The sequence below is a fragment of the Canis lupus genome, chromosome 27 (genome assembly GCF_048164855.1).
Source record: "Canis lupus baileyi chromosome 27, mCanLup2.hap1, whole genome shotgun sequence".
In the NCBI taxonomy this organism is placed as follows: domain Eukaryota; kingdom Metazoa; phylum Chordata; class Mammalia; order Carnivora; family Canidae; genus Canis; species Canis lupus.
Window position 1 is genome coordinate 40,500,403 of NC_132864.1, and position 122,647 is coordinate 40,623,049.

At 49.3% G+C, this 122,647-nt stretch overlaps 1 protein-coding gene and 1 long non-coding RNA gene across 6 annotated transcripts; one reads left to right on the forward strand and one right to left on the reverse strand.

The window, feature by feature from the left end:
* Positions 1 to 2,708: 2,708 nt before the first annotated feature.
* LOC140619794 (uncharacterized) lies at positions 2,709 to 24,636 on the reverse strand. Of its 2 annotated transcripts, none has more exons than XR_012019579.1 (3): positions 24,471 to 24,635; positions 21,634 to 21,829; positions 2,709 to 3,607 (listed from the first exon to the last, which is right to left on the reverse strand). It is a non-coding gene; the product is annotated as an uncharacterized lncRNA (long non-coding RNA). The 2 variants fall into 2 exon arrangements; XR_012019580.1 differs by lacking the exon at positions 2,709 to 3,607 and adding an exon at positions 13,400 to 13,755 and having other exon boundaries at positions 24,471 to 24,636.
* SGMS1 (sphingomyelin synthase 1) lies at positions 23,629 to 115,461 on the forward strand. 4 transcript variants are annotated; one of them, XM_072803720.1, is made up of 7 exons: positions 23,998 to 24,175; positions 25,733 to 25,847; positions 80,611 to 81,380; positions 96,140 to 96,257; positions 109,756 to 109,909; positions 112,877 to 113,043; positions 113,729 to 115,461. In XM_072803720.1, the coding sequence occupies exons 3-7, from the start codon at positions 80,758 to 80,760 to the stop codon at positions 113,906 to 113,908; spliced, it is 1,242 nt and encodes a 413-aa protein (XP_072659821.1). In that variant the 5' UTR covers positions 23,998 to 24,175; positions 25,733 to 25,847; positions 80,611 to 80,757; the 3' UTR covers positions 113,909 to 115,461. The 4 variants fall into 4 exon arrangements, with proteins under 4 accessions (XP_072659824.1, XP_072659821.1, XP_072659823.1 ...); XM_072803723.1 differs by lacking the exons at positions 23,998 to 24,175; positions 25,733 to 25,847 and adding an exon at positions 23,629 to 23,693; XM_072803722.1 differs by lacking the exon at positions 25,733 to 25,847.
* Positions 115,462 to 122,647: the final 7,186 nt, after the last annotated feature.

Consider the following 122,647-nt stretch of genomic DNA (forward strand, 5'->3'; position numbering starts at 1 on the left):
TTTCTTATGGAGGTCTGGTGACCATCCAGGCCAGGGGTAGCCGACGACAGCAGGAGGGCCAAGGCTGGCGCCAGGCCTGTTTTTACAATACAGTTCTGTGGGCTCATAGCCATGCCCTGTTGTTTGTGTATCACCCACGGTGCTTTTGCACTGTGACTACACAGCTGAGTGGTTGCAGGAGATGCCATGTGCCCTGCAAAACCCGAATACCGACTCTTTGGGCCTTTCCAGAAAACATCTACTGACTGTCTAGGCATGATCCACAACCAAATGCCCCACATAATTTCTTTTTTTGGTTGGTATGTATTTCTTCCCCTATTCTCCACAGCCCATCTGTTGGGTCCTTTTCATGCGATTTTTTTCTTTCTTCTCTCTCTTCTGACCAGTTACTCCCTGGTGAGCTGGTGAACAAATGGGGCTGACGTCACATGGCCTCATAGTGCACTACATCACCACCACTGTCAGCCTTTGTTTTTGGCTCTTCTCCACTTAAATTTTTAAATATTTGTTTGAGAGCAAGAGAGAGTGAGTGGAGATAGGAGCAGATGGAGAGGGAAGGGCACACTCTGCTGAGCTTGGAGCCCAACAGGGGGCTTGATCCCATGACCCTGAGACCGTGACCTGAGCCAGAATGAAGAATTGGATGCTCAACCAACTGAGCCACCCAGGGGTCCTCTCCACTTCAGTTTTGCTCACTGCTCATTCTCAGAAGCTTTTCTCATCCTTTCCATTGCTTCATAGAGGCCTACAGGGGAAAAAGCACAAATTTTGGCTCTAAGAAAATGGTTTATTTATTTGTTTACTTTAAGTAGGCTCTACCCCCAGTGTGGGGCTTGAACTCACAACCCCGAGATCAAGAGTCAGATGCTCTACCAACAGAACCAGCCAGGCGCCTCTTCTCCAAGAAAACTCCTTAAAGTTGAGCCCTGCCACTACAAAGTAATTGCCGTAGGCGTGTCCTGTACTCCTCTGAACCTCAGGCTCTTCTTCTGAAGATGGGGGTCATACCCTAGCTGCCTTACCTACCACATCAGGGGTGTGGCATGATGGGGGCATGTGAGTGCTGTCAAATCTGAGATGTGTTCTTTTTTTGTGAAGGTGGCAATGCTAGATGACTGACTTCCTTCACTCCCATAACTGTATTTGTGAAGTTAATTGTGTTTTTAAATGTATTGTGGAACGAAGGTGGTGTGTTTTTATTTGAAATTTTTGCTTAGAGGATGCCTGGGTGGCTCAGTGGAGGAGCATCTGCCTTCGACCCAGCGCGTGACCCCGGGGTCCCTGGATCAAGTCCCACATTGGGCTTCCTGCATGGAGCCTGCTTCTCCCTCTCCCTCTTTTCTCTTTGTGTCTCTCATAAATAAATTTTAAAAATCTTTTTTAAAAAATGTTGCTCAGATAACACCAAGGAAACTATCCTCATTAAATACAGTTTGAATAGGATGAAGCTCAAATGATCTGCATAAAAATATCCCCATAGCAAAACCAAAAATCAATATTACTGAATGAAAACCTTTTCAGTGCATTTTTAAAACCAGAAACACTGCGTTTTGAGAGTCCATGGAAGTTCAAGTGAGAAGTCAGGAAGTTAGAGGCCTTTTTATTTTTGGATGCCCAAGTTGGGGCTGTGATTTTTGTCCCTGTACCCTCTGTGGTAGGAATGTCACGCAGTGGGTCACCGTACAGGCCCTGCCAGCCAGGCTGACACACCTCTGACGCGCCTTGTGCAAAAGTGACGCAGCTGATGCCAAGGGAGATCCCACTCCCTACATTAGGTTGCTGCAGTGGCAGAGGCTTCCTGTGCCCATTTTACATATTTGGAGAGGAGATGGTGTTCTTAGAGCCAACACAGAGAAGAAAGTAGAGGGTTGGCCTTGTCTTTTAGATGCCGCTGGACAGTGAGTGAGAAGAGCGTTCTCTCCTGGACTCACCCTGCAGACTCTGGTAGACTGTCATTTCTGTTCTTGTGTCCCTTTGGGTTTGGGTTTCATTTCTTTCGTCTTTTCCTTTCTTTTCCCCTCCCTCCCTCCCTCCCTCCCTCCCTCCCTCCCTCCCTTCCTTCCTTCCTTCCTTCCTTCCTTCCTTCCTTCCTTCCTTCCTTTCAAAATATTTACCTTTTCCACAAAGGTCTTGCCACCTGTTTGGGCTCTAAAACTTGTGTCAGGTCTTGAGAGGATGCATAGTGGACTGACGCCTTTGTTTCTCACGGACCTTGGGCCAGTGGATGGACCAGTGGCAGTTAGCCCTGCAGAGGTTGATGAGGGGAGTGGGGCCCCACAGCTTTTCTGGACTTCCGTGTGTGAGTGAGACAGGTCTCCCCCCATCGTGGGGCAGGGAGCAGCCTGCACTGCCCCCCGTCCTGTGAGGAGTCCCCATGGCCCTGAGAAGAGGGGGAGTCAGGAGAGTCTGGGCCGTGTTGCCCAGGCCCTGCTCCCAAACCCACCGTTCTCCTAACTCCCCTCACCCAAGGAAGATTCCAGACGGCCACCTGAGGCCACGGGGACTGGGGGCCTCCTGCCAGTGCTCTGTAGGACAGGTGGGCGTGCGAATGCTGTGCGTTCTCAGTAACTCCACCTCACGTTGCTCTTGTGTCACACTAGGGAACAGGATCCCCAGCCCTCATTGTGCTGTTGTCCGCTTCGGTGAGTTTGTGCATGTCAAATTTAGGAGAGCCCTGCGTGTGGGGGTACTGTGCCTCATGTACCTTCTGCAGGTTAGTAGGACTGTGTCGGAGCGCTCACACCCATGCAGAACACGAACTGGTTAAGTGAGGTCCTGTCCTGGTCGTTCCTGTCGAGGCGCAAGTTCACGTGGAGGAGAGAAGCCTGCTGCTACGAGGGAGAACATAAGCCTTTACTTCTTCTTACCTTGTCTTTTTTTATTAATTAATTTATTTATTCATGAATGACACAGAGATACATGGAAAAGGGAGAAGCAGGCTCCCTGCGGGGAGCCCAATGCAGGACTCCATCCCAGGGCCCGGGGGTCACGACCTTGGCCGAAGGCAGACGCTCCACCACTGAGCCCCCCGGGCGTCCCCTTCTTGCTTCGTCTTAAATATATGTTTATTCTTGATACTGAGGAAAAGATTAGGAAGGAGAATATTGAGTCGATGACTGCTTCTTTTTTTTAATTGGTCTCAGGCTGTGGAAAGTGTCCCATGATGAGTTCTGAAGGAGCATAACCTGGGGATGGAGGGCTAACCCCTTTGTTTTGGCAACTCCCGCTGCTGTTGTAGGGGTGGGATCATCACTCACAAAAGCAAGGTGCTATTTATCTTAAACACAGAAGTTTCCAGGAGAAAGAGAACTGCCATCTGCGTTAACAGCCTGCGCACACACATCCTGCATTCGGGATCTGCTGTCTGTGGTTCTTTGCTTCTTCACATGGGGTTACTTCTGCCAGAGGTACTGGGAAGCATGACTGTGTGTGTCCAGCCAGGCCGCACGTGTACAGGTCCTACTGCAGTGCCTTGGCAGAGGAGGTAGCCCCACAGTGTCTGGAATGGCTCAGTGGGCTTAGGAACACAGCTGTGTGAAGCAGTGGCGTGGACATGCTTGCACAAGTGTTTGTTCTGAGCCTCTTGATTTGCTTCCCTGGTTAACGCCTATTTAAAAAAAAAAAAAAGTGGATCATTCTTAAGAAAAGGCAGCCTATTTTAGGGGCATCTCCATTTACTCAGAAAATAATATACATCGTTTTTGAAAATGAATTGAACTTTTAATTTCGCTTGTCACAGAGCCTGTTCTTTATAAGTAAGAGCTTTATAGTGTCGTGGAAAGTTCATTCCAATTTTGTTCCTTACAGAAGATCTGATACCACTTATTTCTGGCTTGAAGCTAAAGTTTGGTCGACGTGGGTAGGAAAGAAGCCTGAGAAACAGAAGGTCTAGGTTGTGCTTCTGAGTGATCCTGAACGGGTAGGTCACTTAACATCTGTGGGTCGTGTCAGCATCCGTCGCTGAGAGCCTGGGACTAGAAGATTAATGAGGATTTCCCAATTTTCAAATGATGCGATTATAGATCTCCCCACCCATGTCTGCTGGAGGGAAGATGGCCTATTGAGACTAGAGGTCTCTGGCTCACCGCGATAGTCTTAGCTGCGTGCTCTGCTTGAGAACTGTTACTTGAGTTTATTTGTAAAAGCTATTGGTTCTTGTTCAGAAGACATAAGTATATTTATATTGGGGGGGCGGGTGCCTGGGTAGCAATAGGTTAAGCATCTATCTGCCTTTGGCTCAGGTCATGATCTTGGGGTCCAGGGATTGAGCCTCCATTGGGCTCCCTGCTCAGTGAGGGGTCTGCTTCTCCCTCTGCCTGTCCCGCTGCTGTCTCATCCTGTCTCAGATAAATAAATCTTTTAAAAAAACAAAAGCAAATTAAAAAACTCCACCCAACAACACAAAGAATATTTGTATTTGGATTTTAAAGAGCTCGTATTAGCATAGTTTAGATGGAACTTCGGATGTTTTCATTTCTGTTCTGTTCTCAAAACCACTAATACAAAAAGTCTCTAGCTTGTTTCTCTAAACATGAGTTTTATGAAGTGTTTTAAGTCTGTTACATCACCTTAAAAATACTGTTTTGTTGGAACACCTGGGTGGGTCAGCGGTTTAGCCCCTGCCTTCAGTCTAGGGCGTGATCCCTGGGTCCTGGAATCGAGTCCCACGTCAGGTTCCCTGCATAGAGCCAGCTTCTCCCTCTGCCTGTGTCTCTGCCTCTCTCTCTCTCTCTGTCTCTCTCTCTCTCTCTCTCTCTCTCTGTGTCTCTCATGAATAAATAAATAAAATCTTTAAAAAAATACTGTTAAAATTGTTTTATGAGGGGTAGGATCCTGACATAGTTCCTATGATGATCGAGATCCTCTTGCTGTTTTAATATGTCACTGTTTGGCATGCTGAATCCCCTTTGTAGGGTAGCCGATGACCATTTGTTTATTATTTCCTGGGTAAACGTGTTCCAGTATGTCCTGTAAATGGCAAGAATGGGGTGTGCGGACATGTGTGGTAAGAGAGGAGATGCAGGGTCTGAGCCAGAGACAGCTGAATGGCAGGATGCATGCCAGTGGACAGGCAGCTCCCTGTCCCGAGTCCTGGCCCCCAGCCTGGTTGTGTCAGGGACTCCGTCTGCACTTCCCTTCTGCACGAGTTAGCTGTAGTCACAGAACACTGGTGCCCCAAACAGAGTGGCTTCAGCAGTGTAAACACCGTCTCCAGGTTTCTGTGGGCCAGGGGTCTGGTTGTGATTCAGCTGGGCACAAGTTTAAGGCTGTGGTCAAGACATCAGCCTGGGCTTCTGTGTTACCTGAAGCTTGACCGGGGAAGGGTTTCCTCCTAAGCTCATGTGATCGTTGGCAGTTTCTTGTGGGGTCTCAGACTGAGTGCCTCGGTTTTGGCTTCGTGTTCACTGGGAGCTGGAGGCTGCCCTCACTGCTGCTTCTTCAGAGCCAGCAGGAGGGAATCTTGTAGCAGAATGGATGTTATAGTCTTGTGTGGTAACCAAATGTAGCCCATCATTTTTGCTTATTCTGTGTATAAGAGAATCTCAGGCCCCAGCCTGCTGAGGGTCGGGGGAAGTGACACAGGGACAGGGACCTTGGGGCCAATGTAGAGTCGGCCATAATGAGGCTGACCGGGAGTGTGGATTCTGTGTGTCCCTACTCCTCCGTCTGCATTTTCCCTCTTCACCCGGAGCATGCTTCTGGTCCCTCCTGCCTTCTTTTCTTCCTCTGACCTGCAGAGAGCTCAACACCTGAGAGTGGCTTTTCCTCCTCTCTCCTGCTATAGAAATTCAAGGGAAAGGTGGCAGGAAGCTGAGTGGCGCCCAGGCTGTCAGGGCCCTGCCTGAATGGCTGGTATTTTGGGTGTGTGACACATCACTAGCCGGCATTTCTAGGTCATAACGTGCTCTATAGAAACGACCCAAGTGGAGTCTTTTCAGCTTTTGTGTTTTGTGGTCACTGCTGTCTTAAAGCAAGTGCTGATTTCCAAAATGAGTTCAGATTCCTAGTGTCGACCACTTAGGGGCTCTCGCTGTGACTGTGCCTTAGATTTTAATTTAGAATCATTAGTGGTTTGGGTCCTTTCACTTTCTGGCCTTATTACCTGATCCTTGGTATCATTATCTCTTTAGTCCTCTTTGGGGTGGTCTGTCTTGGTCTGTCTTCCTCGCCAAGGAGCCAGTGTGGTGTGGTTAAGAACTGAGGGCAAAGTCAGGCTGCCTGGGTTCGAGTCCTGGCTCTGCTCTCTCTTAGCTGAGCATTCTCAAGCGTGTGGTTCCATTTTGTTTCTTTGTGGCAGGTTTTACCACTTCTGATTTTTCCACTGGCCAGCTGACCTCTGACTGCGGCGGCCACTCTCACTTTGCTCCCAAGTTATATACATGCTGCTAATAGGAGCGGTTTGTGCCTTATTACTAATCAAATGTCCCTTCAAGCCTTTTTCTGGCCTGGTCAAGTGGCCACAACATGCGTGAGCTTGCGAGAACACCTCTGTTTTGGTGACATTGCCCTGGTACCTGCTTTGCCTCCTTGGGATGAGGATAGCATCTTTTTTTTTTTTTTGCCGTGAGCTTGATGGGACTGTTTGCAGGCAGGGTGTCTTTTGGCCCGTGTCACCACACTGAGCTGTGGTAGTGCTGTTGCTGCCCTTCTCCGGATGAAGAATTAAACACCATGCTCCAGGTCTTCAGGGTCCATTGGGGAGCCTTGTTCTGTGTGACTGTAGAGCACCTGCTCTTAACGACTGTGGGACACCGTCTCCTGTAGAGGAAGCCCCGACCCGCCTTAGTGAACCAGCTCCTTGGGAGGGAAACGAGAGGCCAAGAGTCGGAAACAGCACATCTTATGAGCATGAGAACTTTTAGCTTCTTCTGCTGCCTTCACTCCACTTGCTGTCCGTGAACATCTTGACACCTACGTGTGCCTCCCTCCTCGGGGAGCCGGTGCGGCCTTGCTGTAGAGGACAGGGGGTACATTCAAAGCGGGAGTGTGGGGGCGCCTGGTGGCTCAGTCAATTAAGTGACTGACTCTTGGTTTGGGCTTAGGTCATGCAATTGAGCCCCAGGCCAGATTCTGTGCTCAGTGCAGGGTCCGCTTGGGACTCCCTCCCCTCCCCTCCACCCCTCCCCCTACTCTCCCTCTCTCTCTAAAATAAATGAATTTTCAAAACAAAACAAAACAGGAGTGTGTTCCTTTCAGCCAGATTTTTGACATGACTGATGGGGAATCTTAACAGTGCATAAGCAGCATGATTGAGAAGTCACTGGGTTGTTAACAGTCTCAGCCAGGAGTTACATATCCAGATTATTCTCTTTAGGTGCATCAGATAAGTTAATTGCTTATGTTCTGGTGATACTACCCTTGCACTGCATTCTTTTACATGCACTTTGCCTCCACCACCTTCTAACCCCTTCCCCACCCCCAGTACTTAGCACAGCGTCTGCTGCCAAAAGGATGGTTCATTAACATCACTTGTTGAAGTCGCTTATTCTTTTGAATAGTCATAGTGGTGGCAAATTACCAACTTGGAGGAGGAATTGGATTCCGTGAACCTATTAAAATATTTTCTGTGAAAGCAAAGAAAGTAGGACTTGTTTAAAAAATCAGGACTACATTGTAATGAGACAGATTTTCTTCTGGGCATTATAGGCTGGTTTTGAAGGTAAGAGAAGAGTGGCCAACCTGTTCTGAACAGTCAGCATCATTGGAGTGAGTTCCAAAGACAATGATGTAGAAGGGATCAAGGAGCACTTTTTTTCGGAGAGAAAGTTCTGTTTGGAGGCACCTACCTGGGTGGCTCAGTCGGGAAAGCATTTGCCTTCAGCTCAGGTCAGGGTCTCAAGGTCCCTGCATGGGCTTCCTGCTCAGCAGGGAGCCTGCTTTTCCCTCTGCCTCTCTCCCTTCCTCTGCTTGTGCTCTCTAGCTCTCTCTCAAATAAATAAAATCTTTTTTAAAAAGTTCTGTTTAAAAGCTGCTGTTGCCTTTCTTGTGGGTCTTCTCCCCCCCGCCCCCCCCCTTGAAAGCATAGCTGACAAACCCATGCTGTTGATGATGAGGCTGTAATGTGAAGCTGGCCATGGCGATAGGCCGCCTGCTATTCTCAGTGTGGCTGTTCATTCCCACAGGTGCCTGCTGAGTACTTGGCATTGCACACCAGAAGAATTAGCACTGATGGAAATGATTCATTCCCTCTTTCAAGAATTTATCGTCAAAAAGGAAACGCAGTGCTGCTCTGAAGAATGCTCACACATGCACAGCTAGAGCTTTCTGCGTGCATGTTAGTCAAGGCTGTCTGCTAAGATGGGCATTTTTATCGGACATTCTGTTCAGAACAGCTTAGGAAAGTTTGATATTCTTGTCAGAAGTCTGATTGACCTGTCTCCAAAATGTTCACATAGGGCAAGAGTCTGAATTTACTGGGCTATAAACTGTAATTGCAACTGTGGCCATGAATTTACTAGTCTTTGATGCTCGCATTAGCAAACACGGTCATTGCCAATATGTCTTGGGAACATGTTCCACGATGGGCACAGTCGGTGCATCCTCTCTAACACACATAACTTCTCTCCACAGTATGTGTCCTTGTCCTTCTCTTACAGGCCTGGAAACTGAGTTTTGGAAGGATTCAGAAACCCGACAAGCAACCACCACACTGCGGGTACACGGCAGAGGTGTCCGCCAAGCCTGTCTGCCCAGAGTCAAGCCCTTCTCCACTGTCTACGGTTTTGAAAGTCTTCGGCGCTGAGTGACCAGCACAGAAAGCTCTCGCCAGCCAGGGAGCACAGGGCTCTTTCCTCTCAGTGTTGGGTATGATCTCTTAAGTCCCTAACTTTTGAGTCCCTGCTACTGTTTTGGATGTCAGCAAGTTCTTTCCTCGTTACTAGGAGGCTCTCTGGACTTACGTGGCATTTGTTGTATTGCTTCCCTCACTCGCACACAATCCCTACCAGTTTGGAAAACTTAAAGCTTCTCCCTATTTTCTGAGATGACAGTGTCTTTTTTTATAATTAACATGAGTCTCTTCTCTCTGAATGACAACACTGACGCTTCAGATGAGGAAGAGCAACAGTTTCCTATCTTGTAAGAGTCTTGTCTACTTGGAGCCATATGTTCTTCATAGAAAATGAGTAGTAGTTGCATTTTACCAGTGCAGGCGGGGTGTTTTCACTTGGGACTCTTCTGTGAGGGGAAAGAAAGCAGCACGTCTTGTCCCTAGGCCATGGACCCTAAAATATTATGAAATTAAAGAACAAAAGTAAAGCGTATTCTGAATGCTTGGCTCTTGGAAGAAGGCAGGCACTTTGCTGGGCATCTAACATGACTCCCTGAATTATATGACTGACTCTCCAGTATTTGAGCTGGACACAGATAGGTTAGCGAGTCTGAGCATGGAGCATGGGTGCCCCTGGTTCCGGGATAATGCCCTTTTGGATCTAAGCATGCCTGACTTGCAGATTTTCTCGCTCATCTTATTTAATCCTCTGAACCACACAGTAGAGTGGGGAGCATTTGATCCTCTTTCAGAAAAGTAGAAGTTGAGGCTGGGAAGAGATAATGGACTTTGCGAAGGTCGCGTGGCTAGTAAGTGGTAGGACTTTGAACCACGGTTTTGTTTGTGTGGTGCCCTGATGTTGGTGGTTTGGGTTTCCTAATGATCTTTCCTAGCTTGTGAGTCGTAAACAGTGTGGGAAATAGAGCAAGGATCTTATGGGAATCAGCAGAGCTGGTCGTTTAATTACTGGTAAAGCAAGATTGGAGACTTCACAAGCATCTCTGAAACTACAATGTGCATTTGACCCGGGCTTGCGGGGAGCTAGAGGGAGCCCCTCACTGCCCCACTCAGCTCAGGGGCTGAGCACTAAGCCAGAGCTTCCTCGCAAACTCCCAGGCACATTTGTCACTCACCTTCCAGAAGAGTGCAAGGAGGGGCAGGGGCGAGGGAGAGGTAGCTGGCCTCCTCCCAGGAAACAGGCACACATCTCTTCCCAAAAACATAAGGTAGGGCATTGTAGGGGCTCTCCACCCCAAGCCCCAGCAGTAGAAATACTGCTCTTTATATCTTTGTTTTTTTTGGGGTGCTCTGTGTTGTTATTCTTTTGAACAGAGCATAGATAGCTGTGTCCTTTTTTGATTTTGAAAAGAAAGGAACAGATGACTATTTGTTTTGGTTATAAGGGGAGGAAAAGATGAATGTAGAAATCCAGAACTGGTCTTCCTGAGACGTGTTACCAATCAGACCCTTTCTCCTCATGACAGGTGATGGAAATGTGCTGGAACGATGGGAGAAGCTGGTAACTTATAGGAAGCCAAGATGACAAGAATTCTTTTACATAATCAGTAAGTAAAATTTTGTTGGCCCTTTGGAAGTCTTTCAATTACTGGGTGAACATTCCCTGAGAAACCACAGAAAAGCATAGCACAATCAAATAGCATAAAAGTATGAAAGAGAAAATGCTTAAAAAATAAACATTCAAACCCTTCAAAAAGTTGTTGCCACCTTTTGTATAATTATTCTATCCTGATCTGTGTGTTCTTTTATGTTGGGTGTAGCAGTTGGGCAGATAGAGACTAAATATTTAAAGGATTAAAGGAGGATTTCTTTCATATTAACTTTGGAGAAGCCCTGCTCAAATACAGCTTTAACTGGTTCAGTGAGCTCCATTTCTCAGCAACGGTTGGTATGGACATTTTGGAAATCAGTGTGAATAAACTTGGGGAATGTGAATAGAGTTGAGCTCTTTGCCTGCTCCCCTCCCCACGTCCTCCTTTGAGTATCTCATTTTCTACGCATCAGAGGCTATTACTGGTTGCCAGTGATCTGACAGTTAGATGCGGTTACTTCTGGTTTCGTTATGACGATGATGGTGTCAGTATGAGGGCTTGCCTAGTCAAAAGGTACATACGTCTGGGTCAGACGGTCACAGGCCTGACTCTTATCTTTGTGCTTTTGGGCAGTTACTCAGCCTCTCAGCCTCTGAATCCTGGGCTTGATAGTCCTCTCATGGGAGGAAAGACGGTGGGTAGTGCTTTGTGCTCTGACTGGTACGTTATAGGGCTGCTGTAAAAGTACAGCTGACCCTCGAGCAGCACGGGTCTGAACCATGCAGGTCCACTTGTGCACAGAGGTTTTATAGTACGGTTCTTTAAGTGTATTTTCCCTTCCTTGGGATTTTCTCTGTGATATTTTCTCCAGCTCACCTTGTTGTAAAAATATAATATGCAACACGTACAGCATACGAGGTGCGTGGTGTCGACCGTCGATGTCAGTAAGGCTTCAGTCAACAGTAGGCAGTCAGAAGTTCAGTTTCTGGACAGTCAAAAGTTACACACAGATTTTTGACTATGTGGGAAGTTGGTGCCCCCAACCCAGTGTTGTTCATGGGTCACCTGTGGCTACTCCCCTTCCTCATGTTTGTATCGTGATGGACAATGTACAAGCCCATATTTGACACAGCCTGGCCAGCTGGACTTCCTTAACTACTGTCAGGCCGTGGTGGGTCAGCATCGCAAGCATTGATGTACAGAGGAATGCTGAGACCTGACCAGCCAGGAGGGGGTAAGGAGGGAGGCGTGGAGAGAGGACAGAGGGGAGGGAAGAGGAGAAGGAGGATGGGAGGGAGGAGAAGGAGGATGAGAGGAAGGACAGGAGGGGGGACTGGAGGGAGGATGGGAGGAGGATGGGAGGATGAGAGGAAAGACAGGAGGGAGGAAGAGTAGGAAGATGGAAGGGAGGACTGGAGGGAGAATGAGAGGAGGATGGGAGGGAGGAGGGGAGGATGAGAAGAAGGACTGGAGGGAGGAAGAGAAGGAGGATGGGAGGGGAGGACTGGAGGGAGGATGAGAGGAAGATGGGAGGATGAGAAGAAGGACTGGAGGGAGGATGGGAGGAAGAGAAGGAGGATGGGAGGGAGGATGGAGGGAAGATGAGAAGGAGGACCAGAGGGAGAATGGAAGGATGGGAAGGAGGATGGAGGGAGGATGGGAGGAGGAGAAGGACAGAGGGAAGATGGAGGGAGGATGAGGAGGGGGGTAAGGGAGGACAGGGTTACAGTGTTTGCTGAGTTCTGTGATGTCAATACTCCAGCGTGGCTGGTTTCCCACCACGACACAGTCACTGTAAGCAGAGTTGGGGAGGGATGGGCAGGCGCTCACCTCTGCATAGTTTAATACCAGCCACACACCGCAGTGAAAGCTACACCAAGGGCATAAAGTGTAATAAAATTGGAAGTGGTGAGTTTTGAGTATTTCTTATCTTTGTGTTAGTCTAATTTATTTTAATTGTGTGTTTATATAGTTTAACTTTGAACGATGGCTGTGCTGAACCACTGCTCACAGTCTGCCCCAGTGGACTGGTAGGACGGCCAAGCCATAGGTTTCCCGATGGGAAGACAGCTGGAGGCCACAATTCTTCAATTACCTGTCCTAGCCCTGGTGGTAAGAGTTTGTCTTGACTGGTGAAAGCAAGGTTTGCTCTTGAATCTGTGCTCGAACCCTCAAGTTGCCAAGCTCACATGGCTTCTGGAGCTGAAGATAAGTCCTGAGACCAATTTAGAATGGAAACCTGTTGCCTGAGGCTTGTTGACCTCGTGATGTCACTGCCCTGGCACCCTCGCCTCTCCGGGCTGTGCAGTGACAGTGGTTGCACACAGGCAGGCTGTCCACTCCCTTTCCAGTTTGTTCTGTGCCTTTGCTGTGCTCCCTGGAACCTACACCTTGTCAGGTAGTGACACTGCAGGGACCAGCAGCCAGGCTTCCTCCTCACCAGCGATGGCTCGTTGCTTTGCTTTTGTTCAGAAATGAAGTTTTCATGAAAGTACATTGTCTCCAGAGAGAGAGAAACAAAACAGGATGGTATGTGGGCAGTGTCAGGTTCACACTGGCTTGATGCAGGTCTTCGGGAGGGGGATGGAGGGCACCAGGGACCCTGGAGCAGGTAGCCCGTGCTCCCCCAGCCCGCTAGCTTGCCCTTTCCAGGGGACAATGGGAGCCTGAAATCGCTCAGTAACAGCTAAGATTGTGGTGGTGGTTTTTATTCTAAATCTCACCCACCTTGCTCTCAGAACACATTCTTTACTGAACCTTAAAAAAAAATGTCCTGGGTATTTCAAAACATTCGTTTGTGTCAGTTCCCTGAAACGGACTTACATAATCTTAAAACATTTATTTCCCTTATTTCCTCCTGAAACAATAGATATTTATAGCTCCTTCTGAGTCAAGAACGGACTTGGATTATTGCAAAAGCAATTCTTGCCCCTTTCATGCTGAAACTGATGGATGGAAACCTGAGACGCTTGCCCCTGGATTAAGAAATATTGACTTGTGTTTCAATCAAGATGAATAAGAGTGTCTTGGGTCGCTGTGAAAGCAGACTTGGGAGAAATAACCAGCCGAGGAGCCTCACCACACATAAAATATTCTGATTTATGATTTCTCTCCCAGGAGGGACCTGATGCTATTTCTGGGCATCCCCAGTATGGATGCGAGTTTGACTGGAGAGCTGGCAGGTGTGTAGGCCTTGGGGGTGGGGAGGTTGCAGCCTGGCACGGTGGTCGATCAGCGCGCTCCGAAGTGTGCTCTGTACTTGGGAGTCGCAGGTCGTGATGTGGTCGATGTCATAGGAGATACAGTGAGTGTTTTGGAAATCAGTTGGAGAGAGAAGTGCCTTGTGTGGCGGGAGTGACGAGGTCAAGGAGACTTGCAGCAGCACATGACAGGTGCCGTGGGTATTTAGTGACTGTGCTTTTTTAATTCAAATACCTATTTTAAAAATCATAAAGGTTAACAATTGGAAAGAACTTTAAAAATGTGAAAGTTATTAAGAATTGAAAATTCATCAATATCATCTACCTACAGATACCATTATTGACTATTTTTTTTAGTTTTTCATTTTTTCTGGTTTCTTTCTGGTTTTCTACCATCCTCTTCCTAAGCCTGGGTTTGACATGCATTTCTTTTTTCTTCTAAAATGGATCTTTTGTGGTAAATATCATTTGACACCTAATTTGGTTGACCGTGTACTGAAACCATACCATGTTGATAAATACATCCTGTTTGGCAGCGGTTCCTGTGTTACGCGGCCCGTATTGTTTAACCGGATCCCCGGGAGCGGGCATTTTGGTGGTTCTCCGCTCCTCCTCCTCTTCGTAAAGCTCACTGTGGTGAACATCTCTGGGCATGCCATGTGGCGCACCTGCCCAGCTCCGTGGGCAGATCTCTGAACAGAGTCGGGGCAGTGCCTTCGGGAACATTCCAGCAGGAAGACAGACTGTGAGTGAGCAAAGAGGTAGAGGCAGGAAGGGAAGCTCTCACTCTGGGGAAAGGCGGGAGGTGCGGTTGAGCAGCAGGCCAAGAGGGAAGGCCCGCTAGCTGGGGCTGTCGGTGGGAGATGGGGCCTGCCGGGCCCAGCCCTTATTCATTCTCAGTTGGGAGCCATGTGGGAGTCCATAGCCTGCCTCATACAAAGATTGTGAGAATCTTCGGTTTTCCTTAACTTACCTTATCTGAGGAGAAGTGATTAATTAATTGTTATAGGTAGTAATTATTCATTATGGGTAATAGATAATTAATGGTTCTACCTTCTAAAACTTCCTGAGAGGCTTAAGAAACCAACAAATTAGGGAGTGAACAATTAATGGAAGTCGGGAAGAGTATGTATGTATAGAAAAAATTGTAAGATTAGAGGGGCCTGTGGTTTTGAAAAGTAAAGGAAACGACATTAATTCATGTATTTTATACACTTCTTAACAAACTGAATAAAATTTAAAGACAATTTGGGAAAAATATGGATTAGGAGACAAGTATCATAATTTAAAATAATACTACCTTATGCTTACTTGCTTTCATGTGCTTGTGTGTTTGAAATGCATCGCCTTCCCTAATTTCCCCTAAACTTTCTCAGGAGAGTGCAGGATTGTCTCCACTCTGTAGGTGAAACAGAGGCCTCCAAGGCTGGCTTTGAGGAAGTGACACCGGGCTTGCAGTTGGAGGGAGGGGCTGGTAGGGCCTTGGGTAGATCTGGGGACTTCCCTGGGAGGGTTGTGAGGCCACAGTTAGACTTGGAAGGTGACAGGGAGGGACTGCTTTCTAGCCCACAATGGTCTCTTTCATCATCACTGAAGAGAAGAAAACACTTCCTCAGCCATTTTCTGTTCCCTTTGTGGTAGGTGACATTGTTGTCAAATCACTTGTCCCTGCCCACCCTGTGGGAGGATTACACTTTCCTTTTTTTTTTTTTTTTTTTAGATTTTATTTATTTATCATGAGAGAGGCAGAGACCAAGGCAAAGGGAGAAGCAGGCTCCATGCAGGGAGCCCGATGTGGGACTCGATCCCGGGACTCCAGGATCATGCCCTGAGCTGAAGGCAGATGTGCTTAACCACTAAGCCAGCCACCCAGGTGTCCCATAGATTATACTTTCCCACCCCACTGAGGGTTGGCCCCCATGGCTTTCTTGGCCATAGGACCTATTTTGGCCAAAACAATGTGAATAGCAATGACACCTGCCATGTCCCGGTAGAAGCTTTAACGAGGCATGGCCTGGGTCCACCATGTCTCCCTTGTCCCTGCCATGGGACCAGTGTGTCCCACTTGGGGTGTTCCTTCTCCTTTGGTCCCTGTGAAGAGGACACAGCTCACCTCCACAGAACCAAACAGGAGCCAGGAATAGTAAGACCTTTCTCTCATGTTGGCCTCCAGAATGTTGGCACTCTTTGATACTGCAGTGTGACTTAGCCTAAACCCACAGAGGCCCGCTGTCCTGCTGTCCTTCTCCTGCATTGGAGAGGTGAACCTTCTTCACACGTTATCACTTCAAATAAGGCATTTAACTAGGTGTGTAGGGTTGACTGAGTTGCCCCTTCGTTTGTTTGTTTATTTATTTATTTATTTATTTGAAAGAACGAGACAGAGTGAGAGAGCACACAAACAGTGGGGAAGGGCAGGGGCAGAGGGAGATGCAGACACCCTGCTGAGCAGGGAGCCCAATACGGGACTCGATCCCAGGACCCTGACATCATGACCTGAGCTGAAGGCAGATGCTTCACTGGCTGAGCCACTCAGACACCCCCCTTTATTTTGTTTCCTCAAACACTTGCAAAACATGTTCCAGGTCAAGGTCTGGATGTCTAGAGGTTTTAAATAATCCAAGCCCCCGCCCAGCCTCAGGACCCTGGGAGCGTGGCGTGACTGGGTGCCATGTATTCAGTGGCTGTGAACAGGGCACGTGGTTGGGTCCAGAGCCCAGTGTCACACGGTCACTGGTGGGCTGTGCTCAGGGAGGTGAGCCCCCTGATGGGTGCCATCCTTATGATGCCCTTGCAGTGGCATTCCTCTCCCATCATTCAAGCTCATCTCCCCCCCCTTCCCTCCCCCGCAGCCGGAGCACAAACTAGTTTGTGCTCAACACTAGACTTCCTTATTCCCAACTTGCATTTTTAGTGAAACGTTTTGTAGCAACTCATCCACTACATTGGTGTATGTCTTTTCTCTTGATATGTATCATAAACCATTTAACTTCACAGATGACATATCTTAAATTTTTTCCTTGGAGTATAAGTTGCTTAACATGTTATTACAACAAAATTAAACATTCAGTAAATTATTGACCATTTTTGTTGATTCTCTCCCCACTGCGCCACCGAAGTTATTGGTTCTTTTCTCTGTGCTGTATGAAGTGGAGGTTGCTGTTGTTAGAGCACTCCTTTGCATTTTCTCTTTGTGGTGTCTGATGAGAGAAGGCTCTGCATGGGCTTAGTAATACCTTACCTCAATTTGGAATAACTTGGAGTTGTCCTGTCATATTTCAGATCCTGTGTCTAATAATCAGACAGGTGTTCAGGGGATCTAACTTGATTTCATGCTCCCAGTGACTCACCCTGGCTTTGGACCATGGCGCGACACCAAAAGCTCCAAGAAGTAGTCTGACTAGTAGTTTCTGGGCTAAGACAATGCACGATGTAGTTTCCCAGTCATTCAGCTATTTCCTTTCTCGCCGCTTCTGATCCCTTCTCCACTTGCATTTCAAAAGGCACATGACTAATTTATTATTCAAGTCCCATCTTGAACCAAGAGCCTTCAAACTTTTTTGTCCAATATGCACAGAAAAAAAGGGTTACAGCCCCAGACAGAGGAAGGAATACTCAGAGAACTGCCACTGTGTGTCCATAGTGGTCTGGTCTTAAGGTTGGGTGGTGGGTTCATGATTGTTGATTTTAATATTATTTTTCCTGACAGATACGTTAAATAAATTCTCTTTACGTATGAAATACTATATAACCAAAAAGGTTTTTTTTTTTTTTTTTTTTTTTTTTAAGTGTAAAACAGTACATGCTGTTAAATGCATCCATTGTGTTTATATTGGCAGCATTGAGTCCTGTCAGGGGCACCTGGGTGGCTCAGTGGTTGAGCATAGGCCCTTGGGCTCAGGTCAAGATCCCAGGGTCCTGGGATTGAGTCCTACATCGGGGTCCCTGCAGGGAGTCTGCTTCCCCCTCTGCCTCTCTCTGTGTCTCTCATGGATAAACAAATAAACAAGATCCTAAAAAAAAAAAAAAAACTGAGTCATGTCAGTTAGTTTTACGACTTTAATTTTCTTGTAAAACACCTTAGATGGGTGTTTTAATAAATAGTGCCCTCTTTCTTCAACGGAGCAAAATAATTTTATTTTGAAGACACTATTTATTGACCTTTGATTTTCAGAGGGTCTTCCTATCAACATAGGCATCGATATAGTTTAGGGCTCACCCAGAGAAATATTTTCTTTTGTTCTACCACAGAGAAGTATCCTCTGTTGGGGAGAATATAGAAAGTTAATGTCTGGTTATTGACAGTGACTGGCCACTTGTCCCTTCTCTTTTTTGCAGGAAAACCTCAGTGTTTACACAGAGTCTGAAACATTAGCCATCCGTACTCTGAGCTGTAAGCCCAGGCCTGTTTGGCAGCTGTGGGGATCAGACATTAAAACCCCAGGTTTGGGGTTAAACATCCATAGTTTTGAAGCTGGCTCTGACTCGCCTTGACAGTTGACCTTGGGCTCAGAACCTTCATGACTCCTAGTTAACAGTGGGCTCAGTACTGCTGCGAACACCTGCCTGGCTGTGTTGTATACATATTAAACGGGAAATAATGTGTGTACAGCAGAAGGCACTATCGTGACTAGATCCTCAGTAAATGAATTACATTGAGCAATTTTTTTTCTTGTTTTGGTGCAATTTCAAATATATTTTCCTATAGGGACAGTGTTAAGAATGAGGTTTGAGTACAATATTAGAAATATTATTAACATTATACTTGAGATCAATCATAAGTTAAATAGGCTTCTAAAGACTGGCCAGAGAAGCCACTGTCTACGTTTTGTCTGTAGTGAAATGCATTTCAAATGCCACATAAGTTCATTGACTTCATACTTAGGAGTGAACTTTTAGAATGTAATTTATTACCAGGTTGAGGGCTGACTATTTAGATAACCTTTTGCTTGGACATAAAATGGAATTGCTTGATAGGCGGTAGGTTTCCTGGGGGCACATGAGTCCTTTTTTCTACTTCTAGGAAGTCCGCTCACCTTCTGGAGAAATTACTGCTCTTCTTGCAAATCTAACCAGGTAGTTTTATTGTAGACCTGCCAAACAGAGGACCTTGACCCACCAGGTGGGCGCATGGCCCCAAGTGGGACCTGTGTGAGTTTTTTCCGAAAATCTTTAAAATTATAACTATAGTATAGTCCCTTTTACTGGCAGAGCCGGGATTTAAGCGGAAGAAGACAGATTTCAGAAAGGAAGAATGAAACCATCTAGTCCTGGTGGAGTTTATTTTGAGTTGATCCTAAAGCCCAGCTACCCTTATGACTCTCCTGTTGCTGGGTTACTTAAGTCAACACATTCCACCTTTTATTTTTTTAATTTTTAATTATTTATTTATAATTTATTTATTTTCTAATTTAAATTCAATTAACATATAGTGTATTATTAGCTTCAGAGGTAGAGGTCAGTGATTCATCAGCCTTATATAACACCCAGTGCTCATTACATCATGTGCCCTCCTTGCTTTTACTGGCGATGCTTCAAGTGCCATTTCTGTTACCGGCAAGTTAGAAAAAGGTGACTAATTCATTTGTTTAGACTTGGAATGTTTAAGAAGTTGTGTCTTTGTCATGACAATTATCATAAATATAATTACATAGTAGGACAGCTGATTTATAACATAGCTTTTTGAGAACAATGGTAGTGTTTATGCCTATCTCATAAAAGCAGAAATATATTAATTAGCACTAATCAAAGGATACCAGTGACTATGTGTGTGTGTGTGTGTGTGTGTAAGAGAGAGAGAGAGAGAAATAATGACTTAAAACACACTGATGGTCACTGGAGGGGGAGGGGGGACATGAAACAGGTGATGGGCACCTGTTGTGATGAGCACCGGGTGATTAAAATAAAACCTTTTTTAAAAAAGTAAGAGAGATAATGATTCTGATAGGACTTTGTGCTAATACAGGCATCTATAATGTTTGATTTTAAACCATATAAACAAACATATACATATGATGGTTCTAGTAGTTATAAGTTGCGTTGAAGACTGCCTTTTGCTACTGTTTATAATTAGGAGCATTAGTAGGTAAGCAGGTAGCTGCTCGTGACTATACCATGTATGTTGAGAGAGACGTTTATCTTTACGGACAGATTGGCACTTTGGCAAGATGACCCAATGTGTGTGTGTGTGTGTTCCTTACTAGAAAGGGAAGATAATATGACTGAATGCTTTTGTTTTCTTCAGTGGGTTCGTGTTGGAGAAACTGAGATTTTATGTGATGACACTCTTTCGTAAACCCTACTTCCTTTTAGGAAGTACCAATTTGTGCTCTCAGTTGTAGCATTCGGTATTGTTGGAACATGTCAGAGAGAGCAAAGAAATGCATCTGCCGCTTGAGTTCTGCCTGCCAACTGGCTTGGACAGCTATAATATCTGCTTATTCCTGATGTGTCAGCAGTTAGGAGGAACGTTTTCCCTTCTCCTTCATGGCTGTTGTAGAACTGGAGCATCAGTCACATCAACATGACTGTGTATTCAGAATCTGCCATGTGCTGGGGATACAAAGCCTTTGAGACACAACCTCATCCTCAGATAGACTTATATCATCTGGCCAGAGAGAAAGGTCAGGGAGAGATCTTGAATCAAAGAGCAACGCTGAGGTTCTGTAAATCAGTTTTGAGACGGAGGTATAAAAAATAAGGTCTGTAGGCATTTGAGGAAAGGAAAGTTCTCCAAGGCTTGAGCCAGTGGGGAGGGTTCTAGGAAAAGGAAGGGTCTGGAAGGTCATGGCTAGTATGAAGAGTGAGAAGAGGTCTACCTACTGCCAGGGGGTGTGGTGTGGGCCTCCACAGGAAGGTAGTGCTGTCCACTGCCTTAGGGGGACAGCAGGTAGATCAGTTGGGTTATTTGATGGAGGGTTCCTAAGATGGAAGATGGGGGTTGGAAAGGTGAAGGCCAGCTTTTGAATGACTGAGCAACATGGCATTGGGCCGGTGGGCTGATCGTCACTTTTTTGAACCATACAACGATAGCCTGTACTACTGATAGTTTTGTACTTTAGGCAAAAAAGACATCTGTAAGGACGTTTTGGCAACACTGGCAACTCGGTCCTTGCTTTGGGAGCATAAGGATTATTGTAAACATCTTTCAAGTGCTTTGAGTGTTAGGATTGCAGGTAGACATATTTATGAAGCTCTTCTTCCTGGACAGAGCACCCACTCTGTGAATTTTAAGCCTGCCTGGATCCTAGGCATTAGAAACAAACTAAATTCTCTCTCTCTTTTCTGGACAGCTGCCTTTCCCTTCCTCTTTCGTGTATCTCAGTGTATCTGTATATATCTACACACATACAATTGCATTTTTCAGATTGCAGGTGATAAGTTTACTCAGTTGCTCAAATACACAACAGTTTTATATATATACAACCTTCCCATATAAAAGAGCTGCTATTCTTGGTGTAACAGCCAACATATCATCAGTTTGGCCAGTGTTAACTGCTTATAGTATTTTTGTAAACAGAAAATCGCCGTTCTTAAAAATACATATTAATTTGCATGAATGTTTGAGGAAAGTTGCCCAAAAAGCGGATGTTTTCCTTTGGATCTCTACTATAAAACCGTAGCTGTTCAACTGATAGAGGGAAGGTTTCTGACATGGTGGCATGCTGGACTTTCGCATGTATCATGTGAGGGTGATGCTGCTTTGGGAGTAGAGAGGGAGACTTGGCAGCTGGAACAGCAGTTGGGGACACTCAGCCTCGGTGACCTGGCACAGGGGGATGAATACCTGAACCCGGAATGGCAAGAATGGTACAGATAATGGGAGATGACTAGGAGGCTGTCATCATACCTGTTGATAGTGAATGAAAGAGAGAACGTGTGTTCTCAGATGACTCCAGAATTTAACTCAAAGCATCTAGGACAATGAGATTACCTTTATGTGAGAGTCAAGAGAGATTTTCAACCTTATCATCTAGACTATGGGCCCACTGATGCCTGTTGCTAGGAAAATTTTGAGGTAATAGGCTTATCTTGTGCCTGCCTGTTTGGACTACAAGTTGGTCCTTCAGGTGGAAGAACTTTTGGAACTCTTGAGAGAGATGAACCGGTTTACCTCGCACCATGCTCCTGGTCTCTTATGGGCACAGCTGGGATGAGGGCTGGAGCTCCTGAGTCCTGGTGCTCTGTTCTTTCCATGCTGCTTTGAAGAAAACCCCATTTTAGGAAGGGCCTTTGCTCTCACTTTAGATTTTATCTTTGGCCAGTGAGTATTTTGGAGAAAATTTGGCTTATGGAATGAATGATCGGTTCTAAAAAAAATAAGAGGAAGTTAAACTCAGGAGATTTTCTCCAAAGTTAGAAGGTTTAATTTGTTACTTAAAAAAAAAAAAAAAATTCTTCCTCTGTTAAAACACTCTACTCCTATTAGCCATCAACTTGTTTCTTTTTTTTTTTTAAGATTTTTTATTTATTTATTCATGAGAGACACAGAGAGAGAGAGAGAGAGAGAGAGAGAGAGAGAGGCAGAGACAGAGGCAGAGGCAGAGGCAGAGGGAGAAGCAGGCTCCATGCAGGGAGCCCGACATGGGACTCGATCCCGGGACTCCAGGATCGTGCCCTGGGCTGAAGGTGGTGCTAAACTGCTGAGACTTCGAGGCTGCCCTGCCCCATCAATTCGTTTCTTAACTGGTCCATAGGACATAGTAGTTCTGGAGTCTTCTGTGATTTGCCAATTCCCAGCTACCTAAAACTCCCTTAAATATTTTTTCTACAATAAAAATATTTATTCTATCATATAAAGTTTCCCGGCTCCCTAGCCCTGCGCTCTCTGCTCCGGGCTCCGCGCTCCTGCACCCGCTCATATGGTTTCCTTTACATACTACAATTTAAATAGTTTTTATTCTATAGTAACCCAGATAGAGTGATTTGCAGAATCTTACTTTTTTAAAAGTTGGTTTAGGGATGCCAGGGTGGCTCAGTGGTTGAGCATCTGCCTTTGGCTCAGGTCGTGATCCGGAGGTCCTAGAATCAAGTCCTGTATCAGGGAGCCTAGTTTCCCTCTGCCTGTGTCTCTGCCTTTCTTTCATGAATAAATAAATAAATAAAAATCTTTTTAAAAATTAAAAAATAATAGTTGGTTTACTGTGGCATAAATGAAATTGCTTCAATTTTAAACCTTTTTTTTTCATAGTAAAGTTCCTGTTGTATAATAACATTAAATCCAAGAATCCTAAACCAAAAGTTCCTTTAACCGCTTAAAGTCTACAGAACACTAAAGTACTATTTCAGCTGTAAAATTATTTGCATATTTTAACGTTGAAAATAATTTTTAAAAAGTGATAGCTGGTTTGTCCATAGTTTTGGAGATGGGTTCAGAACTTACAGGGGCCAAACCCAGCATGGTGTGAGCGCCCCGCTGAATGTCAAGCACTGTGCCAAATGCCTTGCGTGTCTTACTCCGTAGAAGCTGTTCCACGAAGTGGAAGTGTCAGGTGGGCGTCTCATCCGACGCCCTCGCTGCGGAGTTGCCTTGCCCGGTGTCGGCCGCGGTGTCCGAGCTCTGACCCGCGTGTGTGGCGGTGCCAGGCCCCCGCTCCTGCACCCAGAATCGCAGCCTCGCTCACGGACTTTCTTACAGCAGTAGCACTCACCTGCACCCGCCGGTCAAGCATGTCCTGACACTGACTCTGGCTTTGAAAGAGTTTTTAAAGAGCCTCTGCTGCGTTCTTGGAAGTTGTTCAAGGCTGAAGTTCGGGGGGGAAAAAAACCTCTTTTAAAGGCTGTACCGGGCTCCTAAGCCTGATATAAATCAAGACAGGCAAGTTCCGCCTTAGCCGACAATGAACACGCTTATTGGTTAGGATCGCACGGGCTGACTCATTTCTTTTTTGCTGTGTTAGAGGGCCACACCCTGCATTCCAAAAACCTCGGCTGCCCGGCCACACCCGCGGAGCCTCCGGGTACGAGCCGGCGCGCCTGCCGCCTGCCGCCCGCGGCCCCGAGCGCGGGAGCGGGTGCGGGAGCGCGGAGCCCGGAGCCCGGAGCGGAGAGCGCGGGGCCGGGAGCGGGAGCGGGAGCGGGTGTACCCCCCGCCGCCCGCCGCCCTCCGCCCTCCTCCTCCCCGCCCGCCCGAGCCGCGGGAGCCGCGCCGACCTGCCCGCGGGGAGCGGAGACGTAAGTGTGCGCCCGCCGCCCGGGGTGCGCGCTCGGGGCCGGGGTGCGCGCTCGGGCCGGGGGTGCGCCCGCCGCCCGGGGCCCTCCTGGGACGGCGGGTCTTGTCGGGGCGGGGGCCGCGCCCGCACAGGCTCTCCACGCGGAGAGCGGCGGGAGGGAGGGAGGGAGGGAGGGGTGGCATCGCACGTACCGCGGGGTGTCCAGCGGGGGCGGCGCCCGCTCCCCGCAGGCCTGTCCAGCCGGGGCCCCCGCAGGCCCGCTCCTCGCAGGCCGCCCCCCGCCGGGAGCTGCCGCCGGGAGCCGGTGCTGGGCCACAAGGGCGCACGTGCTCCGCGTGCTCGCTCCACGGCCCTGCCTCCTGCGTGTGCCGGCCTCTGGCGGCTCTCCTGGGCTTCGTGGAAGTGACCGCCCGACGGGAATGCGCGGGCTCGGAAGTTACACCGGAGGGAGCGGAGTAAGAATCCGGGACACCTGAGCCCCAGGTGCGTCCATTCTTACCACCGTAACCTTTCCTTTCCTTTTCTTTCTTTCTTTTTTTTTTTTTTTTAAGTAGATCAGGTATGAGTCTTTTTTAAAAAATAATAAATTTATTTTTTAATGGTGTTCAATTTGCCAACATACAGAATTACACCCAGTGCTCATCCCGTCAAGTGTCCCCCTCAGTGCCCGCCACCCCGTCACCCCCACCCCCCGCCCTCCTCCCCTTCCACCACCCCTAGTTCGTTTCCCAGAGTTAGGAGTCTTCCATGTTCTGTCTCCCTTTCTGATATTTCCTACCCATTTCCGTAGATGTGAAGTCGTGCCTCTTCCTCGAGAACCTTTCCATGTAGGAAACTAGTCTGTAGAGGCGTAGAGATTTGTATGGTGGGGTCTGTTTTGGAAGGTTCTGCAGGAGGAGGGGGGAGATGTAGGGGCAGGAGAAGCGGAATCTTGGGATTGTTCTGTTTGGGTAAAAGGACCCGCACAGGGCAACGGGCGTCACCACTGCCAGCCACGCTGTGCCGCCAGCAGCATCGGGTTGGAAGAGGAATATTGCAGCCGCCTTATGGAGTCACGAAGGGAACCACGCTGTGAACGGTCTTACCCCTCCTTTACGGAGAGAGAGCCTAATGCAGTAGGCAAGATTCAAACAGAGACCGTGAACTTCTTTGCAGCTGACTTTTCAGGTCTATGAAGAAAACGTGCCTAGAAAGAAATCCCTTCTAAAGGCACTAAGTAAATAACCGGATAGAATTTTTAATGAGTTACTCTTTGAACTCCTAGGAGCGCTGTTTCCAGGCTGGAAGGCTTGTTCAGCTCTGCTGCTTTGAGTTTAACTCATCAAGTGCCTCGGCGTGCATGGGAGGGACTGGGGACACCCGTTCTTTTGAGAAACAGCCTGTGGTGTTGAAATCCACTGGGGTAGTGGGAAAATCCCATCGGGCTGTGAGAATGGGAAAATACTCTGTTAAATCTCTAGGATGTCTAAGATCTAAACTGATGATTAGATTTTGATTCAAGTTTTACCTAATCCTGTGACAGAGCCGAACATTTAAGGATGCACTTTTATCAGGCAGTCAGATGCTTTGCACCCACTACCTCATTTAATTCCTACAATAATACTGAGAGAGGGGGGTATTATTATCTTCATTTTATAGTAGAAGCAGCAGCTTTGGCAAGGTTTTATAATTAAACTGGAAGACAGCGTTTGAGATTTTATTTTTCCCATGTGGCTTCAATTACTCCTAACATAGCGTTAATTTTTCTGCATGAAGTGATCCAGAGAAGTTTCTTCATTTAAAGCAGATTCTTTATTATTATTATTATTATTATTATTTATTATTATTATTATTTTATTATTATTATTTTGGTAATTTTAAAAGCTCCTTGTTGCCCTCATGCCAGGATATCAAAGTTCAAGGAATAGTGCATTTACTCTGGGAGCTCATGGTTTTTAAATATTAACTAAGCGAGCCCTGTTCTTGATGAGCCTATTAACACACTTGGCGGCCTAACGGTTGTCAACTTGGGGGTGACCTCCTTCTTTTTTTTCCCTGAAGCCCTTTTAGTTCTGGACTTGCATCTCATTCCTGCTCCTCACTCACAAAGTACAACCCAGGCATTCCCTGATCATTGAACCAAGCAGCTGGGGCCACGGATGTCCAGCGTTGCGCTGTGAGTGCACACCGGCGGGATCTTCTGTGCTACGTATATCGAAATGCTTTTAAATTGTTTATTGGCACTTAAGTTAGTGTTGAACCTCTTTGTTAAGAACTGTGAGGTCATAGACGGCACACTCTGTGAGTGCTGGAACTTTTCTTGCTGGATGAAGGTGAGAAAGTCTCCATGTGTCTCGCCAGGGGCAGCCGATACCGCAAGGGTCCATCTGCTGGGCCAGCTTTTGGGAGGTTATAATGAAAGAGAACAGTGTCACCGTCGTAGGGACTGCCATGAGCTCCAACATCTCTGCCAAAAACCGGGTGTTGCCCACACCCCACCTCATGACTGGCACCATCTATTTGACACAGAACACCCACCTACTTCCTAAAGCAAAATAAGAATGCTGTGGCCTCCTCCCTAAACCTCTCTACGTCCTAGCTGCGTTACGTGACTTGAGTTCTTGAGGATGTTGAAAGCACATGCCAGTGTGATGATCAAACCACTTGGGGGTAATCTTATGAAAACCATGGAGAGGAGGAAGTGTGGCAGGCAGCTTGATTTTCAAAACTGGGGACATGGTAAATCCTGGAAACTCGATATTCAGGACTTATGTTAGTAACTAGCAGAATTGTAAATGACATTTTTGGAAAGGCGGATGGGGATCGATTTAGAAAGAGGGGTGATGACTGGTGTGCAGCATCACTCGTCTCCATCTGACCTTATTTCTTTTTTGGTAGTTACTGGACAGGTACATCAGCGTTGCCACACATGATGACAGGTCTGCTTCAGCCAGACGTTTAACAGAGTGCTGCATGTTCTTTACTCAAGGTGGACGAGTGTAGGTTGGACAGCAGTATAGATAAGTAGGTTTGGGTTTGCCGTTCCACAGAGGGATGGTCAGGCTTGCTAGGTACCAGCACCGTGGGGCAGTTGACGTGACTGGAGGTGGAAACTCCTCCAGGAGTAGACGTAGAGAATTTAGAACCAGGTGGGGGACAGCCCAGGGTTCTCTGAGGCACTGTAGGCAGTGGTTAAGAACAGGGACTGGGGGGCTTCTGCGTGGCTCAGGTCATGGTCTGGACGCTCAGCCCCTCACCCGGTCCCTCCCTCTCCTCCTGTTCCTCTCCAATCAATAAATAAAATCTTAAAAACAAAACAAAACTAAAAAAAAACAAGGACTCTGGCTTGACCTCCGGTAGGTTATTTGAGTGCTCCCTTCCTCAGCCCGTTCATAAAGTGGCAGATAATACTGCCTCCTTATGGTTGTCGGAGATGTTGAAGGATGACATAGGTAATCCAGGTCAAGGGCTTTACAAACCTGAAGTGTTGGTGCTAGTCTTCTGTGGTGGTTCCTCCTTTTGCTGCTTTGGGCAGCGTCGTGTCCGTTTCTTGGTCTGTGTGCAAATGTGGGCCCAGAACGGGGCAATCACGTTTGGGCGAGGGTCTAGGAAGCTTGAACAGAGGTTGAAGACACGGGGGCTGCGCGTACTCCCGTGTAGAAGCTGAGGGATGGCGCTTGCATCCTGCCAGTGAGGCACAGCTGGTCCTGTTCTCAGTCCTGCATCTTGCAGCCTGTCTCACAGGTGCTTTCTCTTAAGGAGCCGTAGCTTGGTACCCTTCAGTCTCCATCGAACTAGGCTCTGGAAGAGCTCTTTCTTGGTACCAGTACGATGACGAACCCGTGATGTGGGCTCAGGCGCTCAGCTAAGCTCCAAGGTGTTCTGGGGTGACGGGGAGGCGTGCTGCTGGCATCGGGCATCGGGTGGGCGGAGGCCACAGTGCACAGGACAGGCTCCCCAGCGAGGAACTGTCCCGTCCCAACGTCAGTAGTGCCGTGCTGATGGGAAGAAACCTTCGCTTCACTCCAGTGTATGTGTCTCTGTGAAATTTGACTGCGAGTCTTTGCTTTAGCAGCATCACAGAGTAGCTTTAAGGGGATGTTTATGAAGGGCCTTTGTGAGCTAATGCGTGCTGGAATCTGCAGATGCGGGCAGCATATATCGTTATCAACTGCAGCGTTTGCTCTGTTCCCTAGAGGAAGACATTACCGTGATGGGAGAGTCAGATAAGCCCGTGCTTGCATCCCAGCTGTACTGATTTAACCTGCTCTGTGATCGAGACAGGTTTCTTCATCTGTGAAAAGCCAGTCTCTGTTTCATAAGAGTGACGGGACTCCTGTGTAAATCTTGCAGTGCCACTCAGGCACCATCGTTAGCCATTGTTTTTCAAATTAACTTTTCCTTTTTGGTCATGAGATTAACTGATGGTTGTGAAAATGTAAGCCTTGGAGAGCGGATGCATAAAGAAAGTGCACTTGTGATAGTTTCAAGATAAAGCTGAAAAGGAGGGATGCCTGGGGGGCTCAGCGGTTGAGTGTCTGCCTTCGGCCCAGGGCGTGATCCTGGAGACCCGGGCTTGAGTCCCACGTCGGGCTCCCTGCTTCTCCCGCTGCCTGTGTCTCTGCACCTCTCTCTCTCTCTCTCTCTCTCTCTCTCTCTCTCTCTCTCTCTCATAACTAAAATCTTTAAGAAAACCTGAAAAGTTCTGGTCGTCAGAACTCAGGAGAGGTTCTGTCTTTGGACATGTTAAACAGTGGCCCTGCAGGGAAGGATGGGACATGCCCTGAGGACAGAAGCACAACACAGTCCCGCTCCTCACGGGGCTGGAAGCAGCCAAGAGTAGCATCTTTGTGTTTGTGCATTGCTTCACTGGAAAAACTTGCCACCTTTGTTGTTCTCAAGCAGGCTGATTAACTCTGTTTCTTCATGCTCCTCCTCAATGTTAGGGTTTCTTCATGTATTTTCTAGTGCCTTGAGACATAAGACACACACCCAGCCGTCTGTTCACAAGTGTCAACTTTGCAGACTTAGCGGCTTCCTGGACCCACTCAGCCTCCCCACAAAAGACGAAGCAAAGCTTTCCTGTGATGACTCTTCCTGTCACCCCCACTGGTGCCCCAGCCAGGGAGGTAGAGTCTGGAGCCATCCACGAGCCCCTCTGCTCTCCAGCTGTCCTGGCTGCCTGTGGCAGCGTGTAGCACATCCCTGAGGTCAGCTGAAAGTTGACGCATTTGACTTCAGGGTGATTTTGTTTTGTTTTGTTTTTTCTTTGAGATGAGCCTGGGGTGGAAAGCTGTCCACGCTGTCCACTGGTCCACTGTGTGTACGCCCACCTGCTGTCTCCTCTGTAGAGGGAGGAAATGTTGCAGCTCTGTTGGTGTCCAGGAGGCGAGCAGTGAGACCCGCAGCAGTGAAAAAAAAGTTCCCTGGCTTAGAGAGAGAGGCTCTTATGCAGGTCGGAGGATTGAAGTTAGTGAAGTTTGAAGAAATGTTATTTTCTTACTCAGAGTCCCTGCTGCAGTGGATGGAGTCGTTGCCATCTTACGAACGCGGGAGGTGAGCCTCATGTGGGGCACATGTCTGCGTGCCTCCACCAGCAGCCTGCCTCTGGCTGGGTGTCCGGAAGGCTTTGCCCTTGGAGCCAAGGACCGACGACACGCCACTCCAGCAGTGGCAGCCCCAGGGGGCAGTGCGGCGGTCACAGCCTGAGTGGCTCGTGGAATAGGAATGGGGGGATCAGAAGCCACTTCTGAGAAATGTGTAACCCAGACTAAGCCTGCAGCCCTTGGAGGCCTTTGCTGAGCTAAGCTCCAGGCCGCACAGACGCAAGGCGAGGCTCTAGACTCATGATCTCCGGCTGTCCCAGTGCTGCTGGGTTTAAAGCAACTTGACGAAATACCTCAGTGGTTGTGCCCGAGTCCTGAACCAGGGACACGGAGTTGTACGCCTCGGTGGGGTCAGAAGGCAAGAGTTTGACCGTCAAGCCAGGCCAAACGTCCTGTTACTAGTTGACGAAAGAGAGGACAGACCAATGACAATTTTAGGTGGTCCCAGTGAGCATGGTTCTTGAAAGCAGATGAGATGATTTCTCTGCTGCGGGTTCATCCCTGTGGCTTTGCCTTCACGGATGTGGGTGAGACTAGCAAGTCCACGAGCTGCTGTCCGAGTGTCGAACATCCTTGAAGGCGTCATCCACCCGGTGGAGCTCTGCACTGTTTGCTGCCAAGATCCCCGGTTGTAGACTGGTGCTGGGTCAGCACACGTTAAGATAGATTTCTTTGCGTTTTGAAACTAGAGTCCCTCCAAAAGGCCCAGGTGCGTTTTAGACATAGAAGGAAGAGGAGATTGAAGATGTCACAGTAGAGTGCGAGGGTGTTGCCCTTTGCCCAGCCTGTGTGCTTACCTCCTCTAAACTTGGCGCTTCAAGAATTCTTTGATCTGCTAAGTCTATTCAGTGGGTGTAGTTTGCCCTTTGAAGAGAGGTTGCTCCCCTCCCAGACAAGTGCGTGTGGAAAGCCCTCACTTCCTGGGAATCGCTGGTTTTCACTGTGAGTGTGGCTGGGCTGTGGGTACCCCATGAGAGCGTAGACCCCTTGCCCTTTCTGACTTGGAAAAGACGACTGGACAAGTAAAACACCTGCAGGGCCTGGAGCTCAGCGAAGGTAGAGTGAAGTGCAGAGCCGCTCGGCTCCTCCAGCAGAGTTAGCACTTGGTTCCAGGTGGTCTTCTGAAATGGCCTTTGGAGGGGAGTGTGTAGACATGGAGCCTGTGGCCGGGTGGGGGCGGGGGGGAGCTGCCCTGCCTCTCTTGCAGCCCGAGGTCTGCAGGGGGAGCCTGGCCCTGGGCTGGGGCTGTCCCTGCACTTTTCAACTTATCAAATCAGCACGGCAGAGCCCGCCCCGACCTTGCAGTGGGGTGTTGGGCCGCACGGGGACAGCGTGATTCTGTCCCCTGCCCCCTATGCGTTCCCTGATTGCTCTCTGGGCTCCATGTGAATTGTGCTTCTCTGAACATCCCCGTGAGCACATACCATCTCCTGATCACCCTGTCGATGGATCACAAGGTTAAGGGGCCAGAGCGCCGGAAACACCAGCCCGAGTGCCCTTTTCTCTGATGGCTAACGCAAGAGTGATGACCGTCAGACAGCTGGTACTTTCCTTGGCCTTCTAGACAATGTTGAGAAGAAAAATGAGTGTAACTGAGTGCTTATTCATGCTGGAAATGTGTTCTGCTGTGTGAGTGACTCATGTGAGCATGAGTAAAGCAAACCCGAGTCCATTGTTATAGTTACGGTGTAAACTCACCAACTCCTACCCTGCTGGTTAGCATATCCTGTGATTCTCATTTAAATTGCAAGGATTACCAACCCTCTGTAGAAGTCCCCAGTCAGAGCAGCTCCTGGCCAGAATTTCACTGAAGTTTTTCATGGTTTTGTGTCACTAAGATTCTTACAGATTTTAAATAGACAAAAGTAGAGTTTTAAATAAAAGAAGGCTACTTTTATTTGGCTGTTGAGATAATATGCCCCAGTCTTTTGGGCATTGGGGTTCCGGAAGCCATGGTACTTTAAAAATGTACTCACATAAGACTGTCCTTTTAACATTCCTCTATTCACTCTGGTGTACTGAGACTTCTGCAGTTGTGACCCTGATGTTTGTAGTGCTGAGCAGTTGCTGGGGAAATACCAGTCTAGTGGCCCGGGTGCGTCCGTTTAAATCCTTAGCCTTTGCTTCCAGGAGCAGAATTCTCCGGAGAGTCAGGAGCCCGATATCATTTACTGATCATGTCCTGGTCAAGGGTAGAGATACAGAAGTTCAAAGTGTCCAGCCCAGACAGAGGGACTGCCTCTCACAGTGTCTGCAGTGCCAGGGTGGCCAGAAGTATGTCTTAGGGAAACCAGGGAGTCCCAGGAAGACTACAAGGAAATCCTCCCGGGAGGGGGGGGGGCGGCGGGCAGGGAAAGGTGGGCACTATGCCCACCGGGTGGAAGACTATGGAATCCTGTCCTCGAGCTCCACCCTCCACCGAGAGCTCCTCCCCTTCCCGGCCCTGGATTCCACACTCAGGCCTCTCCTCAGCTGCCACCATGCCCTCCAACTTCCTTCATCAGCCGCCACTGTGTTCCAGGGAGCTTTAGTATTTGAAAATATGGTAGCTAAATTATCTGAACAAATTGTGTGTCTGTGTGGGTGGAGGGTCGGGAGGGGGCTGGGAGTCGCTGTATTCTTACACTGTGAATAGAGTCAGAGAGGCTGATGCTTCTACTCTGCGACTGTCTACACCTGCCCGTTGCCCACCAAGCACATAAAATGCCAGCAGCACCCCTTCCCTGCAGTGGGGATGACCGTGGGCCATGCTTTGCTGTCTAGAACCCTAAGCCGCTGGCCACGTCCAGACATTTACATTAAATACATGAAAATGAAGAGTTCTGTCTCTTAGTTGCACTCACTGCATTCAGGTGTTCGGTACCCTACCCTCATGGAGTGACGTGGCTTCCACGGGTGAGGTGAGCAGGGGCATGGAGAAAGCCCGAAACCACAGGTCCTTGTGGCCTTGGGCTGGACGAACCGACGGGGGAGCCTGTGATGGGCAGGCAGGGGATGAAGCCACAGAGGACATTCTGAGAGGTCAGCAGAGGGAAGTGAGATGTGCTTCTGGCAGCTTCTGCTTTCTTTGTAGGTCTTCCTCTGTGCCTCCCACTGGCCCTTCCCGGGGGGTAAAGCCAGCAGTCGGGGACAGGAAGGGCTGAGTCTTGGGGCCAACAGGCTCAGGACGGACACCACCCCGTCTGTGAGCTGAGCTCCTCTTACGTGTAGGGTCAGCTCCTGTGCCGCCCTCCTTCAGGCATGCACAGTGAGTGAAGCACTTCTTCATATGTCCGTGAGCAAATGGCATTAACTGTGTTTCTCCAGAGATGAATTATGAACTCCTTGGGGGCAGGGACTGTGTCGCATGCGACTTGGTATTCCAAGCCCCGGGCACATAGTGAGTGCATTTTTAGGAATCTAACAAATTGGTTGAAAACTCACTGAAGTGTGTTGTTTGGAAGGTTTCTTAACAGATATTCATTTTTTTAAGTTCTTATTTAAATTTCACTTAGTTAACATATGGTGTGATGTTAGTTTCAGGTATACAATATAGTGAGGCAGCACTTCCATACATCACCCCGTGCTCATCACAACAGGTGCCCTCCTTCATCCCCATCACCTGTTTACACCCCCGCCCCGACCATCAGTGTGTTGTCTACAGTAAGAGTCTGTTTCCTGGTTTGCCTCTATTCTTTTTTTAACCTTTGCCCATTTATTTTGTTAAAAACCATGTGTGAGTGAAATCATATGGTATTTGTCTTTCTCTGACTGATTTGGCATTATACTCTTTAGATCCATCTATGTCATTGCAAATGGCAAGGTTTCATTCTTTTTTATGGCTGAGTAATATTTCACCATGTGTATACAACACATCTTCTTTATCCATTCATCAGTCTGTGGACACCTGGCTATTTTCATAATTTGGCTATTGTAGCTAGTGCTGCTGTAAACATAACATCGGGGCACATGTATCCCTTTGAATTAGTTTTTTCTTTCTTTTTTTCTTTTTAATTCTTTGGGTAGATACCTACTAGTGCAATTGATGGATCACAGGCTAGTTCTATTTTGAACTTTTTGAGGACCCTTCATACTGTTTTCCACAGTGGTTGCACCTGTTTGCATTCCCACCAACAGTGTAAGAGGTTTCCCCTTGCGCCTCATTCTCACCGACACCTGTTGTTTATTGCATTTTTGATTTCAGCCATTCTGACAAGTGTGAGGTGATATCTCATTGTGGTTTTGATTTGTATTTCCCTGATGGTCAGTGATGTTGAGCATCTTTGCACATGTCTGTTGGCCATCTGGGTGTCATCTTTGGAGAATGTCTGTTCATGTCTTGTGCCCATTTTTAAATTGGATTATTCATTTTTTGAGTGTTGAGTTTTATAAGTTCTTTATGTATTTTGGATACTGATCCTTTACTGGATGTCATTTGTAAACATCTTCTCCCACTCGGTATGTAGCCTTTTTAGTTGTATTGATTGCTTACTTCACAGTGTAGAAACTTTATTTTGATGAAGTCCCAATAGTTTATTCTTGCCTTTGTATCCCTTGCCTTAAGAGACATATTTAGAAAACAGTTGCTGTGGCCGATGTCAGAGAAATTACTGCCTGTGCTCTCTTCCAAGGACTTTTATAGTTTCCTGTCTCACATTTAGGTCTTTAATCCATTTTGAGTTTATGGTGAAACCATTTTTGTGTGTGGTGAAAGAGAATGGTCCACTTTCATTCTTCTGCACGTGTCCGTCCAGTTTTTCCAACACCATTTGTTGCAGAGACTGTCCTTTTCCCATCGGATATTATTTGCTGCTTTGTCAAAGATGAGTTGACCATATAATTGTGGGTTCATTTCTGGGTTTTCTGTTCCATTCAACTATGTGTCTGTCTTTGTGCCAGTACCATACTGTTTTTGATGACGACAGCTCTGTAATACACCTTGAAGTCTGGAATTGTGATGTCTCCCGCTTGACTTTTTTTTTTTTTTTTCCAAGATTGTTTTGACTACTCAGTTTTTTGTGGTTCCATACAGATTTTAGGATTGTTTGTTCTCGTTCTGTGAAAGGTGCGGTAGGTATTTTGATAGAGATTGCATTAAATGTGCAGATTGCTTTGGGTAGTAGAGACATTTTATTTTATTATTTTTTTATTTATTATTTTTTTATTTTTTTTTAAGTAGAGACATTTTAACAGTGTATTCCCAATTCATGAACATGGAATGTTTTTTCATTTTGTTGTGTCATCTTCAATTTCTTCCATCAGTGTCTTATAGTTTCAGAGTACAGGTCTTTCACCTCTTTGGTTAGGTTGATTCCTAGGTATGTTATAATTTCTGGTGTAATTGTAGATGAGATTGTTTTCTTAATTTCTCTTTCTGCTACCTCATTATTGGTGTGTAGGAATGCAACCGATTTCTGAATGTTGATTGTGTATCCTGTGACTCAACTGAATTCGTTTATTGGTGGAGTTCTTTTGGGTTTTCTAAATATAGTATCATTTCCTCTGCAAGTAGTGAAAGTTATACTTTTTCTTTGATGATTTGGACGCCTTTTATCTCTTTTTGTTGTCTGCTTGCTGTGGCTAGGACTTCCAGTGCAATGTTGAATAAAAGTGGTGAGTGGACATGCCTGTCTTCTTGACTATAAAGGAAAGGCTTTCAGATTTTATCCCATTTTGGTTGATATCAGCTGTGGGTTTTTCATATATGGCCTTTATTATGTTGAGGTATGTTCCTTCTAAACCTACTTTGTTGAGAGTTTTTATCATGAATGGATGTTGTACTTCATCAGATGCTTTTTCTGTGTCTATTGAAAAGATCACAGTGGTTCTTACCCTTTCTCTTTTTAATATGGTACATTAATTACATTGATTTGTGAATATTGAACCACCCTTGCATCCCAGGAATAAATCCCATGTGATTGTGGTAAATGATTTTTTAATGCATTGTTGGCTTTTGTTTGCTAGTATTTTGAGGATTTTTGCATCTGTGTTCAGCAAGGATGTTGGCCTGTAGTTCTGGTTTTTGGTGATGTCTTTATCTGGTTTTGAAATCAGGGTAATGCTGGCCTTGTAGAATGAATTTGGAAGTTTTCCTTCTTTTCTATTTTTGGAGTAGTTTGAGAAGAATAAATATTAACTCTTTAAATTTGCGTGTGAAGCCACCTGGGCCTGGACTTTCATTGTTGGGAGTCTTTTGATTAGTGATTGAATTTCATTGCTGGTAATTAGTCTTTTGACATTTTCTATTTTCTCCTTTTCTAGTTTTGGGGATTTATATGTTTCCAGGAATTTATCCATGTCTTCCAGGTTGTTCAATTTGCTGGCATATAGTGTTTCATAATAATCTCTTATAAATGTTTGATTTCTGTGGTGTTGGTCTTTCTCCTTTCTCATTTGTGATTTCATTTATCTGGGTCTTTTTCTTTTTGATAAGTCTTGCTGGAGGCTTATCAGCTTTATTAATTTTTTCAAAGAACTAGTTTTGGTTTCATCTGTTCTCTTGCTTTTTTAGTTTCTATATCATTTATTTATGCTCTAATCATTATTATTTCCTTCCTTCTGCTAGCTTTAGGCTTTGTTATTTTTCTATCTCTTTTCATTATAAGGTCAGCTTGTTTATTTGAGATTTTTCTTTCTTCTTGGGATGGGCCTATGTTGCTGTATACTTCTCTCTTAGGACCGCTTTTGCTACATCCCAAAAGTTTTGGACCATGTATTTTAATTTGTTTCCATGTATTTTTAAAAATTTCTTCTTTAATTTTCTGCTTGACCCATTCATTGTTTAGTAGCATGATATTCATCCTCCATGTATTGGTGCTGCTTCCAAATTTTTTCTTATGGTTGACTTCAAGTTTCATAACACTGTGGTCAGAAAAGAATCAGGATATGACTTTGATAGTCTTGAATTTGTTGAGACCTGTTTTGTGGCCTAATATGTGATCTGTTCTGGAGAACGTTCCATGTACACTTAGAAAGAATGTGCATTGTGGTGTTTTAGGATGGAATGTTCTGAATATATCTGTGAAGTCCATCTGGTCCAGTGTCATTCAAAGCCATTGTTTCCGTATTGATTTTCTGTTTAGATGATCTTTCCATTGCTGTGAGTAGGGGGTTAAGTTCCCCTACTATTATTATACTATTGATTATTCCCTTTATGTTTGTTATTAATTAATTGTTTTATATATTTGGGTGCTCCCAAGTTTAGTGCATAAATATTTACAACTATTAGACCTTCTTGTTGGATTGTCCCCTTTATTATTATATAATGCCCTTCTTTGTTTTCTGTTATAGTCTTTGCATTAAAGTCTAGTCTGCTCAGTATAAGTGTTATTCTGGCTTTGTTACGACATCGATTTTTATGATAAATGTTTCTCCTTCCCCTCACTTTTAATCTGCAGGTGTCTTTAGGTAAAGTAAGTCTCTTGCCAATAGCATATAGATGAATCTTGGGTTTCTTATCTATTCTGACAACCCTATATCATTTGATTAGAGTGTTTAATCCATTCAGAGTGATTATTGATAGCTATGTATTTATTGCCATTTTATTACTTGTTTTGTGGTTGTTTCTGGAGATTTCCTCTGATCCTTTCTTATTTTTTTCTGTCTCATAGTTTGCTGGTTTTGTTTAGTGATATATTTTTACTTCTTTCTCTTTATTCTTTCCATATTTATTAGTTTTTGATTTGTGGTTATCATTAACTTTGTATATGGTAGCTTCTGCATGGACCAGTCTATGTAAAATTGTTGGTCATTTACTTTTGAACCTATTCTTTACTCCTCTCCTCCCCCGCGTTTTAGGTATTCTCATATTTTACATCCTCTTTTATTTTGTGAGTTCCTTGGCTGATTTCTTAATAGAAATATTAATTTTTACTGATTTTCTGTTTCCTACCTTCATAATCTAACTTACGTTCTTTCCTTTCCACCCAGAGTCTCCTGTAGTATTTCTTGAAGGGCTGGTTTGTGGTCATGAACTCCTTTAATTTTTGTGTGTTTGGGAAACTCCATCTCTCTCTCTCTCTCTCTCTCTCCTGAACAGTAGCCTTGCTGGATATTGTATTTTTGGCTGCAGATTTTTCCCATTCAGCACTTTGAATATATCCTGCCACTCTCTCCTGGCCTGCCAAGTTTCTGTAGAGAGATCTCCTGCTAACCTTATGTGTGTTCTCTTGTTAGTTAAGGAGGTTTGTCTTGATGCTTTTACGATTTTTTTATCACTCTGTTTTGCAAATGTAATTACAGTATGTCTTGGTGTTGGCTTGCTATTGTTGAATTTGATGAGCGTTTCTGTTCCTCCTGGATCTGGATGTCTGTTTCTCCAGATTAGGGAGGTTTTCAGTTATGATTTTCTCAAATAAATTTTCAACCCCCTTTCTCGCTTTTCTTCCAGGACTCCTATAATACAAATGTTAGTATGTTTGATGGAGTCACTGAGTTCCTCAAGTCTATTCTCATTGTTCTATAATTCTCTCTTTTATTCAGTTTTGGTTTTTTCCATTATTTTGTTTTCTAAGTCATTAGTTTGTTCCTTTCCTTTTTTCAGCCTGCTGTTCATTCCCTCAAGCCTATTTCCCATCTCGTTTATTGTATTTATCCTTCATCTCTAATTGATTCTTTTTCAACTCTTTTTATCTCTGTGGTAGTAGTCTCAGTGATGCCTTCTTTTCTCAAGCCCAGTGAGTATGCTTATGATCATTGCTTTAAATTCTCCATCAGGCATATTACTACATCTGTTTCACTTAGATATCTGGCTATGGTCTCATGTCCTTTCATTTGGGATAAATTCCTCTGTCATGGTTGTCAAAGTCCCGGCCTTCTGTATGTTAGAAAAGCCTGTTGTATCTCCTGCTCCTCAAAGTAATGGTCTTAAAAAGAAGAGGTCATGTAGTGCCCAGGGCCTGGTGCTTCAGGGAGTGTCCCAGGTGTGTACTGCATGAGCTCTGGTGTTGTGTTGTGGCTGCTCTATCCTTCAGGCCAGTCATCTGCAGAGGCTCTCCTTGCGTTTGTGAGCAGTGTTTGGTCACTGGCCTGTATGTGGCGAGCTTTAACTAGATGTGCTGTAGGTGCTTGTGAAATGAGCCCTGACACCACCTCCAGCAGATCTGAGGCCCTGCAGAACTCTCTGGTGGGGAGGCTTGGTGTGGGCATCAGTTTGTGCTGGTCTTCTTGGGGGACGGGCCCACTGCGCTGGGAGTGAGGCGGGCTTGACTGAGAAGTACAATCCCACAAAGGCACAGGGGGACTCGGTGTAAGCAGATGAGGCAGCCAGTGTAGGTGCTGCACTGCTTCCTGCAGGTTCTCTGTGTTTATGCTGTGGGATGGGGAGGACATGGCACAAGTGAACTGCCATGTTCCCGGAGAAGCATCTCCCTGAAGGCTGCCTCTGGGGCAGATGCTCTGGGCAGATGCTCTGAGAAGATCGAAGCATCTGCCCCTGTCTGCCCCAGGCGTTTCCATGTCATCTGCCCCCAGGTTGTTTGGCTGCTTTGTCTCCAAGAGCAGTGCAGTGCCCTCCAGGTTCTATCCCAGCCAAGCCTGCTGATCTTTACAACACCAGGTTTTAAGCCCTGCTTGTTGCTAAAAATCATGAAATACAGGCCCTCTCACTTTCCAAGCCAGTGGCTATGGGGAAACATTCCCCTGTGTGCTGTCTCACTGTCCTCCCCGACCATGGCTCCCTCCCCTCCACAGCACCTGGAATCCGTGTCTCTCTTAAACCTTCTTTGATACGGTCTCTTCTCCAGGTTTAGTCATGGAGTTTTCTTCTGCCCATCTTTAGGTCAATTTCTGGGGTTTGTAGGATGATTTGATAGTTAACCTAGTTGTGTTCATAGGACAAGTGGAGCCTAGGGACCTCCCACTCTGCCACCATCTTCCCGGACCTCAGTGTCAGACTTTTGGTGTTTTTTAAAAGAATGTTTGTGGCCACCAAATTACAAAGATAGAAGCCAGTCCTCTCCAAGTGGGCAGGGAGGGTGAAGAATCTTGGAAGTCCCTGTACCAGAGCAAGAAGGATGAGTGGGAGGCAGCTGGGGGATCAGCGAAGGGATCTTCTGGGGGAGTTTGCTAGGATTCAGTACATAACTGTCTGCACTAGTCCAGTTATCATGAGCTCTGTCTTCTCGGGATCCCTGCAGTTTGTCGTTTTGGCCAAAATGAGGGAGAAGGAGAAGGCTCTGAAAAGAACATCCAACTGAAAATACTGTCTTGACTGTACAGAAATTGAAAATAAATCGAGTTCTGGTATGCCATCAGCTTTGGATCATGGACGTTTTGCTCTTAGTATTTAAGTTTACTGAAATCTCCTAGAGATTTTAAAGTTCAGTTTCATTTTTATGTTTTCTACCCTAAGCCCACCACTGTCCTGACTTATATGATGGCTATGGTAATAGTAAACTTGTGCCTAGCAGGGAGTATGCATTCAGTGAACAAACATGTTCACCAAGTAAATGAGCAAACGGTGAGCAGTCACAATTTAAGGCGTTTAGCTGTGTTTCATAGCATGAAATCCTTGCAGAGATCTCTAATTTAAACCTTGTGTTTTGTTCTCTCTCTCCTGTCCTGTAATCCATTTGAGAGCTGTGCTCAGTGTGGGCAGGCCTCATCTCTGCTCTTTGGAGGGAGGTACTACTATTCTCAGTCATGAATAAATTTGCTGTTGATTCCATTTAGTGGCTAGACAGCTGACATTCTGGGTTCCCCAGAATGCCGACATGACTTTGGTATGAGAACAATTTGACTACAGCTGAAAAATCATGGCCCTTCTTACCTTTTTTTGGATAGGACTGTTCTTTAGAATTTTATTGTGAAAATTACTTTTCATGAAAAGTAAGGGAGAGGTTCATGGGGTTTTGTTTCTCTCTTTCTTTTTCGCTGTGTTTTCTGATCTCTTAATCTTTCTTGATCCCTGGAGCATGGAGGAGTCAGCAGGTCTGGGCGCTGGCGCTCCATGCATCAGGGCTCTAGGTAGGGGAAGCCGCGGCATGTTTAAAGTCAGATAAGATGTGCTGGGTACTGGGTTCATGCCGTGTCTGTGCTAGCCTCACTAAATCCTCACAACTTTACACTGTCGGTAGTACTGAGACCCATCATCATCATCATTTCTGAGATGCAAGCGGACTCAGGGTAAGAGAGGTGAGGTGATACAAGGCCATGGAGGTAGGCAGAGAACGGGAACAATTCTTGCTCTTTCTTTCACGTGTGTAGTTTGCCACAGGACCTCCAGCAGGAGTGCTGGTAGGTTGAGGGGGTGGGTCAGTGCCCCCAAAGTCAGGGCCATCTGGGAGCAAAAGCCAGATAGTCATTCGAACAGGAACGAGGTTTGAGCAGGGAATGCTTTAAGAATTAATAGCTATAATAATAAAATAGATGGATTAGATGAAGGGGATTAAGAGTACACTTACTGTGATGAGCACTGAGTAATGTATAGAATCTTTGACTCACTGTATTATACACCTACAACTAATAAAACATCGTAGGTTAATTATACTTCAGTAAAAAAGTAAAATTGAGAAAAGGAAACATAGGAGAAAATAAAAATATTGACACAATAAGAACTATGGGAGGTTAACCATAATAATTGCCATAGCAATTAAACTGAAAAATTAAAAACCTCGAAGTAACCACCAAATGGAAAAAGCAGGCCAATGACATAAACACTCACACACATTATTTTAAAAAATTAAAGAATATTTAGTTATGGCAAGGGGTTGGAATGATAATGGATTAGCTAATAGAAAGTAAATGGAACTCTATAGGGTATAGGAATAATGGACCCTAGGGAGCAAGGAAGAGGCCACACCTCACGCACCCTCGAGAGCTGGACCAGACCCAGACCCAGACCGTGTGGGAGGGGATGGCCTGTGACCGGCCATCTGGCACAGAAGTTGCTGGGTGCCTGGGAGAGTTGTCCTCGGAGCAACGTCCAACTGGAGACAGCCCACCGACCACAAAGCTATCAGAGGCAGGCGCTGCAGAAGGAGGCTGCTGAGGGGGCACCCTAGACCCAGGAATCTTTGCTCCTTCCTTCTGCATGGCAGTCTTTCCAGAAACTTCCTTCTACTGGCAAAACTAGCCAGCAGATAGAACACGTGCTTGAGAGACCCAGATCCAGTTTTTGCCGATCAGGCTATAAAGTGTGAGTTTGTGGCTGAGAAGGGCACAGGGTGGGGGATCCCACCTTTTTTCTCAGAGTCTTTATGTTTCTTTCATTCAGCCAGGCAGTGGGACACACGTACACACGTGTGGGTGGTTTCCCGTCTTCCCCTGCACCATGTGTGGTTTCATTACCTTGTTATCTCCGTGACTTCCCACAAGGGGCCTATTGAGGATTAAGCTGCTTTAATTTTCTTTTCTATTGTTTGCCTCTTAAACCTTGGGTAAGTACATGGGTAATCGGGAATCAGTGCCACATGTGTGAAGTGCCATCCAGCAGATGACATCCCGGGCTTGTCGAGGGAGCCCATGAAGGTGTTTGGTACAACCCAGGATGGTAATGGCATGTGAAGTAATACAATTTGAGATTTTTATCTCTTAGGCTTTATAAATATTTGCCGGAGGTTTTTCTGATACACCATAGGGCTAGAGTTTTATTTGTCCATGATGGGTTTTCATTTAGTTGCTACTGCATTTCATTCCTGCCTCCTTGCGAATCTAGAAGAATCATTCTTCCAGAAGAGCTCTTTAAACCTTTCCCATCACGACTGTTTCCTTCGTAATGGCTTTGAACTGCTGGATTGGTTTGTGACTCCTTGCCCCCTAACTCCATGCAATGTGTAATTTCTCATTTTGTTGAAAACATTAGAAAGGGAGAAATACTCAGCCTTGTCCTTGTTGCTGTTGAGCCATGATGCCTTGTCCGTTTTGTTTTGTATTTTGTTCTATTTTTCTCCCTCAGAACTCTCCTAAAAGGCCTTCACTCCCTAAATACTTTTTGGGAGGTTCAGGTGTTAAGGCCTATAAACTTAAATTTTGTTTTGTTTTGTTTTGTTTTCAGTTAGATTTTGTTGAAAAACAGTACTGAGAGGATAACTGCCCATGCTCTTACATTTAGGTGACACCTGATAATGTTGAAAATAAATAAAAGTAGTACATGTATGTGGTAATATACACATAGTATGGAAAGGGACAGGAAAAAAGCCTCCCTTCAAATATAACTATTATTAACATTTCTTGTGATTTCTTCCAGGAAACAAAAAATGATTTTGGCACATACCTACATTTGTGGCTCTCTGCTTTTTACATTCTTTAATAAAGGAATTAAATATACATATTTTTCTGGCTTTTTTTTTTTTGTACTTTTCCTGTTTTTAGAGACCTTGTCCCTACACACAGATCTTCCTTATTCTTTGAGAGCTTGTTTGGAGGTTCTAGCAGGGGAGCGCAGCTACTCGTATACCCTTGACCGAAGAACGGTCCTCCTCTATCGGGGATGGTCGTCCTCTTCGACCGAGCGCGCAGCTTCGGGAGGGACGCACATGGAGCGGTGAGGGAGGAAGGGGACACCCGCCTAGCCAGCCAGATCAGCCGAATCAACCCTGGCGATCAATGGGGTGACAGATGTCGCAGCCAGATCGCCCTCACATCCAGATCTTCCTTATTCTTTAATATGATGCATACACAGTTCCGTGATACGGATGTGCGGTAACGGATGGTAATTAATTTCACCTGTGCCTTATCTCGGGCTGTTTTAGTAATTGCCAGGTGTTTGCAGGGAGGAGTTGTGGTTACTGTTGGGAGTTGCTACAGTCGGCCTTTTCGCAAATAATCATCTCGCCAGTGTATCTGTAGGTTAAATCCCTAACGGTGAGATTGCTGGTTCAGCTGATAAATGCATTATAAACTTTAACAGACATTACCAAATTGCACTCCACAGAGGTCACACGCATTGATTTTCTTTTACCACGGTTGTCTCTTTCCCACGCCCCTGCCAGCACCGTCCCATCACCAGGCTTTGGCATTTTTGCCAATCTGGTAAGTTAGAAATGTTATCTCTTTGTTTTTACTTGTTTATCTTTGACTACAGGTTTAGGATCTTCTCATAGGTTCCTTAGCCTGTTGAGTTTCTTTCGATCAGTTGCATGCTCCTGCATGTGGCTTTGCGTTCTCTTCCCCCTTTGGCTTCGTTTACCTCTTTTTCTTTCCTGTAGGATTCTTGTCTTTCTCATATCTACTTATATGAGCTCATTTTAAATTAGAAAACTTAGTTGTATTTCACGTGTTGCAAATGTATTTTCCCACTCTCTTCTGAAAGCATTCATTAAAAATATTGTTTTTAGTGTTTTATTTTATTTTGTAAAAATTTTATTTATTTATCTGAGGGAGAAAACACGAGCAGGGTGGAGAGGCAGAGGAAGAAGCAGATTCCCCGTTAAGCGAGGAGCCTGATGCAGGACTGGATCCCAGGACCTCAGGATCATGACCTGATCCAAAGGCACTCAAACACTGAGTCACCCAGATGCCCAACGTTATTTTTGTTTTGGTGTAAAGATTTTTAAACATGTTCTTTTTAAAAAGAAATTTAAAAAAGCATGTGGGTTGAGAAAACTTTGCCAGGCTTTCTACTGTTTTTAAGGCTGAGTAGTTGTAGTTTGGGACAAATGATTATTCCCATAGATGGGAATGTATGTCCCATCAGTATGTCCCACAGCCCTGAGACCCTGTAGCATCTTACTTAACAACAAGACGACCCTGAAGGAGTGATGGAGCTGGTGTCCCTCCCACTCTGTACTTGCCTTGACCCTCAGCAACTTATGGGGGGCCTCTGAAGCATAGGCGAGCTTGTGAACAGCCATGTCTACAAACATCCAAATGTTGCCACTTGCGGACATCATTCCTGGTAGCCGGAAGTGGCAGGCCCTCTTCACGTCTGAGTCCACAGCACCTATAGCGATACCTAAGTGAGATACGATGTGGAGTGAACAGATGGAGACAAGGGCAGGATGCAGTGCAGGGAGGATGAGCAGGAATAGAGAACTCACAGAAAGGTTCACGTTAGAGTGCTTTCGTCAGCATGACGTGCACCTGCCTCATGCTACAGCCCTGGAGTCCGGAGACTTCCGTGTCCTGTCCTTAACCACCCTGTTCATCTCGTGATAACACTGTGTAGGATACTGAGGGAGAAGACCATGCACTGGGGCCTGTGGTGTTTGGGTGACTCTCTTTGTGTTACCACCGGGTCTGTTCCCTTGTGATGAGACTGTTGGGAAGACAGTATTGTAAAAAATCTAATTTCAGAATGATGTGTGAAAGACGGATTTCTCTCCAGATTTCTAGAGGTAACAAGCTTCTCCTTTGAACATTTAAAATGTAAGATTCCGGTTAAGAGAAATGGACTGTATGAAAGCTTGTCACATACTCTGTGAACTGTGACTCAGCCTAAGTCCAAGCTAGCTATTTTGCTAGTTCTTCATTTAATTAAATATCTCCAGGGAAGAGTTTAAGGATTTCCTGACAATTCAGGTAATCTGTATTTATATATTTACCTTATTCAGACACATGAAAAGCTTTCTCACGGAGTCCAGTGAGGGTCAGTATGATGGTACGATACTTTCTTGGTTGACACATGGTGTGGCTCCTTGAAAATACCAGTGGCATCTTCATTTCTAGTAGGCTCATGGCCTCTTACTCAAGCCATTTGACTTGAGCTGAGATGTCTTATGGCTGCGTTTATTCTCCATAGTTTTATGAATGCAGTTGATTCTATTCATTTGAATTTGCTGAAACAAAAGCCTGCACTGGTAAAACAGGTTAATTTTTGAGAAAGCTAATGCTAAACTCTGACGTCTGGGAGCCCTGTTCAGTGCCATTCAACACAAAAATAGTTGGCCGTCAGAACGTGAGCAAACCAACTATTGGTTTGAACGATCCCAGTGCTTATGAAGCACCCATTTCAGTACAGGATCATGAAGGTATTGATGAATGAGGTCATTAGCTTTGCTCAGACAGATCCCTGGTGGTTCATCTCCTGATGTCAGTTTTCTTCTCTAAACAATGTATGGAAATGAACATGAACGATTAAACAGATGTTTAAAAAGGTCTGTATGGGGTGCCCCGGGGGCTCAGTGGGTGATACGTTTGCCTTCTGCTGGGGCTTGATCCTGGGGTCCTGGGATCGAGTCCTGCATTGGGCTCCCTGCCCAGTGGGGGCAGCCTGCTTCTCTCCCTCTCCCTCTCCCTCTGCCCTTCCTCTCCCCTGCCGCTGTGCTTTCTCACTGTCAAAGAAATAAATAAAATTTAAGAAAAAATGAAAAGGTCTGTCTAGCTTTGTCAGTGGGAGCTCATGAACGATTTCTTGGGTGTGTTAGTTCTGTTGTGTCCCCATCCACCTTCCATCCTTGACTGTAGCTTTCAAATCAGGTTGACCAAATAAAGGTTGACAAATCATTTGTGCATCCACCTCTGACATTTCATACTGGAGGACAGATGACTGAGACAAATGGAATCTATGTGGAAAACTGAGTTTCTGAAAGCAGGTGTGTCTGCACTTTGTCCAGTGGGGACGCGGATGCGTCTGTAGGTGAGACCGTGGTGCCCAGTTGGGAACTGGTCAGCCTTGGAGAAACAAAGCCAGTGAAAAAGCTGCTGCTAAAATCAGCCGCGGCCGTTGCAGAAAGCATATACTTCAGGGAGGTCTCGGGAGCTTGTGTGGTGCGTTTGGTTGGGTGGTATAAAATTGGAGGGGTGTACAGGCTTTTTTGAGGGATGCTCTGCAGCTGGAGTCAGTGTGAAGCCCTTGCCACAGCAGCTGGGTGGGGAGGCCGCAGCTTTGCAGACAGACAGACGTCTCTGTCTTTGATTTTCCGTGCTGCCACTCCCAGGTGTCCCCGAGAAAGGAAGGTGGTCTCTCCAGGCCCCCTGTTCTTCCTTTGTAAAGGCGGAGATTGAAATACCTACCTCAGGGGTGAGAGAAAGGCAAGAATTGGGGTCCATTGTGCTCACTCAGCAAGTGGAGGGGACCTTCCCTTAACAGCAGTGCTGCCGGCCCGGTGCAGGTCGACAGGGTGCCTCGGAAAGGGCGTGAAGGTGCCGACCTCGAAAGCACCTCCTACGCAAGAGGTACGGGAAACGGGGCTCACGTAGGGCCCCGTGATTTGCAGGCAGGTGGAGGTTTGCTATGTTTCTAGAGCATGACCGTTCACGGTCTTCCCCGCTGCCGGCTTCAGAGGCGTGTAATTGACCCTGGTTTCTGTTGTCTGCCTCACAACGAGGCCCCGAGTCCCACTGAGGTCAATTATTCGGCCTAAGTGTTTATACGAAGCAGCTGCGATTCAGGCCTCCCTTGCTGCGGCCTGGTCACACAAGCTAATTACTGCCATCGCACACAGTTGCCGTGGTGGCGGCTGCTGTAGGTGGCGGTCACAACATCTTGAGCCAAGGCACTGGGGAGCCTCCCGGCCAGGTACCCTCAGGTCCCACGGGGAGCTTGGTTACGTCAGCATCGGTCGTGAGACGGGCTCTGACCGCTGTCCAGACTCCAGTGGGTGCCGATACCTCGCTTCCTGATACTGAACCTACTGGAGGTAATGGAACAGAACGTCCCTGACTCTGGTTTCATAACTTTCTTTTTTGCGCACAAAAATAAAGCTGCTTCCTGGGGATGAGGCATTGGTGTGCCTGCCGCTGAGCACCGGCAGGGAGCACTTGCTGGGTGCGGGACTCCATCCCCGCTGCCTGCTGTGACACTTCTCTCATCCTCACCAGCTGTGGTTTGTGTAGGTGCTGTTGGTCTCCTGTTCTCAGACGCTGAGAAATTTGCCCAAGTCCTCACGGCAGGTAAGCAGCAGAGCCTGGATTTGAATCTAGGCCCATTCTGACCTTCCTCTCCAATAAGAAAAAAACAGGAAAAACATGACCGTAAAAATTCCATCTAGCATGGCAACCGTTCTGAGCACTTTGGTGCCCATTCTTCCAAATCCCTAATTTAACGTTGTTGGGAAAACCCCCCTCTCCCCTGCCAGGTCCCCTTCCAGAGGGAAAACACGGTGAGCAGTCTGGTATTTATCTTTCCAAGTACGCACGCAGGCCCGTCCCACATACACGGGTAATTCACACGTGTTCTTACATGGCCCACTACGTGCGCTCTTCCACTTGGCACTTTACGCTCCGTGCGTCCTATGCAAATTTCTGCATGTGTCATACATAATCTGACATATTTTCAATGGACTGTTGAGCGTGAACTACAGGACCGTCAGGGGATGACAGTGCCATGATTCTGTCATTGTATGGCCTGCGGTGACAGACGTTTCTGTTGTGGCCCCGTTCTCCCTCCATCACTTAGCATCACCGTGTATGTTGTACTAGAGGAAAGTGCTGTGATTTAGTGACCTCTTTTGAAATTTGGGCCATTAGAAGATCCCGGGATGAACCTTCTCCAAACTCAGGATTGGAAGACCTCCTTTATTAGTTGCTTTCCAGTCCCAGTCAAAATGCTAAGTCCAAGTGGTCAGCCCGTTACTTAAATATTTTACTTGGATGTGCCCTACATACCACAAATTCACCTCTTCTAAGCGTGCCCTTCAGAGATTGTTAAAAAATTTATGGGGTTGTGCGGCCAGCACCATCACCCAGTTTTAGAACATTGGCGTCAGTCCAAGCTCTCCCGTGCCCTTCACAGCTACTTCCCATTCCTGTGTGCAGCCCTGGGCTGCCACGGATACTTTCTCTCTACAGGTTTGCCTTGTCTGGACATTTTGTCTGGCCCGTCACGTTGACGAATTTCATGTCCTCGGGTTATATATCTCTTTTTACTCTTTTGAACTGTTTGGCCCATGTAAAACTCCTGGCTGGAATTGTTCGTTAAGGCTCATTACTGTCTTGAATGATGATAACGTGTATTACCCCAGAAGTGGTTAGTCTCTGCGGCAGAGGAGGGAAAATGGGTGCGTGTACACACCTGCATGTATATATATGCACAGTACATATGTGCAGCCGTGTGTGCCCGTACACGTCTACATGTGTGCACGTGTTTAGTGTGGATATATGTGCACATGTTTACTTATACATACACAGGAACACACGTGCGTGCACATGCGCACACACACATGCATGTGTATTTGGTCATGAGGCCGAGCTCCTCAGTAATACTCAACATATCAAAAGAGATCTGTTGGATGATCTTCAGCTTGATTAATTTCTTCATGTGGTGACTTGATGGTAATGGAGATTCTTGGCTCAGTTCAGTCGAGAACTGAATACGTGCCGGTTGCACAGGAGACACTGCCAAAGTGTAGGAAGAGCTTACCAGAACCTCAGCTTTAAGAAGTGATACCAGACTCTTCTGAGTCAGGACACCCCAAACCTGTTCTGGGCGGTGAGCGGCAGCTTCATATCACGTAGGGAAGGCGTGCACCTGGGCTGAGCAACTCTGTAGTGTTGAAGTGATTTAAAAATTCTAAAACTTAAAATTACAATTTTTTTTAGCTTTTATAAACTCTTTTGACCTAAAAGCTGATAACTTAAAAATCTAGGATAATTCCATGTCTCTATCTAATTCAATATCTCATGCCTGCCAGTTCCTTCTAGTATTTGAGATGCGTGCTCCTGGCGCCTGTGGAGCTGTTAGGGACCCGATTGTACAGGATCTGTGTTTGGGGTTTCCATTTGAAGTACATGTGTGTTTATGTGTGATTGTCATTGCAGGTAAATAACTTACTGTTTCCAAAGACCTGTTAAGAAGCTGAGGGAGAGTAACTGTGGCTTTTATTAACGAGAAAGCCGCACGCCGTGTGCTGTTTCCTGGTCAGGTGCGTGCCAGCACATCAGAGCCCCAGTCCCGGGCGGGACGCTTTGGTGCGTAGGGCCTGGAAATGTGTGTCCCAGACAGCACTCCCTAGTCAGGGCTGGCAGCGAGCAGAGGGAGCCAGGTCACCGCCTGCCACCACTGCCCCTCTGTCCCTCCGCAGGCCCTACACCCCCTCTGTTGGGGACGGCGTCTCTGTGAATCAGGACTTAACACCCGAGGAGGAGAAAGCGTCTCCTTGTGAGAGAGAATGCCTCTGGAACCTGAAGGATGCTACAGGGACGGCTGCGTGGCGTCTCACGCGTGGCAAGCGGGGATGGCAGTGTCCTCAGGGCCGCGAGCCGGCATTGGTGTTTATCCAGAAAACGTAACTCCGGCGCCCGGGCAGAGAGGCCCACCCGCACGGCCAGCCTCACGGTGCCTCTCCCCGCTTGCGAACCAGGGTTTTCTGTCTCTTGGGAGGGGACGGAGCCAGGGTCCGCGGTGTGCAGCCAGACTGGCCAGCCTGACCCGCCTCCAGCTCCCTCCGGCACGTCCACCTTGCTTTCCTGGGCACATGCACGATCCAGGGTTCAAGAGCCTTCTCGCACAGCAGGCAGGGCCGTGGAAGCAGACGCCGCGCGGGGCTCCCGGGGGCTGAGGCTCGTGCGCCACCCGTGCAGCAGGGCGAGTGCCTGCTGTTTGCACGGGACCACTCAGCTCTCAGCCCTGCAGCCACCCCGAGATCTCAGGTGGCGACATGCACTGCAGGATGCGCTGGAGCATGGCCACACGCGGAATAAATCCACGGGCTGTTCGTTGCTCTTGATCTTCCTGCACAGTAATCTTGAGTAAATGTGATAACATGAATCAGGCAGCTGATGTTCATGTTTTGAGGCTCCGTGATTTGAGGAGTTCTCAAATCGAGAGGGAAAGTGTAAAAAAAGATGCCATTTTGGGTTCCCTGTCATCTTGGGTGTGGGGGCAGCCATGATTTATTGAGCACCTGCTATGTGCCTGCACCGTAGTAAGTGCTTTGCAACCCTTTATCTCGTTCAATCCTAAGAAGTGGTATCCTTAGGTTTTATATATAAAGAGACTGGCTTAGAAAAGTCAACTTTCCCAAAATCATAGAGTTTAAATCCAGCTCTTTCAGGACACCTGGGTGGCTCAGTGGTTGAATGTCTGCCTTTGGCTCAGGTCCTGATCCTGGGGTCCCAGGATCGAGTCCCACATTGGGCTTCCTGCATGGAGCCTGCTTCTCCCTCTGCCTGTGTCTCTGCCTCTCTCTGTGTGTTTCTTGTGAATAAATAAATAAAATCTTTCAAAAATGAATCCAGTTCTTTGTAACCGGCTTGCCATAAGACTAACCTTTCCCTTTAGTGTCTGGTTCCCATATTACCCCTTCCATGGTACTGAAGTTTTTTTACTCCCTGTCTACTCTTGAGCTGCCACTGCTTACAGGTGGGTGAGTGGAGATGGATCTTCTGACGCACAGTGTCCTGGGGAAGGGAAACACACCTTGTAGTGCGAATTGACCTCTGCCTCGCTTTGCTCCACTCCGAGCTTGGCATACTTGTATGAGTCAGTTTGGGTTGTAAATGCAGAGAAAAGAGAAGAGGCGGTGTTTAACCTTGGCCACCAGACGGGGGGCACTGGGTCCCTGCTCTGCACAGCTTCAGAAGGGAGACAGACTCCAGAGGTCGCCGGCCACTGAAAGGGGGCTGAGATTTCATCAGGGCAAACTGTCTGCCTCTCATTTTTGTTCCAGATCTTCATCAAGGAAAGAGGAAAATACAAGGGTCTGGACCCCGGTGTGGTTTCTTAGAGAGTCTTGTCGAGTACAGGTGGCACCTGGAGTTGCATGATTAATCAGTGGAGAGCACAAGTGGTAAAAAATGACAGATGCCCACCATAAACATTTTGTTAGACTTGGAAACATCAGTGTTCAGAAGTGGCCAGTCTTTCACGTGGCATCGGGACCATTTCTCTGGACGCAGGTCCTCTGACTGGTGCTCTGTGTTGGGTCCCCCCAGAGAAGCACACTCATAGTGCCAGCACAGCAGACTGTCCCAGGCTGCCCAGTACTGAACCCATCGGCATTTTAAGCCACCCATTTCCCTCAGAATATTAAGTGTGGTCTGGATCACACCTCATTGGGCAGCAGTCTGTTCTAGCTATGTTTATTTTTTATAGAAACAACAGCACACTTTGTTTCCAGACTCAAATTCCGTTATCAGTATTGAGTTGGATTAGGTGATAACAGAAACCAGCACGACCTTCATGAACAGGTTTGGAGGCAGGTATCACTGAGTCTTGGTAAGCATTACGGGTTGACCAGCGGGAGCAGCGTCATCTGGCCCTGTGGTAGCCGCTGCCGCTGGCAGGGAGTGGCGCTCAGCCACCACACACTGCCTGGAGCCCGGGGGTGGGGGGTGGGGAGGCGGCACACTACACCTGCTCCCCGGAAGGGAACCAGCAATGGCGAGTCTCCGGGGGCCAACCCCAGCAACTTGTTCAACATGGTTTTTACTGTGAATCCCATCCTGAAATTGCCAACACTCCGCGTACTGGACCTAGCTGTCCCTCACAAAGGTGTTATTTAGGATGTGATCACAAAAAGGTGGCTGGGGGGAGCAGGGTGCGGATGCAGCAGCCCCCGCGGGGCCTGATGCCTCCCGTGTCTCTCTACCAGAGGAAGAAGCTCCATGGCCAGGCATGAACCAGCCCTTGTGGCAGGCGCAGGTGCTTCGGCAGAGCACTCCCTGTTTGTAAAACCTGAAGGGAGCCCACACAGATGACAACACTGCTGTGCATATGATCATTAGTTCATAAAGGGTCATTAGCTAGTACAGGGATTTGTTCATTTGGCTCCTCACGTGACTTTAGGAGCTGGTTGTTAAGTTCAGTTAACTGTTCTTTTTAGTTAGGAAAGCTTCATACCGGTTATTACTTTAACCTCTTCGGTGTTGAAGGAGAAGCAAAAGCCTAGAACAAGACAGCGCTGGCTCTGAGAGCCTCAACGTTGGGGTCAAGCTTGATTGGCTTTCCTGCCCTTGAGATATGTTAGACTCGACGTAAGGCAAGATACACAGGCAGCGCTAGAGAATTGAGGTTTTTTCCTATTGTGTATTTATTTCATATAACCTCGGATTTACTTTGATGTCTGTTTCATAATTCCTGGCACCAGAATTTGCTCAGACCTTTTTAAAGACCACACCTTCTGAGAAAACCCACAATTTGAAAGTTAATGGATAACCCAACGGCAACAGGAGTTTGCTGGCAGATGTGATTCTTGATCAGGTCTGGACAATTTCTGCCCTGTCATGAGTCATAAACTGTGGTACAGTCCATCATCTGAAGTGTCGGGAGAACTGGCACTGTGCTGTCACCTGTTTGCTGCTCCTGACTCATCTTCCTGGAAGTAGGAATTCAGGTGGCCTGTGACGGACGTTTTATCGTAAGATTCACGAGACGAGCACTCAGACTCTTTAGGTACCAGCACTGGATGTCTAGGCTCAGTCCGGTTGCAGATGTGGCTTGCACGTTTAGCTCAGGCGCTACAGGTGGCCAAAGCCAAACGGGAAACATCGTAAGATTCGCATCATCCATAAGGTAGGGACTGGCCAGTTTTTAAGAAAAGTTTCTCTTCTATGCTATGTATATACAATGAAATATTACTCAGCCATCAAAAAGGATGGAATTTTTCTGTTTCCATCGACATGGATGGAAGTAGAGGGTATCATGTCAAGTGAAATAAGTCAGAAAGACAATTATCACTTATATGTAGAACATAAGAAACAGCACAGAGGCTTATCGGGGAAGGAGGGAAAACTGAATAGGAAGACATCAGAGTTGGAGAGAAACCATGAGACACTCTTCATCCTAGGAAACAAACAGGGTCGCTGGAGGGGAGGTGGGTGGGGGTCTGGGATAACGAGGTGATGGCCATGAAGGAGGGCACCTGTTGTGAGCACTGGGGGTTATATGAGGCTGATGAATTACTGCACTCCACATCTGAAACTAATGATATTCTATATGTTGGCTAATTGAATGTAATTTTTTTTAAAGGAAAAGCTCTTAAAAGCTCAGAGAGGAAAGATAATGAGAAGGGAATGTAGCTGATTTTCCTCTTCAGCCTGAGGATTGGCTGATGTGGCCGTTTTTCCCTGCTTTCGCAGTGTCCATATAGAGAGAGAGGATGTATGACTCAGGTGACAAAGGTCGAGTCTGAACTCTCAGATCCTCGGTTTCTTGCTCCTGGCGGATGAAGTAAACAGTGTTCTGAGGACGTTAGATCAAAAGAATCCCCCTAGTTTGGGGGTTGGACCTTTATCAACTCATCTGTGAGACCCTTTTTTTTTTTTTTAAAGAATTTATTTATTCATGAGAGACAGAGAAGTAGAGGCAGAGGGAGAAGCAGGCTCCATGCAGGGAGCCCGACGTGGGACTCGATCCCAGGTCTCCAGGATCACGCCCTGAGCCAAAGGCAGCACTAAACCGCTTAGCCACCGGGCTGCCCTCACCTGTAAGATCTTCTGAAGCTGTACTTCCCGGCCAACATTCCTGTTAGCTGTGTCTTGGCTGTGCATACTGACACAACATTTTGCCAAGAGCATGTTGTTTTATTGTTGAGGGACGGCTGTCGGGAAAGGTTGCCGGTATGTAGTTGGCCCACACAAGTAGTTGGCCTCAGAACTCAGTACCTCTGTCAAATGGAGTTTCAAGAACAGAGTCTCCTTGCTTAACCTGCCTCCCTTCGCACCGCTGTGGAGTTTCTCGGATGTTCCTCACTGTCCTCTTCCTGCGGTGCTGGAAAGGAAAGATGGGGCAAGGGAAGAAGTAGAGCACATGGAGTGAAGCTTTAGCGTGTGTGTGTGTGTCTTCCCGGTCAATGGCAAGCGGTAGTTTGGGCTTCCTCTGGTTCCTGTAATCACCCTGGTGTGAGGCAGTCTTGCCTGTTAGTGTCTGACCCTTTGCCTTGCTCTTCCATTGTGGACTAGACCTGACCTCTTTGGGCAAAGAAACCGAGTTTATGTCCTCATTTTCTGAGCAAAGAGCTAGTGGACAGAGGCCCCCACCCAGTGGTGGAGTGACAGGTGGGTGACACTTGGGTGCACAGCCAGGGGCAGGTTGCACTTTGTTCAGGGAATGTGCGTAGGGACAGGTTATTAAAGAGCTGCTGGTTTCGCTATGTCTCAGTGTGTTAAATCATCATATTCCCCACCCTAGAAGGGTAAGTGAAATCAAGGAATGGCGGCTCTAGTAACCGTGAGGAATGTGTGAGGCTTGCCAGACAGATCTATGAGCTGTGCGCGGTGGCGCTGTGCTGGTGGCGCGTGGCATCCGCTTACTTACCCTTTGGTTTCATCCCACCAGCCCACATAAATTTGTGGGTGCATTTGTTTTTCTTCTTTTTTCTGGCTGCTTTCTGTTTTTGTATATGTCTGTGTATTATTTTCAGAACAGATCGGGTTCCTACTAAGTCAGAGCTTAAAAACATTTTATTGAAGCAGTTTTTAAAAACCGTTTTTAGGAACATAGACTGACAAGTAAAATGAACTCCCTATCCTTATCATCCAGCCTTAATGACTGTCAACTCTCTGTGATTGTGGTTCCGGGGCGGGGTGGGCGGTATTTTAAAGGAATTCCAGGCAGCGTATCATGTTGCTCCAACACTTTGTTCTCCTGTTTGTTACTCAATTATTTACTTTTTGTCTGTTGACTTTTCTTTCTCTTGTTCCCAAAATAACTCTTGGACTGTGCCCTGCTGGTGTTTTAAAGGTGCACCTTCTGGCAGCCTTGCCCTTTGCGCAGTGCTTGATGGGCTGGTCGTCTGGGACCCTGAGGCGGATGGTCTTGGTGGTGTGAAGGTCACAGTCCCGTTACTAGGAGAAACTGGAGGTATGCCTGCGGCCTCCCTGGCTTGTGGGGTTAGGTGGAAGGCTAGGCCTTTCCTTATGATGTTGTGTTTATGAGAAGTAGATCCAAATCGAAGTCACAGTGATTTGCGTAATTTATCAAACTCCTAGAGAAGCCGTGGCCTAGAGTAACAAGCCGCTCCCGGGGCCTGTGGCTAGATCTTGTTTTATTTCTGTAGTTCCCCGGACGGAAAGCTGTTGACATGACGGAGTCGTTTCTAGATTTGCCATGCTTGAGCACTCTGACAATCTCTTTTGTGCAGCATTTCCTGGTTTTGAAACGTTCCCGTATGGTTTGTCTTATCAGGCCCCAGGGCAGCACAGAGTGAGGAGAAGTGTTGAACTCTGCCTGGGTCAGTTCAAAGAGAAACCGAAGGATGGGGAGGGGTCCTCAGTGACTTGACTTCAGTTCTTGCGTCTCCTAGCCTGGAAGCCTTCCTGTTTCGACGGGTTTTGAGTTGCTTTGGAATCTGTTGTGAAGCTGGAGCGTACCTTCTTTATACTTGAATGCTGCTGTGACAGATGTTTGGGAAATTCACAGCACTGTGGGCAAGACCCTGGAGATGTTTGGGGAAGACTGTGTCCTCACTGACGTCCTTCTGTTCCACAGCAGGGGCAGGGCAGCCCGCACACCCTTTCTGGAGCTGATTCCTGACATCAATATCTCGCCCCCATGACATTGGTTTCCCTTCTGACCTCTCCCTTTTTGTTTTTTTTTTGGGGGGGGGGGTGTTAAAGATTTTATGTATTTGAGAGAGTATGAGCAGTGGGGAGGGGCAGAGGGAACGGGAGCTGAGCAGGGAGCCTGACATAGGGCTCAATCCCAGCATCCCAGGACCCTGAGATCCTGACCTGAGCCAAAGGCGGAGGACACTTCACGGACTGAGTGACCTAGGCGCCACCTCCAGGAGCTGTCTCCACCGCTAGACCAAACCCTGACTGTGACCACTGCTACTCTTACCTTCACACACTTTGGTTCGTGACAGTGGAATTCTTTTGAGCCTAAAATGTCTGAAATGTTTCCTGGGAGCTGGAGATCTTCGATCTGGTAAGGAAATTGGGCATCCTACTACCCCCATAGGAACTTGGTGCAAACATCAGATTTCCCAGTTCCTTTTAAAATGTCTAGACATGAATGTTCTATTGGCCGAAATTCCCTAAGGGGGTAAAATGATTCCTCAGAGTCTGTGCTTTATTCAAGAAACTTTTATCGTAGTAATCTCATAATTTGTGTATTTTGTTTCTCGCAAAGACACTTTTTCTTTTATCTCATCAGTTAAAACTGGTTTCCGGATGGAGTGTCTTTCCTGCGACACGTGTTTCATAAAACATGGTGTATGCATTTGCTTTAGGGGCATTACACATACTAAGTACTAACTATTTCAGGAAGAATCGAACATAATTTCAGTGCAGGAATTTTAACAGTGGTTTATGAGTCAAGGAATTTGTTACAGAAAATAGGTTAACCTGATTTTTCAATATGAAGTTGCTTTGAAAAAATTGAGAGAGAGCCAGCTAAAATCCGGGGAAACGTGGACTATGGCACATGTTACTTGATAGGCCGCGCTAGTTCAAACGTTAAATTAGTCAAAATGGTTGGTTAGCCAAATGTCAGCAAACCGAGGTTCTGGTTTTAACACATAAATAAAACAGATCTGCAATTAGTACATTGGCCAGTATGCACTTGGCACGGCCTAATAATTGAGAAAGTGCTTAGAAGCAGTTTTGTTCGTGAAACAAAAAGGTTCATTCAAAGTCTGATGAGATACAGGGCTTGTTGGAGATTTTGTGTTTTGGGCTCCCCTGGACTGAGTTCAGCAGGCGTGCGCGGGGAAGGGCTGCACCCAAGCCGCTCTGTAAATGAGCCAGTGGGGGCTCCGGAGGGCTTTTATTTGGGGGGCCTGGTAGTGGCCGTGGGTGGGGGGTAGGTAAGGGGGCGGGAGGCACCCACAGGGCCCGTCAGTGAGGTCTCGGCGCCCACAGCCTGGCCTCCATTGCCGCGTGACCCGTTTGTAGACTTTTAGAGACTCAGATTCTCAAGTTAAGGTGCTTGAATCCCCCCAGACAGCAGTGGGCGGGTCAAGGGGCGTGAAGTGACGCCGTCAACGCATCATTTCTTGAAGATTCGGGCAAGGGGATGGTCTTGCGTGAAGGTTGCCATGACTGTAGTCTGGGGCAAAACGCAGTTGACATGAAGTTGTAAGGAAATCGTGAACTAGAGCATTGCCCGCCTTGGCGTGGAGTCCGTCGGGCCCACGCGCCAGCCCGTGGGGGGCTGTGTCTACCTTCCACCCACGGGCGTCTTGGGAGCGGCTGTTGGGGATGGTAGTAGCCGTCTCTGCCAGTTGCCAGATGAGTCTAAACTCTTCCCTCTGGGTTGATAGCATCCTCCGTAAGAGGGGATCGCGGTCCCCTTTCTCGGTGCTGCTGCTGTCATGTCCGTGGGTGATTTCACGCAGCCGGTGCCACTGAGGCACCAACTCCTGTTGCGTTACACTAGTTAGAGTTTCATTGGTTCTGTCGCGGCGTGAGTCCCTGTGCTGTGCTGGGGTCTGGGCTTGTGAGAAGCACATTGTCTCTGTTTTACTATTTAACTTAAATACCCAATGTGTCGAGTAGATGACACACTGACGTGGGTCCACCTTGAAGTGGAAGAGGGGATGCCGAGGGACAGGTGTGGGTCCCTGTCACCCCTGATCTGCTCCCCGGGCTTAGTGCCTTGCCTGTCTTGAAGCGTCCAGCGATATTTTATGTGTGTCTCCTTCCGTGTCCTTTATACACATGGCGTGATGCGATACATATGGGTTCCCCCCTCGCTTTTTCCCTGTGACAGTTAGATTTGCTTTTTTTCCCCTAAGTCCTGAAAGATGCTTCTCAAACGGTTGGCACAGCCTACCTGAAGGACGGGGCTGGAGAGGCTTGTCCACCCACCCGCCCGCCCGCCCTGATGCGTTCTGTGTCTGAGTCGCTCCCAAGGAGGACACATTCTTCTGGGACGAGCAGGGAAAGCCCTGGTGAAGGAGGACGTGATGTGAGGTGGAGACGTTCACACAGACACACATACCTCGTGTCTCTGCTTCCTGCAGCAGCTCCTTGGAGCTGGGAACCCGGGCCTGGGGGAGCGGGGGGATGGGGGGGCTCTCTGGAAGAAGCCGTCACCTTCGTGTGCCTTTGCCCCTGGGGCTGAGGAACGCGGGTGTGTGGGACGCCCTGCGTGGTTTGTGCCCTGACGTGACGCTGCCCACTGTGACACATGGGACGTGGGCCCAGGAGTGGTCTGCGTGGCAGGTGGAGCTCGAGTGCTTGGGGCCAGAGGTAAGTAAGACTGTGCACGGCTTGGGCTCCGGACGGGAAGTCTTCTCTTGACTCCCAGCCACACAGCGAGGGTGGGAGGGTGGTGGCCGCACCAGCCTGGGCGAGGAGCAGACGAGGCAAGGGCACCCCAGGTTGGGGCTGCTGACCCCAGTGCTGCTGACCCGTGAGTATGCCCCCGAGGTGATGGGGAAAGAGGGGAGAAGAATCTGTCGGTGATAACAAGGCTCATGGCAACAGTGCCCCACACTTCAAGGAGTGGAAAACGCATCTTGGAATCTTCTGTCGGCCTCACTCCATGATGTGAAGGGGAGGCATCCTCGCTGGGAGGTGCACACCCCTGCGTGTAGTGTGGGGCGCACAGGCTTGGAGCTGTTGGAAGCCCACCCCGGCGTGTGGCCTCGTGTGCCCAGCCCGCTCCTGGGGCCTTGGTCCTCACCTCTCCGTAGGGATTCTTACTCCTTTTCATGGGATTGCTTTGCTTTCAGTGATCCTGTCTGTGAAAAGCCGAGGTCCTAGTACACGCTGAGTAGTGTTGGCCGTCCTCACCTCCCTCCTTGCCGGGAGGCGGGAACAGGACGTGAGAAGGCAAGTCACAGACCTTCCCTCTCACATGCGGAGCAGAAACGTGCTAAGAAGGGGCCTTGGAATTTTTTAAATTTTCATTTGTTTTTGAGAGCGTGTGCAGGCAGTGGGGGTGGTGGGCAGAGCAGGCTCCTTGCCTGGTGTGGAGCCCGACGGGGGCTGGAGATCGTGGCCTGAGCTGACAGCAAGAGTCAGGCGCTCAACCGGCTGAGCCACCCAGGCACCTGTGGCCTTGGATTCCTGCTCCTGCGCCTTTGTGACTTAAGCTGCCCTCTGAACATGCGGTGCTCTTCAAAGTCACGTAAGGGTCAGCAGGGCCTCTGGTCCGTGTCCTGGCCTGAGCGCCAGAGCACTAGTGTCGGTGAGACGGGCTTGCTCAGAGAACACAGGTACTGCTCTGGTACTTTGGGAATTAGCAGCCAAGCCGCAGGACAGAGTCGAGTCTGCCCCGCAGCACGAGTGTATCTCTTGGTCCTGTCGTGTCTGTAGGTTGTATGAGGCTTTCCAGAGCTGAGGTCAAATCCAGAGGCCGTGGTGCAGTGATTGGTTTTACGATCCTTCGTACACTCTGATGCAAAAGTGTTTATAAAGCTCTGGCTCGTGTATCCAGACCACTCAGGGTTAGTTCTAAGTTTCCTTGATTTTCTGATTCCTTTGGGGTTAGATTTGTCTTTTGAGAGGAGCGATCGTTTTCTCATATGTTTTAACTCCCACCTGTAGACGTCCTGAGTGTCCCCCTTCACTGAGGGACAGGTGTGAGTCAGCAGAGGTAGCTGGACAAGAAAACAACCTAGCCGTCCTGGGCCTCAGCCAGCAACTCCTGCAGGGGATCCCAGCAGGGGCGTGGTGATCTTACCAGGGGCACAATGTGGGCCAGCCCCCCCCCACCCCCCGTGCCCTCCACAGCAGGGACCACCAGCGACGCGGGTTCTCTGAGGGCAGGGGAGTGGCTGGCTCTGCACCCGCCTCCTCACAGCCCTCCAGCCTTCCTCCACGGTGCCCCAAATGCATCTTTTCCCTCGGATCTCAGACATCCTTAGGTCACAGCACTGCTTTTGCAGAAAAATAGTAACTTCCTTACAAAGTAATAATAGTGTTTGATTGATGGAACATTCAAGACCTCCAGGCACTGAGTGCTTTCCCTAAATCTTGTCCTTTTGTCATCTTCACAATGTTGTGGTGGCCTCCTGACAATGTCCCAGGAGGTTTTGTCTTTGTTGCACACGCAAGGAAGGTAGGGGAGTGAACACACCTGCCCACGGTCACATGGCAGGAGTGGGTGGAATGGGCATGAGAATGCACATCTGCCTGGTTCCAGAACTCGTGTTCTTGGCCCAAACTTTGCCATAGTAGTAGGTGCCATCTGTGGAGGACTTCTCCGAGGTCACCAGCCCTTAGCATCACCAGTAAAAAGATGGGGGCATCACATGCCCTGTCATACAATGCCCCGAGTAGGATCCAACATCACTTCTGAGGGGCTCTTGCAAAAATGCAGAGCCTCCAGCTGATCTTGAGAGAACACCTGAGAAACCCAGACTAAGAGATGCTCTGTAGAGTAACTCCTGCTGACCGTGGTGTCAAGGCCTGGAAGCACGAGGGGAGATCGAGGAGATGGGCCAGCCAGGTGGTGGTGGGGACAGAGAGCGGACACTGGCGGGACACGGGGGAAATGCAAATGAGTCTGTTTCTTGGTTAATGATAACAGCAGTGTTAGTCCCCGGGTGTTAGGACTGACCTGTGGCCATCTAAATTATTAACGGAGAGGAAGCTAGGCAAAGGGTATGCCTCAGCCTTACTGCAGCTTTTCCCTAAATTTGAAATTGTTTCAAAGCAAAAAAGGCAAAAACAGTTTCTTTGTAGCCACCTGAGATTTTATTCACATTTTAGAGATGAAAAAACAAGCTTGAATGTTCACACAGATGGAAGGCATCATTAGTAACGGAAGGAGGGAGAATTTGAACCCATTCCTGGATGTTCCAGAGCCCACTGGAAGCACCAGGCCAGGGGCTGCCTCGTGTTCAAGTGTGTGTGCGGGAGAGCAGCCCTGACCAAATGTTGCACAGTCTCTGTAGAAACAGAAGAGTGTCTGTGCCTGTTGAGAAAAAAAGCAATGCATGTTAATAATATAAAATTATATATATTTTTGTTTTGTGTGTGCATATGAAGCAGTAATAGGAGAATTTTATATTTAAGGCAATTTTAAAATAACATTATCCTTCATGTCCAAGTCAAACTTATGTACATTTTTATGTAGGAAAGTGGAAAACAGGGCAGGCCCGGTGGCTCAGCGGTTTAGCACCTGCCTTCAACCCAGGGCCTAATCCTGGAGACCCTGGATCGAGTCCCACATCAGGCTCCCTGCGTGAAGCCTGCTTCTCCCTCTGCCTGTGTCTCTGCCTCTCTCTCTCTCTCTCTCTCTCATGAATAAATAAATGAAATCTTTAAAAAAAAAAAAAAAAAGGAAAGTGGAAACTTCATTATAAAGACATCGTGTTTTTTTTTTTTCCAAGTAATTTCTATATCCTTTGTCTCCAAGTGACAAATACTGTGTTTCTCTCTCTCTCTCTCAGTGCTCTCAGACTTTTCTCCATATAGTTGGCACAGTTCCGCACATGGTGCTTGTACCATTTAATTCAAATGATACAAGAAGAAAACCATTCTTTAGTCTTATTTTATGAAAAGATTGATGGTTTGTAAAAAACATGTTTTGAAATAACAGGATTGTTTTAAAACTTGAGGCCAAAGTGGAGAATACAAGTTTGAAAGAAAATCCTGTATAAATTTTTAAAATCTTGATAAAATAGAATTGCAACAGAAGTCTTTTTAACAAAAGGAAGTGGATCATTTACCTTTTTATCTCAGATAATTCAATGAGAAATTCTGAATAATTCCCTTGATATAATAGAATTAAAACTGTAGTACAAAGATCTAACCTGAAAATCATTTTCTGAGCCTCCATGTTTTTATAAGTAAAATAGGGGTACAACAGACTTACCCAGAATTTTTGCGGAAAGGATCAGCTAATTTTATGGCCTACAAAGTACCTGCAAATAAAAGATTTAAGTGTTTTGTTTGTTTGTTTGTTTAAATAAAAGCAGGTCCTTCCTTCCTTGGTAGGAATCCATTGTACGTTGTGTGTAACTCCTGCTGAAGTCCATAACCTGCTTCTAAAGACCTTGACCTTTGTTATTTGGACTTACATGTGTTAGGGGTTCCACAGAAGTACAGAAATTGGTTGCTACGTGCTGATACCGCATCAGCTAGTATACAGTGGTGCGCTTCTCACTGGCATGTGATGCCCATGGCCATGTGATAAAACCGGCAGCTCCTAAGGATGAAGCCCAGAGTGACAACTCTAGGGAGTTTGGTGAGACCAGAACGAATTCGGGGGCTGGTTTTGAGAGGAGCTGTAAGTTAGATCTGTATGCTCGCTGGGTCTTCTCTCAGGTGCTCTTGATAACAGGAGACAAGGGGGCTGTGTTGGGGGACTTTTGGTGAGGATCAGGTGGGAGATGGAGTGTGTGTGTGTGTGTGTGTGTGTGTGTACTGGAGGAGGGCACCCACCTTTAAAACAGCTACTTATGTTTATAGCCTTTTGTTTATTAGAAAAGTATTAAGTACCCATGATAGTAAATGTTGAGCTGTAAGAAGGAAAGTAGAAGCGTTAAGTCACCAGGGGTAAGCGACATCCATTTGGTGTGTAGACCTAAACTCTCATTTTCTGGCCATGTATATCTATCTGTGATACAAATATCACAAAACCGCGATTAAGCCACGTATAGACTGCATAGAAGCTTGCTTAAAATTGGCGATATAGAATATCACTTGTATTTTTCCATATGCTTGAACGCTTTCCAAGATGATTTATCGCGGTGTAGCATCGCTTGTTAACGGTGCTGGTTCAGCTGGTCGGTTTCTTGTTGTACATGGTGACTCTTCCCAGAGATGGACAGGTGTCACCTGAGGCCCACAGGTCAAACATCAATTACATATAATCTCAGCTTTTAATCCCCAAGCTTACTACCATGTAGATGTTACGTAATATAAAAGCTATATACATCTACGTCTAATATAATCTAATAATCTAGTAGTTTTAACCTCGGGGGTATGTGAGAATTTAAAAAGAGAAGAAAGTCTGTCTTCTGCTGTTGTGCGGCTCAGCTCTGGGATGGGTTAGCAGAGCCTGCAGGTGGCTGGGGCTGAGGGCTGCTCTGTTTATCTTTCATTCTGACCAGAGCTGCCGCTGCCAGCCTGACTGGATGGATTTCCAAAGATGTAGGCGGCCCAAAGCCCCAGGGAGAGGTGGCTGTCAGGGAAGGCGAAGCCCAGGCCTACCTGACTTAGGCCAGTGTTTCCAGATAGGCATTGATAATATATTTTTTTAAGATTATTTATTTATTTATTCTTAGAGAGGCAGAGACACAGGCAGAGGGAGAAGCAGGCTCCCTGTGGGAGGCCAGATACAGGACTGGATCCCAGGACCCCAGGGTCACGCCCTGAGCCAGAGGCAGCCACTCAACCCCTGAGCCACCCAGGTGCCCTGGGCATTGATACTTTAAAAAACAGTGTTAATGCTGGCCTTGAGAATTCGTCAGTAACCTTTCTTCCCTTCCCTCTTCTCTTTTTCCTTTATCTCTTGTACTCTCCATAATCATCTTTTTTTTTTTTAAGCACAGAGTGATACCTGATTATTGCATAAATCATGTATGAGCAAGTGATGTTCCCTTCCCCACTCCAATCTCCATTCCTTTTGTCCCCTAGCCTCTGTATGGTGCATACCTATAGAATTTTTTTTTTTTAGTCATTCATTCATTCATGAGAGACACAGAGAGAGACAGAGAGAGAGAGAGAGAGACACAGACAGGCAGAGGGAGAAGCAGGCTCCACACAGGGAGCCCGACGTGGGACTCAATCCCAGGACTCCAGGATCACGTCCTGGGCTGAAGGCAGCACTAAACCGCTGAGCCACCCGGACTGCCCTACCAGTAGACTTTTTATGCCTATACACACATAAGTACATACATGCAGCAAAATGCATGCATTTCAATTTATTTATTTATTTATTTATTTATTTACTTACTTACTTACTTACTTACTTACTTACTTTATTTAATTTCAAGTAGGCTCCGTGCCCAGCGTGGAGCCCAGAGTGGGCCTTGAACTCACGACCCTGAGATCAAGACCTGAGCTGAGATCAAGAGTTGGATGTTCAACCAACTGAGTCCCCCAGTGCCCCCCAAATACAGGCATCTTACAATGAAAATAATACATATTTCTGCATCACAGACATGTTGGTATCTACAGATCCGCCCCATTCCTTCAGACGACTGCGTGGTATTGGGTTGTGAGGAAATACCACATTTATTTATCCAGACCCAATGAAGGATATTTAGGCAGTTCTGCTCTGTAAACAGGGCTGCAGTGAATGTTCTTGAATCAACATCTCGACTCATTAATATGCCTGTAAGCCAGATTCTTAGAAATGGAATTTCTGGTCCATAAAGTAAGTTGTAGATTTTGGTAAATCATGTCCCATTGCCTTACATAAAGATTATGATGGTCTTAACAAGTTTCTATCCAATTATTTTTGCTTGTGTTGAATCTTACATACATTCCTCTTATTTATCTCCTGTTCCATGCCTTTGGTACGTTTGGTTCCTTTTACCCTGTCACGTTCCCTGGGCTACCCTACCCACATCATCAGTTTTCACTGTCGGGGATACACCGTGCCCCGAGAATGGCTGCTCAGTACAGTGATGAGCTTTAGAAACAAAAATCTTTACCACTTTGGGAATAATAAGGTAACTCCAAGTTCACTGCATGATCCCGCTATTCTTGTGGGTCCTGGTTTGATTGATGTTCCTTAGTGGTGAATAGTAGCCATCAGGCGGGAACCTCAGGACTATGAGTAAGTGCTGACGTGCTAGATGCTGGTGATGGCTAGCTCCACATACTCCTTCAACAAGCATTTACTAGGACACTGTTATGCTAGATGTTCTGCTAGTCCACCGAACATTTTCAGTCAAACTGCATATTTTCATGCAAGTATGTATGGGGGGCTTCCAAATAAAAGTTTCTGATTAGTACACAGGTATGTCTTTGAGTATTATGGGTCTTATGCCTGATGGGATTGATTGGCTCTAATGGTTTGCATGGGAGGGGAGAAACTGCCCGGGCAAATGGCAAGGTGGAATTGCAATGCACAAAATGGAAGAAGGCACGCAAGAGAAGCAGGTTTGGAGAAGAATGGGAATTTGGATTTTGGACATACTAAATAACCCAGTTAGGCAGGAGCCATGGTGAATGTCCTTGTGGCTTAACAAATGCCCAGGATGATGTTTAATGCTTGGTATGTGCTTTAATAAAGATTTGGTTTTATTTTGATGAAGCGATTTGGCTTTTATAGAGATGTATGATTTCCAGTCCTTAGCTCTTTAGCGCTGGCTCTGTTTATACCAAAAAGAAAAGCTCATTAGGATTATAAATAGAAGATGAATTTGAGCTTGTGTCTTCAGCGAAGACTGTGATGTGCCTGTCGCCTTGCCAGAGCGCGTTGGTAATCTGCTCTCTGAATGCTGATCAACAAGTTCCTGTAATGAACAGGGTGTCTCTAGAATGTACCCGAGATCTATGCAAGCCGCACTTATTTTAGAACGAGGATCTTTTCGTTATGTGTGTAGCTTGACTCCTCTAACGTAGGCGTAGAGCACGATCCAGATATGGGACTGCCGCTGTCATTTTACGGTATGCTTCTGGTTCTCAGAAATCATTTGGAAAGCCATTTTTGGCATTCTCAGTTGCTGAATACCCTCCTAATTGAGAGAGTCTTTTCCCCCAAATGAAGTATATAATTGCCGTTCTTGGTCAGTTTCCAGGTTTGATCTTCATGACTGGTGTTTTGTTCTTTTACAAATTAAATCCGTATTTTGCCTTGCTCCTTGTTTCTCTTCTGTACTGAAATAACCTGTGACATTTGGAAGTTAAATTGTTTGGTCTCACAGTTTACATCTTTAGACCATTTGACGAGATGGTGAAATGCTTTTAATGAGCCCGGCCACCTTTTCAGGTTATGATAACATGATGTTCTCATTGTATGTGAAGCTGACATTTCCTCAAACGGATTATGTGTTAAGCATACAGAGTCTTGGGAAGAGAAAAAAGAGCATTCCGTAATCTGGGCATTAAAAAAAATCCCAACTCCAGGGCCAACACCCGCACGTCTGTTCTAGTGGCCAAGCTCTCTCAGGCGCGGAATACTTAGGGACATGCCGGCCTGACCCCGTGTTGCTCAGGGGTGCCTGTGTTCTCTGGTGATACTCCAGCCAGGGTCTCCGCCGGGCTGCAGATCCATCTGTAAAGGATCTAGAAGTTCTCGTACTTTCTGAAGTTGTTGGGAAACATCTATAAGGTCTCCTGTTTTCTCACAACGATATCGTATCTCCTACTGCGATACTCTTACAGACCTGATCATGTGCTGCCGAGGAGGATTCTGGTAACTTTGAAAAATATAACAGCTTAATTTTAGGTGGAAAATGACTGTGTTTATAACTTGGAGGAAAAAAGTTCGTTTTTTTTAAATTCACTGTATGAATAAGAAATTGTAAATTTTCTTTGAATACTTTTGGTTTCTGTATTGTGGCCTTGACTCTGGATTTTCCCTCTACTTTCTCTATGGCAAAGAAGAAACCGCTCCAAACCTCCTTTTCACACATCACTGGGGATGGGCAGTTCCTTTTGCATGTTTAAGAACGGCAGTTTTGGGGCAGCCCAGGTGGGTCAGTGGTTAAGCATCTACCTTCAGCCCAGGGTGTGATCCTGGAGTCCCGGGATCAAGTCCCACGTCGGGCTCCCTGCAGGGAGCCTGCTTCTCCCTCTGCCCTCCCCCCTCTCTTTCTGTGTGTGTATCTCTTGTGGATTAATAAAATCTAAAAAAAAAAAAAAAAAAAAAAAAAAAAAGAATGGCAGTTCTGAAGCCAGCAGGGCTCAACGTCGTTTTCTTCTCCTACTGGAACTGAGTCTGTAAGGAAGGAGTGGTGTGGTTAAAGGGTGTTTTCCCATTTGAAAATCCCAGCTATATTTCTTTTTAAGAAATTACGTATTTTGGGATCCCTGGGTGGCGCAGCGGTTTGGCGCCTGCCTTTGGCCCAGGGCGCGATCCTGGAGACCCGGGATCGAATCCCATGTCGGGCTCCCGGTGCATGGAGCCTGCTTCTCCCTCTGCCTGTGTCTCTGCCTCTCTCTCTGTGTGACTATCATAAATAAATTTAAAAAAAAATTAAAAAAAAAAAAAAAAAAAAAGAAATTACGTATTTTTAATGAGTTTCTATGATGTATTTTATGGATTCATTCTCTTTTTATAGGTGGGAAAAATGAGTTTTAAAGAGCATAATCTGTTTATTGTCACACTGTGAGGAATTTGCATTTGAGACCTACACTCTTAGAGTTTGGATACTTCCAACTGCCTTCCTCATCCAGGATTTGTTTTTTCATTCGTGGAACAGAGATTTATACTGAGTGTCTACTGCGTACTGAGCACTGTGCTGGCTCCTGGGGACACAGGAGTGGAAAGACACAACAAAGGGCCTTTCTTCCTGGAGCCTCCATTCTGGCTAGGACAGAAAGGCACTCACTAAGTGGGACGGTGTAGGTGAGCGGATGGTCACAGGAGGCTTGCCTGAAGAGATGACATAGGAGTGGAGGCCTGGAAGTTGAGTGAAGAAGTGTCCCGGGTAGCAGTGAGGCATGTTCAAAGGCCCTGAGGCAGTCAGGAGCGAGAAGCAGACTCACCTCACGGAAGTGTGCAGGGGTGACACGTGGCCGCACACAGGCAAGAAGGGTCTCGTAAGCCACATGACGACAAAGCGTGGGTTTTATTCTTAGAGTGGTGGGAAGCACTGCAGGACCTCAGAGACAGGCGTTGCATACCTTAAGAAGTTCTCGTCTGCTTTGTGGAGAATGCAGCTGGAGTTTGAGTGGGTGGTAAGCGCAGGAGGTCAAGGCAGAAACTCACTGGAAGTGTGGTCGCACGGGAGGAAGGAGACGTGAGCGGATGCGGGATACACTTCAGACGTGCGATTGACAGAATGTGGAGTTGCCGGGGTTTTAAAAATTATGGTTCTTTATTTTTGGTGACTGAGTAGCTCAGTTGTTTTTAATTGGTGAGGTTGACTTCTTTCTTCCTCCGAATTTGTTGGTTGGCTGTGTGTGTGTGTGTGTGTGTGTGTGTGTGTGTGATGGGCGTACTTGTGGTCTGTGTTTAAAGTCTTTTCTTTAACTGATTTAAGAGTTGTTTGTACTTGCCCTCTGTGACAGATGAAAAACGTTTTGCCCAGTGTCCTGACTTACGAAGTATTTGAGCTGGCGTTTTTATGGTTGTTTGCCTACTGCTGTGGTTCATACACCCACGTCCTGTTTGGGTTCGTGTTAGAGACTTCATAAATGCACGTGAACTTGAGGGAACACTTTACATATGACCCGTGTGAATTTACTTCTCTGTAACACAGCACAGTGATGTATGTTTGAAGCTTTTTGCGAGTCAAGAATGTCTTTCATCAGAGCAAACTGGTGGTTGTGGGTGGGGGAGGGATGGATGAAATGGGTGAGGGGAGTGGGAGGTGCAGACCTCCAGTTACGGAGCGAACCCGCCATGGGCAGGGAAGGCTCAGCGTAGGGTGTGGGGTCTCTAGTACTGTAATTGCGCCACGTGGTGACACGTGGGAGCCACACTTGTGAGCGCAGCGTGACGCATAGAGATGTCGAACTGCTGTGTCCCACCCCTGAAACTGGTGTCACCTTGTGTGTCAGCTGTACCCAGAAGTGTTTTTTTGTAAAGAATGTATTTTACCACATATGAACAACAGCCTTAACGGTGCTTGTTCAGAGCTTCTATTTTTTTTCATCATGCCTTTTGCTTACTAATTTTACAACATAGGTTGATGTTACACAATGTTTTTACAGTTCAACTGTCATCACTGATTTGGGTTCATCATTTGCAAGGCTCTGATTTTGTTGCATTGAGTTAAAGTAGCCAGAGAATAAAGCTTATTAAATTGTTGTATGAAGCAAGAACCCATGTTGAAGTGGTTGCCTTGTTTAGGTGAGATTGCAGGGTAGCTCTGATTTGTGGAGTGTGATTCATCAGAACCAGCCCTGGCCAGGTCACTGATTGTGGGGTCACTAGATGCACCTGAGAATCCAACAGATAAGGTGGAAGGAGTATCATCCCGGGGTTGAGAACGCAGAGAGGTCCTGGTTCTTGCAATTACGAGGCCTCCTTGTATTGCTTGGGCGCAGGATCTCTGTTGGAGGATGTCTCCCACAGCCTTTCTGGCTCGCTCCAGGCGCAGGGCAGTGCATTGGTGGGCTCCGTGCTGCCCCTGGTGGCACTCTCCCTTGGCCCGAAGCCAGAGCTGCAGCCCCTTGCCAGCAGAGTCTGTTCCGGTGCCTGCTATTAATGGGTAAGGATCACCCTTTCTGTGCAGCCGCACTTGATCCCGTGGACCTCCGGTCAGTGAAGGAAGCAGCACAGCTCGGTGGGTAGCGAAATGTATAGAGAAGTTAAATCACTGTGTTGTAAGCCTCAAACTACAGTAACATTGTATGTCAACTCTACTCAAATGAAAACATTTTTAATTTAAAAAATAAAAAGCTCAGTGAAGGTGGGCTCTGGAAGTTTGAGAAATTATCAGATAGTTAGAACCAAGAAGTCATGGCCAGTGGTATATAGAGAGACGTTGATGAATTGATGGATAGACGGATACTCATTTCCTAAGAGTTGGTGTAACTGCTGTTTGGGGGGTTGGGGGGGGTTACTTCAAGCAGCATTTTTGAGTGTGGAGATACAGGAGACCCACACTTGCTTTCTCAGGATCCATGATTCTGTTTCCCTCCAGGAGACCAGGAGAAGGGGTCCAGGGCAGGAGGCAGGCAGGGGAGCGCAGGCAGCGCCCTCGCAGCAAGGGCTGTCCAGGGGATGCACATGTAAGCGCCATCAATTTCGAATTTACCTCTTTGGATGTTCTCTGGTCTGAAAATAGTTTGCACTCATCTGGCTGTCCACATAAGTATTAGAAATTTATTTTGGGAGAGAGACTTGAACTTGATTTCTCCTATCTGAGCCTGTGAGTTGTTGCTAATTTTGGAACATGGTGTTACTCCCCAGGGTCATGTTCCCTAAATTAGCTTTCCTTTTACCTCAGTGAGTTACATTTATTTCTGTAAGTATAAGTTTAGAAGAGATGGCGTAGACTTTTTCTCACTGAAATGGAAGAGTTTTGAGTTACGTGGTATTGTGGTATTTCTGATCCTCAGGGGATTGTAAAAAAAAAACCCCACTTCCTCGTAGATAAGATTTTTTTATTTTAGATTAATCAGAAAACTGTGTTCTGTCCTTTCAGCCTGCTGTCAGTCTGCTACCAACTCTGCTACCACTTCAACACCGTACTATAAAGTAGCTGCCTGTGTCGTCCTACTGCTACTGCGTCCTATTGTTGTGCGTGGTGATCCCCGCCCCCCCCCCCATCTTCCCAAGCCGATAGATGGTTAAAAATGGCCATACATCAGCACACATCTAAATGAGAGTTTCTAACTACTTCTAGGTGACAGAAGCATTCTGGGAGAGAAGCATTTTAGAAACTGAAATCTTAAACCTCCAGCACGTTTTGATGGTGTGTGAGACAAGGGGGAAATAGACTGGAAATCTGAACTTAGGAAATCTTGGGAAGATGGAGACTGGGGGCTGGGGACTCCAAAATGCATGTAAATCTCATGGTACTTTTATTCTGGGTGTTTCTATAGTACTGCCCAGTGCAGCGGTGTGACCCCACTGTCCAGGAGGGAGAGCATCCCTTTCCTTGCAGCCATCTCAGGTTCTCTGGCTGTGGCCCTGTGAATTAGACTGGCAAAAGGCAGATTCAGGAGAGAAATGCAAAGGACTTCATTAAGGAGCCTGGCGTGTAGGCAGGGAGCTCTTAGGGAGGAGGAACCCCAAGGAGGAAGGAAGGGGAAGAGCTTGGGTGAATACCGCGTCTTAACAGAAACAGTACATTTTCGCAGTGGAGGCAAGACAAAGGCTGAGAGACGTTTTGCTTATCTAGGGCAGCAACGCGAGCCAGCGAATCACTACACGGGAAAGGGAGTGTGGGCTGAGTCCCACTCCTCTCCCTGGACTCCCTTCTGCGGTTCCTGGTGGAGGGGTGGGGGCAACCCTTACAGATTTGGGTCCAGCTTTAGGGCAGCTGGGGGGGGGGCAGAGAGCAGTTCTCTGTCTCTGCTTCCTCTCCGTCGATCGTCTTCACCTGAAAATAAACCTTCTGCCAAGGCAGCCTGTCTTGGGGTTGCGTGTCCTGTGGTCCTTCATTCCAAGGACGTGGTCTTTGGTCCTCGAGCTTGAAGTCTGCAGTGGCTCCTATGGCTGGGGACCGAAATGCCAGTAAGGGAGGGGGAGGCTGGGGATGTGGACTGGAAGCAGCTGCGTGTGGGGAGAGATGGAGGGAAACACGGCCAGGGGGCGACAAGCCGAGGGCACGACATCCTTCCAGATCTTGCTTCTTTTTTTCCTTTAAAATTTTTTTTTAATTTTTTTTTTTTTTTTAATTTAAGTAGGCTCTGCATCCAGCGCAGAGCCCAGCGTGGGGCTTGAACTCACGACCCTGAGATCGAGACCTGAGCTCGGATCAGATCGAGTCAGATGCTCAACTGACTGAGCCCCCCAGGCACCGCCGCTGAGATAATTAATATACAAATAATAATAGCAGGAACTTGTATTTTCAGCCATGTTTCTTGGACACTTGACTAACGCTTCCATCTGGCATTCGTAGCCCAAGCTCTGAGAGATCTGCTTTTTCCTGCGCCCTCATGAGCTCCTACTACTCACACGTGGAACTCCCTTGATTGCGTGTTTAATGTTTCCACCTTTTCTTTCCGTTTTCCATCTTTGTTTTTTTTTTAATGATTTTTTTTTCCAATTTCATATATAGTGAGGTTTTCATATTTACCATGAATTCACAAAGAGCTTTCTCTTTAAAATTCTCTGAATGCCTTTTTGTGCATGTGCCATTTTGTTCATAGCATCTGTTTGGGGATGTGAATATTAGTTTTTCTTACCATTGTGCTTCCGTACTTGGTCTGTGTCTTCCACGTTCTATTCTGTTTTGATCTCCAGCTTTCAGTTTTATTAGAGCATTTCTTCAAATGTCTGTTCATTTTTATTTATGCATTCATATTTTATTTTTATTTTTTTATATATTTTAAGTTAAATTCGACTTGCCAGCATATAGTATAACACCCAGTGCTCGTTGTGAGCATTCGTATTTTAGAGGAAGCACTAAAAATGCTGTCCGGAAGTACTTTTCATGAATCTTGTTTCTGTGGATTTCGATACAAGACAATCCATGTTTCTTCTCTCATAAAATGTCTGGTGTTGAGGAAACATGTACCTGTTCACCTGCCTGGAAGTTTTCATCCTGGCAGCCAGTATTGTGGGGTCCAGGGAGGTAAAGGGTTGGGGCAGGTCTGACTTAGCATCTGTTGGCATCTGTTTTATTTAGTCTCTGTTTTAGTGCAATGCTCCTACTTGCTATCTCTCTCTCTCTCCTTCCCCCTTATTATTTTTTTTTTTTAAGATTTGCTTATTTTAGAGAACAGTCGGGGGGACAGAGAAAGAGAACCTCCAAGCAGACTCTACTCTCATCGTGGAGCCGGATGCGGGGCTCGATTCCAGGACCCCGAGACCGTGACCTGCGCTGAAATCAAGAGCCGGCTGGCCGCTCACCTGACAGCACGCCCCGGGTCCAGGGCCCCTGACACCCCTGCTTCTACCTGTGTCGGTGTCCCCTGCCCCGGCGGCTGTTCATCTCCCCCATCCAAGGAAGACAGGTGCAGGTTCTCAGCAGGCAGAGAGGTGGCAGCTATGCTGTGTGGGGAGAAGCTGGAGGGAACTTCTTTTTTTTTTTTTTTTTTTGTAAGATTTTATTTATTCGAGAAACAAATAGAAAGAGAGGCAGAGACACAGGCAGAGGGAGAAGCAGGCTCCATGCAGGGAGCCTGATGTGGGACTTGATCCTGTGACTCCAGGATGACGCCCTGGGCTGAAGGCAGTGCTAAACCACTGAGCCACCCAGGCTGCCCTGGAGGGAACTTCTTAACTGGCCTTCTAGCTAGCCCTCCGTTTACCCCCATGGTGGAAGGTGCCTGTGCCACCAGCTCCTCGTCTTTGTAAAGCTTCTGTTCCGTAAACCACACTGCTGCTCACCTTTCCTCTTCACGGGCCCAGTGCTCCTTCCTTGGATCTGCTTCTGTCAGTGACCCACTCGCCGCCTGCTTCCTGGCCTCCTCCTCGCCTTGCCTTTTCTGTTTTCTCTTTTTAAAAAAGTCCCTGCACGGGTATTTCAGGAGAGGAAAATGCAGATAGTCAGTTAGACATCTTTTTTGAAATTGGCTTCATTTTTTTTTAAAGATTTTATTTATTTATTCATGAAAGACACAGAGGAGAGAGAGAGGCAGAGACACAGGCAGAGGGAAACATCTATTACGTATGTACTGTGTGTTAGGCTCAAAAGATTCAAAGGCAGATGAAACTAGGCTTCCTGAAGGTGGTAATCCTACAAGGACGAAAATTGGGTGGGGGGGATGTGAAGGGCCCTCTGGGCAGAAGACACAACATGGGAGGTACACAGTGAATGTGAAAGGAAGTCCTACCCACTTGGGTATGAGTATAGCTCAGGTCCACTGTTTGCAGGGAAATGCCATAAAGTAAGGGAATACTGGAGGCAGAAACTAAACCAGAAGCCGATGGGGTACCTTTCCCAGCTCCTGGGGGCAGGTGAGATCACCGCTGCACACCCAGGCTGGACGCGAGAGCCCGTGGAACTTGCACACACTGATCATATCCCAACATTGCCAAGTGCTGCTGCAGTGAGTCTGTGTTCAAAGACCACGGAGTAACCAGATGAATATTAAAATAGTCCTGCTGGTTTCAGACGTTGGCAGCTATTAATCAGTTGAGTGGAAATAGATCATCTTCAGAGTTTCGGTAATTGGGTTCTAAGAATGAAACCCCCGGGGAAAGCCCTGGTGACAGCTGTCACAGGCAGTCTGCGCGGTCTTCCTTACTGTAACGGCAGCAGGGCAGAGTTTCCAAACGGTCTTTTACATTTGGCCGTAGATACCTGGGTGGGCGGGCATCGGAAACCCAGGAGAGGGTAGAATAGTGTAGTTGTGGTGGTTTGTTGTTGTCTTTTCTCTGGCAAGACGGGAAGTATCTGGACTGGAATCTCTTGGTGCGCTGGGGTTGAGATTTCAGCTTTATCCTTGTGGATGATTTGGCTCCTCTCCTGGCCCGTTCTTCGAGACGTGTGGGAAATAGGAAGGACTCGGGGGCTAGTTACACACAGGAGGCAAAGGTTCCAAATACGTGGGGAATCCGCAAGCCCACTTGTTACTTGGAAAGAAAGCTAACATAGGACGTTTCTGTGCTCTACGGTGCGGCCTCTGTGTTTAAAAGCATAGAATATGCTCGAAGGGAAAACAACCCTTCTCTAAACACAAGCAATATGTGTTTACTAGAGAAATTAGAACGCTGAAAAAAAGTGAGCAGAAAGTTAGTTTACAATTTCATTGCCCAAAGGACAGAAGTTGATACGTGCCTTCCAGCCTTCTTTCTAGTGAATAGTTGTGACACAAGTGTGTTTACAGAAATGGTATTGTTGTCTTTTGTAACCTGTTTGGCAAAAGTGTAGCTATGTCTCACTACAGCTCTACAAATCTAGTCCGGTCCTAGAGGGGGAGGCTTGTGTTCTGTGGTATGATGCCGTATTTAATTTTCCCTATTGTTTGTCTTTCAGGTGGTCTTTTTAATTTTTGCTGTAATAAATGATTCTTTGAATTTTCTAGTTCCTAAATGTTTATATTCCGTCCCAGGATGACTCATATTGGAAGCTCAGGGTGTGGGAAATGGAATTAGCAGGTCTCGCTGGTGGTGTAGGACTCTGCTTGAAATGGATTGGCACAGTTTTGTGTTCGATACCACCCGAGCAGGACCAGAACCATGATACCTGTTTCAGTCGGCATGGCTGGTTTCTTGTCGTTACGTCCTGTGTGCTACTTTTGTCAGCCAAGACTCCTCTCTTTCCTTTTGGAACATTGGGGTCTACCAAATTGGAATGGGACATTTTGGAGGGGCCGCATAAAGGGAGGCTGTCGGTTTGTTAAGTTCTAGGGCAACTGCTGAGAGAGAATACACTCCAGACACTGCAACCTAGGTCTCGGCCATCGAGACACAGACGGGTGGGGGGCGAGAAGGTGCCACCGCCTGAGGCTCTCCTAGAGGCCTGCATGGATCCCTAGCCCTGCCCTCCTCCCGTCTCAGCAAAATCAGCCAGCATAGACCTCGTTCTAAGGGACGATTTTGTTTGCCAGTCAGTCTGACTCTGGAATTGTGAACACTGCGTGTCAGAGCAATGTGAAATAAAAGGACCATGGAAAGGTTCAGGCATCAAAGCTACGTAGTTTCTTCCACTGTAGATCGACGTTAATATGCAGGTCCTTCAGCTGAAACTGTGCAGTTGTTCCAGCCATTCTTTTCTCTTCAGATAAATACAGTTTTGTGAACTCTTGCCTATTTAGGTTAACTCTTTGTGTGTTAAGTTGCAAAAAAACAAGACAACAACAACAACAAACTATAACTAATTAGATTGGAGGGAAGCATTCAAGCGTATTCTCCACATTGGGCTGGAGAAGAATCGAGTACCTGTCTCCTGAGTGTTGCAGCGGGCTGCCTTCCCTAGAAGGTCCATTAGGTTACTGCGGCTTTTTATGGAAAGTTCTGGGATGTAAAGACCTTCATTTAGACTTGCATTTAGACTTGCAGTGTTTACAAAGAGGCAGTTCGTGTGTTTCAAAACAACAATGTCGATTTCTTATTCGTGTCACTCTTTAACAAGGCACCACAGGTAGTTTCGGGTTAAAGGTCTGAACTCCTACACATTCATTAAATTCTGATCTTGCGCTAAGTTGATGATTTGAGCTAGAAGACCAGAATCTCCGTGTTACTTCTGCTTTTGTTTCTAATTTGGTGCAAGAAGCAGAAAGTTCAGCTCACAGAATGCTTCTAAGACTAATTTTGCCCACACTATTTTCTCCTCTCATTTGCCACTGTCAGCATGTAGAAACATCTGGAACTTTGCTGTAGTTTCTTCACTGACACGGCAGGTAAGTGCATTCAGTCTTGGGTTCATCATGTGCCTTAAAAAAAATAGTCAAGACTCGATTCTTAATTTCATGGCATATATTTTAAAAGGTTGACGAAGGATGGAACTGGAGGGTATTATGCTGAGTGAAATAAGTCAATCGGAGGACAAACATTATATGGTCTCATTCATTTGGGGGATATAAAAAATAGTGAAAGGAAAAAAAGGGGAAAGGAGAGAAAATGAGTGAAAATATCAGTGAGGGTGACAGAACATGAGAGACACCTAACTCTGAGAAATGAACAAGGGGTAGTGGAAGGGAGGTGGACGGGGGAGTGGGGATGACTGGGTGACGGGCACTGAGGGGGGCACTTGGCGGGATGAGCACTGGGTGATATGCTATATATTGGCAAATTGAACTCCAATAAAAAATAAATTAAAAAGTAATAAAAATAAATAAACAAAAGTAGGTTCACATGGCAAGAATAAAATAAAATAAAAGTTCCACAAATCTTCAAAGAATAAATTACATTCAGTATACTGATTTCTTATATTTTTATGTATCACTCTGTGTTATCCAAAGCACTGTCGGTTGGGCATAAATTCCCTAAATTAATGCAGTAAGCAAATGGAATAAATTGTTCCATTATGGGAGACTGAGGCAGTAGGATTAGAATAAGGTCCAAAGCAATTAGTAGAACTCAGATTTTCTGAGCAATTGCTCCATAGTTGTGCTATGCATTCTGTGGTGTTTTACTTCTTGAAAACTTGTGTTCATTGTTAAATTGTATGGTATTTTTTTGTTAACACAACAATGCTTATTTCTAGACAATGCCGTACGATAAGATAATATAGTATGTGCTTTTCAAGTAGGGATAAATGCATATTCATAAATGATTTAGTTATTTTGTTTGGTTAATGTTTTGTTTTCATTACCAGGATAATTGCTTTAACTTACATTTCTGGTTCTAGAGAGCTGGCTTTGATAATCAACCATAAATAGTTTATAGTGTGTTGTGGCATATTATCTGATGGCTTTTATAATCTTAAAGCTTAAAATATCTATACTAATAATTGGACCCAAATTGTTTTAGCAGATTTATTTTTCACTTAGTTGGGGTCTGATAGAAAACCCTGCTGGGTTTGGAATCTGTAATGAGTATGTGATGTCATTTCTGCCCTTAATCCTACAGGACTCTAAATTTTTTTTTTTTTTTAAGACTCTTAGACTCCCCCTCACCTATGTTCACATCTGTGAGGTTGTTGGGTGTTTGCAGCGGGCGGCCCTGGAAAGCACGCTGTGTTTGTCTCCCTCCAGGACAGCTCTGCTACATAGGAGAGTTTAGGTGCTTCACAACCTCACTGGACTTCACTCTACTTACATCCGAAACTTGGGGATGAACAAGCGAGCCCTCCAGCCCCTCTTCCATCGCTCATAATTGGGTATTGGGGAGTGTAAAGATTTTATTCTCTTACGGATTCTGAGTTCTGAGGACCAAGTCTGAGTACTTGAGCTATGCAGTATTTATTAACATTCTCCCAGTAAGGGATTGAGGGTGGCTTTTCTGGACGAGGGTGGGGGTGGTAGTAGAAATGCTACAGTATATTCCATTCCTTTCTATTGTAGAGGGAGAGTGTGAGGCCAGGAGGAAGTCACCCTCCCACCTCCCCTCCCACAGCTGGGCCCTGGGGTCCTCCTGCCTTTGAGCAGTGGCCTTTGAGGTGCTGAGCAGCTGCCAGGCAATTACTTCCAGAGAAATGGCCTTTTCCCCTTTTACATGATTTTGGAATCGTCTGCACAAAAATAGCATCCAGGCCTTTATAGTCAAGCTTCAAAGCTTGCTTGAAAAACAAAGGTTTATTTTCTCATGAAATTTGGAAGGCTGTTTGAACTCGTGTGTCGGAATGATTGGGCTTTTAAAAGTGCCATTTGGAAGGGGCAGCCTCAGTCCATATTCAGGAGATGTCACCTTGGGCCCGGGTGGGGGTCAAGAGGAAACAGGAATAACAAGAACAAGACTTACTTCTTGGAGTCGTTAATAGCTTTCATTCCTTTTCCCTGATCAGATCCTCGTGGCAGGAGCAGCCCATGGGAAGGGGCGCGGGATTAAAGCCCTCTGCCAGGAAGGGGGGTGGCCGGGTTGGGTGTCCGTTGCAGGCTCCTCGACCCCACGGCTGGCGTGCTCTGCGGCCCCGGGCACTCACATCAGTCACATCAGTTATAGTACACGGTCGCCGACCCCGGTGGTGTCAGGATTCAGGGAGGGGACAGGACTGGGAAGGACCCAAGGACTGAGGGCAAATTGGGAACTTGTTGGAGAGCGCTGGATGGAGAAGGCCAACCTGGGGAGAAGCACTGGGATGGTTTAAGGAGCGAATCATTTCATTGGCCTGGTTATCAGAGGAGGCCAGTGACTGACCTCCCTGTCTCTTTGGAGTCCCTTCAGCTGTCAGAGGCTGCCCGATGGGCTCGTTCTGTAGGGCTGTGTTCCTTCCTCCACGTGGGAGTCTGGCCCCATCTCATCTCCGACCATTAGCTGTTTTTCTGTTGTAAAAGTGATTAAGTCTTCAGAGGGGAGTATCTGTCAGTTTGCTCATCAGAGAGGAGTGAAATGACACGTTGGTATCGGTCTGGTCTCTGTGGTTTTGAGGGGTAGCCCCTCCTGGCAGACTTCCACATCGGGCAGGGGGAAGTGAGAGCCCACGGGAGGAGCCCTTTCATGCCCTTGGGCCCGGACATTCCACCAGGAGTTTTCTCTGGAGTTCTCCTAGCCACTGCAAGATGGGCAGGTTCCCTTGCCGGTCCTGTCACTCTGCTGAGGACTATTTGGGGCGAGGCCTGGGCTGTGACACCAGGAGATCACCTTTCTTGCAGGACCATTGGGCGGGACTTCCACTCAGCTTGTGTCTTCTTGTCCCTGGGCGGTACTAGTGACGACCCAGGCTCCTCTGTAGGGCTTTTCAGTTGGCCAGCGGTCCACTTGGGTTTCATATTCTCTCTGAAGACCATCTACCTTATTATCCTCCTCAACTCCAAATTATTTTGAAGCAGTTTTCAATGTCAGTAGCATTTCCGGTAGGATTTTTCTTTTGAAGCGTCTCATGTTGACAGATGTCAGGGACATTTCCTGAGATGTGAGCACATGTAGAGGGAGCACCTCTGAGCCCTTGCGTTGTGGATGCTCAAGACAGTAGCTCATCCGCAGTTGCTCAGGGTCTCCTGGGCGGGTGCAGACGGACACGTAACACAAGGCAGTGGAACAGAAGAGAACACCCAACCTTTGGGCAAGGCTTAAAATATCTTGAGCTTCGCGGCCATTTCATTGATTGTTATTTGGATGGGGAAATGGGGAGTGGACCTCCATCCACCCTCATTCTGGTGTCTGATTCGGGGTTCTGTGGAGCTGAGTTTGGGCTTTGAAATTGAAGACCTGGGTCTTGTTTGTGTCGTTAGCTCCCAGTTGAGCTCCATCGGGAGTTGACAGGAGTCACTGGGGAGGAGAAGTGGTGGCCAGGAGGACAGACTCCTGTGAAGTCCATTTGAGAAATTCTGCTAACCAGTTTTGTCACTGGAGGATTTTCTGGGGCTTCTAACATGCTAATGCGTGCTGCTGTCTCTAGGAGAGGTTATAGTTTACGGTTCCTAGACAATTTGGATTTTTCTTTTATTAAGCACTGAGCATTTTATCAGATTATTTTTCTACAAGGCACACTTGGAAACATGGCCATCACTGGTTTCTAGCCACTAAGCCTACAAATCTGTGCAGGTTTTTTTATAGTTAGCACAGCATTCATCTTTCAAGGAAAAAAAAAAAAAAAGCCCACTCTTAGGGTGTTTTCATCGTGAGATAAAATAGACAGTAACTATTGGATAGTGTAGAAAGTTTGAGAAAAAACAAAGGATATGGATCAGCAGACTCCTTTTGGTGCTAGATTTATATACGGTTTTTAAAGTACCGACAGCAGCCCCACGAGGGGGATACTGACTGTTGCTGCCTTTCCAGATGAGAAGGCGGAGGCTCGCCCAGTGGGTTACCCACAGGAGATGCTGAGTCATATTAGGGTCTTCTGCTGACGGCCTACTCGACTCAGCACAATGATACAGACCCAGGTGTTTGTTCCTGACTCTTCTTGTTGTTTTAAATTATAAGGGATTGTTAGAAAAGTAATACGTGCTTAGTAGAGAAAAACAGGTGGCAGAGAAGTAGAGAAAAAGGGAGTCGGTATTTTTGCACGTGTGACTGTAAGTCGTCGGACCAGACGGTCTCAGACTCAGCCTTTCTGTGACTATCCCGTGTATCTGAATGCCATGTGGTCCGTCCACCTGAAAGCCTTTCTCCACCAGGACCAGGGCAGGCAGGGCACACTTGCCACGGTCTCAGGCTGTCTCGGGCCGCAGGTAAGCACAGAGGGAATTGCGGCCCCACAGCACCCTGGTGCCCTTCACCGGGAAGCGCCTTGGTCCGGCTGTGCGGCAGGCCCCTTTGCGATGACCCGCTGACCTGTTCCGGGTGTGTCGCCTCCTGCCCGCTCAGGTCATGAGCCGGCTGGGGGGTGGGGGACGGGCCAGGGCGCCGCGCCCTGCAGGGACTGCCACAGAGCCCACTCCTGACTGTGTGTCTTGCCTCTGCAGAAGGAAGACGGCGGGGGCGCCATGAGGTGAGCGCCCAGAGCCGCCCCGTGCCCCTGCCACGCACGTCCCCCCCCCCCCCCCTCCGGCATGAGGCCGGCCAGCATGGGTGCGCCGCCGCGGGACCGCTGACCCCCGCCCGCCGGGACCATGAAGGAGGTGGAGTACTGGTCCCCCAAGAAGGTGGCAGACTGGCTGCTGGAGCACGCCATGCCCGAGTACTGTGAGCCCCTGGAGCACTTCACAGGCCGGGACCTGATCGGCCTGACCCGGGAGGACTTCGCGCGGCCGCCCCTGTGCCGCGTGTCGGCCGACAGCGGGCAGCGGCTCCTGGACCTGATCGAGACGCTGAAGGTGGAGCAGCACATGGAGGCGCACAAGAACGGCCATGCCAACGGGCACCTGGGCGCAGGGGCGGCCGGCCCCGGCCCCACGGGCGGCTTTGGCCTGCAGACCAAGCCCAATGGGGTGCCCAACGGCTACAGGAAGGAGATGATCAAGATCCCCATGCCCGAGCCCGAGCGCTCCCAGTACCCCATGGAGTGGGGCAAGACGTGCCTGGCCTTCCTGTACGCGCTGTCCTGCTTCGTCCTCACCACGGTGATGATCTCGGTGGTCCACGAGCGAGTGCCTCCCAAGGAGGTGCAGCCCCCGCTGCCGGACACGTTTTTTGACCATTTTAACAGGGTGCAGTGGGCCTTTTCTATCTGTGAAATTAATGGCATGATCCTCGTAGGACTCTGGTTAATTCAGTGGCTGCTCTTAAAATACAAGTAAGTAAAGCGGGAGCACTGGGACTGGGACTGGGGGCGGTGGGAGGGAGGTCTTCCTGGCGGATGCGGACACCTGAGACACACTGTTTGGAGGTGAGCGTGATCAAGCATCAGGGATCGAAGCCCACTAGCTCCTTTTTAAATTTTCATTGTTATTTTCTTAAACCGCTTGCCCCGGGATGCCCACCAAAGCCCTGGCAGCTGTAAGGAAATACTGGTGTTCATTAGCTGTTTTGCACAAGGTTCATAGAGTGATGAATGGGCTTATTGAGACGGTGTTGTTCTGTTTTCACGAGGAAGGAAACCGCCAGAGAGCACGGGCTGTGGAGTCTCAGATAAACTCCCCAAACTCGGGGTCTTTGGCCCACCAGATAAACTGCTGAGGGTGGGCCTGCGCGCCGTCCCACAGGCGGTCAGACAGCGGGCCCCTCAGCAGTCGGTATGTGAAGACGTTCCACGCACACACAGCGCAGAGCAGCGGTCCCAGAGTGCTGTGGGTGCTCGGGACATGGGTGAGCCTGCTGGGCTGTCCACCCTCTGGAACGTGTGGTGCTTGAAGTACCATGTGACCGTTCCACATGGGTTTCTCGGGATTCTACGTGGACGCCTCCTGTTAGGGTAACAGGGAGCCAAGGTGGCTTTCCCGCCCCGGCTCTGCACCCAATACAGACCCCTCGGGTGGGCCCTCCTCGTCGGGGTCTGCATTTCCTGTTCGTGGACATGGTTAGGGCTTCCACGTGTGCGAGCTGGCAGTGGTCTCAGGGAAGCGCACTGTGTCCAGTGGACCGTGGTTCACGACCCACAGTACGGTTGAATGTCAAGGAAATCATCTTGAATCAGGAAAACAAAACACAGACGGAGAGTCTGCTGAACTGTATCCGCGGACCGATGGGTCTTCTTCCTGCTGTGTTTTCACCTTGCAGTGAGGTCTCCCCCGTGGGACGGAGTGCAGCGCCCGGGTGCCGGCACGCGCCGTCCCACCCTTTTATGAAGGAGCCGTTTAGGTGGGCGTGTTCACCGTGGGGTTGGTCTGTCCCACAGCAGGCTGAGTCTGAAGCAGAAACCGCGGCCTGGGCTGCGTGTGATCTGGCGGGAGACTTCGTGGTGGTTTGCTTGCTGAGTTTTAACAGACTTACTGGGTAGACTCTTGAAATGGGAGATGCTCAGAATTTACTAATTACTTTCAGCTGCCAGATTTCATATCTGCCTTTGACTTTCAAGCCATTTCCCCCCCAAAATCCCATTAGAGAAAAATGCCAGCACAGTTTGCTTTACAAAGGCCAGGTCAATTCAAGTGATGTTTCCTGAGTTTTTCCTGATTTCTGTTGTTTTGTGTGCTACGAATTTGTCTTCCAATTTTTCATAAAAATTCGCACATAAGCAGTTTACTGCCCCAGAGGACGACCTCATGTGTCAATCACACGATGTACACGTTCAGATGTTTCACAGAACTGTGACTTTTATTCATTTTATTTTTTTTTAGAACTGTGACATTTAAATAATTTTAAATTGTTCTAAGAAGTGTCCTCACCACAGGGTTTATTACTTCTTTAGGGATATTACTATTTATGTTTCTCTTAGCTGGGCCTTCTCAAACCGTTTCTCTTCAGGCTTTGTGATGTCAGGTTTTACTGGTACTGTGGTCATTTGTGTTTTGGAATTAAGCTCCTGCAGTGAGCGGCGAATCTGCTGATCACACCTGGGGCAGACCTAAGCCAGTGCCGGGGTGCAGGGCCGCCTGGGTCCCCGCCCCCGCCCCCACCGTGCTCCACTGTGCTGGGTGCTAAGGCCGAGCCTCCGAGTCTCCGGAGCTCATTTTTCTCAACACGTAAAATAAGGACCTCCTAGTCTGGAGGATTTCTCTACTGTATACAATGCCGCAGAGCATTCTGTGCAGGATATGCCCCCCTGAGGATTCTTGGAAGTCTTCTCTGAGGTCCCCTGCTGGCAGGGTGGGGGCGTGGGAAGGGGCGGCCAGCTGTTGCATGAGAATCTGACCCCTGGCCTTCTGGGTGTGTCCCTGGCCTCCTGCCCCGGCCTCTGGAGGCCCCTGCATAGTCAGAGAGGACCCCCTCCCCACTGGCTCCCAGGTGTTTGCTCTCGAGATATGGCAGTTCTGTTAGGGAAGTGGATCCTTCTAGCTACGAAACGTTCTGGGTTCGAGCTGTTCTGGGTGAACAGCGCTGACGGCTGGCTCTGCCCGTGCCCATCCCTCCCAATCCTGGGCCCCGGTCCCCAGCCTCCACCGGGAGCTTTACTGCTCAGGAGCCCCATTCACACAGCTCCTCAGAGTGAAGCCTGCTGGCCCCTAATTCCCAAGGGCCATTCTACTCGGACCTTAAGAGTCTCAGAGCTCTTAAAGGAATCAGCCCATCCGTTCTTGCTTCTGTGTCTTCCACTTTTTTTTTTAAGATTTTATCTATTTATTGGACAGAGACAGATGGAGAGGGAGAGAAAGCATACAAGTAGGCAGAGCAGAGGGCAGAGGGCAGAGGGCGAGGGAGAAGCAGATGCCCCATGGAGCAGGGAGCCCCATGCGGGACTCGATCCCGGGCCCCCGGGGTCACGACCTGAGCCCAAGACAGATGCTTCACTGATGGAGCCCCCCAGAATCAAACTGTAGAGGATGATTTATTAATTGAGAAATGAGATCACCAAAGTGTGGGCAACATGCCCCAACAGCAGGCCCTTCATCCAGATGGAGGAGGTGGTAGGAAAGCTTGACCCTGAATTTGAGATGCATTGTATCCACTGAGATACATTGTATTCTCCTGCCGTGCACGTGCTCCGTTGTCCTTGACTGTTAAATGTTAAGTTTTGGTCATTTACTTAGAAATTTATTTGTTGCCTCCTTTCCTTCTTAACGCACCCCCTCATGTTAGTACATATGTGTGTTTATACATATACGTACATTCACTGTGGGGTTTCCACGACACTGCAGAGCGGAAAGAACAAGAACGCCTGTCCTCGGGAACTTTCTGATTGTTAAAACTGTAAATAATGTCTCCCCATTACAGTTGGACTTTCAAGCCGCTGCCTAGGAAAAATCCCCGGGGAGTCTCTGCATTTGGGTCAGACTTCACCGCGAAACAGGTATCCCTTGTTTACAGAAATTGTGATAGAGAATACATTGACCTCACGGGTTCGGCAGGGGCCCTCCATGCACGGTGAATCTAGCCGACACGGCGGCACTGGTGCGTGACTCGGGAGCCTGACCTCGGGCAGGGCGTGGCGAGCCCCTGACAGAGAAGGCGACAGAGGCACAGGACTGTGGGCTCCCCCAGGAGCTGCCGGAGAAGGTGCCACTCCGCAGTCACAGGTGCCACGAGCCCAACTTGTCCTGTACCAAGTTACTGTGTTGGTCTTCCAGCTTCTCCCCTCTGGGTGGGCAGTGGCATTTCCTGGAAACCTGCACTGGCTCCTTTTCCTTTCGCACAGGCAGCCACTGTGTTCTGTCTGTCCTGACTCATTCTTTAGCTCTTTCCACTCACACTTTGTGCTGAGTGTGGGTGCCCTGATGGAGGCCCTGTCCCTCTGTGCACCGTTCAGGCTCCTTCGTGATCTGGCCCCTGGACTGCCCCACCTCGTCTCTAACTCCTCCACTCACGTCACGGAGCTTTCTACTCGTTCTGAATGGTCTCCCTCACTGCTAGGTTCTAAGTCCCTAGGGGGAGAGGACCCATCCCGCTTGTCATTCATCCATATGCCCCACCGCCTGGCACAGACACGGCCACGTACAAGGTGCTCGTGTAAAAGTCATCTGTTCCTTGAACTTGTCTCTACTGAACCACCTTCCGGGTGCCTGGCACTGTGACTGACCCCCAGGGGTGCTGCAGGGAGCAGAGACCCCCAATGTTCTCATGGAGCTTCTGTTCTGGGCAGGCAAAGCAGGCAGTGGATGGATGAATGGATGGATGGATGGATGGATGGATGGATGGATGGATGGATGGATGGGTGGGTGGATGCGTGGATGCATGGATGCATGGATGCGTGCATAATACCCCATAGTGGTCAGGGGAATGGAGACAATTAAAGCAGTGAGAAGGGTCAGCCGGTGTGGGGGATCGTGGGGACAACGTGGGTGATGACAAAAGTCCTCTGGGAGGGGACATTGAGCAGACACCTGAGTCCAAGGAGAGGCCTCCACGCAGGTGTGTGGGGTGAGCGCAGTCTAGACAGGAGACATGGCAAGCACAGGGGCTCCGAGGCCCCCCGAGGAACAGCCACGGGCATGTGTGGCCCCAGAGCTGAAAGGAAGCGGTGACATGGGAGGTCAGCAAGGTGTGGCTGGCAGATGCAGGCGAGGGCAGCAGATAAGGACCTGGGATAGTGTTCCAAGCTGGTGGTAGGTCGTCAGAGGACAGTGCTAGGAATAGGTTTGTGTTACAAAAGAACCGCTCTGGCTGCCAGACAGAGCACAGGAGAGCAGGAGTGGTGGCCGTGGCGGTGGCCCGGATGGACGGCAGAGTAAATCTTGTGGTGGCTGGTGGGGAGGGAAGAGCTCTTTGTAGAAGCCCTGGCTTCTACTGCATTTGGGGTTTCCTTGTGTTTTGTAGCCACAGGGCGACTTCCATTGCAGGATTTCTCATACAAGGTTTTGGGGTCTTTTCTGTGAATCCCTGATTTTATTTAGAATTTAATGAGGAGAAGGAATTCACTAAGTTGGGAGCTCTCACAACCTTGCTTGGATATGTTTTATTTTGGAGCAAAGTCCAGTCATGCGTATATCCCAGTAGGTGTTTTCTCTCACGGCTTCTTGGGGATCACACATTTGCTGAAGAGGAGGAGTGCGGGTCGGTTGGGGTTAGGGGTGGGGACTGTGTAAGTGAATTACCTGTCGCAGCATATATTGGCCCTTTGGTGGAGAAAAGATGGGGAGAATGAAAGGAGCCCCTGGATAGCTGGGATGCAGAATGGAGTTGAAAGTGTGAGGGGTTGAAGCCCTTCTTGGGGCATGGGCTAGAACATTCCGGAATAAATGGTGGCAAGGAGTTAGAGAGAGACCGCGGCTACTGGGTAGGTTCTGTGAAAGTCAATGACATGCCAGTAGGGAAGCAGGAGAAGGGAACCGGGGCTAGCAGAGTCCACGTAAGACCTGCCAGGACGTCCCCGTGGAGAGGAGCCTGGGCCCGTGCGCGTGTCCCAGGGAAGCAGGTGCGGCTTCCCCATGTGGCTCTCCTAGGACGATGGTCTGAGGGCACCGCCTGGGTCTAGATGGTTGGGGCCGCGGTGATTCACGTTCCGAGACCACTTTGGAAACGACTGCTGTGTTGTATCGTTGCTAGACGCTCTGGCTTCGAGCGCCTCGTGCCCAGAGCAGACGGCGGCTGCAGCGTTCGCCTGTCTTCTGGAAGCCGGCTCCGATTTCCCAGAACAGTCCTTGTGCTGCGGGCAGCGGCGCTGTCAGCTGCTCGCGTGATGTGCGTTGGCCTGTGTCTGCTCGGCGGGCCACGCCGCGCTCTAGCCGCTCTCTTCCTTTGCCCTCTCTAATTCCATCACTGCCGCTCTGCGCCCAGCTGCATGGGGCGGAGTCCTCGGCTCTCTGTCTTCTGATGCCCGAGGCGGTTTAGGGCACAGTTCCTGTCCGCGTCCTGCCGTGATTTCAGGTCTCCACGCTTGCCGTCAGGTCCTCCAGAGCTCTGGACACTCCCACCCCTGGGACGCTGCTCTCCCCGCGACCCTGCGCCATCCAGTCTTTTACCCACTTCAGGAAGAGCCTCTCTTATAAACCGACTCCGTGCTGCTGTGGACCGCGAGATGCGTCTGTCGTGGGATATCAGGGCACCTTGACTTTTAGAGTTTATCATGCACCGTTGGGGACACGAGCGACGTGGCTGCCAGCCCGGCAAAGCCGTGGGGAGGTTACCTTTGGTGGGTGTCTGTTTTTGAAAGTATGTTGTCCACACTCACGCTCCTGAGGACACAGACTCCCCATGTTGTGCAGCCTCTGGGGCACCTGGCTCCCTGGTTCTCCCTGGTTAAGGGGCCGGTCCACTGTCGTGTCGCTCGCAGCAGAACCCCGCTCCCTTCCTCCTCTTCTCTGCACACGTGCTGCATCCACCTGTGCCCACCTGTCCCCACGCTGTCCTTCTCCATCCATGTTGTCAGCGGTCACCATCACCCTGTTGGAGTGGCCGATGCCAGACCAGCTGAGTAATGAGAACTGGGTTTTTAACCTGGTCAGTTCCTAAAATAAGTGGTAGCTCCCCTGTCCCAGTGCAGGTGACGCAGACGTGGAGACGCCGTCCGTGTGCCTCAGGCCCCACAGGCCCCATCCGGGGATGGGAGGCTCCTCGGTATCACACCCGGCATACCCGGCCCCTGCCCTCTGGGGACGTACCGCCTTGGCCCTGTGGTGGTGAGAGTTGGCTTTCATAGGACAGACACTGTGAGAACGGATCCGCTCCGTGATCCTGATGAGGACTGGTGTCCTCTCCCTGCACGTAGGAGACACGCTGGTCCACCATGGCTTGGAGACTGGCCTTGGCTCTGCCCTGGCTGTGTGCGGTCCCGTGACCCCCGGGGGACAGCATGGGCCCTCTCGCCACTGCTTGGGGAAATCCCTTCGGCTGCCAACCCCAGCCTTGCTTTTCCACTGAAGGCTGCTGACCAAGGCGCCCGACCTTATTTCCCTCTGTTTCTAGCAAGATCTGTCCCCCTCTGATTCTGACCTGCCAGCTATCTGGGCAGAGATACTGCTTCCTTTCCTTCACTGGGGCCCTTCCCTGTCCCGTTACCTTCCCCTGTGACCCCAACCTCCCGAGGCTCCTGCGGGCCCCGCTCTGCCTCCTCTTACGGGGGCATCACCTGGAGAGGGAGGACCCGCCTGTCACGCTAGGAGCTGGCGATGGACTTGGCCCCGGCTTGACCTCACTCCTCATTCCCACGGTAGCCGACAGGTGGGCTCCTCTCATGTCCAGGTTAGATCTCAAGACCTTAACGCTCGTCTAGGTCCTAGGAATTGTGGGACAGCTGGGTTCACCCTGAAGAGCTGCCTCAGTTCAGGAATCCCAGCAATCCAAGTTACCGTAAACATGGTAAGAGGCTATTTAACCAAGACTTCAGATGAAGGGACCGAGTTACATACGGACACTGCCGTACGTGTGCGTGTTTACTGAGCACTCCAGAGAAAAGGAGGCACTGCAGCTTGCCCCTAGGCTGCCTGCAGGAGGAGCAAAAACCACTGAGCCCCTGGGGACCCCCACATGTGCACTTTTTTTTTTTTTAAGATTTTTATTTATTTATTCATGACAAATAGAGGCAGAGACATAGGCAGAGGGAGAAGCAGGCTCCATGCAGGATCCCAACGTGGGACTCGATCCCAGGTCTCCAGGATCAGGCCCCGGGCTGAAGGCGGTGCTAAAGCACTGAGCCCCCAGGGGCCCCCCACGTGTGCGTTTTTAAATGGTGTTGTGTTTGCCTTGTATTTTATAGCATGCCAGGGTGGTCTCTTCCCCCCTTCCTTAAAGGGGAGCCCCGCCAGCGAAGCCCCTCGTCTGCCCCCCGCTGGCCCGTCAGCCTCAGTCAGCCTCGTGAGGTCGTGAGGTCGCGGCCAGGCTCCGTGGGGCGGCGCCTCCCTGTAGCGTCCGCTCGGCCACCCCCACCGCGCCTCCCTCCCGAGTCAGCTGCCGAGCTGCTGGCCCGGTGGGCTCCTCCCGGCAGGCCCGAGCAGCACAGGAAGTGGTGTCTGCACGCCGTGGCGCGGGTGGGGGTAGCGTGGAGGCCCCGTGGCCCCCTACTGCGGGGCACCCCTGTACACACCCCCCACCCCCTACCCCTCGTGCTCAGCCGGACCTCCTGCTTTCACTGCCAGCCCCGTTCCAGCCCCACTCGCCACCTTTGTCACCGCCCAAGGTCACGCTTCAGCCCTCCCAGCCAGGCTGTGGTGGGCCCGTCCCACGGCTCCCTGCCACCTGGCAGCCCAGCGGCCGGCGAGTGTCCCTGGGAGCCAGCGTGGCAGCGGGTGGCCTTGTCTCCCAGCACCCACAGGCTGGAGGCCACGGTGCTGCTGGGGCCGGTCAGCAGACCCGCACCGGCCTTGCTCTGGACTCTGCTCCCACAGACGTCAGGGCCAAGCCCCTCAGATTGTAATCTCCCCTCCCCTGGGGACCCCCACTCGGTTTTACCACTTAGTGCTTATGTGACATGCTCTGTATTTCATGTATTTATCTTGCTTCTTGTCTGCCTCGTCCCCTAGAATGCAGGCGCCACATCCCTGGGGTCTGCTACGGTGTGCCCCGTGCCCAGGGTAGGTAGGGCCTGGCACGCCTTCCCTTGTTTAATGAATAAACAAGCAGTCACAGCAGCTGTCGTTTACTGAGTGTCACACTATGTGATTTCCGTGCCTGAAACTCAGTAAGTGCTGGCCACGCTGATCTCTGCGGAAGCGAGCCTGGGTTACGTTAAGGTTAATCCCCAACCGTGACCCAGCAGGCCCTGAGGGGCTTCAGGGTGGTGAGTCCTGACGAGGGAAGGACCCGGAGTCCCCGGGCACACCTGCGTCACAGACGTACACGCAGCTACCTGCGTACATGGACTGGGGGATACCGTGGCTGTACCAGCATCAAGTAGACGCAGGGGTGTGTGTGTGTGTGTGTGTGTGTGTGTGTGTGTGTGTGGTCGTAGCACACGCATGTTTACGTGCACACGTACACACTCACGTTTTTTGTTAACAGCCCAAAATAGCAACAAGACATGTGACTCCACCTGTTTCGAACATTTGTAGTAGTTTTTGGAAGCCACTGGATTTAGTTCTTCATAACTGCTTCATGTAGATCATGTCGATGTTATATCTTAGAGTAAAAGTTTTTGTTTATGTTACCATCTCTATTTAATACAGGAAATGATTTTTTTTAAAGTGGGTCAAGTGGGGCCAGTTTTATAATGTGATCTGTTCTTTGCAGATTCCCTAAACCACTGTGGGTCATTTCCTGCACTTAAGGGATGATTATATTATATTGCAGAACTTTTACATGGAGCTTAGGGCAAAAAAATCTAAGCCATTACCTTTTTTTCCCTTTTACGATGACAGTTGCATTAGTGAAAAGAGCAGCAGATTCAAAGTCTAGACACCAAGGGCCTGTGGTGATTCTCATTGACTTACTCTGGCCCCAGGCTAGTCCTTCAACTCTTTACACCCTCATTTTTCCGTCTGTAAAATGGGGCAGTAACAGATGCTAAGCAGGTATGTGATTAAAATAATTAGTACCGAAGATGTAAAATCTCTTTGCTTTTTAAAAGGCAGCAGGGCAGTCGGCATGTACAGACACACGTCTGGGCTGGGTCCAGGCGCCTGTCTCGTGTTCCTGATGCACAGACTGTGCCAACACCCCGTGTAGGCACCTGGGAACTATCACACGTGTTCTCGATCTCCCAGGGGAGCACGTATGTTTACTCTTTGTTCTATGGCACTTATTCCTTCCCTTTTATTTCACAAACCTTTCCTTGGTATTTCCTTTCTTGAAGGACTGGACTAAGCACTGGGTGTCCATGGTCCTCCCCCCCAGAGCCCTTGAGACCCGTGTGAGGGCGGTGAGGAGATGGGGAAGGAGGGGGAGGGCAGGACTTGGTTCCCAGGCTCCCGGGGGTTGCAGCCCCGCTGGGATGAATGCAGCGATCTTAGCAAGCCTTGTAAATTTTGCTCTGCATGTGGAAAGGCTGCAGAGTGAGCGTGAGCGCAGATCAACTCTGGCCAGTAGATGAAAGAGCTTAGAGGAGAAACGTCCATGGAAAGCAGCAGGAAGGGCCTGTCGGAGTACAGGCGACGCTCTGAAGCCCAGAACCGCATGGTACGGTCAGCATCACAGGTGCCATCGTGAGGCCGAGTGAGGCCCGGCTGTGTGTAAGAGCTTCCTCTGGTAGAAGGGATGAGACCCTCTGGTGCCAGTGGCACTGTTCAAAATACCATAAAGTACAAAGTTGTGAAGTGATTTGGGGGTGAAGTGGTCCCGTCCGCCTGGGGACGTCGGGAGGGTTTCCTGCAGAAGTAGTCATCGGGGTGGATGGTAGGATTGTAGCAGACAGGACAAAGGGAGGGGCCACGGAGAGATTTAGGGCCACAGCAAGGACACTAGGGTTCTATCTTGCCCAGCGCAGGGGGCTTTATGTCTGCCAGAGAAGACGGGCAAGGTAGGTGTGGGGCCAGGTTGAGGGCAGTTTGAACTCAGCGAGTAATGGTGAGTGGTTGTCATAATCCGGGGAATCCGAGGGCTGGGAGCGGAAAGGGAGGAGAGCAGATTTAAAAGCTCTCTGGAGTGGGCTTCAGCGGAATGTGGGAATGGGGCAGGGCTGGATGAGATTGAGCGCACCGGGGAACCTCTTCGGAGTCTGACCCCCGAGACCTGAGTGACAGGCAGCGTCCTGGGAATCCACATCCTACCCGAGGCGGGAGGGACTGCGCAGCGTGGACTCCAGGAGCACCAACTGCTGGACTGAGCTGCATCTGGAGGACGTTTGGGCAGCGTGCTGGGAGAGGAGGCTGGAGCGCAGTGGGCCAGCGCGTCGGGGCCTCCTGGGCTTCCTCAAGGATTTGGATGTCATTTAAAATGTATTTGGCAGCTGTTGATGAGCAGCCCGGGGGGCTCAGCGGTTTAGCACTGCCTTCAGCCCAGGGCCTGATCCTGGAGACCTGGGATCGAGTCCCACATCGGGCTCCCTGCAAGGAGCCTGCTTCTCCCTCTGCCTCTCTCTCTCTCTCTCTGTGTCTCTCATAAATAAATAAATAAAAAATCTTTAAAAAGAAAATAAAAAATAAAATGTATTTGGCAGCTATTGAAAGGTTTCAAAGGACACCTTCTCTTTATCTGTTTCCACAGACTGATTCTGGTGGGTCCGTGTGCAAAGGGTCTTGGGAAGCACGAGTGGAATTAGGGACAAGAGATCGGAGAAGGTCAGTGTAGAAGTCCAGGGGAGATAGAAGCAGACACGGGGCTGCCATTCCAGACAAACTGAGAACATCGGGGCTGCAAGCAGGCAGCACTGGGCGCGGTCTGTAAACAGTGATGGAAAGTGGGCACGTTTTGTGTCAGAGACCCAGAAGGATTCGTTTCAGCACTCTCAGAATTAACACGGTCACTAAGGCATTATCAGATTCTTACTGGGGGGAATTCTGGCACATATGAAATATGACATAAAACACTGTGAAAAAATCTGAGTTAAGTAGATTTTTTTTTAATTTATGTACATGAGACAGAGCACACGTGTGTGATGGGGGGACAGAGGGAGATAGAATCTGAAGCAGACTCCGAGCTGAGCGTGGAGCCCAACGGGCTGGATCTCACGAGCTGAGCTGTGACCAAGAGCTAGACACTTACCTGACAGAGCCACCCAGGTGCCCCTAAATTAAATGGATTTTTAAACATAACTTAAATGTGTTGGGATGTCAGCTCGTCTCAGGTAAAATTCGGGTTTCTTACCCAGTTCGACGTCACTTCCTGAGTCCGTCGTGGGCTGTATTTATACCTGAGCTCGCACTCCGAGCCTCATTTTTCCGGTCTGTGATGTGAGGACCGCAAGGCATTGCAGTTGCTTTAAGAACTAAACAGTGCTTGGCATGGAGGAGAAACGCGGCAGTAGGATTCCTTAGACTCACGACAGAGGCGAGGCATCCTTTTGCTGGTGAGGAGACTCATTTCCAAGGAAGTCATTCGAGGTGGCCCCGGTCACCAGGTGAGGCTGGTGACGGTAGAGCTGGTACCTGCGTGCAGAACTCCCCGAGCTGGTGCAAGACCTGACTCTGCCCCGGCTCCCGTGACCCCACTAGACCCGGGGTCTCCCTGGCCCTGTTCCCGTCTTGCCGCTGGGTTGGGATAGCTCCGTTGCTCAGAGTCACAGCCTGTTGTTGCCGGAAGCTGGGAGCTTCCATCAAGAGCCTGCAGACTAGAGCTGAGCCCTCAGAGTTGCTGTATGTTTTCTGGCTGTGCTTTAGTGGAAGGAGGCAAGCTGTGGGAAACGAGAGAACTTTCCAGTATTTTAATTTTCCATTGTAGTACGTTCACATCTTTCACCATTTTTTTCTTCAGAAATTTGAACTGTTGTGCCAAATGCCAAAAACAACACAGCCCTGCTCCTGCAGGCCTAATTTTGGTAGTGTTTAGTCAGCCTCTCAGCACCCTCCCCTTTTTAAATAGGGATGTTGAAAAGTTTAATAAAACACACTCTTGTAGCAAGCCTCTAAATACAAGATATTTAATCTGTAAAATAGATTTTTAGTCGTGTTTCCTTATAATCCCGCTTAATGAATAAGGATTTTTCCCCTCCTCTCAGGAAAAGTAGTGAAAGCCTGTTCCCCAGATGGTTGAGAGATGAGTAGATGGCTGGGCTGCGAGGGTCAGATGAGGTCATAGGCAGCCCCCGAGTGAGGGGCTGCAGGCTTCTGTGCAGCGGGACGGGGGAGATTGCCCCGTGTGAGAAGAGCAGCACTGTGGCTTGGACAGTCACGGCCTTTGGTTCTTGGCAGTCGCTTGATCTCTTTTTTTTCCTTCTTTTTTTTTTTTTTTTTTTTTTGTAGTCGCTTGATCTCTCCTAATATCTCATTAATACCTCTTCCGGGGCTTTTTTGTCGCCTTGTTAGGTTTTTAACCACCTTAAACCTTTTCTTTTCAAACACGTCCTGAACGTGTATCGTCCCAGTTTTAGTGTCTGTGCTCCCCGGGTGAGCACACCCATCTTGAACGTTTCAACCTCTAAGTAAGTAAAAATTGTAGTGTGTGAAATTCTTTGATGAAGGAAATAAATGCCTCAAGCACATAGAATTCTTTGAAACACTTTTATAACCTGCTGGTTTAAGTTTGTGGGAGGAGACCCCAGTTAATATTATCGATTGAAGATCGTCTAAGATGAGTTTTTAGAAGATTAAGTAAATGCTGCAGATAAGATTCTTACAAACAAGCCCGTTCAACTTACCACCTGGTTAATACTGATGAAATCACATGATAAAGTCATTTGACTTTTTCTTTAAGTCAGACAGTAATTGTGGCTGAATCTCCAGTGTTTGTAACTTTGCAAGTCTCCGTCATCCCAGCCATAAACTTTGCCCAAGTGGAGCGATAGCGGTCACTTTGTTATTTTTTTCCTTAAAGAGATGAACAGATCTAGATAAACAGAACAGCTTTCTGCCTTAGATCTTTCCTGGGTAGTTCAAGTGAAATTGCAAATAATTTGTCCTTTTGGGCAGGATGGCTAGAGAGGGCATTTCCTTCTGAAAAAAGATGACCCTTCTGTCTCGTGATGGAAAATGCACTGGTATTTCAAGGATTCTTGGTCAGACACTTACAGGGTTGGGGTTATTCTCCAGCATTGTCCCCGTTATAGTGTTGAACTACATGGTGCTTTTTATAATACATGAAGGCACATCCCTCTACGAGACAGCTTTATGCTGAGTGAATTCTTGTCCGTGGAGGTGGGGTGCACAGCTGCAGTGAGACAAGGTGCTACTGCCTCTGCGGAGAGTTCCTGAAATCTGGGTAAGGGGGCAACACCCGGCGTCCATCCATACATCTAAGTAGCCTACGTGCACTGGTGCACTTAGGCATGACGAGCAGGGTCACATGGGTCATTGTTGAAAACTGTTTGTTTACATAACTGGAACGTTACTTTGTTCCTCTTGTTAAAACAAACAAACAAAAATGCAGGTGATGCCAGTTGTCTTCCGAAGACGCACTGCGTAGGACTGTCCCTCCTGCAGCAGGACCAGGGCCCCGCTGTACGCAGTGATTAAATGTTCGGGATCTGAGGGGAAAGCCTGCCCACTGTTTCTGAGATTCTTCAGTATGTTGAGCGCCAGTTGCCCAGACCAAGGAACGGGTGAAGGAGGAGGAGCCCACAGGACCGGGGCGCTGCCTGAGGAGGAATGGGGTAGGAGCAGGAGTAGAGCGGAGGGAACATTGGTGTCCGCGGACGCACGCAGGGGAGCACGGCTCAACCTCACTCAAGTCCGCTGGGGTGGAACTTGGTGCCCGGTGAAGGTATCGACGTCAATGTACTTGTTCATGCGTGGACATCAGATACTTTCATGAGAATGACGCGTCACCTTGAAACAGAGACGATTTCTCATCCTTGCGTATTTTGTTACCCATGTAACCAAGACATCCAGCGGCCCCTGTCGTGCCTGTGAGGCTGGGGCTGCTGTCCAGTGTTTGTGACATTGTCGTCCCCGGTTTCCGGAGTCAGAAGCGGGCAGTTGCGTGTCAGCGGCCAGTCACGGACGTGTGGTTGGCACGCAGGGAGGTGGCGTCCGGTGCTGCTGTGCGGGCAGGCTCTTTTCTTGACATTGTACTTGGCCAGATGGAATCCACTAAGAGCGCCCATGCAGGCCGGGTCACTGCATGGCCTTGATCACACAATGCCAGAAAAATCTGGAATTCCCATTTCATGCCATTTTAGTTTTCTGAGCATCTCCCCTCTTCATGACAGAAAGCACACTGCGCTCTGACCATTTGAGCACAAGTACTGAGTGGGCTGGGAGGAACGGACGTGGGTCCCACTTGCGCCTCAGGTGGACGTCCCCTGGGCATAAGGCCTCAGGAAGCCTCGTGAGCAGCTACAGGGCGATTTAGACTCTTCTGGGCAGTTCACATGAAAGGAATCAAAACCACAGCATTCTCCGGAGCCTCCCCTTAATCTACGTCTGCTTTGGTTATAACGTTTTTATTCCAGGTTCTTGAGTAATTTTGGGGTTGGTGTGTTTTGTCGGGTCACTGAAAACTTGGATGAACCTGCAGAATTTCATGACTGAGTGCCCTGTTTTTCCCTTTTTCCAGGTCTATTATTAGCAGAAGATTCTTCTGCATAGTTGGCACGCTGTACCTGTATCGCTGTATCACAATGTATGTGACCACACTCCCAGTGCCCGGCATGCATTTCAACTGCTCTCCGAAGGTAAACCTTTGCTCGCTGTGATTGCCCCTTCTGTCTGTCTGTCTGTCGTCCTGCCCAGGGCTCCTCTGAGTCAGGCCAGAGGTGACCGTCTCCTGGGACTGTGGTCAAAGCCCCGCACCCTTACAGGCAGTGTCACTAAGCAGTAAGGTGAGGCCCCCGCCGGCACTCCCCAGCTGGGAGAGTATGTGGTCCAGTTAGTGTGCCACGGGCAGCTGGGCTCCGTGTGTGGGTGTAGCTCCTTGGTTTCCTGCCAGACTTCTAAAATATCGTTCGCTCCCTTGACACAGATCCAAGAGCTTCTATATGCTTTTTCCCCCTCTCTTGGATGGAAAGTTTGGCCTCCGGTGGTATTTTTCCCTTCTTTCCACGAATTCCTGCGGTGGTAACGTGTAACGGCAGAGCGAGAAACACTGTGCCTGTGCCGTTGCCCCCTCCGCCCACCCAAACGGGGTCACCCTTTCCTGGAGGTACACCCTGCCCTGTTGATCTTCTCTGGTGACCTTTCTTTAAAATAAACTCTGTTCCTCTCTCACTGGCTCAGTTTTTCCATCAGGTTCACAAAATACCCCTTACCCCTGACCTTTGCCTTGCAGTGCTTCCAACAGGGCCGATCCCTGGAACTTTTGCGATAATTAGCAGATTTAGTTTTAAAGACATTTGCCTGCAACAAAGCTCCAATGCAGTGAGAAGTAGAAGAGGCCGGCCGCCTCGCTTGGGTTGGAGGGTATAGGGAGTGCCAGGGTGCGTTTAGAATCCTGTCTTTGCGTCGCACCTGCGTTGGTAAAACACCCACGTCCTTTCAGTTCCATCTCCTTTCCCTGGAGTTCTTTCCAGAAGAGACCGTGTCTCTGCCAGAACTGGGAAAGAAAGAGTCACCAGACATCTTTATCACTGGACGTTTTGGGTCCTTCCAGGTTACGTGCTTCCTGCGTCCCCTTCCTTTTTAGACTGCGGCGTGTGCTCTGGAAGGTAGCTGGCTCCCTGCTTCATTCTGTCTTTGCTTTCAGACTCCTTAACTCTGGAGAAGCCGCCATACAGAATGAGTGGTCTCGTCTCCGTCAGCAGGGCCCCTCCCCACACTCTTCATCTTGTTCCCTCTTCCTCTGAAGCAGCCGGCCTCACATGTTCTCTGGCCTCCGTGAAAGCTCCCGAGCACTTGCCCGTGGGCCCTGGATTGTAGGAGATAGATGCCTCCTTATCAGTGAGGGTCCAGTGGACTCCTGGTGGGAGGCTGGCCTGATAAGCCGGGTGTGCTCAGTAGGAGGCTGACCTTCTAGATTTGTGCCTACGTCTAGTTGAGCTTCTGGAAGGAGTGTGCATCGGGAAATTTCTCTGCCAAGGAGCGTAGCATCCCTGGCCAAGCCCGCGGTCATAGGTCCGATGTGCCCTCTGGTTATTCCCCGTGCTCCGGCTCCACCCCAGGACCTCTCTCCCTGCTACTGGGTCCCGTGGCCAGCAAGCCCAAGCTGGGTTAGCCTTGGCGCTCAGAGACAGCCCAGCCTGAGTCACCGGCAAATCCAGCCAAGGTCCTGTGGCTATAAATAGTTGTGGTTTTTCTTGGTAAAGACAGAGGTCACAGCAGGAACTGTGCAAAAAAGTCCCCGGCCCAAACGTGCTACTCACTTACGGTGTTGCCAGAAATCCTGACTGCGGCCATCCTTCCATGATGGTCATTTAAAAATTGGGATTTTTTTTAAGTAAAAAGAACACAGAAGAGGACAAAATGTAAGCACAGCTTAGCAAAAATAATTAAGAATTCATTAACTACTTCTTTGGTAGCATAGGCTCTTGGAAGAAGGGATTCAGACAACAATTTTTATTTTGAAACTTTTGTCGTATCTCCCAGGGGAGAGGAGCTTGTATATGGAATCTCCATACACCCAACACCCAGATTCAGTAATTATCCTCCTTTTTGAAGTATTTTAAAACAAACGTCAGGCAGTGTCGTCTGGTGGCTGTGTGCTTGAGTATGCGTCTGAAGATTTGGGGGCATTTTATTGATAACTGTACTGCTCTTGGTACAGTGAACATGATCAATAGTTTTTGGTATTGGCGATTTTTCATGGAATATCTTGATTTTCTTTAAAATGCGTTTTAAAAAAACTGGTTTGTGTAATCAGGAGCCAATGTGTCTACATTTAGTTGCTGTGTCTCCCGAGCCTCTGATTGTAGGGCAGCCCTTTCGTTCCCCGCTTGTCACCCCGTTTGTGACTCTTAGGAGATGCGTGGTTCTGTGGAGGAGCCCACCTTCTGGATTTTCCCGTTTGATTCTTGGTCGTGCCTTTTTCTCTGCTCCATTTCTTTTGTAAATAGAAAACGGGCTCTGGACACCCAGTTTGGTTTGGTTTCAGCTCTGTGGGTGGGAACACTCCGCAGGTGAGACGGCATGATTTCTGAAGCCGGACAGAAGAGTCAGGGGCCCGTGGAGGCCGGTGCTGCCCCCGGCCTGGTGGGTCAGACCCCCCGGGATCCAGCAGCCACTTGGGCTCAATCACTGTCCTGGGAGCCGAGTTGGAGGGAGGGCAGCCCGGAGGCCCACGTGGCCACGTCACAGCCCAGCCCGGGTTCCTGGGTCAGGCCCGAAGTCATACGGGCCAGCGGTTCCATCGGGGTCTCCCCAGAGCAACCCTCCTGAACCATCACGCGGGGAGGTGGCCTCTCGGGCCCTAAGAATACGGACCGAGTCGTGGGAAGGACCGGGGTCACAGCGCATGGCCTTGCACCCTGCAGCCCCGCCCTGTGGACCCGGGGTTACTTCCCAGGGCCATGGAGCCTTGACTGGCAGCACGGCACCAAGGACATGCTCTGGGTCTGTCCTGAGGGGCTCTAGACGGGTGGCGGCGACACATCGGGGCTCCGTGGGTGGGCAGTGCCACGCAGGGGTGAGGAGAGAGGTGGATGTTGTCACCAGGCTTCACCCCTGCGCCCCTCGTGCCTGGTGACGTTCACTTCACAAACCTGTGGGAAGGGGCGGGCCAGAGCACACGCTCTCTGCCTCCCATGGCCCGTGAACTTGGCTCTGCCATCCTGCGAACACGCCCAGGAGCTGCTGCATTCCTCCCTGAGCGCCGGTCCTCCCAGCGCGTGGCTTCCACGACATCACGCGGGCTGTTCCCACCGTTCACTGGCTTGGTGGCAGCCGGCCCTTCCTGGGCAGGGTGCAGGGGCTTGGAGGAGGGGCCGCGGGGAGATGGGGAAGGTGTGGGGAGACGGGGAAGGGGCCCTGGCCGCCTGGGCTGCTCAGCTCCTAGACCGGGAGTTTGTGGCCTGGTGTGAACACCCGCCCTGCGCCCTGAGACACAGCCCGAGGCCTGCGGACGCGGCAAGTTGGGCCCTTTGCAGCTCTCATCTTAGGAGTCCTGCAAGGACATCCTGGCTCCTCTTGGAGTGCAGTGCTCTGTGGTCTCCACGGCGACCGTGGGCTTGCACACATCAACAACAACAACAAAAAACAGAAATGCACTAAATCATTAGTTTTTTTCCTCTCTTAAAAAGATTATTTTTTCTGTTTCAGAGAAACTACGCATCTGTTATACACACAGTGAGAAATACAGAAAGAGGATAATGTTTAGTCGCTCATGGCCTTGCTTACTGCCATTTCCGTGTATTTATTAGTCCTTTTCGCAGATTGTCTTACGTGTTTCTGATCATGCTTTCTGTGCGGTTAATTGTGCTTCCTTAACAGTTTACACTCGTGGCCTGGGCTGAAATCAAGAGTCAGACGCTCCACTGCCGGAGCCACTCAGGCACCTGCCCCCTAAGTGATTTTAGTTAAGAGGCATCACCGGGGGCCTCGTTCTCCTGCAGCATGAGGCAGGGAGAGCGCAGATGAGCCTCCTTTTCATACGCAAGCAGGTCGATGATGTCAACTGAGCAAAGCATTTCTACAGAGCCTGCCCTGTGTGGGATGAGCTTGAGGATCCACGAATCCATACCACAGGTGTCTGCCTGCCAGGCACCCAGATGCCGCGACCCCTGGCTCTGATGGCTGAGGCCTCCCTGTGACCCCGTGTGGCGCCCACAGAAAGTGGCAAACACTGCTGAGTGTCGGCTGCGCGGAGGACATACCGTCTGAGCCGGGTCTCAAAGGGACGAGTAGGAGTTTGCCAGGTGGAGTGGGGGAGCAGAAGGGTGGGGAAGGCACGGGGTGTGGAGGGGGCATCCTGGGAGGGGAGGGGGGACCCTGGTGTGGGACCCTGTGGCAAGTGGCCAGAGAGACCATGTGGACACACCAGGCGGGTCCTTGCACCTTTGAAGGAGTTCAGCCACAGAAGCCAGGAATGGTTGGAGGAAGAGGAGGGGTATGAAGTAGCCACATGGCCCCTGGAAGGAAGGGATGGAGGGGAGCACCTCCAGTGACGCCAGGTGTGGTGCCCAGCACACTGTTGTCACTCGGTCCTCCCGGGGGAGCGGGGGAGAGTGCCATTGGTTCAGGGACGCTTGGCCTGCCTGTTGTCTTGCAGGTCCCACCACTTAGGATGACGCGAGAACACGGGCTGTGTCTGTCCTGTTCATGCGGGAGGCCGGTGAGGCCCCGTGGGTGTGCTGGTGTGGGCCGGGCAGCACGAGCCGTGTTGGGGGACATGGGGACGGGCCAGAGGTTTTCAACAAGGCAGCAGCCATCACGTGCGGAGGTCACTGGAGTCAAAGAGCCTCCCGCCGGCCGTCGGAGGAGCGTCAGAGGTGGCAGTGTGGGCGTCCCCGTGAGGCGTCATCCACTGTGTCACAGCGCACGCAGGTGGCTGATGGGACTTGCACGCTGAGGGAGGGGCCAGAGCTGCCCGACTCTGCAGGCATAGTTCCTGCTGGGTGGCGCCCTGTTGAGAGTACCCCAATGAAACAGCGGCCGTGACTGATGAGAATACGTTAGTAAAGAAACTGAGCGTTGAGGGAAAAAAAGGTCAGCTCATAGATGGAAAAATATTAGAGAAAATCCCCATTTGCGACGACTGCAGTGGTCCTTCCAGCAGGAACCAGGAATGGGTGGCAAGGCCGTTGGGTGAAACGTGGGGGGCACGGTATTTACATAAGTTAAGAAAAACACAAATTGCTCATGAATTATCCAGAGGCAGGGGTGTGTGCTCCGTGGAGAAATCAGGTAGACGCTCCCACTGCCGGGTGACCAAACCGGTCACGGGACAAACGGTATCAGGGGCTTTCCGACGTGATATGCTGAGGACACACCGTTTCTGTGACAGCCTCCTGCCAGGAACCTTCAGCATGACTTTGAACACACATGATCCGATAAAACCAAATTGAGGGACATTCTGTAAAGAAACTAGACTGGACTCTTCAAAAAACATCAGTGCTCTAAAAACAGAGACCGAGAAATAGAAAAATTAAGACTGTGTCAGGTAGCTGCGAGATGTGTGCCCTGGCTGGACCCTGGACCAGGGCTCGGGAGCTGTGAGGGCGTGCTGAGGTCCGTGACCACACTGCCTCGTCGTTACACGTGTAGGACCGTGACGATGGAAGGTAACGTCCTTGTTGTCACACCTGGGGCGAAGCATCACTGGGATGCTTCCACGTGTCATCACACAGTCCAGGAGAAGAGAGGAGAGGAAGTGGCAAGTGTGGTGAAACACTGCTCCTCGACGGGTCCCAGCGAGGTCTGGGTGTTGGTCACACGGACACTCCCCACCCACGGTGGCTCCACAGCGATGGGAGAGCGATACGCATGCAGTAGAAGCCGTGCTTCAGAGTTGGTGGATTTGGATCTTTTCCTGGGCTCGTGATGGTCTCTGGTGGGGCCGGAGCCGCAGCCCCAGGCAGCCCTCTGCTCCTCACATTGGGACAATACACGAGACAGCCCACGCTTGGTCATACGGTGGGCCTCGTCCCACCCGCGGGCTCACGGGAGTGTTTGGAGCATGTGTCACGTCAGCGAGGCTAAGCCATGAGGCTTGGGGGGTTGGTTATAGCAAACGCATCTTTGACTCAGGATATTTTCAGCTCGCTGAAGGTTTATTGGGCCGTGACACCGTTGTAAGTCCAGGAGGATCTGTACTCCGTAGATTGAGAAATTTTCCTAAGAAAAATTGGAGGGAATTTTTTAAATGTTTACCTCATAAACAGATAAGGCTGAAGAATCTCTCAACACTTAAAGATAATTTTGTTGGAAGGCAGTCGTGGCTTTCCGAAATGCTGGATTTCTTTCATGTGACAAGTGAGAATATGGGTGAGTGGAAATCCGTGGCCAACTTTGAGATTTCACGAAGCTTTGAGAAGCCTCCTTACGAGAGGCTGTGAAAAGAATGTTAAAGTTTTTACTGGGGGGAAGGAGGCTGGTTAGGGATGCGTGTTGTGCTGCTGATAATTATAGAGACCCTCCCTCCCCTTAAAATGAAAAAGCCAGCCCAGTAGAGGAGTGAATGGATACAAGTGATAACGGGGAGGTGCCGAGAGCCAGACCCTTCCGAGTTCAGTGGAGGGAAAAGTCTTTAGAAGTTGTCCGTGAGTGCTAGACCATCGGTGCGCGTACTGAAATCTCTCTACTCCGATCAGTTGAGATGGATCCGATGTTGGAGATGGAGCAGAGTCTTCCCAGGACTGAGGCAGTGACCGCAGGAGGAAGAGGTCAGAAAGGTCTCTTGAGCCCACAGCCGAGAATCCATAAAGACGTCGTGTTTGAGGAGCAGACTGGATTCCACGTGCTGGGTGCTGGATGCTGGGTGCTAGGTGCTCCCTGAGGGCTTTGGGATCGTGGTGTGGCCTCACGTCGGGACGACACTTCATAGTTTCAGGGGTCACTCCTGCCAGAGATCATCTCATTTTGGGCGGAGGGCTGAGGGCTGGTCGCCCTTGCTGCCCTGCAGGTGAGTGGAATCTGGAGCTGGAACGGGCATGGCGTTTGTCCAAAGCCCCACCCCCCCAGACCCTTGACCCTGACCTGGGGCTTGGGTTGGATGTGCGCCCCTGAGAAGGCAGACTCGGGGACGTTTGGGGCATTTGGAGCATCGCTGCAGCACAGCACAGTACAAAGCAAGGAAACTTAGAGTCCAGTCGAGCACAGCTGGTTTGAGAAGCCGGAAAGCATGCAGTCGGCGTGCAAAAGACTTGCACGAAAATTTCTTTGGGAGTAGGGCAGCTTAGTCTCCAAGGAGAAGAATGCTTAGGAAGAGCAGGACCTTTAGTGAAGAGCGGTGTGCACCTGCGATTAAGTGACGTGTGTACGGTGGGTGGGATTTCGTTGGAACGACCACGGCCCGGAGGCGGTGTCCGGCGTCACCTGGGGAGGCGTTGGCAACAACAGCGAGCTCTTTGTTTCATCCTGGGGATGCAGAGGCAGGCCTGCTTGGGGGAGAGGAAGGACTTGGCCTGGCCCCACTGACTCCCCGCGGGACAGGACAAAGCCTCTCTGTTTCTGTGCTTATCTGTAACACGGGCGGCGTGACTTCTGCACTAACCACCTGACTGCCTTGGGAGGACACGACGAGATGACTCCTGGGAAAGCTCTGCTGAAAAGTTGGGAGCCTCTGTCCAAACCAAAGCTAACGTCTTCTTAGGTTAAAAACCACTCTGCCCTTCCCATCGGGGGGAGTAAGAAATCTGAGAGAGGGGTGAGGTGACGGGCGATGCCCGGAGCACCTGCTGAGCCTGTAAACACACTCCGTCTCCCAGAAGGACACGGTTCCTCCGTGCTTGTTGGTGGTCAGGTGGGCCGTGTGTGGTCAGGGAGCGCAGCGTTGTGCGGTGGGCCCCCGTCCTGAGGGAGCTGAGCTGAGGGGAACCACGTGCACAGAGCGTGTTTCTCGGCTTGCTTCAGGCCGCCTGGGACGTGGTTGGCAGCAATCCCACGGATCTTCTGCTCCTCCGTGCTGGGCGCCCTCGCAGCTGTGGACTGAGGTCTGATGTTGCAGAGAGGCCTTGTGGGCGTGGCCCAGAGAGATGACAGCGGATTTTCTGTTTGGCAGTGAGATGATCCCTCAGGAATAAGACAAAAAGTGACTTGCTCTGGTTGGTAGTAGGTAGATTGATTGAATGAATGAGTGAATGAATGAGTACTTTGAGAGGCCCGTTCGTGGTTCATGGCTGTGGGAGTGGGGCGTGACAGCAGGCGGTCCGCTCCGTACGCCTCTCCTGCCTGGGCTTGCTCTCTATGCCTTGTTCTTGCTTAAGACTTGGCGACATCACTTACTTTGTGAGCCATTCATTAGGTATTGAAGAAAGTTGCTTTATTTTTACTGACAGCTGACTTCCGTAATTCACACAGTGGTGCAGATCGGAGCGCTCTCGTCACAGCTTCGTACTGTCCCCCGAGAAAGTGGCCATGTGACTGTCCTCCCAAAATACCTCTGCTTTCAAAAATTAACATTCAAGAGCCCACCCGGGGTTGGTTTATACCAGTTCTAGTGGAGTAGTAGGCACACTCCGTGCTGTGCCCCTGAATGCAAGTAAAATACGCCAGGCGGAATCTGCGGAGCAGCGTTGTGGGGGCGCCCAAAGGTGGCAGCAGGCAGATTGGGGAGGGAAGCCCGAGTGAGAAGTATGAGGGATAAGCCAAGAGTCTCCTTTTTTCCTTTACATATGTCCTGCTGCACACAGAGGCAGCCTGCATCCCAGAGCTACAGACTTCAAGAGAATCCCTCCATTTCCAGCCCAAGGAGCAGGAACGAAGTCCCCCTGGGACAGAGACGGGGAGACACCCTGCCAGCTTCATGCAAACCCTAGTAACGCGTAGAATGTACATTCTGGACTTTTTCTGTGCATATTTTTAAAACATGGTTAAGTACACTAAATGTTTTGTTTTTCACACAATAGGAGAAAATATTTACGACAAAAACTTAGCACACAGGCGTCGTAAACTTATTTTTTCATAATTTCTTAAGCAGTGATAGGGGCACTAGGGTGGCTCTGTCGGTGTAGTGTCTGCCTTGGGCTCAGGTCATGATCCCAGGGTCCTGGGATGGAGCCACCTGTCAGGCTCCCTGCTCAGTGGGAAGTTTGCTTCTCCCCTGGCTTGTGGTTGCTCGGTCTCAAATGAATAAATCAAAAAAGAGAGAGAAAGGAAGGAAGGGAGGGAGGAAGGAAGGAAGGAAAAAGAAGAAAATAAAAGGCAGTTACAGTGTAGTTCAGTGTGTTTGAATCACTGTAGTGAGTCAAATGAGTTGACCTCAGATTCCAGTTCAGTGTGCCCGGAGTTATTTACAGGGACTCCTGGTGTTGCCTGAACGGACGCGGCCTGCCCTGAACGGACGCGGCCTGCCCTGAACGAGGAGGGCCTGCCCTGAACGGCCGGGCCTGCCCTTTGAACAGCAAGGGAGCACAGTTAGTTAATAACTGCTTCTGGAGGGTTGTTTCCAGTTTGTTGGTTTTACACAGGACATTGCGGTGTTTGTACATAAAGCTTTCTTTCATACGGGGGTCTTTCTTCAGGTCAACCCCAGGAAGCCACGTGGCGGGGTCCCATGGAGGGGTCCCGGGCTGTGCTATTTAGGTTGCTGGTCCGCGCTGATGATGAGTTCTGCAGCGGATTCTGCTGATGGTAATAAAGCTGCGCCTTCCGGGGTGCAGGTGAGGAGGGTGAGGTTAGCCCGGCCGGCCGTCAGGGTCGCACAGCCGCATGGAGGAGCCCAGCCTGCCTGCTCCCCCCCACCCCTGGCACCCCTGGCAGCTGCATTCAGGACACCCCATCCTCCTGCCGGAGCCAGTTGAGAAAATGGGAGACCCCATGCCGGCCCCCCCAGCACCCGCTCCTGCTGCTTGGCTGACGTGATGCGGGGACAATGAGCTGGTGGCATTGTCAGTTTGTGTTTCTGTTTGTTTGAGAGTCTCTGCCTGCAGCTGGCCGTATCCTTTGTCCTCTGGTCTCTGGTCGATTCTGTTTCCTACATTGGTCTTTCTTACTGGATTTATCTCGGGATGTGTGTGTGTGTGTGTGTGTGTGTGTGTGTGTAGGAAAAAGACATTACCTTGTTTCTACTTCGGTTGTTCTATAATTTGTCTTTTCCTTTGTTTGCTTTTTTAAACATAATTACAATTTTTCCCTGGCTGTAACGGGCTATCCTCCTTTCCTCCTTTCCTGTTTGCCCCTAAGCTTAAAGAGGCTGCCCCCTCGCAGAGATCTGACGGACTTAGAAAGATATTTTTAACAGAAAGCATAGGTGTTTTCTCTCCCACTGTTTACCTTGTAATTTTTCTCTCCTCCCTACACATGCAGGTTCCCCACAAGTATTTTTGTGCTAAAATGGGAGGGCAAATTATTGGGTGCTGGTGCCTGAGAATAGGGTTTTCTGTAAAAAAAAAAAAAAAAAAAAAAAAATTTTCGAAGGACAATCTGAAATAATATAACATGAAAAGCTTACCTAAGCTTTTTTTGCCACAATTTTCTTTTTTATCCATTGTTATGGCAGAATTAGAACAAACTTCCAATTTAAAACTTTTAAAAAGGGGACGCTTGGGTGGCTCAGTGGTTGAGTGTCTCCCTTCAGCCCAGGGCGTGTCCCCGAGGTCCTGGGATCGAGTCCCGCATTGGGCTCCTTGCAGGGAGCTTGCTGCTTCTCCCTCTGCCTGTGTCTCTGCCCCTCTCTGTCTCTCATGAATAAATAAAATCTTTTTAAAAATATTTTAAAAACTAAAAAAAAAATATTTTAAAAACTGAGACTTAAAAATGTTATCATGTTTATATATGCATGCAATTTAAAATATAAAATGGTTCTACACAGCTTGTTACAAGAAACATTAGCTCCCCAACCCTGACCCAACTCCAGCCCACGTTCCTAACTCACTTTCAACTCTTTAACTGAATCTGGTGGTATTTACCTTTGTATCTTTTCACTTTTTACGGGAGTGTATGCACACGCATGTGTTTATCCTCTGGTCTTTAAATGATGTGGCAGTTCTGTTTCTTACTGTTCTGATGAAAATCTTATTGACCTCCTACAGGGAAGGCCAGGACTGAGGGTCCTCCGTGCCCCAGGCCCCAGTCCTGTGCCCTTTCTGCCCCACCCTGTCCCACCATGGACTGTCATGCTTCCTGTCTGTCCCGTCTTCCCAGTCCTAGTTTTCTGTTCTGATTGAACTCCATACTCCGTACTTACGTTATTAGTTTGTAAATGCTCTTTGTAGCCAACTCACATCATTTCCTGTAATTACTTTTCTGCACAATATTTTTTTTTCTGTAGAGTTAGTGGTTGCCTTGCTTTTTGCTTTCTTAGTTTCCTGTGTGCACATTCATCCCCATGTGGTGACTCTTCATTCAGTGCTGTCAGAGGCAGTGGGATCTGCTGTTGGGATCACCTCCCCAAGGACTACCCTCCTGTGGCCTAACTGTCCCCCTGCACTGTTCACTGTCCAGGCTCACAGCCCCTTGGCTCTCCCTTCATAGATGTCCTAGTGGGTCCCCTCTTTTCTTTTTTCTGCATTTACTCCTTTGCTTTACAGAGCATACCCTTATAATTCCCTGAACAGAAGAGGACATAGATGGTAAATGCCGTGAAATCTTGTGAAAATGGCTTTCGTACAGTAGGGCCGATTTATCATATGGCTGGGTATAGGACTCTAGGTTGGAAATCATTTTCCCACAGACTTTGGAGGCATTTTTCCAAAGTCTTATGTTTTCCAGTATTTTTTAAAAAGCCTGACTCTTAATGCTTTGTATGAAGCTTGTTTTTAATTTCTGGAGGTGTTAGGATCTCTTGCTTGACCCTCATTCTTGAAATTTTACAGTGCTGAGTCTTGCTATGTAGGTCTATTTTCTTCTGTTGAACTGCATGTCCACTGACCTTTTGAACTTGGAAATCCATGTCCTCTGTGTGGTTTGTTCAACCTGCCATCCTTAACTAGAAATCCAGATACATATGTTTTAAGGGAAATTGTAATAAGAACACGTATTTCCCAAAGCCCAGATTATTATCAGTGAAATATTGAAATGGATCACGGTGATTAAATTGGTTACCTAACCAGAATTTAAAAGTGTGCTGACAAGCGTAAAATACAGACAAGCACACATTTCGTTCAACAGAGCAAGTAAAACTTGAAATGAGCAAGTTGTTTAAGCCACTTACGACTCCTATATGCAGCCCAGACTTGTATCAGAGACGGGTAGATTTATTTACGAACCTTTTTCACTCTTATTGAAAGGCAAAACATGCAATTCTACCAACATAATTTCAGAAGATTGAAAGTATACCCACCTCAGTCCCTTGTTTCAGTTTGGTCACTGCATCTCACATACCGATGTATACTTGTATTTGACTGCACCAGTGTCCAACGTTTCACCTAAGTTAGTAAAACCTTTGTCCTCTAAGCCAAGCAGGAATGAATTTTTCCTACATATTTTTTCCAAAATGGTTTTGGTAGCAAATCAGTCAATTACTCTTTGCCTATCAGTATAATTTTAGAAGTTGGGTAAGCGTCTGCTGAAATGTGCTATAGAAAGTGCTACTATCTCAGGAATGTTCTGAAGCCATGAGCTCCACTCTAGGACCGTACCCCTTCCCAGGGTTGTCCAAAGAACAGTGAACGTTGAGTGGCAGACTTCATGGTGGGAGTTTATGTATCTTAATATAAGCTCATGAAGGCAAAGCACTCCCGTGCATCTCTACTCTGAGTACCCGCACCAAGCACTTCTCTGACCAGATAAGTCCGAGAATGGGGAGACGCATTCTGACGCCGCCTCCTGGAGAGCGTATCAGATCCCGGAGGCTGAGGGCTCACAGTCCCGCCGACTGTCGGCACCTGCGCTTCTGGCCCCCAGCTGTAAGTTGGAGGGGCCCATAAGTGCTGCTCAGGCTTGGCTACTTTGCTAGCTGTTGCCCATGGAACACGGAACGCAGGAAATAGATTTCCGGTTTATTATAAGAGGATATAACAGGGCAGCCAGATGGATGAGAAGCATCGGCCGAGGTATGTGGGGAGAGGTACAGTTTCCGTGCCCTGTCCGGGTGCACCACTGCCCCCCAGGACCTTCCTGTCTCTACTCTTTCACCACCCTGGAAGCTCTCTGAACCCTCATCCTTTTGGCTTTTTGTGGGGCTTCATTATGTAAGTGGGATTGATTAGGTCTTTGGCCGCGGCTGATTAGCTCAGCCTCCAGCCTCTCTCCTCCTTGGAGATACAGCCCTGTGCTCGCTGGTTGGCTCTCCTGGCATCCAGCCCCATCCTTCGGGGCTTTCCAAGAGTCACCTCATGAACATGCACTCAGGTGTCACCGGAAGAGGCTTCTTAGGAATAACCAGAGAACCTTTATCTCAGGAAATCCCCAAGGTTGTGCCAGGAGAACAGTCAGAGGCCAGGTTTATATCTCTTATTAGCAATCAGTGTCAAGGGACGCCTGGGTGGTCAGTGTCCCCGTCGTGATCCCGGGGTCCTGGGATCAAGTCCCACATCGGGCTCCCCACAGGGAGCCTGCTTCTCCCTCTGCCTCTCTCTCCGTGTCTCATGAGTAAATAAATAAAACCTTTAAAAAAGTGTCAAAAAGCTCAATTCTGAATATTAGTAATCATGGCACACTTTCATGTGGCCTTTTAATGAGTCTTGTTTTCTCTTTTCCCACCAGCTTTTTGGAGACTGGGAAGCCCAGCTGCGGAGAATAATGAAGCTCATCGCTGGCGGTGGCCTGTCCATCACTGGTTCTCACAACATGTGTGGGGATTACCTGTACAGTGGCCACACGGTCATGCTCACACTCACCTACCTATTTATCAAAGAGTGTAAGTCTCCAGCAGCCTTCCGCGACGCCTGCCATTTCCCATGGTCCCTGTGAAGTGTGGCTGGAAGCCTCGGGAGGGCGGCACCTCATCTCCCCACCGCGCCCAGAGAGACACATGCGGGTGGGGGGGGGGGGGTGACTGCTCTTCCTCATGGGGTCACTTGTTCACCCTCAAGGGTCAGCACAGCATTTGGGGTGCACGACAGCTGCTGGAGGAGGCCAGAAGGAAACCTCCCAAGACACCAGGAATGCAGTGTCAGGCCTGTGGGTGTGATGGTAGACTGTGTTTCTAAGTTCCTGGCCCTCTGCTCTGAGCCATGGGGACAGAGGTGCTCAGTGATGTCCCTCACAGAAGCCGTGGGCTCAGGGACACTGAATGAGGAGGGCACTAAATGGGAAATTTCCTTTTAAAAGAAAGTGCTTAAAATATTTTATTCTGAGACACACAAAAAATAATACTAAATATACCCTGTCCGCCACTCAGACTTAATAGGTATTAGCTTTCGCCGTGTCTGTTTCTGATAACCCTTTAAAAAGCAGATGAGGTGTTAGGAGGTGACAGGCCTTTCATTCCTTCCCCCACCACTGTCCTCTCTCCTTTCCATGCGTGTTTTTATATGTGCACATCATGGTGGGATGGTTTGTCAAATCTGCGTACGTGGTATTATGCTGTCTCTGGTCTTCGGCCACTTGATTTCTCTCAAATGATGTTTGTGAGACGTGAGGCTCTGGCTCGCTGTAATGAGCCACAGGTTACTTCTTTTTCTCCTTGTGGAAAACTCAGTTGTCCTCAGTCCTCAGTATCCTGCTGTTAAAAACAGTCTCCGTGAGCCCGGTCCAGGCAGGTTCTGTGCAGAACAGTGAGTGGCGGCGGGTTGCTGGTACCTCCAAGGAGGGACGCACACATTGCCGTGTCGACGTGTGTCGGGAGTGAGTGCGGCGCCGTCGAGTTGGCAGGCAGAGCAGTGACGGTAACGAGAAGTGACCAACAGGAAGGGGTCTGAGTCCGTCCTCTGAGATGGGGCTGTGCTGTCCTGTCCCCCATCAGCAGGAGAACCCCGTCCTGCAGCAGGTGCAGGTGGGTGCGGGGGTGGGGGGCTGGCTGCCGCTGGACCCTGGGAAGACGGGGGCCTGACCCACCCTGATGGGCTGGCGCTGGCGAGGCACGGCAGGAGCACGGCCGGCTGGGGACTGAAGGCTTGAAAGCCCAGCTTGGGTCTTTTTAAAATTTATTTTGTTTGACGGAGAGAGTGTGTCAGCACAGGGGGACGGGGAGAAGCAGGCTCCCCGCTGAGCAGGGGCCAACGTGGGACTCCATCCAGGACCCTGAGATCAGGACCGGAACCCACGGCAGAGGCTTCACCCCCTCAGCCCCCCTGCCCCCCGGCCCGAGGCCGCTTGTGGTCTCAGGGAAGACAGGAAAGGGCCGATGTGCCCAGGCGCCGGGAGAAGGGAGCGTGGGCGCCCCCGGCCTGTGGCTGAGCCCAGGGAACTGTACCACCTCCAGGCGCCCTCCCGCCCCGCGCCGGGCCACGCAGGCCTGGGGTAACCGGGGCGCTCGCGGCCCTGCTGACTGTACTTCAGCAGGTGAGCCTCCCCCTTGAAGGAAACCCAGCGTGCCCTGTGGGGAGACGGGGGGCGGGGGGCCAAGTCAGATGGAGGGTCCCCGTGCTGCCCCGAGCCTCTGACCTCGCTACGCTTCACTCCCTCGGCCCTGGATGAGACGCAGAAAGCTGCCCCTGGCCGGGGGAGAGGTGATAGCGATGGAAACGGGCGGCACACGGGCCAGGCCTACTGTTCAGCAGCGGCGGCCACTACTGTTGTCTGGCTGGGTGTCCAATCGGATCTTGCTGGATCCGAGAGCAAGAGAGCCCCCCGCCCGACCACTGCCTATGAAGACCCAGCCCCCTTCACCTTCTCTCTTTCTGGTCCTGCTTATCTTGTTCAGCGTTGCAGTTTTTCCTGGCATTTGACACCTTCTAACTTAGTGTATAATTTACTTATTTATTATATTATTATAAATGTATTATTATTATAAATTTACTTATTATAATTATTTTGTATTGTCTCTCCCCCGTACTAGGAAGGTATTTAGGAAGAACCACAAAGGCAGGTTCTTTGCCTGTTTGTTCATTGATCTCAATAGCTAGCACATTTCCTGTGCCGGACACATCGTAGATGCTGGATAAATCTCAGTCAAATGGCTGATTAGTCCTTGGGCCCTTTGAGAATCCAGTAAAAGTCTGAACTTCCTCCCCATGGAGAGGGTGGGGAGGATGGATCACATTCAGACCACATTCCTCCGTAAAGTTTCAGACCCTCTTCAGCCAATTATTTGAGAACACAAGGCGGGAAGGCCTGATGCTTCCCTCGGGGAGCTTCCAGGTGGAGGTGTGGACAAGTGTTTATCTGACCCTGCCCGGCCTCTGAACGGGCTTGGACCAGAATTCCCAGGCATCTGGATCCTTTATTTCCATTTGAGAAACAGAAATCCCAGAGACTTTCAGATCAGTGTATGGTCACAGAGCTTGGAAAGCAACTAAGACGGTGGTAGCGGTCCCAACCGCCCACTCCCCATATAAGCTCTCTCCAGACCAAAAGGTATTGGTTTTTCTTAGAGCATTAAGCCCAAATTTTTTACAAGTAAATGGACTTAAATGTCAGTGGACTTTTTTTTTAGCCGAGCGTGATGCATTACCCCCATCAGTTGACCTTTTAAATTGTATTTATGATTATCTGAATCTAGCAATAACTAAATACAAAATACAGTTGTAAATCAAAAACCAAGCTGCCGCCGTTCTAACCTTGTTTCCACGTGAGCTAAAGCCCTCAGACTTGCTGCCCGCGTGACCTGTTTCGGGAAGGAAAGCTCGGAGTCACTGGACTCAAGTGGCCGCAGAGGCGAGCGTGGTTGGTGCCCTCGGTGCTACCTGAGTGACGGGCTGTTGTGCCTCTCTCCTCATTTCAGATTCCCCTCGACGACTCTGGTGGTACCACTGGATTTGCTGGCTTCTCAGCGTGGTTGGGATCTTCTGCATTCTCTTAGCGCATGACCACTACACTGTGGATGTGGTGGTGGCGTACTACATCACCACGAGACTCTTCTGGTGGTACCACACTATGGCCAATCAGCAAGTGAGTCCTTCCCCCCCATCTGATTGCAGCTCCCTTTGCCCTGGCCGGGGGCGGGGGCGGGGGCGGCACAGCACAGCAGGGGGAAGGGGACGTGCAGAGAACCCACCGATGGCTCAGGTTTCTCTCAGAGGGGTCGGTGGGTAGGACTGTGTTGTCTCTGGTGATGCTGACCCACCTCTGAGTAGAACATGAACAAGAAACGCGTGAACACAGTGACCCCAATGCTGCATCCTTGCAGAACAAGTGTCCCTCCCCCCCGCCCCTGACAAACGTCGTCCAGGCTGTGCCCACCTGCACCCTGATTGGCTCCCCCCGCCCTTCTCCCACCCTGGGCCCTTACCAGCTGAGTGCTTAACTGGCGTCACAGAGACGTGACGGCCACACTGACTGAGGCCTGTGTATATGGGCAAGACACTGAGTAAGCCTCGTGCTGTCCATGCACTCCCAGAATCAGAGTATTTTTTCCTGCTGGGTTGGGTGTGGCACGGTTAGCAGATGAGCGCAGAGTGGAGACGTGTGTGTGTGTGTGTGAAATGGGGACACGCGGGGCGGGTCTGGGGTCCTCTGCAAACTGCAATAAGGGAAATACCTGAACTGCAAGTGGAGGATGACCAGCAGAGCGTCCTTCTGCGGCTGGGACGTAGCTTGTGCTCCCTGACGCGGTTTCCTGTCCTTGTCGTCCTAGGTGCTAAAAGAAGCCTCCCAGATGAACCTCCTGGCCAGGGTGTGGTGGTACCGGCCATTTCAGTACTTTGAAAAGAATGTGCAAGGAATCGTACCTCGGTCTTACCACTGGCCCTTCCCCTGGCCAGTCGTCCACCTCGGTCGCCAAGTCAAGTACAGCCGCTTGGTGAATGATACGTAACGGCGGGACCCAGCGGGGGAGCGAGGAACTGTCCCAAGTGCTAAGAACTCCATGAGAGAAGATGCCATAAACAAACACCTCCCTAATCCTGTTCTCTTTCAACAGTTACCTTGACTTAACCTATTGAGTTACCTGGTCAGCACTGTGATCTTTTTTTCTCTCCAAAGGACCTGCGTTGGACAACAATAAAGAAAATTTAACCTATCATGCACTGTACACATTTCCTGTTCATAAGTTTGGGATTTACATGACCTGCGACCACCATGTTCCTTTGTATATGATGCAACAGCATAAATGTGAGCTTTTATATCATCAGTTCTGGTCTTTCCAGTCACATCTGGAAATAAAGCGTATTATTTTCTTGGGAAAACATACTTTTCATATCTCTTGCCCCAAAGATTGGGCTGTAAGCCATTTTCTAGCAAATGTCTCTATGAAGGTTTCTAAGTACCTGAATGGGGTTCAATTCTGAAATCTTTCTACCTGTTGCACCGATATTCAAATAAAAATGACAGACACAGAAAGGTTCGGTAACTTTGGGTTTTGTAAAAAATCAGCAGAGAGAGTGTGTCAAAAAGTGCAAAAAAAAAAAAAAAGATTCTGTTACAAAGTGATTTTCTAAGTATTTCCTAACTTTATTTTTCAAAATAATGTTATGAAAACCAAATTTAAAGATTTTTACATGTTGGAGAGAAGAGAGTTAAAATATAAAAATGCTTCTTGGGAGAGAAATTTGTCTATGTTTCTAGTGCCTTTCTTGTCTTGATTGTATGGTCAGTAGGCAATCTTAAATGTTTTTATTTAAAATAAAATATTCCATGAAGATATAAATGTATGTATACACTACTAAATTTTGCATTTATAGCTAAATTAAATCAGAAGACTGCTTACGGTTTTTAAATCGCTACGAGTTAAAGAAGGGGGGAAGCTAATTAGAAAGCCCGGGCCTGTTCCCATATTGTGAGCAGGTGGCAATGACGTGTACCACTTAAATTATTTTATCATCTGTTTGGTAGTTCGATTTTAACTATACAATGAAAACAGCCATGAATACTTTGTTTTTAAAAAAAGAGAGTTTTGAAAATGATCACTTAACTAAAACTTGAAAGCTCTAAATTAGTCATCCATACTCTCATGACAATTTTGTTGGTGAACAACAAAACAGAGATCTATTTCTTTCAAATATATTTGTGCAGAAACTGCATGGAACTCTGAGTTTTACTCCTAACATGAGTATGTTTGGGGAAGTATTCTATTCTGTACTTGCCAATGTGGAGAACAAAATAGTTTTTTAAGAATGAAGAAGTATATATATCCATTCTGTATTTTACGCAGCAGAATTATCTTCCGTAGGGTTTTTTTGTGTATTCACAAGGTGATATTTGTATTGTAAAACAATAATGGTGAAGGAAATAAAAAGGCTTTTAAAATTTTGTTTGTTTTAAATATTTGTAAAGTTATTATTCCAGAGAGTATACTGATATCTTAACAGCTTACCTAGATCATAAATTAATCAAATGCACTTTTTAATAAAACCTGATACTTAAAATAAATGACTGTTATTTCGAATGTGTTCGCATCCTTCACGGAAGTCAGAGACGAAGTCATGAAAGCAAGGTAATAAAAAAAAAAAAAAAATCACCGTGCGTGTTGGAGCTTCCCCAACATGGGTTGGTTTGAGACACGGCCTGTGGCGATCCTGATTGTTTTCCCTTTGAGGTTTCTGGAAAGGTACAAGTGTTTTTTTGTTTTTTTTAAATACATAAAAAGAATCACGGCCGGGTTCCATCCAAACTGCGGTCGGCCTTTGCCGGAGAGGAGGAGAGGTCAAAGCGGTGAGACCCGCGTGGGGCTTCGGAGGGCGTCGCCGCGGGCGCGGGCGGTGGCCCCTGGAGGTGGCGGACCCTGGAGGCCGGACCCGGTTCTAGGATGGCTCCCCCTTCGCCCTTCGCCGCGGCCCGCCCTGACCTTGACCCTGGAGCAGGTGCTGCGTGGCCTGAGGGAAAGTAACGTGAGTAATGCAAATGCATCCGCTGAACACTGAACCTTTTTTTTCCAAGTCGAATTAGTTTTCTTAAAAAAAGGGGGGGGGGTTACTGTGGCTCTGCAGGCTGCCTCTTGGTTTCCTAAGAAACTCGTGCCCGACGGCACCGATGTGTACCCGGGCCCCGGCTGCTCCCGGGCTGCGGGCGGGCACAGGAGCGCCGCCTCGAGGTCCGTTCCGGCCTCCCGCTGCCCCGGGCCCTGCGTGCTCCCGGGAGGCCCAGGACGATGCCCCTCCCCGTGAAGCGAGCGGGGGAGCGCACCTCGCCAGGTCCGAGGCCTCACTGCGGCCCGGTGCCTGATCGCCAGCCGTTCGCACCGGGCGCGGAGCTGAGCACGGAGCCCGCCACGGAGCCCGCCACGGAGCTGAGGCCGGCGCGGCCACCCGGCGGAGCCAGGTCCCGAGGGGACTAGATACAGGATGTGCTCCCGGATCCCTTGACGTCCCTGCTCAGGTTTCCCCCATTTGTATTTATTTTAGAGAGAGTTGGGGGCGGGGCGCAGAGAGAGAGCGAATCTGGGCGGGTTCCCACTGGCCAGGAGCCCACGCGGGGCTTGCCCTCCGGCCCTGAGATCACAGCCTGAGCCAAACCAGAGCCGGGGCCTGGCTGCGCCCGGGGCAGATGCTGGGCCTCTGTGCCCTCCGCTCCCTTCCGTCAGGAAATCCAGGCCGCATACGCTGCTGTGGGCCCCTGACGTCCTTACCTGTCTGCCGGTGCGGCGCCCGCCCCCCGCTAGGTGCTCCGGGGCCAGGGGTGCTCCGAGGCCAGGGGTGCTCTGGGGGCAGAGGTGCTCCGGGGTCAGGGGTGCTCCAAAGTCAGAGGTGCTCCAGGGTCAGCGGGGGCCAGTCCCTGGGGGCCCCGCAGGACGGGGGGAGGGTGGAGAGGGTGACCCAAAGCCGGCCCGGGCTGCCTGGGTGGACACAGGAGGGGGTGTCACATGTGCCAGGGCGCGGCCCTGCTGTGACTCGGCGTGTGGCCGCTGGGAAAGGCGCGCCGCCGGCCTGGAGTGCCCTGCATGTCCAGGGTCCCCCGTCGCCACGAGCGTGGACATCCGACCGCCGGAACAGGCCTGAGGGCAGCTGGCGTCGTCCCACGGGTGAGTCCCCCGGGAATTCCCGGGCCGGGGGTTCCAGGGTGTGGAGCCCAACAGCAAGGAGCCGCAGAAGCCGGGTTGGCGGTCCTGGGGCCCTGGCGCCCGGGTGCCGTGTGACGTGTCCGGGGTGGCTTCAGGGGGCAGACGGTGGGGTAGGGAGGGATGCGGCCGACAGGGGCCAGCCCAGCGCCCCGCCCACGGCCCTGAGCCCCCCGTGCTGGCACTTCCCCGGGAGTGGGGGGGCCGCTCCGGGGAGGTTAGGGGACGAGCCGGCTTCCTCCTGGTGCCGGGGCCTGGTGCCATCCCTGTCCTCCCCTGTCCTTGACCCTCTCTGGTCTCCGTCCTTGAGGCGTGTCCCCCCCGGACAGACCACACGCACGCACAGACGGCACCTCGTGTGTGCGCCCTCCTGACCGTCTCCGTCTTTTCACCGCTGTGCTGAGACTTTTCACGCGTGAAGTGTAATCGATGGCACAGCTGACCTTGAACAATACGCGTTCGGGCCCAGAGGGTCCACCTACGTGTGGATTTTTTTCAGTAAATACAGCACCAAGTACTAGAGAGGCACTTTTACGATTTTCCTAGTTTTTTCCTCTAGCTTTATTCTAGGAACACAGCATGGAACACGCACACAGACTGCGCGCTAGTCGGTATCGGGAAGGCTTCGGGCCAACAGTAGGCTATTAGTAGATACATTTGCGGGGGCTCCGCTTTTTTTGTTTGCTTAAGATTTTATTTATTTATGAGAGACACGGAGAGAGGCAGAGACACAGGCAGAGGGAGGAGCAGGCCCCATGCAGGGAGCCCGACGCAGGACTCGGGACTCGATCCCGGGACCCGGGGTCACACCCAGGGCCTAAGGCAGGCGCCAAACCGCTGAGCCCCCAGGGACCCCCCCAAAACAGTCCTTTCTCGACAAGTTCGCCCCGCCTTCTGTAGCTGTAAGGGTGGCAGCGGCGACGACCCCAAAGCTCTCTGAGGCTGGAGATGCAGCCGGAAGCCCGGGGCGGCCGAGCGTCTGCGGCGACCAACAGGACGGGCTGCGCTCCGAGGGAACCCCGGCGGCTGGACGGACCAGGCTGTGTCCTCACGACGGCGCAGAACCGAGACTGGGAGCGGCTGTCGGCGTCTGCCGCGGCCACCTCGGGCCTCCGCTCACAGGGCGTCCCGGAGGACGCGAGGACAGGCTGGGCCGGGAGCGGGGGGACATCCGGGTGCCGAGCCGCGGGCCACTGGCCGGCGCCTGCCGTGCGCTCTTCCGCGAGCCCCTGGGGTGCAGCCCCGCGCCCGGGGACCCGGGCCACCCGAGCTCTCGGCGGCGGCTGCATAGCCCAGGCCTGTGGGAGGGGAGTGGCCGCCAGCAGGGCCTGGGCGGTGACTTCGGCCCCGGAGGCCGGGTCTCTCTCCACCGAGGGCTTCCAGTGTGTTCTGTGGGGTGCGGCGATCTCCCTCTCCCGGGGCCCCCTCGCTCGAGGTCATTGCCAAGAGGCGCACATAGGGACTCCAAGAGTCATTCAGTGTGAGCAGGAAATGCGGCAAGTGTGTGACGCCGTCCCGGGCCGGGTCCTGCCAGGAACCCCCGCCCGATGTCGTACCTACTTCATTTCACACCAAGGACATTTTTTTTTTTTAAATATCCAGGCTTGTTTTATTTTTTTTTCCTTAAATTACATTTATCTATATTCCAGCCCATTGTAACCCGTTTTTTTGTATATTTTTTTATTGGAGTTCGATTTGCCGACACAGAGCGCAACACCCAGGGCTCATCCGTCCGGTCCCCCCGTCCCCCGCCACCTCCCCTTCCACCGCCCTTGGTCGTTTCCCAGAGTTACGGCTGCTCATGGTTTGTGTCCTTCTGTGATTTTTCCCACTCATTTTCGACACCAGCGGTTTTTTGTCCGACTCCTCCCTCGGGAGTTGCTCTACGACGCAGTGGTGCTCGGGGAGGTGTAACTGGTCACGCCCAAGTGCCCGGGGCGGGTCGCCGCGGAGCGGGAACCGCGAGGCCATCAGTACAGGTGTGACGTAGGGCGACGGCGATGGGACCGGGCGGGGGGGGGGGGTGTCGCACAAACAAGCTCTGGGCTCAGTAAACCCCGCGATCGCAAGGGACATGGGGGGAGGCATGAAGACGAGGCCCCAGGCGCCCCGGGAGAGGTCCCAGCGCATGCAGGGCGCCCTCTGTGGAGCGGGGAGCTGGGCCGCGAGCTCCACGCCAGTGTCGCCCGCATCTGCCCCGGACGCAGCGTCCCTGGGCCCAAGCGACGGCCGCCTCCCGTATTCACGGGGAAGCAGCCAGCGGCCGCCGAGCCACAAGCCGCGCAGCTCTGGGCCGTGGGCTCCGCGGCGCTACCGTGACCGCCTCCTGACCACGGTCGGCGCCGGTGCCACAGGAGCCCCGAGGGCCTCGGCCGAGCAGGTGGGCCAGATGGGCCTGGGCAGGTGCACACAGCTCAGGGTGTCCCGGGGGGCGGGCGGGAAGGTGTGATCTGCTGGCACGAGCGTGCCTGGGAGGCGCCTCTGAACCCTGGGCTCTGAGCTCCGGGACGCCTCAACGCGTGGTGGCCAGGCCTGCGGGAAGCCCGTGGTGGCCGCCGCCGTGGTCCCCGCCGTGGCCTGGGTGAGCAGGGAGGCCGACACCATGCCCGACGCTGCCTGTGTCCGGGGCCCAGCTCGTGCGGCGTGGGGGGGGGGGGGCGTGTGCAGGTGGCACCGCTGGGCCCATCACCCAGAGCGCGTCGCGGGGGGGGGGGAGCCCCACCCTGGTGGCTCGCGGGCCGCTGCCTGGTGAGTGTTCCCAGGCTCCCCCTCCTGGGGGTCAGGTGCAGGAGGGCAGCCGGGTCGAGGCGGGGCCAACGGCAGAAGGGCCCGTTCTGTTTTGTCACACGTGGTCCCAGCTGCACCCAACACTCAGCAGACGCGGGGGGCAGGGGGGCACTTCCTTCAGGAGCCGAAATGTCGACGTGTGTGGCACTGGCACCCCCATACTGTCAACACCCACCAAGTGCGGCATCAGAGTCCCCGGGGCTGGACGGCGAGGCATCCGAGATGTCACCTTAGCACGGCGGAGCTTGAGCGCTGACACGTGGGCCGCCCGCAGATCTGGGTGTGCAAAGCCACCTCGTCCCTCAAGGTGTCCGGGGTTAATCACCAATTAAAATCGGCCAAGACAGCGAATGTGCACGGGCGCTGGGAAATGCATCTTCCTCCTGGGAGCGAGCAGGGCCCCCACCCAAGTGAGGAGGCGCTGCCGGCGGTGCTCCCACCCCCCGATCCCCCCAAAAGGGGCCAGAGCAGGAAAGACCCTGCGGTTTCTGCTCCGGTTTAGGGCAGCGTCGCCTCCTGGGCGGGACCGCGGGAAGCACACGCGGCCCGGGCAGGGGAGCCTGCAGGTGTGCAGAGCACAAGCTTCTGCCGCCCGCGTTGCCCCGCGGTGTGCGCCGTGCTGCGGGGCGGCGGGGCCGCCTTGGGCTTATCCACACGCACGCACACGCGCACACACATACCTTGAGCGTTTGTATCAGCGTCTTTAGAGCCGTAAACCAATCTGCCCTTAGAGAAACATACATTTCCTTAAACTGGCCTGTGGCCTTGAGGCCCTGTCCACGCAAACCTTTCTTCCCCTCTGATATTTCATCATGAAAAATAATTTTTTAAGGTTTTATTTATTTACTTGGCAGAGCGAGCAAGCAAGTGAGCACAAGCAGGGGCAGAGGCAGAGGGAGAAGCAGATGCCCCCGAGCAGGGAGCCCGACGCGGGGCTCCACCCCAGGACCCCGAGATCACGAGCTGAGCTGAAGGCAGATGCCTCACCCACTGGGCCCGGGCGCCCCTGCAAGACAACTTTTGAGTCCACGCTCACTCGGCAAGGACTGCACATGAGAACCCCGTAGGCACCGCCTAGTTTCTACTGTTACTTTATTCACTTGCTTTATCACGGATCCATCCACTTGTCTGTGTTTTTATGCGTCTATCAATCAATTATTCGTATCGTCGTGATGCATTTCAAAGTAAATTGCAGACCCTTCTTTTGAAATACGTCAGCATTCGTATCACTAAAACCCAAAATTTGTTCCCAGGTGGTTTTTTGCTTTTTGAGTAAAATCTATAGGCAAAGAAACACAGAAACGTGAAGTGTATATTTGCTGTTTTGACAAATGCGTGTAATTAAGGCCCCTGTCCTGACACAGAGCAGTTTACCGCCTGCTCCCCGCCCCTCGCCCATCGATCTCAGCCACCCCGGCCCCTACCCCCCGTCCCGGAGGCAAACCTTGTTGGCTACTATTGATCGGCTCCCCCACCGTGGACTGCGTATGTTCTCATTGGGACGGCTGCTTTCATCCTGCGTAATAGGTGTAGAGTCCTGCGTGCTGCTGTGTGTGTCGAAGCATTGCTTTCTGCTAGTGACCGGTATTCCATCGACTACGTGTGCCACGGTGTGTTTACCCACTCTTCCACAGATGGAAACCTGGGCAGCTTCCACGTTGGGGATAGTATCAATAAAGCAGCAGCTTACAATATGCTGTGAGTTTTCTATTTGTGTGCACATATGTGTGTGCATGTACATATGTGTGCCTGGGTGTGTGCATGCACATGTGTGTGCCTGGGTTGTGTACATGCATGTGCATGGATGCGTGCATGTACATATGGGTGTGGGGGGCGTGTGTACATGCGTGTGCACGTGCATATGGGTGCCTGGGTGTGTGCATGTACGTGTGTGCATGGATGCATGCATGTACACGTGGGCACATGGTGTGTATGTGTGTACATATGTGTGCACGTACATATGGGTGCCTGGGTGTGTGCATGGATGCGTGCATGTACATATGGGTGTGGGGGGCGTGTGTACATGCGTGTGCACGTGCATATGGGTGCCTGGGTGTGTGCATGTACGTGTGTGCATGGATGCATGCATGTACACGTGGGCACATGGTGTGTATGTGTGTACATATGTGTGCACGTACATATGGGTGCCTGGGTGTGTGCATGGATGCATGTGTGTACATATGGGCACATGGTGTGCGTGTACATATGTGTGCGTGTACATATATGTGCCTGGTGTGTACATGCACGTGCATGGATGCGTGCATGTACATATGGATTTGTGTGGGGCATGTGTACATGCGTGTGCACGTGCATATGGGTGCCTGGGTGTGTGCATGGATGCATGCATGTACATATGGGGTGTGTACATGTAGATACATGTGCATGGATGTGTGCATGTACTTATGGGTGCCTGGGTTGTGTGTGCATGTACATGTGTGTACATGGATGCATGTGCATGGATATGCATGGATGTGTATACACATGTGCATGTGTATGAATTGTGTGTGCATGGATGTGTGCACGTACATATGTGTGCATCTGTGTGAATTGTGTCTGCATGCGTGTACATGTGTGTGCACATGTGCGTGTGTGTACACGCTTGTGCGTGTATTTAGGTCTATAGGTTGTTGTCTCTCCCGGGTAAATACTACCCAGGTGTGGGGTTGTTGGCTTATAGGGTTGACGGATGTTTGATTTTACAAGAAATGAGCAGATGTCCTTGTAGGAAATTTTTCTTGCTCTCAAAGAGAGGGACCCCCCAGATCAGAACAAACC

Bases quoted from the DNA above. Each gene is read 5' to 3' on its own strand.
- SGMS1 (XM_072803723.1), top strand. From the start codon at position 80,758: ATGAAGGAGGTGGAGTACTGGTCCCCCAAGAAGGTGGCAGACTGGCTG. The intron at 81,381-96,139 runs GTAAGTAAAGCG...CCCTTTTTCCAG, and splicing joins TGGCTGCTCTTAAAATACAA to GTCTATTATTAGCAGAAGAT. The intron at 109,910-112,876 runs GTAAGTCTCCAG...TCCTCATTTCAG, and splicing joins CTACCTATTTATCAAAGAGT to ATTCCCCTCGACGACTCTGG.